This window comes from Rhea pennata, chromosome 9 (assembly GCF_028389875.1).
Source record: "Rhea pennata isolate bPtePen1 chromosome 9, bPtePen1.pri, whole genome shotgun sequence".
NCBI lineage: Eukaryota > Metazoa > Chordata > Aves > Rheiformes > Rheidae > Rhea > Rhea pennata.
Window position 1 is genome coordinate 1,302,102 of NC_084671.1, and position 106,836 is coordinate 1,408,937.

At 38.0% G+C, this 106,836-nt stretch overlaps 2 protein-coding genes across 3 annotated transcripts; one reads left to right on the forward strand and one right to left on the reverse strand.

Moving 5' to 3' along the window:
* The first annotated feature begins 16,973 nt into the window (after nt 1–16,973).
* ARHGEF26 (Rho guanine nucleotide exchange factor 26) lies at nt 16,974–77,799 on the forward strand. The gene is made up of 15 exons (XM_062583003.1): nt 16,974–17,123; nt 17,271–17,768; nt 19,317–19,356; nt 21,376–21,521; nt 26,468–26,524; nt 30,730–30,890; nt 47,911–48,063; nt 48,580–48,709; nt 50,330–50,404; nt 52,223–52,312; nt 57,927–58,081; nt 65,949–66,158; nt 73,957–74,024; nt 74,514–74,618; nt 75,535–77,799. Exons 1-15 carry the CDS (start codon nt 16,974–16,976, stop codon nt 75,675–75,677), a joined length of 2,181 nt encoding a protein of 726 aa, XP_062438987.1. The 3' UTR covers nt 75,678–77,799.
* Nucleotides 77,800–82,197: 4,398 nt separating this feature from the next.
* DHX36 (DEAH-box helicase 36) lies at nt 82,198–103,362 on the reverse strand. 2 transcript variants are annotated; one of them, XM_062582234.1, is made up of 25 exons: nt 103,142–103,362; nt 102,871–102,992; nt 102,198–102,399; nt 101,355–101,393; nt 100,667–100,837; nt 99,656–99,735; nt 99,048–99,122; nt 98,741–98,907; nt 98,054–98,135; nt 97,326–97,466; nt 95,973–96,075; nt 94,198–94,285; nt 92,269–92,324; nt 92,099–92,163; nt 91,481–91,624; nt 90,701–90,818; nt 89,874–89,972; nt 88,549–88,722; nt 88,167–88,253; nt 87,327–87,410; nt 87,106–87,205; nt 86,930–87,020; nt 85,301–85,421; nt 84,611–84,763; nt 82,198–83,211 (listed from the first exon to the last, which is right to left on the reverse strand). In XM_062582234.1, exons 1-25 carry the CDS (start codon nt 103,343–103,345, stop codon nt 83,026–83,028), a joined length of 2,952 nt encoding a protein of 983 aa, XP_062438218.1. In that variant the 5' UTR covers nt 103,346–103,362; the 3' UTR covers nt 82,198–83,025. The 2 variants fall into 2 exon arrangements, with proteins under 2 accessions (XP_062438218.1, XP_062438219.1); XM_062582235.1 differs by lacking the exon at nt 88,167–88,253.
* Between the last annotated feature and the right edge of the window lie 3,474 nt (nt 103,363–106,836).

Below are 106,836 nucleotides of genomic sequence, written 5' to 3' on the forward strand. Positions count from 1 at the left end.
GTACATAAGTGCTGATAGTCTATCAGTTATCCGTGACTTCGGCTGCTCTGTGCAACAGGTTTGGAGGTATACCCTTCTTGCGGATATTGCAGGTACTAACAATGATGGGTTGAAAAGAATAATTAATGACAGGGTGATTTCTAAGAGTTTCCTTTTTTTACATGGGTGTATGTAAGTATATCTGTGTGCATACATATAAGTGCACAAATAATGAAAATAAAACAGACATACTAAAAGAAGAAAAGGATTTGCTTTAAGTTTCTAAACATGCTTACATTGTTTTATGCCTCTTTTAACAGTTTAACAGTCTCAGTAAAGAAACTGAGAGCTGAATGGGCAAAGAGCCAGAACTTGCCTTTCAACTGCCTTTTCCTTTGGGATTGCTGTACCATTCTGCAGGGGAGTTTTCCCAAGCTTTTGCAGCCCTGCCAGGGCCTCGCAAATCCCTTTGGCAGAACTCAGTGCAGCTTCTGCAGTGGTCACATTCCTGGTAAACCAGATGTGGGTATCAGGGCTCATCTTGTCAGCACCAGGTGTCCGAAGCGGTAGTGACAGCCGATCTTGCTCCCTTTGCCTGTCCGTACGCCTGCCCCGACCACATCCCTTTGTTAGACTTGGGCAGAAGGAGCTCCGTGGGCTTGGAGAGGAAAGAAAGTCTGGGAAGGCCGGGCAGTTTTCTGGACAGAAGAAAGATAGACCACTAGGAAAAAACCACCTATATTTATGCATATATGTTGAATAGTGTATCTCTTATGCCCACATACTTTGTTGACGGAAGTATGCAGAATACAAGCAGTCTTTAAATGTTCATCCCCACCTACAACAGTCTTCCTTTGCGTTTCTGTGATTAATAGCGCTGCGCAGTGCCCTTGTTGTGGCACGCAGCTGTGTTTCGGTTGCACTCTGGTAGATCGTGTGCAGTGAATTTGCCATGCCACTTATTGCTGTCTGGCCTCTGTTAAGCATCATAAGGGCTGCCACCAGGACCTGAGAGGTGTCTGATTAATGATAGATTCCCATCATAACCTTTTTCCTTTCTTGCATTAATTTTCTATTTAGATAGAACATCAAAGAAATTTTGAAAGAGTTTTTTGCCGTGTTTAAACTGTGTATATAATGATACAGGATAGAGTAGAACTGAGAAATCTCTGGAAACTTGGTTCAAAATATAAACAGTATATATAATGCCAAATATATTTGTATTTAAAATCCTTCCAGGTCAGTAGTGCAGGGATTTTTTTTTAGAACAGGTATGGAATTCTGGTAAAATACTGTTTTCTCTCTGAAATCATAATTGTGAATTAAATCAAGTGGATAATGAAGAATCAGAATTTGACTCTGCAGCCAAGGGACAAAGATAGGTTTCTGATTCTGGTGTAAGTAAATAAAACTTTCATTCAAAGTGGGACTGTGCCCTTAAAATGAGAGAGAACATTTTTAGACTTAAATTCTAGAGTAGAGCTCTTCTAATGTAATACAATATAGTTCTAATAAATCTCTCCTCCTATGTTTCAGAGTTAATATCTATTTTCAACATTTTTGTTTTACACAAGCCTGTTCTTTATATGGCTCTTCCTGTAGCTCTCATATATCTGATTAGAACCATTTCCATTTTTGTAGTTGTAGTTTTGGATGGGTAGTTACAGTTAAGTAATCTAGGCCAAGAATATCAATGTGTTTTTTATCATTCTGTTTGGACTTTTCTGTTACTGGTTTACTTAAAGATTGATTTTTTGCTATGGAGTTTGCTAGCCAGTCATAACTATTTGGGGGATTTCAAGTGTTTCTAGGTTTTCACTCAGGAACGTAAGAACATCTGTAGCCAGCTTTCCTTTTTAGTATCTCTTACTTTTGGCTTAAATATTTCCCTTGGAATGGGATGGAATGGATGTTTGGGAATCAGTAGTTAATCTTTAAATTATTGATTAACTGTTGCTTGACACCTAGCAGGCTATTCCAACCAATACTGTGCAAAAAGAATCTATTGCAAATTCTATTAAAATGAAGAGCTTTTCGTTAACTTGCGTAACTAAAGTCTAAATGATCCATCCAGCTCATGTATAGAAGAAAACAATCTATTTCAAGCTCCTTTCAAAACATTTTGCTTATCATTACCCAAATGACCAAGTTGGAATTGGCCATTTAGATTTTCCTCTCTACATTTTAATGGAATATTGATGCAGCTTTTTCTTAAAGGTCTTTTCCAGAAAGCCACATGGATTCTGCTGTGGTGGGTACTGATGATTGTTTGGAGCATTTGTGATATGGGGCAGTTGTTTATAATCTACCAACTGTGAAAAAAATGAAACAGTGACGATTATCGAATCTCTAGTCAGATGTTTTTGTCTTGGTTTTGGATAGGATCTGAGCTTGTTCAGTTCTTCTGACATTTTGGTGTTCAGGGTATATAGTAATGCAGAAGAGAGCAATTTCAGAATCCTGTTCCTTATAGCTCTGAGGCACTAAAATGAGTATTACAGTTGATAAAAGTTTAAAATATAAGTATAGACAGCAAAGAAAAGAGAATCAGGTTACAGTGAGGTCATGTGGCTGTTTAAGTAAGGCATATACATGCCCATGTTCCGCAGAAATTTATGTGTTTATTTAGTATTCTTTTTTCTCTGAGAAGTTACTTATTTCATCCCATTAAAACTAAAGTTTAAAAAAAAAAGTCATACAATTTTTAGTGGATTGTAATGAGTTTGCACTCTGCTATTTCTCTAGATGATGAAAACTCAGTATCAAAGCTGTTGCAGCTCACCTCCACATCCCAGTTGTGCACAATTAACTATAATTTTTTGTTTTATTCCCATGATGCTCTTAAATCAGTTTAAACCTGTTTTTTAATAAATTTATCTCAAAAAATAATTCTAAATCAATAAACTCATTTAGGAATATTTACAAAGGAGTTTGGACAAGTTGAAGTGAACTGGTCATAAAAACTTATTTACACAGCACCTTAAGTGTGGGTTGTACCATGGCTCAGAGTGGAGTATAAGACCAAATTCCTTTTTGATTACCTTTTTGATGACCTTTTTGTGTAATTGTTGCCAAGTCACAAGTCCCCAATGGCATCTGCAAACTAGTATACAGTTAAATCCGTAGAAAGTATCACAGAAGGAGAAACATCCTGCTTGACAAAAAAAAAACTTTCTCTCCTGTTCAGCACATGAGTTCACCGCTTACAAGCATTTCTATCTGATATTTAACATCCTTAAGCTGGATCTTAAAAATAATTGCTCTTTGAAAAAGGCTTCTCAAACTCAGAGCAAGATAATTAAGATCATTTATTTTATTTTGCTTATTTTACAATTTGAAGAAATGATTAGTTATGATAAAGAGCAAGTAGATCTATTTTAGGCTAGGCAAACTGTTCTTTCAAGTTCTCATAGAAAGAAAAACACAATCCCTGTTTCATCCCAGATTCTGGCTTTTATCACTCAAAGACAAACATAAAATACAGCTTAACATTCCCTATGAATGTTATCCATGGCTTCAGTAACCTGCCATGCAGCTGCTGACCATACTGACACTGCAGTGGGATAGTGCTGAGTGGTGGCTTGACAAGTGCTGTCTTAATTCAGAAGAGCAAACTGCAGTACTGTAGGACAGAAGATGCTAATAACTGAGTATCTCTTTCTCATTTGTCCGTTTTTTAAAGGAAAAAGAACATGCAGAAACACGAACAGGGAATACCTTCCAGAATCATAAACTACTGCTTGCCATCCTGTTTTTATGTTCTCCAAGTAATGACACAAACATTTAATTTTTTTTCTCCTGCTTTCAGACTGCATTCTTAAATACTTTCAGCCATTTCATATTTCATTTCCTGGGAAAGTTTGAATATAATGTAAATGAAGCGTAAGTACCTTGACACTATACATTAATCCAGAAATTTGTACTTAACACTGCAGGGCTAGCTAGGAAGGAGCCAGGCAAATTTTTTTAGAGCTCCAGAGAAATGTTCTGCGTGTATGTGTGCACATCTTACACACTTTTCTTTATTTTTTTCAATGCCCCAGAGGAGCTAACTACAATCTAAAAAGAAAAAAAAAAAAAAAGCATATGTAATTCCAGCCTGTAAACTGAAAAACAAAGCACAAGAGGTCAGATCTTGTTTGGCTGCGAACAGCGTGTTGTAGCAGGAAGCACAATCCACAAAGGTCCTTCTGATCGTTCAGAAGACCACACAGCGTTGTCACCTGTGCTGTACACCTTGTGAGAAGTCACGGGCCCTGTGTAAGCTCAAATGACTTCTTTAGGCTCCCTAAGGCTGGATGAAACCAGCATTGCTAATTGTAGCTGCTCAGCGTACTGGCTGCTGCGGCGGCACTAGGTGGAGGTCGGCGTGTTTGATGCAGCTTGGGTATTGCTTCCGCAGCCGTCGAGCGAGCGCCACGTTCCCTCCCAGCGCGGGGCCCTGTACGGCCTTCGGCGGTGCTGGCAGCTCAGCCGAGTGAGCCTGCGTTCCTCTAGAAATGCCCTTGCCTGGTAAAGCTCTTCCCAACTAGGTAAAGTATGTGAAGCTGAAATTGTGAGAGCAGTCTGCACTTTGTCAGGACCATACTTGCACACAGCGTCCAGCTGACTGACTAGGATAAATAAGTCTGCAAGATTCTCGTGAGAAGTTTTTCAAGCAACTTGAAAAGTATTTGAATTCTTCATTAACATTTACGAAATAGGTCATTCTCCATGCAGCAACACCAGGCTGAGTTTCTGCTTACTTTGGGTCCAGTATTCTCTCTCTGAAAAAAATGCCTTTTTCAAGGTCTTGATCACCTTTGATTTGATTTAAGGGATAAAATTAGTCTATGACTAATTTTGGAACAAACTGAAGAGCAATAAAAATACTTCCTGGAGGGAACTTGTTTCATAAATAAAACTAATCATCTCAGCAAGCCAAATTTGCTGCTTAGGCAGAGCACAGTAGCTTATCTCCTTCAGAGAAAGGCCTTTGGTACAACAAACTGCATCGGTACACTTCCATTTTCCTTCTGAATCCAGATTTCCCACTTTTGGGGGGGATTGCATTCTTCGGTGTCATGCTCAGTGCCATACTTACCATTTTCTCCCTCTCTCCTTCCCTGCACTGGTTGTGTCAAAAGTGTGGTTTTGCTGTGAGTTCTCAGACTTCTGTGCTTCTGGCTGGGTCTTGTTAAAGCTAAAGGTCTTCCTCTTGCTCCCTGCAGCCCTTTGCCTGCATCGTCTCCTTTTTCTCCTCCTCCTGGGCTCCACCCATCAGTTGTAGGATTTCACTCGCCAGAGGTACCGCACTGTTGCTTGCAGACAGTGCGATAGAAGAGCTTCCCGAGTCTGTGCGACCTGGCAGTACTGGGGCCTGCACAAGCATGCTCTGCTCCGTGGCGACCTTCACCCACACTTTGTTAGAGCTAGAGCAGGAGGGAAGGACTTTCTGATACTGTTAAAATGGCAGGTGTAGTACTAGCTCAATTGTATTTCAGAATAAACGCAGGTTCTCCACCATTGCTTTTACTAATCTTACATTAGTAAAATATAAGATTTTTTTTGTCCCTTAGATCTGAAGGGACAGCTGGAGTTCTTTGTATAGGAGAGTTACTAAGCTAAGTAAGGCTTTGGTGTTGCTGATCCTGTAACTCTTACTGCAGCAGTCGTGTAGAGGTGAGGCTGAAGTGTATGACTCCCTTACCATTCCTTGTCAATATAATGACTCCTGAATGCCTTCAAAAAACAACCTAAATTAGGCAAAATATAATATATCATTCCAAACAAATTGTATATGTTATACAAATAAATTATTTTTAAAAACTATGTTTGTACGTATAATTATAAAAGTTACCAAACAAAAATGTAAGAAGAAAAATGTAAATAATACAAAAACACCAAGGAACCACAAAGTTTTGGTTGGAATCCCTTTTCTTACACTGACTTGTTCTTAGTTTTGCAAAAGTCACTCTTGATACTTTTGTTTTCTTTTTGTACAATAGCAAGTGATACACAGTGGTGGTATTTGAAAGAAGTTGATTTAATTAGCTGCTCTGTCAGAAACTTCCTGGCTGGTCATAGACATGCCATTTATGTCTTTGTGACTCTGATAAACTGGGGATGATGGTCCTGCCTAGCAGGATTAAGTGCAGTGACAGCACACAAGCTGACCTGGTATTAAGACAGGTACTTCTAAGGCTTGCTTGAGTTGTTTGTTTAATGGTTGTGCTTTCAAGATAAAAGTGCTTCGCCTAAGTGCTGAGATGTGATTTGGGGTTTTGTGCATTTGTTTGTACGTGTATCTGTATGTATGTATGTGTATATAGATATATATGTGAAAATTTTAAGTATCAAAAATTACTTTGGTAGAGCTATACAGTTTATCCTGCATTGCAGTTCTGTGTTAACTATTAATAGTCTTCTATCTTAGCATAAGGTTGTTTTAGAGCAGTGAATGATAAAAATTGCTTCATAGGAGCATATTGGCTGAAGAAGAAAGATAATCAGTTCTGAAAACAGTGGTGTACTGGATGAGATAACAAAAGGAGGTAAGAAATGTTCAATGTGGGATGTATCTTTTCACTCTTAAGAATCTTTTGAGAAGCACAGATGTAAATGGCCTTTGAAGTTCTGCTGCATGGTAGGTTAAGAAATAAGTCACAGTGAAGATGAAGGAGGAAAAAAGGACTTGATATAATAGAAATTATTTACACACAAGAAGAGCACTCAAATGATTGTTAGAAAATAAGAGCACAAATTGAACTGGAGAGGCGATAACTTTAGAAAACATGCTTGTGCGTAAGAAACCACACAGCTGAATTTCAGCACAACCAACAGAATAAATTCTGATAATTAAAACACATTTGAGTTAACTAGTGTATTGAGAGTTGAACTGAGAACACTTCTGATAGCTTGAAGAGTAAGGACTGTAAAAGAAGTGCAAATTTTTCAAAAAGTTTAGGAAAGTAACAATCTTAAATATACTGTATGCTTAAATATACAAAAAAAGTTTATTATTGAAAAAATACCCTCCAGATGTTATCTGGACAATACACTGCCTTGTAGAATAGCTGGTAAAATGAGAGAATGGCTTGAGAACTAGAAAAATGAGAGAATGATCTACTAAGTGGATCAGAGAATTAGTCATATTACATCTAAAATCATGGTCTTGCTGAGATTAATAGTAAAACTCAGTCTTTAGCGGAACCAGGATCTTACCCATTTTGCATAGTACAGATAGCAAGCTTGGATTTAAGGAGGAAGGGAACACTTCAGAGTTTTAACTCAGAAGAACAGATATGTTCCATACTTTATATTCCAGTTTTCCTCATTTCTTGGTACTACTAATGAAGATTTTGGATTCAGGGTGCTTCTAGGGGTGCAGACTGGCTTTTAGCCTGAAAAATTATGCTGCACAAAATACGTTACTCCTTGTTGTGAACTCAGACACATACCTGAAAATGAAGTTGTTGGTAGCCATTTCACAGCTCTGCAGTAGTGGAGGCAATGACGTTCATAAAATTCCAGTATTTTAATGTAGCAAATGGGAAGTCCGGACATAACTACAGGTTAATCAATTATCCAGTTGCCTGCAAGTAAAACCAGGCTGAGAATTCCTGAACATCAGCCCAATTTAGTTAAGTCATTATATTGGATTTAAGTGTTTGACCTGAGAGATTCAGGTTTGAAAATCTCAGCCTCCATTTACAACAGCTCCCCCATGTGCAAAGTCCAGGCTGTAGTACTCACTTCTGAGTGGGCCTTTGGGGTTGCTTAGTGCAAAGCAGTTCAGCTGTTAGCAGTGGGCCAGGAGAGCCACGTGTCACTTAAAACTACGGGGCAGAGGGCCGAAGTCCACCTGCATGGAGCAGGTTGGACACTTATTTTTGTAACAGTCACAGCCTGAAAGGTGCTCTAGAAGTAGGTGAATTTCTTGTTCTGCTTGTAAAGAATGACGCAGTAGTGAATCAAACCTATAAACTATTATCTGTCATTAAAAAAGCAGATCAAAAATGTAATAGTTTTCCAGATATTTTTATTTCTGTATGAACTGAATGTTCATTCTAAACATTCATACAAAGTAAACCTTTCTTTTTTCTTTCTTTTTTCTTTTTTTTGTCAACTTAGGGAATCAGAACTAGCTCCTTGGAGACATACCCACAGTAATGATCTGCTCTTCCCCCTTTCAATTTTTCAGGTACTTTGTGTGCGGTTTGCAGACAAAGAAATAATGAAGAGCAGGCACAGAACACAGCAACCTTCAGCTGCAGAGGCAGCTCTGAGGCTCAGACTTGGTTTTATAAGCTCCCAACTTTCTTCAGTTTCTAATAGCAACCACAAAATGTCTTCAACTATGGCAAGCACTTTTTGTTAGGAAGGTTTGAAGTAACTTAGCTTCCTGCTATGTTGTTTAAATAGCAACATCTTATGAACTATAGTAATCATTAAAAGCATTTATATCTGCATTTTTCAGAGACTTTTCCTTAACCATTCTCCTGTAGAAAGGGCATTCTGTAGAAAGGATTAATAAGATGATTCTGTGAAATACACTTCCAGAGTTTCATGGAAGAGTACATGGACTCTTAAAAAATGGAAAAACGATGTGTATAAATAAAATGAAGGAATTAATTTTCAGTTTCATAATTCTCCTTGAAAATCAGATTAATTAAACATTCACTGGAAAAAATAAAAATAGATGTATTTTTGGAAAGTTTTGATAACCTTTTAGAGAAATTACCTACTTTTAGCAATAGACAGGCCTGGTTCTACTAGACCTAATTATCTACACTAAAGTCCATGGAAGTTTTTCTAGTGAGAATATTTCTGATATGAACCTTTTGGGAAAAGAAGAAGTAACAGTAAAGAAGGACAAATAATTCAAGCAAGGCAGGAAGTGGTTTTCACATCGAAATTTAAAATCTCTCCCCTATTTCAGTCAAGAAATTGCAATCTCAAATATTTTCTGTTGGAAAATTCCCAAGCATCTCAACAAATGATGGAGCTGTCAGGTATGTCATTTATTCCATTAAGCTTGTACTGTAGAAGATGATTTCTGGACTTGCTTCTAATGCAATAAATGAACAGACATTATCAGGAAAGATTGCTGTTAAAGTATCTGGGTAACAAGTATCAGCTTAAGTGATAGTAAACATACAGCTATTTCTATGATAATGTAGAGAAGAAATTCACAGCTTTCATTACAAGCACCCAAGAGGTAGCAGTGCTGTAATCATTAGTCATACTTCTTCGGGTATTCCCTCTTTTGTCTGCTGCTGTCCTATTCCAAGCTACTTCCCAGTTTAACAATAAAAATGGGGCCTTCAGCTTTGATAATCCATAAGCTGATGAAAATACCAATTAATAGTGCCTGTATCTCAGAATCACAGAATGGTTGAGGCTGGAAGGGATCTCTGGAGATCATCTAGTCCACCCCCACTGCTCAAAAAGGGGCACCTAGAGCATGTTAGACAGGGTTGCATCCAGGCTGGTTTTGAATATTTGCAGAGAAAGAGACTCCACAACCTGTCTGGGCAGCACGTTCCAGTGCTCTGTCACCCTAATTTCCTGTTAAATTAAACTCATATTAAATGTTAAGTATCTCAGATGAATGCTGAGGGCATTGGAAGTGTCTCACGGTCTACTGCTTTTAGAAAACATGCACAATTGAATTTTATTAGGACCATCACTAGGATGGTAAGAGGAGGGACATTACTAGGCTAGGAACAGGAAAAGAGTATGATTTTTTTTGTTATGCTATAAAAAAAGGCTAAAAGAAGGGAATTTAGAATGCCAGCATTAAAAGTTTCTTTATTACTTTAGTAAAATATCTTTTTTTATGTAAAAGCTTTTAGTTAATGCTACAAAGCTGTTTGCCGTTCCTGAGTTACTGCAACTCAGCAAAAACACTTAAGGGGAATTTCAGAGATTTAAAGAAACTGTATCTTCTACCAGGCATGATTGGTTTATATTTAAAATTAAGCAGAGCATTCTTGAGAGTAAAATCTCTCACAGTCTCTATTTGTATGGAAAGAATAGGGGTGAAGGCTGGGAAGTCTCCAACCCTTGTATTTGGCATGGACGTAAGTTTATTGCATTTGCCTGTGCTGTTGGGTTAGCAAGTGTACTTGGCAGCAGGTTTCTGCTACTCTCCTTGGCAAGAAGCAGCTCCCTCGAAGTTCATGTCCCTGTCAAAGTGGAGAATACAGTAACAGAAGTATTTTGCCAGTGGCCTGGCTGCCTCACACTCCAATCTTGTCTTTTTTTTTTTTTTTTTTTTTTTTCCTCCAGTTAGTGGTGACCTCTGTCCCTCCTGTTGCTGGGGTAGGATTTTTGTGAGACACTAAGAGTCTTATTCATTCATGCATACCAATTACAAGATAGAGACTTGCACTAATCTGAGAACAGTTGGCTCTTTTTCAACTGACTGTAAACAGACGACTCAAAGTCATGAGAAGAGTAAAAAGAATGTTATTTATATTAATACTTCATAGCTGCTAGTTAACGCAGATGCGATACACAATCTGAATTCATTGCAGATTCAACAACAACTAGACACTTTCGCTTAGAGCCGTTTTGTCGCTCTGCATGTAGTCACAGAAGGGGCTGGATGGGCTTGAAAATGTCAACTGTAGCAAGAGCCTGGTGCAGGCAGGTGAGGACCCCAGACCTCAGTGAAACTCATCTGCACATTTCTGAAATTTTAGGGGATGATTGGTTTTGGACATAGCTTTGAAAAAGGACAGTTTCCAAACTAGCGTAACTCATAGCAAACGTACAGGATTTATTTCTGCAACAGTCGGTGACCACTGCCACAGGTTCTTCAGTCACACATCCTTAGCACTCTAAAAAGGATTAGGAGATGGAGAGCACTGATAGAGCAAATAGAGTAAGTCAGCTTATTTAAAAGCACTGAATTACAGGTGTTTCCTGAGCATCCTTAGGTTATTTGCAAGGTTGAAGAGACATAGGCCAGAACACACCAGAAAGAGAAGCATCAGCCCTGAGCTTGACAGTATGTTTGAAGGAAACAGGCTTGACAATATAGTTGAAATATGTCTAAAATTCAACATTCAAAATGTACAAATATTTGTCTTCCTCTTTTTATTGTTTGCCAGAAACCACAGTCCTATCTCTGAGTTGTAATATATCCCCTGAAAGTTAGAATGAACATTTTTATTTGATTTTTACATTAAGATCTTACAAAAACGTAGACATTAAAACCTGTAACTTTTCAAGACATATGTTTACTCTTACGTTGACTATTACTGCTACCTTGAGACAATCTCTCATTTGAATCTAAATGACAATGAAAATGCAATTCTGCTATACTGAGTTTGAGAGAAGAAAAGGACATATTTTAAATATCTGAAATATCTGGAGAATGATAGTAATTACTTTGTCCATCCATTTCAAAATTATCCTATGGATCACGTACAATTAGCACTGCATGTAGGGATTGTAAAAACACAGGAATTTAATTCAGAAACAAATCCTGAGCCTCACTGGTGCTTTCTCTCTTGGATTTCACATAGAGCAAGTAGACACTGCTGAGTTACCAATTCATGCACAAATCCCATATGCTGTTGAAGGTAGGCATCACATACATACAGAATTGATCTAGCAGAGCAGATTGTGTTTAGCAGCATTGCATAGGAGTGAATGACAGGAAGAGTAGAATTTATCACCTAATTTATCTGCAGTAATAGTCAGTTACATCTTAGCCAGTATAAATCTGCATAAAAATGCTAATTGTATGCATATCTGTCTTCATATCCCCTCATGCTTTTGGAGTATTCTGAATAGAATCAGTAGACTGAGTTCATTTAATAGCTCTTGACTTGATGATTACCAGTAGATCACTGGATTTTTAAAGTGTAATACCTGTCTGGAAAGTAACTGTAAAATTAGTTTTAAAAAAATGATTTTAATTCACTCTCTCTGATTTTCTCAGAATTTTGTGCTGTGACAGGATTAGCCTAAGGCTGGTAATTATAAAATTATACTTCTATCTTTGCAAATTTTTACTCTCTTTAAAGCCTGGAAGCAAATCTCAGCATTAAATTTCCAATGAATGTAAAATCATTAATATATGTAGCTGGCAATATATTACTATAAAACAGGTCATATATTTGATTAGATGTTACGGTGTAGAGGCTGGGTTCATATAAATCTAGAATTCATTTTAAAGCTTTTATTCCATTTTATGCACAACTACTAGATAAGAAAAAATAGGTAAGATAAATAAGCGGTGGTTGCTCTTCCACAGCTCAATAATTCCATTAAAATAAAATGAAAAAAGTGGTTTGGAATAAGAAGCTAACCATCTACACATGCCCTTAGAAGAATATAATGAATAGGAATAATATGGCAGCAGTTTTGCACATTCGCTCTTGTGGCCACTACCACGTTTCTCACCCTCATCTCTTGCCCAGGCTTGGAGTAATACAGGAGGTTTGTCTTGGGTCATTAAATTCAGTTCCTTGTTGTCAGAGACTAAAATTTTCTTTTTTCTTGTATATGATAATCCATGTTCACATCCTGAAGACCCTTTCCAAGGGTTTTTTTTCCAAGGATTTTCAAAGGTTATTTCAGGATATTTCAGACTTTTGAGGCTATGTTGTACATTGTCAGAATAAGAAATTTGTAAGGTTCTTAGCCATGAGGCCTTGTATCTGCAGCGTATGTCCTTATATCTGTGAAATTCAGCTTTTGTAGTATTCTTCGGAATTGACATTGCATTCTTTTTTACTAATTTCAGAGAACAGTGATACAGTGGTTCGGTAGCACCAGGCTGACCCTGTGAAGGGGACAAGCATTATGTAAGTTTTGAATATATATTGAACTTTAAGCATACTAGTAGATTTGTAGTACTTAGGATGAGTTCCTCTAATCTGATATCCTGCGAATTTAGGCTCTCAAAGTTCCCTCAGTTACCACTGCAGTGAAGCTAGTAATTAGTGTTTGTGGAATTACTGAGAAAAGTATACTCTTGATTTGAAGATGGGGAAAGATGAATAATTTTGTATTTTTCTTGGTAGCTTTTCAGGGAATAACCAGAAGAAAAGTATAGCTGTCTTCCAATTTTTATGTCTGGTACTTGTTACGATAAACAATCATATGGATGTCAAGGGAGCTACTGGCATGTTTAAAGACAAGTATATAAATGCGTTCTGATTTGGGACAAATTCATTACATTAGCTTTTAGATCTTCTGTACTAGCTAGAAAACAGTAGATTGACTTAACATTTTCACTAGTAAATGTTCAAAACCACTACCTGAGTAAACCTGATTGCTGTGAAGACCTGACTGAAAGCTTTACTAGCAGATTTCTTCACTCTGCATCACAAGCTGTATAATGTTTCATTTTAATTCCTAAAAATTGGCATACAACTGTGATTTTTCTGTAATGGGACCTATACAATGGATCTCTCTCCATGCTGGTATTCAGTTCATTTTTTTGTTTTTTTGTTTTTTTTTTTTACTTTTAGAAAAGTACCTCTGTGATTTTATGTGGAAACTGTACGTTGTATGAGATGTTAATTATTGTGTTGCAATTTCCTTCTTTAAAATTATGTAGTTGATTTTACTTTTATTATAACCTTAATTTTATTGCAAGTCTTGCTTCTTTTTTACATCATATGAAATTGAATGCTGAGGTCACCATTCAGAAAGAAAAAATACTCTTTTAATTGCGTCATATTTAATATATATGTGTAAGAGAATAATCTTGTAGAAGCTGATTACTTCAATTATTAATTAATAGGTTTTATGATTTAAGTAATATGCTGTAAATATATCCAATTTCTTGGCAATTCCATATGGAAAGTTTAGAGTTAATTTTAGAAATAATCCTGTGTGTGAATTTTCTTTTTACTTAATGCATAAAGCTGCGAAAGCCTAAGTGACAAATGAACTAAAATTTGATGTTATGCCTACGGCTTTTCCTTGTGTGCTTTGGCTGTCTGAAGTTGGTACTGCAGTGTGAAGGTCTGTCTCATTTGTGAGACACACACATTTGTCAATTTTAATTTCAGTGTGCTTTGCTTCATTTCATTCTTAATAACTTTTTTCCTTGGATTTTGCTGGTAGAAGAATTACTTCATGCAAGGTTTACGTGTGTGCACGAGCGGTTGGCTGTTCTTTGTATTTTCTTCAACGTTTTTTCTACTTGTTCACTTCCATTGTTCGTTACCTACTGAGCAGGCTTAGTATAAACAATGTAGAGTTGCTTTTAAAAACATAGTGCACTTTTAATCTACTCTCCTTTTTTCTGATTTGGTGAGATACAAACTCTTGAAATCTGGAAAGAAGAAAAATAGAAAATCTAGCAATTTTTTTTTTTTTTTTGTTCTCACGTTTAGCTGGGTGCTTAAGCAGGTGCCCATCTTTAAATAAGCAAGTCGCTGTGCTGGTGTCAGTTGGAAAATGTGCACTCTTGGACATAGGCCTGTGTTGAAGGACCAACCTGGACTGCAGCCTGTGTGAGGTTACAGCTAGGTTTTTATCCTCCTGGTTTCATGCTCCTGTGTGTGTGTAGGGGAGGATCGGTTAGGAGGCCTTTGCAAATACATTTTGCCATCAAATCCGATGACAGTCTTTGTATGTTGTAGTTCTTCCCTCTCTCATAATTAAATCCTGTTCTTGTAACAGTATCATTACCTCAGCTCTTGGACTTTCTTCAAAAGTATCACTTAGAAAAAAAAATATATATATATGTAAAGCATCTGACATACAGAAACCTCCTTTTCTTCTTTTTGGTGGGCATATTTTTACTAAAAGGAACTGTCCTTACTCCTGCCAGCCGCAGTGACTTGGCAGTTCTCTAAACCTGCCTGTTTTTCCTACGCCGCGAGCAGCGCCTTCGTCGCTCGCTGAGGAGCCGTCTGCGTCACAGGCGCGGCGCACGCGTCCAGCTCCCCGCAGAGCTCCTGGAGAAAGCCCTCCCGAGCGGCTGCTGGGTGGCAGGTCTCCGCTGAGCAGAGCGGGTGCCGTGCTGCAGCACTGGTGCCTGTTGTCGGATGTAGGCCCAGGTCTCTGTATCGAAGCTTTTTGTACTGCTCGCTACAGGTTAAAATCTGTGGAGGCACCAGGCTTGTTTCTCGCGGGTAAGGGCAGCAAAGCGCCCTCTTGGAGAGGCGTGAGGAGACGTGTGCGAAGGGTAGCAGAGCACTGGCTGGCTCGAGCTGCTTCAGCTGTCTCCTTTAGCTCAGTTTCAGACTTGACATGAACGTTTCAAAACTAATTTGGGTGGCAGAAAGCTTCAGAGTGAAGGCCAAGATCAAAGGCAAGTAGGCATGCACTACACGTTCTTCTGTAGATTATTTCCCCATCTTGACAGTTCTCCAGTTCTGGACTGGAGCCGATCCCAGGCTGTGAAGGGAGGACTTGGATTCATGCATTTTCATGTGTCTGAGGTATTTATTTCTGTTCTGGCTTTCCAATTCAGATGAATTGCACAGGGAGAGAAGTCAGACGTAGATTTGATCTTTTGTGCATTTGAGGGGATGCCTGACAAGTAATTCAGTTTGGAGACTCAATACTAGGAAAGCATTCCAAATTATTTTTGACATTAGTGTCCAGTGTAATAATCATGCATGCTGAAAGCTCATGCAGTCACTTTTTCCAGCAGAAGTGGAAACAAGTTCTAATTGTTCTCTCAGATAGTGAAGTAAGGATATGTTGTAATTACTAACTGTAACAGATAATTAAATAATTGAATAATTAGTGAATGAGTATTGTTCCTGTTCTGTGTGTGAACAGGAGTGTCCACATTGCTTGTCTGTCCTTGCAGCAGGGAGTCTGTGCTGCTGAGATCTGCCCCTGCTGCGGTGCGAAGCGAGGGACGTGCAGCGACCCTGGGGCGTGAGCATCGTCACCCCGTGCGTGCGTGGAGCGGGGACCTCGGCCGGGGGGCAGGGGCTGCCCAGAGGGGCTCTGCCGGCCTGCTCCCTGCCGTGGGAAAGCGTGGGCAGCACACGTCTCCACCTGCCAGCTTGAAGGAACATCTCCCCATCCCAGCAGATGCTCTTGCTGCAGAGCTCTAGGTGTCAAGGGAGTCGGTCCTGGCGACACTGTGGCTGTCGCTGAGCTTCAGGCTCGCTTGCTGCGCGAATGCTGAATGGCCTCTCTAGGAAGATGTGCGGGCAGGGGAGCGTGTTTGAAGCATGCAATTTGTTTCACTTTTTAAAACTGAGTCTGTTTTCCTTCTGTCTCTGTTCCAGTTACATGATATACCACGTCACATTTAAGTTGCAAAGTCTTTACAAATACAGTCTTTTTCAGGCTTGTGTAATTTATAAGAACTGCTGGTAAATCACTGCTTATTTCCTCTTTGCTCACCAAAAGGCTCTTCCTTTCCCCAGGTGTGTTCCAGCACTTTGTCAGCACACAGTAAAATAGCCTGAGCTAGCCCAGTCCAGTTCTTCCTCCAGAATATAGAGCAAGTGTTGGAAAGAAGGATTTGTGTAAGCTGTTGGCCAGCTTCAGCGTTACTTGCGGCTCCCTGCACTGCGATCGAGTGCACCCGAGCAGGCGAGACGCGAGGCAGTATTGCTGCTGGCAGTTTTTGTCACTGTTGCTTTCTAAGTGTAACATTAAGCATTTTTAATACGTAGACGGCTCCAGTGCATTCCTCCGATGAAAAGCCCGAGAGTGTCGTTATCAGAAATTGGTACGGTCTGAAAAAAGGAGTTGGAGTGCCGGAAGGACTGAAGCTGCCGCGGGAGACCGCGCTGCAGGGGTTTGTTTCCCTGCCGCGCCGCGCCGTGCCGCGCCGTGCCGTGCCGTGCCGCGCCGCGCCGCGAGCCCGGCGGGCAGCGGCGGGGCGCGGAGGCGGCCGGGAGGTGAGCGGGGCGGCGCGGCGCGCAGGTGGGAGGGCTCCGCTCCGCTCCGGGCCGCGCTCCCGGGCCGGCGCTGCGGCTCGCGGGCGCCGCCGCCCGCTGCCCCCCGCCGCGCCCCGGAGGCGGCCGCGGGCACCGCCGCTTCCGCCGGCGCTCGGCGAGCCGCTCGCCATGGACGGGGAGGGCGAGGCGCGGACCGGCGGCGGCGCAGCGCCGCTGTGGAAGAGGAGGTCGATCCCGCCGGCCCGCTCGCCCGCCCGGAGCAAGCCGAGGGCCCGGTGCTACCGGAGCGCCAACGGCGTGCTGGTCACCGACTTCCCCGTGGAGGACGGCGCCCCGGCCGCGGGCCGGCCTGCGGCCGCGCCGGGGCTGCCAGCCCGGCCGGAGGGGGCAGGGGCTCCCCGGGCCTCGCCCCCGGGCGGCGCCCCCGGCGCGCCGCCGCAGCCCGCCCGGCGCCCCGAGGGAGCGGGGCCGGCGGCGCTGCGGGCCCCGCTGCCTTCCCCGGCAGCTGGCCCGGAGCGCGCCTTAACCCTCCGGCGGCCGCCAGCGGCCCCGGGCCAGTTGCTGGAGGTGCAGTCCGTAGTGCTGAGCACCAACAGCCCCGCGGCGCACAAAGTGGGCAAGCAGCAGATCATCCCGAAGAGCCTGGCTTCTGAAACGAGGGCGGCGAACAAAAGCGGGAGCCAAAATGCTGAGGCGAGCAAGAGGGTCCTCAAGGTCCGCAGCATGGTGGGAAGCCTTAGTGTGCCTTTGGTAGCTGATGCCGAGGAGGAGGCGGAGGGGGACCTGGGCAGCCCAGGGACGCTGAGGCGCGGCCTGAGGTCCACCTCCTACCGCAGGGCTGTAGTGAGCGGCGTTGACTTTGACAGTTCTTCTAGTTTTAAGAAAAAAAACAGAATGTCTCAGCCAATCCTTAAAGCGGTTGTTGAAGATAAAGAGAAGTTCTCTAGCTTGGGGAGGATGAAGGTAAGTTAGGCTGATGAGAGAGATGTTGATTTGAAAGTAACAGACTGCACGCTGCTGTGATTTGCAATCTCTGTGTTTCCGTGAATGTGTGGGGTTTTTTTCAATTTGCTTTTTGCTACCAGAAACCTTTCTTAGTTACTGATGAATCTCGTGGATCAAGTGCTGCTTTCGAAGTGGAGCAGCAGAGGCTTTAGGGAGGCGATTCTCTTGAAATCCAGTCAGCTCAGTAATGCGTTAATGGCAACCTCACGCATACTTAACATTTCCTGCTGGATTCCCCAGGCCACATAGGTTTCGTTTCTCAAACAAATTGGTCTTTTAAAGCTTGTTTCCCAAAAACCAGTGAACAGGAGAGAGAGACATACTGGCTCAGAAAGTCCTGCCTGCTTTAATAGACAGACATAATAGTAGACATAATAGAAAAATAAACTTCTGCCTTACCCCTTTACTTGGGACATTATTTTAAAGGTATTTTTAAAAATTGGAGTAGGATTTTTAAATTGAAAGAGGCCATTTAAAGTATATTCTTGTGGCTTTTTCAATGCCTGCGGGTAGAAGTAGAATGCCTGCTTTTCATTTTTGATTGTAATCCTTCAGCAGCAGTGAATTTATATTGAATATTAATGCATTAAAATTAAATTATGAAGACCTACTAAAATAATATTTTACTTGACGCTGTATCAGGTTGTTGTAACCTTACATTTATTTTTTGTTGTTCAATTCTTAATTTATTGATTTCTGCACTGTTTCAGAATTGTGTGATAAAATTCTTCAACTAAAGGACCAAAACTGTAGCTATTAAGATAATTATCAGCTTCATAACAATTTTCAGCCAAATTTAAAAATTATGGGTGTGGAAGTTCTTGCAAAAATGGCACAAGTGACAAAATAGCAATAGATTGAACTTCGAATTATTTCTGAGTAAGGGGTTTGTTTGGGATTTTGGTGGTAGGCTTTCTTTATCAAAAGCAGCAAGAAGTTGTGCTTAATAGGATGCCTTGGCATTATCTTGTCTTTACACGCAAAACTCTCTTGATTAGTAGCATTTTTTTTAATCAGCTTCTTAGATCATACAATTTGTTGCAATAAAACATCTGTTTTATTCCAAAGGTTTTGTTTTGATCTCAGAAAATTAGTTTACAGCTTACTTAATGTGGTGGTTCTCTGCAGAGAGTGAGAAAAGAGACGGCTGCTCAGACATGTATGTTGTGTACTTGCAGGAGAGCCCAGAGCCTGTGAAATGAGTTGGAAGTTCACTGAACTCTTGTAAAGCTCATATGTATAATGCTTTGAAAAACATAGTGGATGTGAAGCATTTGGGGCAAATATGAATAAACAATATATGAGAGAAGAAAAATCTAGAGTAGCTTTACACTATTTGATGAAACAATTGTTGTCATTAATATTTTTCCAACGTCAAAAGTTTATAGATTAGGAATTATTAGTTTCGTGCCTTAGTATCAGATAAAATAAGAGCTGTTGTTACTGTTCGTTATTTTGCATTCTTCTTTTAATGTTTATGTGTCTCTTCCCTGTTAAAATTATTAGAAGAAAACGCTGAAGGGACAAGGGACGTTTGATGGGGAAGGTAAGACCTTTTCAGTACAGACTTGATGATACGTTAAAATCACAAGAGAAATGAACTTCAAGATCATTTTTTACAGTTCTTTAATACTGGAACAGAGTACTTGGTTTTCAGTAAGTTGACTAAAATACTGGCCTACAGTTTTGGCAATACACGCTTAGAGCAGTTTTATAAAGAATAGAGAATGGCAGGTTACAAGTGTGGTTTTGTTTGAAGGGTTTTTTCTCAAACATCTATTACTCTGAAAGCATCAATTGATTGATACGCTATCTCAACCCTGTTGGTTCTCTAGAATTACATAAATAAGGCTCTTCTGCGTTGGGACAGTTTTTGTGGCCTATTCCCTGCGACTCTTTCCAGATGTAAGGCTTAGCTTTTCTGGATCAGCTTATGGGCTTGGGCTCACCACTTAAACTCAGAGCATGACAGTTCTGGCATCTGATGTCAGGTTAATGCAGCTGTTTCCCCCTGTTCCTTGTAGGGTAAGAATGCTAAGGCAGCTGGGGTGAAGGCCTTACCTTAGTAATCCTTTCCTTTTCTTGCTACCAAGACTTTAAGCACAGGTGTCAGAAAAACAGTGCCCATGTTTCAGTTCTTTTATGTTAGTCACTAGTATTGAGCTTTACCAAGTGTGCTGCTTTTCCCTGTATTTCAGCAAGAAAAATGCTTCCTTCCTGGTTGTGAGTCTGTGGATGTGTGGTAGTAGCTTCATTATAGTAACTGTTGCTCTCTTGACTTTTCCCTGCTTCATGCCCCCTTAAGGTCATCCGAGCTGCTGTGTTATCTTCCACTTGTCTCTATTTTCAGAACAGTGTCTTACTTGCGTATCTCTCAATCTTTTTTTCCATCTTTTTCTCACATTCTCTCCTAATGATATCTCAAGACGCTCTTTCAATTGTTCGCTTTTATCTTGAACCAAACCCAAGTAATAACTTTTTGTGTAATACTTTTCAGAATTCCATTACTATTTACAATTTCCTGTCTTCTGAAATACGTAAATTCTGTAGGAACATTCCAAAAAACAAATACATATATGCTACTTCTATAAAAGGTCAAACCTTGTACAATGATCTACTGGGGCTGTGTAGTCAGAAGAGGTAAAACAGACCTGCCCAGACTGGTATAAAAACTTAAAGCTCTATCTGTGCATAGAATAGCTGAATCTTTTAATCTTTCCTCCCATAAAGGGAAAATCGGATATTGTCCAAAATGTGGCCTGTCTCTGAAGTACCTTGCAGAGCTTTCTTGCATAGCAGTTTAATCTCGCAATAGGTTATTCTGGTCTTAATTTTCTCTGTCTTTTTCAATGTGCTTGTGAAAAATGTGATCAAGGAGGTTGAGAAGTGGAAAGGATATTTTGCATACCTGTGTTTCCTTGCATTGGTGTTGGTGAATTAATAGTGGTAGTACTGAACAGATAACAAATGTGATTAGTTTTAAGGTTCATAAGCTTCATGCTTATTCACACAAGGAGTTAAATGTTTATTGTGCTTTGTGATTTCTATTTGGAATAATTCTGACTTCAAAACTTCTGAAATTTGGATCATTCTCTTCTCTTAGTGAAATGTGAAGACAGCGTTTAACACTGGGAATAGAAATCAGCGTGGGTAGTGGATTTATAATGGTCTTCTATATTAAAACAGCTAGACCTCTGGAGTAGTGATAGTGTTCTACTGATACACTTGTTCTGTTTTTAAATTGCTGGCTAATTATGAAACATACAACAAACCAAAGAAGATAAATTTTTCTATTTTTTTGTTTCTTTTTTTTTTTCTTGACAAAGAACACATCTGTTTTTTAATTCAGTCAGCAGGATCTTTTCTAGTACTGGTACAGTGATCCATTGTTACTGTACTCTGCCATTGTCCATCCTAAATAAGATACTATCTTTGTCCTTTGGAGTTTGTGAACAGCACACTGACATTTTGCTTTATTTCATTGTTTAAATGTTGCTTATAATTTTTATGAAAGCAAATAAGCTAACTTTCTGGCAATTAATGACATACTATTGTTGTTTTATAGAAAATGCTGTATTATATCAGAACTATAAAGAAAAAGCTCTGGATATAGATTCTGATGAAGAGTCTGAGCCCCGAGAGCAGAAATCAGATGAAAAGATTGTCCTTCACTATAAGCCCTTGAGATCAACATGGAGTCAGCTGTCCGTTGTGAGTATTTGATCATTACATAGGGAGACAAAAACAGAGTATCTAGGAATGTATTGAAGCACGCTTGTTTACGTGTTACTGAAGTTTTCAGCTGAAGTTTGTCATCTTCTTTTCTCTCCCAAAATACTTCATATTTTTAAGTCTTCTGTTACCATCAAATTTGCTACTGCTCAAATATTACTAATCCAATTCCTGAGAACTCAGTTGAAGTTGTGTTCAGGTTTAGCCCAACAGCCTAAAGAAACTTGAAATCATGCTGTCTCGGTCATTTTTAGTAAGTACAAACAGATGATTCTGCCAGAACAAGTGTCCCTGGGGTTACTTGTTCCCATCCTGACATCTCCCTTATTCTTTTACTAGCAGAAGTATTTGTAGGTTCATGTGGCCACGCAATTTCATGTGCCTTGAAATTACCAAGGAAGTAGTAGTTTGTATGTAGAATAAATAAAACTTTGAAATGCACAAGAATTTGTATTTCTGGTAATCTTTAGGTTTCAAAAGTTGCCTTATGTGCTTACGCATTAAGATATGTTTCTTGTCTTTCTTAAAATCTATACTGAAATAATCAAACCTGCATCTTTTGTTTCTCTTTAAGAGCCTGACTTTGTATTTTCCATAGTCCTCAGAGATGAGTGCTCAGGCCTTGTCTAGATCGGGTGTTTTCTAGCCATACCAGTGCAGGTCCTTGGAAGAACAGGACTTAAACGAACACCGATTACAGTATGTGGCTGTTTTGAGCAAGGTAGTTTCAGATAGCCTGAAAAAGATAGGCTTAAATCCTCACAGGATCAAACCTTAAATAGCGTCTAGTCCTTTCTTTCTGTTTACTTTTCCCTAAATTTTATTTTTCATTTCACAAGGACATGGAAATCTTGATCATTTATTGATTTTTGCTTTATGCAGGAAGCAGTACAATTGAGAAAGTTCATTTTAGACTCATTTTTGTTCAAGACACAAATTTGCTTATTTAAAAATAAAGGGGGAGTGAATTCACTAAAAGGGTGAATTCCTTTAAAGAAGAGCTTCAATTAGTTATGATCAAGTTTCTGTTAAACTGATATGAATTGCTGCAAGCCAACTCCGAAGTTGATTTGACTGCATTTATTTAATGGAAACCCTTAAAAACAGAAGCTCTCTGTAGACAGTGGTATTCTGCTATCCTTAGTACAATCTTCTATTTAGTATATGCAGTGTTTTTCTTTTCTCAGTAACAGCATTAATCAGAGTAGAATTAAGCAGAGTAGAATTCAGCTGTTCTAATTGGTACTGTAATCTTGCTAACATCCCTGCTGATAAGCTGGAAAATTGATGATACTGGTTGATAGTTCTACAGTCTTTGTTAATATGCATGATTCTGAGGCTAAAGAAAGGATAAAAATTCTGTGTTTCTCTGGTTAATTTTATACTATGATAACTCTATGGCTTCTGGAAGATACCCATAAAATGAAGGTTTCTTTTGTTGTAATTAATAGAATGTTATAGACCTCATCTCTATATCTAGCGTAAGAAAGGATTTTTCTTGTTGTTGTTCTCTCACAACATGAACTCCTGGAACAGGTGACAGTTTGGGCCATTAACTGTGCATACCCTTACAAATTAGTTTTTAAGACCCGGTAAAATCTTCTATTACTATTTGCTTTCCCATTTATAAGAGCTATCTTAAGATGTTGATTGTCTTACGGTTCAGGGTAGTGAAACACGAATACTTCTTAGCTTTAATAATTATAAAAAATTGAAGTACTCTTCCTTGTGCTATGATTAGCTGCCTTGAGTAGCTTTTCAGTAGTCTAACAAGACAGTTTATAAGAACTGACTTTCTATATTGAATGGTTTAAGATAAAGCCAATACAATGTAAATTTGAAAAGGTTGGCTTCAAATTCTTTTTCAAGAAATCTGTTACCTAAATGTAGTTTATTTTGCTTAATTTTGCAAAAGTTTGTGTCCAGTGAAGTCAGATTGGTTTTCTGCTGTCTTCTAGTTAAACTAATGTTTCTGAAGTTTCTATCACTAGGTGTTATCTCTTCCAAAATACTTGGACTCTTGAACATTTAGCTGCTAATTTGTCTGAAGACCAAAATAGTGTGACGAAGATCCTACTAAGAGAACCACTGAGATTTCATGCTTATAAACCAAACTTGTTCTCGAGCATGACAAACTTGTTCAGTGTCTTTACTTGTTTTACAAGGTTGGAAGGGGGAAGTATATGGGGCAGGATAGTGCACTGTGGAAACAGTGTGGGAGTCTGTGAACCTCGTGGGGTCTGTGTTCAGTTTTCTAGAAGAACTGTATGTTGGCAGTGTGTATTCGAAAAGTGAGTGTGGAATTGTCACAGGAGGTCAGTTATGAAATGTCCAAGTATTAAGCTTCAACATGTTAGGAAAGAAAGACAATAATATGTACAGGGTATTTGTTAGCAGTGAATGTGCTAGGAAATGGAGGGGAAAGAGAAAGGAATGAATCCACCATCTCTGCAGGACATTTCTTTGGCAGCTAATTTAGTTCTGACTAGACTTTCTTTATGAAAGGAAGAAAGGAAGAGAAACCTTCATGTTTGAAGTTGTCAAGTCTTTTTTGATAATAAATGGAAAAAAAACCTCCTCTGTGTTTCTGTGTTCCTGCAGTGCTCCCACCTATGCAAAAGTAAGATTGAGCTTTTCAAAGAGCATTTTAAGGCTCCTTAATAGTATGGTGTTTAAACCAGTACCTTTCAAATTTGTCTCTCAAACAGTCTTTCTCTTTGGATTCCTGTTAGACAGCTGGAAATGGCTGAGCAGATGATCGCTTTGAGTTAGCTTATTGATATCTCTGTTCCTTTCAACCTTCATGTGTTAACTTAAGATTTTAATTTTGGGGGAATGGTCAGTATTTCCACAATATATTCCCAAAACATCTTCCAATATTTTTGGAAATATACGATTCCCAGCAGATGTATACATTGATAGTATCAAAAATATCGCTTATGCATATTGAATGTGTTTACTTTCCAACAAATGCAATGTTCAGTTATTATAAATAATAGCAGTATATATTACTGTGCATGCTTGGTTAGATGGTTGTTTTATTTCCAAGTGAGGAAAGGAGCGAAGGGTTTATGATTTTCACTGTCAATTTTCGATATACTTGCATGCACGCACACGCGCACACACACACACAGACAAATCAATTTAGAATATAAGGTTAAGCCATATCCTTAAGAAAAGAACTTATATTTGCACCTTTGTGTGCATATATCATGTATGACAAAATGGTGGTCATGAAACACAGCTAGGTTTTTGGAACATTAATGTAGCAGTTGCCATGTTGACCTCACTGGAAATTTAGAGTTGCTGTGTTAACAGGAAGCATTGAAATCTCTTGGATGTATTCATAAGGATGTCCTGTGTCAGCATATTTTTAGAAAAGTCCTCAGTGGCGTCCAGAAAAAAAGTGACGTTGTACTTCCTAGGGAGTGCTTTAAAGCTTTCAGGTTGTTAATTGAAAAATTTACTTCTTCCGTTTAATAGAAAGACATCTACTTAGTTCTTGCTTGGTACTCAGAAGTGTATACTTGCAGAGGCATAGGAATCTGCAGTGTATCTGCAAAAGATCAATTGCTTTAATATATCTGAATATGTCTTGTCTCTTTTTAAGCATGTAATATGAAGTAGTGTGCATGAACTACATAATACTGTGCAGCAGAAGTGCAGCACCTCTTAATGTTGTGCTGTCTTTACTATTGAGCCTCCTATCCAGGTTTGTGGTAACTGATATGCAGGAGTAAAATAAAGTATCCTGTAAAATTCCAGGGAACAAGTGGAAGAAGAAAAAGCTGGTGCTGTGGTAGTACCCTAGGAGCTATTGAAGGAGAAATGGGAGAATGGAAGTGCATCTGTTATGTCTCATATTAGGAACTAGGTCTCATAAAATCAGGTCCTGCAGCTCACTGCTCCACGGGTGGAAGGGTATCTCTCATGCTGGTGGTGCTGTGCAGTGGCCTCTTTTTCAGTCCCAGTCTGGCAGACCATATACAGGTGATCTTCCTGACTGAGGCCCTGGGCTTGAGAGCCCTGTAGGAAGTACATAAAGCCAGTCCCTCCTTTGACGCGTGGCCTTCTATTTTATTTTTGTTTTGTTATATGATCTGTTAAATGACCCATCACAGACAATTCACGTTGAGAAAGAGTAAACTTGAGAGGTCTTTTGGTGTGGAACTGGGTAGCTTAGCATGGGGCTCAGAGCTGTGGAGTGATGCAAATCAGACTGGCATTCATTGTGGTTGTGTATGGAGAGCTGGGGCAAACCTGTCTTGGCTGTTCTGTATGTAGAGTGCAGAGGGAGAAGAGATGACATTGTAGGGCTGAGAATATTAGAAACACAGGAGTATTTACTTAAGACTTTGCAGAGTTTATTTAGGATAAAGACAGAGATCCTCCAGAATAATTTTGGTCAGCAAGTTACCTGTCTAAAAATGGCCTTTAGATGTGTTTATTTTACAAATGAGCATGCTAAAATGTTCCAGGCCAACTGAGAGAATGAACCAGGCAATATTGTACGAATGTAAATCAAGAAATCTAAACTAACAAGAGAAAATCACTCCTGTGCCTTGGTGAGTGTGTGTAATATCCATTAAGGTTATGAGGGTGACAATGATTTGACTGTGAATGCTTTTGCTGTAGCAGTTCTGTGTATGTCCTATGATAGTTTTTAGTGCTGTTTTGTTCTTTGTATGAATCCAAAATTTGATGTTATGAAGTTGCTGCTGGGGGTTTTTTTTGGGTGGGTGGGGGTGTTGTTTTTTCTTCTTTTTTTTTTTTTAATTTCCGCTAGTTCATTGCTGTCATTCTGAAGTGACCAGATTCTTTAGCTGAATTCTTAGTAAGTCACTTCAATTGATATTTATTAATATTTTTTTAAATCCTATTTGCCTGCAAAAAGTGTTAAAAAATAAAATTTGGATTTATTTTAGGTGAAGAAGAATGGATTATCAGAAACTATCAGCCTGGAAGAAAGAAAGAGACAGGAGGTACTCATTTAAAGTTATACTTGTTTCTTCTGGTTGTTTAGGGATAGACTGCAGGCCTAATTTAATATTTTATGTGTTTGTTCATAAGGAGACAACTTGGTCTGTGTCCTAGAGTGAAATAACCTCTCTCCCCATGGAGAATAAAGAAACAAAATTGGTCTGTTGCTGATATGTGTACATCTCTGTTTTGGGTCTCCTGCCAACATTTTGCAGGTCTTGCTGGAGGAGTTGCTCCTAGATATGCGCATTCCAGCAAGTACAGCCTGGCTGCTGGCTACTCAGCAGCATCAGGCAGCCAGACCCGAGGCTGTTGTGTGCTGTATTTGGGCAGGTGAAAACCAGTCCTGCTTTCAGAGAGGAGAGGAGATGACACATAAATTTGTAAAGGCAGTAAGGAACGAAGAAGCTTTTTGCAGCGCTTCTCAATTGTAACTAATCCGGTGAACAACCCTGACTATGTGGTTGCTACATCTCTGTCAGATATGCTGTCTGTCTGTCTCTGGCTTTCTCTCTTGCCCCCTCCTCTTTGCTGCTTTTGTCCTCTTTATCTGCTTTCCCCTCTTTCCTTACTTGCAGGGGCTATGTCAGAGTGAATGAGCGATGCTGAAAAGAATAGCCTGACCTAGCCAGCTATTACATACCTTCAGTTGCTGAGGTATGTCCTTCAGTGGAGAAAAAGGATTTTGGAATAGCAGCACTGTAGAACTGCCTGCCATGTGAATTTCCTCCAAAATCTTCCTTTCACTTCAGGAAATACCTTGGTGAACCAAACCAAATTGGAACTGTCTGGGTTTTCTGTGAATTTCATAGACATGCATATAGCGAGCCTCAAAAACTAATTTAGCTGTGCGACCTACTACTGTTGTGTTTAGACATGAAATACAGACACATCTTGTATTACATATGCAAGATTTAGACATTTTACTTCAGAATCCTGCGTCTCCTTTGCTGTCTTGTTTTGCTCTTTTGGGGAGAGTGTGCAGCAGTTGAGGTCATGTGTACTGCCTTTTTTTGCCTCTTCCTGTTGGTCACAAAGTATTTATTTCAATCCTCCTGTATCTTTTAGGAGTCTTTAGTCAATGTTTCCTGAAGTCATATTTACATCCCTTCCAAGAGAACAAGCTCTTCAGAGGCATTGCAGATGCAAAGTTTTTAATGTTACCAGAACGTTTGCAAGCCTGAGTGTTAAAGAGGTCCATCCTTTCAAAGGGATCCTAAGAAAATATTCTTAAGATGTGATTGTGCTATCAAGTGGTATTTGAAGTAGCTTCATTTTTTTGTGTATGGTTTATGTAACATTTTATAGATTATTCATCAGATTACTTTTGTTATCATAATACATCATCACTGCAGAAAAATGTGTTTGGTTTATGCCTTGGTCAAATGTCAAAGTTTCAGATGTTCTTATGCATTCCATCTTCAGTAACTTATTAATGAGTTGGATCTCTGTGCATCTTTTGCCTAAGGAAAATGCATCGTATAAACAGACTAATTTGAACTGAAATACTTTTCAATGGGTCGTCTTCAGCTTCCTGCAAACTGGAAGCTTTAACCTTGTGTGTGTGTACCCTTTGCATTACCATACAGAAATGTATGCACCTGGCCTCCCAGTTGTTCTGTAGAGTATTTGCTGTCCATCAGGATTCAAACATCTGTTCATGTTGATGTAATGCGAAGTAGCCATAATATGATTTTGGGTGTTATTCATAAACTGCTTCCAAGCAGCTGCTAAATACCCCTGCAGTCTGTTAATGTAGGGTAGCTATGTTAAAGCCAAGATGATTGTTACTTCATCCTATTTTGTTTTTTATTAGAAATGTGTTTAAGGAGATGCTACTCTCTCTCATCCTACACTCAGTATGCATTTTCATTCCTCACAGAAAGTATTAAAAGCAAAGTATCTTTATTTGTCCCGTTTCTTTCTGACTATGCTGATGTAGTCTTGTTGTCATCGAACTGGAAATAATAATAATAAAGTTTGTATATTCCTCCGGTGTTGAAAAATGTCTGGATAGGAACCAATTAGTCATGGAACTCTGCAGCAGTCTTGAGGAAATGCTTTCGCTGCGAGTGCAGCTGAGAGAAGTGTAGTGAGGCTGAAAATTGGAAATGTAATTGACGGGCAAAGGCCAAAATACCCTTTTAAGATATCTTTCTGCCCTTTGTTAGCCAAATGAGTAGGCAGATTTACTGTCAGTCATTGGCTAGCATACATACATACTCTATAGATTTCTGGCTAAGGGATTTGGCAGACAGGCAATTTAACATTTTAAGCATCACCTTTGCATATCTTGCACAGAAGTATGCCATCTTAGGAATAACATATAGTATATTAATAGCTGTTACTTTGCTGCTGCTGTGTCTCTAGTCAGATTCTGTCAACTTTTTAGCTAGATAATACGACAGAGAAACTATTTTGGAGCTTAACATAAATTATACTTCCTTTTTGTGTATGTATGGTAGGCTTTCTGTAGAGTTGATAAAATTTTTTTACGCTGCATAAACCTTTAAAGGCTTGAGGTGGAGCAGTTTCTTTTTTCTTTTTTCTTTTTTTTCTTTTTTTAAGAAATCCCAAGCCTGTTATTTCATTATTAAAATCTCAGTTCTTTGAAGAAGATTTTTCAGAAGGACAAGAATCATTTTTGAAGCACAATCTGAGAACAATGTGACTCAAAATATGCTAGAAAAATAAATTGGACCTCTTGCTTTTGATCAAAAGCTTACCTTAGTGAAAATAGAATTCACTAGACTTGAATTCATTTCGGGAAATTTCCGTTTTTCTTCCTCCTTCATGCCTTCCCCCCCCCCCCCCCCCCCCCACACACACACTGGCATGGTGTGTCCCTGTTGATGTTGGAAGTGTTTAGATACCTTCAGCTTGCCTATAGTTTCTTTTAACTTTATCCACGATGACAGAAGAGCATGGTTTCTCTAGGTAATATATCAGAGCATTTAAGTGAATTCCTCCTGTGGTCTATCATCTGCAGAATCCTCTCGCTCAGTCTCTTGTTTGTAGAGCCATAGCAATTAGCCTTTCTAAATACCATGTCTGCACTGTCGCATTTAAAATACATATTTCTTCTTTGGTTTGAGGATGCTTGGAAAAGTTAATTGCAAGTTATGTGATAGTGTATGTACAAGTATTAACATTAGTGACATTGAGAACAAAGTTATATTAGTTCTGCTGATGGTATTACTCTATGTTCGTAATGCCTAGAGAGTAGTTCTTATGACAAGTATGACTCTGTGAAGCCATCTGATGCTATGAAAAAGAGGTTCATGAGGATTAGTTCTTATTTTTCCAAGCTGTACATACATGTAAGAACTCTAGTAGATGAACAGCAAAAAAAAGTCTAGAAAGGTAAAAGATGTCTAGAAGCTGGATGGATTTCTGCATCAGAGATGAACAGATCTATGCATTTCACAGTCCAGGAGTTACTAAAAGTTTGCTTTGTATGACAGCCAGCTGAAGGAAGTTACAGTGGCTTTGTGCTGAAAGTGGTAGGGGTGATAAAGGAGATAAAACAGAGAAAGTTGCTTGTGTGGGAAGTCATGTGTATGTAGTAGGAGTCCACCTTTCTTTTGAGGTTGTCGTGTCTGGTCACTAATCACTGAAGGGGACAGTGGTTGCCACTGCCTCCTCTCCGCTCTGCCTCTTTGTCACAAGCTTCCTCCCCTGCTGCAGAGATCTCAGCTTCTCATGTGCTTGCTCCTAACTTGGCAATTTAAAAGTAACCAGTGTGTCAATGCTAAAATGTGACTAAAACCTGAATTCTGCAAAGGATTTTGTTTTTCCACAGATGTTTAGGTAATCAGAGTTCTGTTACTGAGCATGTTCTCTAGCAAATAACTTAACCGCTTCAGTTTTAAAAAGACCAGAAGGACATAGTAGCTGGTGAATAGTAGTACAGCTGGTTTGAAACTTCTGACCAGACCACAGAAATGGGCAGTATTTCTTCAAAAACTTTGTGTACAAATGGGAGTGATCACAATTAGTGTTAAGGGTTTTTTTTGTCTTCAAACCCTGTTTGCAGTTGCATTAAAAAGTCTTAATATAGCTTTTACCAATATTATATATTTGTAAGGGCAAGTGGTAGAAAAATATAAATACTTCTTTGAGCTCCTCTTCCACCTTTTCTTTAGTTTTTTTTTTTTTTTTAAATAATCAATAGTAAGTCTTTTCCCCTCCCCGCCCTCCTTTGCAGGCTATTTTTGAAGTAATATCTTCTGAACATTCTTATTTGCTGAGCCTGGAGATTCTGATCCGGATGTTTAAAAATTCCAAAGAACTGAGCCTCACAATGACCAAAACAGAGAGCCACCACCTTTTCTCCAATATTACAGATGTTTATGAAGCAAGCAAAAAGTAAGTGTAGAAATATAAAACCTTTTTCTGTTTCCTTTATAGCTATGGGTGATTGGTAGTGGTCAAAATATCTTTCAAACAAGTAATGAAACATAACAAACGAAGCAGTGTCTTTACTAGTACCACCAAATGGAGCCAAAGGCTAGGCCCAACAGCTTAAGAATGTGAAGTCAAATTTTGCCCTTGTTAATATCCGCAGCCAGAGTTTTTATGGGCTATAATTTAATTAGAATGGAATTTGACTCTTTGTGCTCTGAGAGCCCTAAAATACATATGCTGTACAGTGATAAACATTTGCTTAATGTAATGTAAACAACTAAGGTAACTTGGAACACAGTAGAACTGACAGTCAGAATTAGCTAGATGGAGAAATAATTTGCTGCTGCTGCTGTTTTTCTCTCATGTTGCCATGTGATGGGAGCAGCAATTTGCTGCTGCAGTGGGCAGAGAACTGAGGCAGAGGCACACACTTTTTCTGTCAGCTTTGCAAAGTTAGAAACTCCTGCAGAGAAGTGCAGTAGAAAACTGGAGATGGCCATGTGTTGAACCTTCAAAGCTGGCTTTCTTCAAGGAAGTCAAGAGATCTAAAGTTCTCTGAGCTGCTTCCAAACTGACATAATGGCTCCTTGGAACAAGTTTAAACTTCAGTAACGTGTGGTCCAATCACTGAAACTACTCTAGGCTGTCTGTAATTTGTTTGGGTACATGATCAAGAAAGTGATGCAGTATATCTTCACTGGATGGCTTATGCATTCCTGAGGCTTGAACATAGAATTGAATTAATTGTTCAGGCCCTGAGAAAGTGTTTTTTTGTTTGTTTGTTTTTTAAAACAGCTTTATTTATGAAACTTTGATACTTTACTAACTGTAGATTCTCTTTTTGTGATATGAATGAACAAGCCCTTGTATCTTCAGATTGGATTTTCTCCGTATACCTGATGAGAACTCCTTGGATAGTAGAGCTTTGAGTGCTATGTGTGGCATAGGCTAGTATTTGGAGGCTGACACTGTGCCTTATTTACTCATTCTGAGAAGCATCTTGCTCATGTTTGGGAAAAATCCTAGCTTTTCTTGCCAGTGTACACTGTATTTTTCAAATAGAACGATAGTTTACTTTTATGGCTGTATTGATTTAGCAGAGAGCTCTTACAGGTAGGCTGGACTAGAAATATCCAGTGTGTATTTTCCTAACCATTTGAACTTAAAAGTTAGTTTCTTGTTTGAATCTCAGGTCGTTTTGGAGTGGTAACCATTGCTTCCAAAACTACCACACTATTTGGAGATGGAAAAGACAAATAACCATGAACATGTACATGAGTTTGACAGACTCACCTTGCAACTGTGTTAGGATCTCCAAGCATATTGCAGCAATGCATCTCAAAGACAGTGGGTGCCTTGAGGCTTGCTGTGAGGACATGTTCCAGGACTGCTGTTGCTCTTCAGAGTTAATTAGTTTTTGTTTTCAGGAATTGTATAGATATATACTGCGTAGGGCAATGTTTTAGCTTACTTTAAATGGGATAGGTATGGTATTAATTTCTCTGAAAATTTGTGGAGAAGTGAGGAACATAGTATATTGTAGTAGAAATGAGCATGCTTTAAATCTAAATAGTTTTTGAGCTAGATGTTGATATATTAAACAGTCATACCTAGTCTTTACAGTGTTTGCCTGTATTAAACTGCTAAAAATTGCGCAAGAATTTCGTGTGTTTCCTTAAGGACTGACTCTTGCCAGTGTTTTTCCTTAATCAGTTGAATCATTGTTTACTTTGTGCTTAGTACTCAATGTGCAGCATACTGTGTGACTGTGGTATCTTTTATGTAAACAGCATAGGCATGTTACCGTTTATGAACAGTGCTGTGCATGCCATAGCACCTGGCAAGGGAGACTTGTATTTCTTCTGAAGGGACACATGACTTCTCCTCAGATCTGCTGTGCATTTGTGGGGGGAGTCGTCGGGGGGGAGGGGGCAGGGTAATTTTCTTTAGGGCATAGTTATTAATGAGAGAAATAGATACAGTACAAATAGTGACTAAATGAAAAGGAAATGTTTACATAACTTACATGATACGAATGCTGAGAAGCTTGTCTGAGCATTGATAATAATTACAGCCTGTATTATTCAATGTGGGGTATGCATATGTATGTGCACTCGCAGTGTACTTCAGAGTTACAAAGACTTCCAACTCCTCAATCACTTATTTAATGAAGATTTGCTTTGTTGTAATTTGTGCATTACCCTAGCCTGGTTATGTAGCAGTATCAGTAGGTAAATTGCTGTGACCTACATAACTAAAACCCCCAAATGTCTGTACTTTCTTTACTCCATATCTTCTAGTTTTCTAGCTTGATATCAAACACTGGCTAAAGGATGTGCATAGCATAGTTAAGATACTGACTGTTCTTCTTAACCTTAACATTGTATAACTTTTAAATGTATCTCTCTTTCTCTGTAAAACAAAAATTATTAGCGTTATTTCAGAAATTAGGCTAATGATTGGACAAGTAATCTGTCAAACTAGGAATATTTCTGGAGTCAGTCCTTTTCAGCTTTCCTTTGTTTCTTTTTCTTTTGTCCTGTTTCATTTAATATGTGTAATAGCCGCACATTTGGACTAATTCCATATACCTACATTTCCGCACCCTCCTTTTCCTTTTTGCTTCTCTTTTTCTTATAATAGAGATCGTGTTGCAGAGGCCGGGTATTCTCTGAATCCACAGCCACCACAGGAATGAGAGGGTTGCACAGCAGCAGTGTTGTCAGAGAGTGCAGGTTATCCAAGTCCTTATTTTCAAGGAATGGTACTTTTTAAAGGCGACTGCTTATCTAAAACGTGAATTGTGTGCATGAAAATAAGGTATCGTGAGCTCAGTTTTTACTGGACAAATGTAGATATTACAGAAGCACTCATGTATTACGGAGTAATTGGCACCTTTTCTAAATAGTTAAATAGAAAGCAGAAGCTCAGGTTGCTTGGAAACTTAGCTGTTTCTTTGAATTGTTTGTGTAAGACACAGTTGAACATATTAGTATAGCTATGTGAATAGTGTTTGTTTGGGTTTTCCTGTATTTTCAGTGAATGAGCCTTCCAAACTGTTAAATCCACTTTAAAAGTCTCACTTGAACTATTTAAAGTAGAGACAGGGTGGAGGAAAAAAACAACATTTTTAGGAGAATTTTTAAAACCCCTTTGATTAATAGTCTTCAAAGGAAGTGGGAGGGGAGAAAAAAACTGAAAAATACCACACCAGCCTAAAATTATAATCTTAATTCTTTCTTGTCTGGAAAGTCTAATGGCTCAAGAACTTGTTTTTTTTAGAACTCAGAGTAAAAAGAGAATTCGTAACTCCCGTTCAGACTTCAGGCATATTTTATTTCCTGACTTATGCAATCTTACTAAACTGTAACAAAACCCATGTGCTGGTTTTCTACAACCTCACTGGTGCAAATAATGAAAGTGGTTTTAAAATAAAAACTTTTTTTCTCTATATTTTCAAACTATCACTTCCCATTTAAGATAGTAGGAAAAACTACCCTTTTCTTTCAAAAACATTTGGGTCTCAGTATATGCTATATTTTAAGCAGCCTTTCCTTTTCTTAAATATATAAAATAAAAAAATTGAGTATAAATGTATGGTTGTAGCTATCAGTCATTTTGGTCACCCAGACAAAAGTTTAGCGAGCTGAAGAGCATGCACTGATAAAAACACAGTGTTTAGTCAAAATTGCTTCGAGCCTATGTCTAGGAACTTTGGCTTAGAACATGTTTAGTGGAAGCTCTCCAGAAACACCAAGATAGCATTCTAATAAATGACAAGGCCGTTTCTGATTGAACAAAGCTGCCTTTGTTAGAAGCAGAATACAGACAGCAAAGTCTGTCTCTGCTTTTGGGAGCTCATTGGAATGTCTCTAACAAAGAAGAGTTGATCTGCATAAGTCGTGCAGCATACAGTGTGTATGGTCGTGTTTGTCTGTGAGGGCATCTTGTAACGTTGCTTCGAAAAGCTTAAGTCTTACATGGTGTATTTGCCTGTATGCGTAATATGACAGTTCATAAATGATAGAGCACAAAATTGCACAAATTGCATCTAGATTCATTGAAAACTGTTAGACTGAGATGTAAGCTGGTGAGTGTGCAGTAGGCTGGCTTATTCCCAAATAAAAGCTTATGTAGGCTGAGAATACTGTATAATCAATCTTACTGATCAAAAAAAACCCTCTCAAATCTCAGTATGTGGTGTAAAAGAGGTCAGTTTCCCAAGATGCTGTCTTGGGAAAGAGGAGTTACAGGGAAATCAGTTAAGTGTTTTGGAGAACAATTGGTCTGACAGGTCTAATCGCTGAATTTATGACTATGGAAAGCTTTAGTATTTGTTTCTCTCTCTCTTCCATTAGACCAGCAAAAGACAAGAAGCTTATGGAACATCAAAAGGTTAGCATTAACAGAAAAAGACAAGAACAAAAAACAGTTTGACAGATTCAGGCTGTGCGAACTATATATTGTATAGTGATCTCAACAGTGAAGCCTCTGTGGGCTTGTGAGGCAGTTGAACATCTTATCTGAGAGTCTTTCATTTAATTTCATGTGTGTGAGTGTTTAGTAGGAACCAGATAAGCTTTTTCATATTTTTTATTTTATTTTATTTTTTTTTGTAAATTAGCTTAATACTTTACCTCTTTCCAACATCCTTATGTTGATGTGTTTTTATCTTGGTGCACCTTTTTTTTTTCCACAAGAAAATTTCATTTGAGGAGATTGTGTATTGTGTATTGAGCTACTTAGCTAGGTATTAAACATTGCTCTTGGAGAATGTAGAAAATTTTGTTGCTCAGTTTCTTGAGAACATTGCAAAAAAACCCCGTCTATAATAAAGAACTTCAGATACTATTAATCGACCCTACGTGATTCAGATAAATGGAGAATTATTCATTAATTATAGCTCACCAATTTGATTTTCAGGTAAGACAGCAACACTAACAGTTATTAATATCCTCTGCTCCTATTTGGGTTAGTGAAACATATTGATGGTCTTAGTCCCCTTGCTACATTTTATCACAGTTCCTGCAGTTCTGTGCAATTTTTTAAGAAGATTTAGTAATGACCTGCAAGAACAACCCACCTGTGCATTTTTACCCAACTGTTCAGTGAACACTGGAAGTTTTGAAGTGGAGAACTTGCTTCCTCATCAATAAGGTTGAGTGATTGTTGGATATGGTGGACAGGCAAACAGGAGTAAGAGGGAGAAAAATCCTCCCAAGTAATGTGGAAGCAGGATGTGAGGCACAACCTGGTTGTGGCTACGGTCAGAAGCTGGTAGATTGTGTGGACCCCTAGCTGGTGTTGGTGATCACTGGGACCGTATATCATGCTTGTATTTTCAGCACGTTGCAAGGCTCTTTTGAATTTACCATTTGTGGGTTGTGCCTTCACGCAGCCTTGCTGCATACTCTGCTTTACTGCCTATGGGGCATTTCTTGATTGTCAGGAGATCCCAGGGAGTCCAGGATATGTTGTGAAGCAGTCAGTTCCAACATTTTATTTTTTTTTTTTTTCTAAATTTTAGGTGCTCACAGAACACGTTTAGAGTTTTTACATCCTATTGATTCCTTGGTACAGTGGATTTATCTTTGTGTTTCTTCAGATTGGCTTCTTGATGTTTTAACATCAGTGCTCATTACTGAACTCCTTAGCCTAGTTTCTAGGAATTACTTGTTTAGAGATTTATTTTGGCAGTTGAAAAAACTCACTGAATTGGCCTGCATTGTATTTCTTTGCAAATTTGTAGTAGTTTTGGTTAACAATAACTTTAAAATAATATGCAGCTGGTACTTTGCTTCCTAACTAGTGATTGCTCTTCTATAAGTTTGCTTACTTAGTGGAGGCAAAATTAGGTATATGACGGTAATATTCAGGAATAGTAACTCTGAACAGAATTGTACTTTTCTCAGCTTATTTTCTTGAATGAATAGAACTTAGAGAAACCTTTTTGAAATAAGTTTAGAAATTTGCATATAATGGATAATACTTAGTTTAGTAAATAACTAGAAATTGTCTATGGAAAAAGCGCCCTTGAAGAAAACATCTAGCTTTGTAGAAATTACAATAAGCATGTAGGTTCAAAATAATCTTTTAAAATCTACTTAGAAGAATGTTCAGAACTTGTGCAGATTCCCATCCATCTCTTTCATGGTGTATTTTCATGCTATCTAAGAAGACTAAATTGTGGCCAGCTGTTACCAGATGTGGAGGAACAAAACAACAGTGAAATAGGAGGTGAGTCTGCCACTTCAGTAACTGGAGGAGGATCACACTGTCTGCTTGACAGTTTTTGAAAGCGTTTTTCCCACTTTTTCTGAATTACCTCCATTGGTATGCTAACTTCGGTCACAGAACTTCCCTGTCCATTAGCTCCAACACATCACCCACTGTAACAGTTGTGACCAAAGCAGGGTCTTTTCTGCCTGATCCTTTTAGAAACCTTGCTGAGCCCAAGATTTTCACCGCTGATAGTGATGTGCGGAGGTCACCAATAAAATGGATTTTTTTCTTAAAACATTTTCTGAGAACAATCATAGATTTAATATGACATTGATTTAGTGTAACAGAGATGTGTAGAGAATATTGTGTCCTTGTGTCATGTTTAAAATTCCATTCAAATTTCCCATTGCCTTCTTAATTTCAGACACCCCTGTAAAGGAATGTGAGCTAGTAGTTGGTAAAGAAAAAACTGCTTATGTTCACAGTTCTCTTATCTTTGACTTGCTTAATCCTTTGTGAAATTAAATCTAGTTCTTGTGTTGGATTTCACAGTCTCTGTGCTAGCCTCCTTACCTTGGCCACCACACTGGATTGGAAGGCATTTTAAAAGGCCATTTCTGAAGAGGCCTTTGAGCATCTTCAGTGACACTGTGTATTGCACAGAGGTAAAGGGTGTTGTTCCGTGTCAGTTTTAATAGAAAGTGACTTTTCAGAGCACTTTTGCAGCTCCAATGAATTTAGCCTGATCCTAAAGCCAGTTTGTAAACCAGATGGGACTAGAAACCAGAGTATGCTTTTTCTCTCTAATGGATTGTGCAGTATCTCCAAGAAACACTTTCTTCATGATTCCTCCCCCCCTTTTATCCCTTCAATAATGACTTCAATGAAATTAAAACATTAGCAGCATGAAATTTACGTTTGATCAGAATATCTGCTGTATCCCAGAGGTCATTGTGAAGTGTGGATTGTGTAACTAGTTTTCTGTTTCTCTCTAGTATCCTGCCTCCATTTCACTGAACAAATCTTGAGATGCTCATAAAAATTTGCATAGGCGCAGTTTAATCCCTTTATTTATTATATCCCTTTTATAATGCCCTTTTAAGTGGAATTAGTTGGTGTAATATTTTAAGGAGAACTTCAAATCATATTAATGATTATTAACTCATGTTGCTATTAAAATATAGCCTATGTATCTGGATTTTTTTTTTTAATCAAGGCAGCTAGTTTGCATTAGCTATCTGACTGTATAAGCCCTAGTTGAGATGGAAGGCAGAGCATTTTTACAGTTGTGTAGTTGAATTTACTAAACTTTTTTTTACAAATCCTTGGAGCTGGCATCTCTTGCTTACTTCAGAATAAAATCTTCAGGGGATTGTTTCTGAATAATTTCACAGTGAAGTAGTACATTAAATATCTTGTTTTGGTTTTAGGGTTTTTTATTTGGCAGTGGAGATGAACACTGTATTTATGATCTTTTTTTACTGTGTAATTAAAGCCCACAGGATTTCCATTTGCAAAAATCAAGAATAACAGATGAAAATCCTCTCAATACAAACTCCACATCCTCCCATTACAAACTCCAGTGCTTAACTGACCAGAGGACGGAGAGAACTTGCTCTCTTCGTGGCTTTTGTTCATGAGTTTTCTGGAGTGAACCAGAGTGTTTTTCAATACTTCCCTTTCTTTCTTTTTTCTTCTTTAACTCTGTTTGCAGTTCTTCTCTGGCATCCCAGGGGTGGGAGGACCGGAACAGTCCTACCCACGTCCCCCTTGCGTTAGGGTTGGTGTCAGCTGGCAAGGCCGGACGCAGGCTACGCCGTGAAGCGCTCGCCTGCCGTCTGGGTTGCTCCTGATTTTTCTGTCCAGGTCTTCGCAGCCTGTCATATGTAATCCTGTCTCTGCTTCTTTCTCTTTTTCTGTCCCCCTCCATGCAAAAGATGATTCTGATTTACCGCTTCTTTTGAACTGCATTGACAGCAAATGCGAGGTAGTAGTGAGAGGTGACATGTCCGCGCCTTGAGAAAAGCTCGAAGCAGCTGAGCCAAGCCTGTGGCGCTCAGCTGCCGTGTCGTCCCGCTGCGTGACTCTACGGGTGCAGTCGTGTCGGGCTTCAGCTGCGGTTCCTGCGGTCTGACAGTTTTGAAGGTGTTTGTCGGGGGAAAGGTAATCCAATTAGGTTTCTGAATTTACAAAAACAATATTCTTAACTAGTGACTATTAAAATCTTGTTTTGTTTTACCTCTTTATTATTATTCAGAGAAACCGTTATTGTTCATGAGAGGACTCTAAAGAGAATTTTGGTAAATTTTCTTACATATGTGTGCTTGTACTCAAAGCTTCATCTTAGCTCTGTCCGTGTTCTGCTACCAAAATTATTCTGACAAATTGTCCCCGGGCTCCTCTCTGAAAAATGTAGCTCTGAAGAACCGTGCTCTCCATTTATCTTCCATATGGAAGTGCAGCACAGCTGGATGTAACTCAGCCTCCGGGACTTTTATGAGGAGATCCCCTTCAAATTTTATCTCTAATAATAGAATTATATTTCAAAACTCTTCTGGCAGTCCTTTGTCTAGGACTTTGTGTCCTATTTTCCTTTCGCCTCTATAAAAAAGTACTTTTGGAGAGCCTCAGATGCTTTTTCCCTTCTGTCTGGGCCGATTGAGATTTCCAACCTGAGAACTGATAGTTCTCTACCTGTCACATTTTCTGCAAGTGATTTTTTTTTTCTAACATTACCAGTGTATCTTCTTTTCTTAAAAAGCAGAGAGTGACCTTACCTACGAGTAATTTTTGGATGTTTTGTGGTATCCACACATCAATTTTTGCATCAAATGAAGGTATCTCAGTTTAAGATTAAATATTGATAGGGGCAAGAATTTAAACCTAGGTGAATGATCTTAAAACTATAACCTCTACCAAGAGAGTCATGACAGCCCTTTCTATTGCATTTCAGGACCAGAATGGTAGATTTTTTTTTTACTGTCTGCTTTATTTTGTGTGCACTGATGCAAAAGATCCATTTTTGGTGCGAGTGGTGCCTGGAGATGTTCTTCCCTCTGCTCCATCACTGCCTCAGTTCTGTCAGCAAGATCAGGGAACTAATTGAGCTGAAAAATAACCCCCAGAACAAAATAAGTTGAAGTTCTTTCTTTCACTTCCCCTCGTCCCTGTCATCTGATTTCAAGTGTCACCTGTAAGCAGTTCATAGAATCGTAGAATCAGTAAGGTTGGCAGGGACCTCTGGAGATCATCTAGTCCTACCCCCCTGCTCAGCAGGTCACCTAGAGCATGTTAGACAGGGCTGCATCCAGGCGGGCCTTGAAGATCTCCAGAGAAGGAGACTCCACAACCTCTCTGGGCAACCTGTGCCAGTGCTATGTTGCCCTCACAGGGAAGAAATTCCCCCTCACGGTCGGGTGGAGCTTCCTGTGCTTCAATTTCTGCCCATTGACTCTTGTCCTGTCTTTTGTGGCCTAACCTCTGCGTAAAGAATTACATGGGTGAATATTTGTGTTGAAGTACAGTTGTTGGGTAGAACAAAAGTTCTTAAATAGTTTTGGGGTCATGGCTGGAAGGGTTTATCCAGTACGTGGTTACCTAGCCTTTCCTGCAAAGCATCTCTGCCAGAGTCATTGGCTGAAACATGCTGTCTGCACAGATCTCGGCTACACATGCTTTGTTGCTGCCTCTGGTAGCAGCTTAGGACTCCTGCACAGACTTCCAGTGTTACCATTGCTGCATGAGGCATCAAAAAGGAAAAATGTATTAACTGCACATTTTTATTGTAGTAAAGTGAATGTTCAACAGTTACTCAGACTTGGAGTTGTGCTTTCCTTAAACAAGTAAAGACTGATAATGAGGAGTCTCTAAATTGAGACTGACTGAATGATAATTCTTCAAGACATCGGTCCAGTCTTAGAGAACTGCCATTGCCTCTCTTTTTGCACAAAAAGAGCATGTAGCTTTGAGGAGGCACAAAGTTGTTCATCAGTCTAGAAATAGCTGTGTTTAGGAAGCCTGTCAGAGAGGGAGGATGTGTGTTCCCTTGGCTCCTCACATGTATCGTTGGGTAAGTGTGCTTTATTTAAATGAGATTTTAAAGCTATACAGTCTTCTATTGGACCACAAATTCATAGGAAGGTGAAAGCTTTCCTTGCAGATAGATGAGTTATATTATATATTGCTCCACATTGTTCTGGACTGCTGTGAGGTTGAGCTGGCCTAGGAAAATCGGGCTGCCTGGGAATATTTTTGTATCCTACATGTCCTGCTATAACTTCTTCTGCTGCGGATGATGTTGTATCAGTATGAAAATCATGTGTATAGATGTACTTTTTGTTAACAGTTTATAGCAGTTTATAACAGTTTATTTCAAATGCAGCTTTATGTGCAGGAGTATCAAAAACTGCAACTTTTTCTCTTACCTTCAAGTTTTTGTGATAGCTCACTGCCCTGGATAATTTCTGAGGCCAGTGCGTGCTGAAGTGCTGAGGCTGCTGGTAAGGTAAGTCTAGTGCTCCTCAGTGCCACAGTCAGTGCTGCCTGGCTCTGCCAGGCTCGGTCCTCCTCTGGACCTTGCTTGTGTCGAGTTTCCAGTGAGCCTGTTGAGCAGCACCTGCACAGCCCTGGAAGCTGCCATGATGTTACGGTTAGCACTTTTGTACTTTGAACTTGCTTTCCCTTGATGGCGAAAGCTAGCCTGGTGCCAGCTTAGCCCAGGCACCCACGTGAGAGCCGGTAACGCCCGGGCAGGGCTGCAGGAGGGCGATGAAAATGGCACGCTCCAGGCTTTCCCCTGGTGCTCTGGCTTCCATTGGGATTTGTAGGCCCTGGTGGACAGTTCTCTGGTCGGCATGCTTCCCTCAAGACTAAGCAATGTTAAGTTTTATGTGGTTCGTGTTTTTATTATTAACAAAAATTTCTTCCTAAATGTCAAGTTTGATCAGTTACTGTGCATAAAGTAACAAAAGTAGTACTTGCTAGGAGTAATTTTTGGTTGATTATTATGAAGCTAGGTACTGGAGGTGACAAGAGTTCTTTAGAGCCTGAGAAAAACGCCCATGCTTTACTTGTTCCTCTGCTGTCAAAGTGCTTTGTTTGCCATGTTTATTAATTTGGACGTTTTAGCAAGTGTGTTTACGGATATAGTCTCATTCTTGTCATTAGAGAGCTTCACAAAATAATTTGTAAATTTATAAATTTTTTGTTTGTGACATCCAGGAAACCATTTCTTTCCATGTTAAATGAGTATGTAGATGACTTTTGGACCTAGGGAGACATGCAGAATCATACTACTTGCTCTATTTAATAGGATAATAGGATTACTTTGTTCAGCCTGGGAGGGATGTTTAAAATAACACTCCTGTTGTCATGTCTTGATAATTTATCAAAAAGATTTATATTGCTAGTGCCACAAAGTGTTCTTTATGGATTTCTTTGTTAGTGCGTATTAATTGATTGAATTATGATTTGTTTCTCCAAAATGTACAGCATTGAACTAGATGCTCTGAACACTGAACTATCACGAGAATCTCCCTGTAACAGAACATACTGACAGTGTTGCCATGGCCCTTTTATTGTCCTGGATTTCTACCAGAACGCTATGAGCCGTTGAGAAGGCTGGTGGCTTGCCATCGGAGCACTTCCTCGTGGGTAGGCCTGCTACTGAGAGTTGTTCCAGTCTGTTGCAGAATGAACGAATAGTTTGTTACTGCCTTTCTTGTTATTTCTCTTCGCAGTCACTCAGTGGTTATTGCCTAATCAAAGATATTTTTGTGGACTACGAAGTAATAATATAGCTTTTGTGATAGTTCTGTCAAATACGAACCATTGTTTAGAACTGAATTCTTTACGGACTTAAGTAGCAAATGCTGTACTTAATGAAAACACTTAACTTTGAATGTTCTGCAAGACCGAATTACTTCAGGCAGCTCTTTTCATATATTTCTGTTACATTGAAGAAATAGTGGCAGTAATACAATAAAGATATGATTTAGAATTTTAAAATCACCAATGCTATTTTTCCTTTTTTCCCTTTTTTTAGAAAGCAACTTAAGAATTCCCAGTAAAGCATATACAACATGTTTCCATTAACATGAAGTTGTGTATTGCTTTCTCCTCAAAAAGAAAATGTTGATTTCTGTGTCCTCCATGCCCCCCTCCGCCCCCCCCCCCCCCCCACACACACACACACACTGCTTGGAAGCCAGGTTCCCCCCTCCTCATGTCTCCCTGGCATGAGTTTATGGTACTTTCTCAGGAACTTGGCACTGTCAATTGAAATTTTGCACACAATATATTTTTTTCATGAGTTCTTGTACTTTGGAATTCATGCTTGGCAGTGCCAAGGAGGTTAATACAGTCAATGTTAAAGTTAGTCTTTTCTGCTTTATATTAAATACAGTTACTAGACTGAAGAGTAACAGCTTCAACTAGGATATCCAATGAATATTTACACTAGCTTAGGTGTGCCTTCAAAAAATGAATGAATTATATTTTCCAACTTCCATTTATATAGAAGAAACAGAGAACAAGGTATGTGCCAGTTAAGTTTGATTTCATATAAAGCATCAGCTCAGTTTGATTTTGTGTAGTGGATGTCTAAAATACACCTGGGGAATTTCCCTCTATTCGAGTTTGGTCATGAAGGAATAAATTATTATTTCATGCCAGTTAAGGATGCTCTGAAGAATCTAGGAAGAAATCAATTAGTGGGAAGATGCGCTTTGTGCACTGGTATGTTGTTACTCTCTCAGTCCCTTCCTGTGGAAAGTATGCTGATGGCATTTTGTGGGGTGAAACCGAGTATCAATGTAGTGGATTCAGGGAAAGCCGTGGCATCAGGAACTGCTGTGTCAGGTTTGGAACCTAAGTATTTCTAACATTGCTCAAGTCTAGAGCTAATCAACTTTTCTTCTATGACAGTGCTGGTTCTCTTCAATCTTCAGCAGAGTTAAAAACTGCTTTGTGCTTTCTTAGGTGAAATAAAAATCGTTAGCTTTATTAATAGAATGATGATGCTGCCTACAAAGGAGCTGAGATTTTTAGCAACCATAGTCTGTATTTTTTCATTTTGGAGAGAACGGTGGCCAGAGCCCTATGAAGGTCACTGATGTACAGTTTGAGGAAAGGAAATTTTTGTTGAAGGACTCCCAGCTTCTGCCTTCTTCCCAGTTGCAGTAACACCTCCGTGAATGTGTGGTACCTGTAGAGGGAAGAGAGAATCTTTTATTGTTTTTAAGGTCCGAAATAGAAAGCATTCAGAGGTAAATACTCAGACCTCTTATAATTAGCCTTCGAGTTTCAGTTCTTTTTGTTTAAATGTAAGGTATGTTTTTGAATTCCAGTACAGAAATCTTTGGGGAAGGAATAGAGATAATGTCAGTAAGTCACGGATACTGTTTTTAATTTAGAAAACATCCCTGTTTTAAGATAAGAGAGGTGTTTATTTTACTATCTTAAGTAGTATTGTTGTGACCATGATTTACTGGGCATAGGCAAATTATTTTATTTGACCTTCAGTTTCTTATCATCATGCTTTCAGCAGGAAATTAGGATGTGGGTACGTCGGTATGAGAGAGGATAAGTAAGAGCAGGGTTGTTATGGAAACCAGCTCCTTCTCCTCTGCCCATTTTCTGCGCTTTGTTCACAGTAATAGCTCTCACTATGCATTCATTATATACAGCTCTGTATGTGTCAGTATTGGCAAACTCTGTGTCTACGGTGAGCTCGGATGCAAATAATCAATTCAGATTTTCTGCAGTAGTCCTGACCTTTCTGTGTATTCCTTTCATCTGCTGTCCTTTGAGTTTGTGTGCTGCTTGATCCTGAATGATAGATTTGATTCCTCAAGGTAATCATTCCTCAAATTCCTTTTTTTTTTTTTTTTTTTTTTTGGCCTGCCTATTTATAACCTCTTTTAGCTATTTAATTAGAATTTTCTAACCCAATGCAATATAGTTTTGGAATATAGTGTTCATTTAAATGAATCTTCGTTTCTAAGTATCCTGTAAGTCTTACCTATTGATGTATTTATTTAGGGGAGAAGAAGAATTAATATTGAGAGGGAGGATTGACCAAAATGATTAATATCAGGGAATTTATTTTTGTCAGGGCATCTGTTTAGGTAGAAGAACTGTTAAAGTTGGTGAGTTTTGCATTTGTAAATGAGACATAGTTTCAGTGTAACAAGGGTGAATTATATGAAATTATTTATAGCATTGTGTGTACACTGCTGCACATTTGTGTTTATACATCTAAATTTATAGAGAGTTTTAAAGAAAGTTGTGGGTATCAGCCAGAGATTAAAAGTAGTAGGAAAAAATAGCTTAAGAAAAATGTCTGACCAAATGTTAGAACATTGTTCCTGGTTATGATTACCAGATTATCAATGACTTCTTAAGGATGTGAGAATACCCTTTACAAGAAACACGGAAACTTCAAGGAGGAATCACCTGTCAAAAAGACAGGACATACTCTGTATTGATGAGATTTTTAGAGTTTCTGGATCTTGTGCTAAAAGAAACAGAAAATGAACTACATTTGCATTTCTAAATTAGTATGTATAGCCTTCAGGAGAGGAAGAGTTTTACCATATACAAACAGGACATTTCTTCTAAACAACGCAGGGGCAAGATAAAGCCAATCAGACTCTCTTGTGATGCTCCTTGACTTTCCCTTAATTGGATCTAGCTTTGAACAGAAAAGTTATGGATTTAAAAGAAGCAAACTTATATAGCTCCTTCTGGTATTAAGCAAGAGACCAGTCACACACTACAACCAATTTGTAGTTGGCTAAATTGACTGTGGTTATCAAAGTCTGATCTTTATGACAGAATCTGTCCTAAAATGTTAAGTACAAGGTTTTTATGTTAGGTCTGGTTTACGGATACATAAGTACTAATTAGTAGATTGGATGCACAGAAAGATAACCCTCGGTTCAAACTTTGATGGATGATTTTTCAGAGCTAACAGTTCTCATAGTACATGGAGAGGGGGGACACACAGGACATGGCATGGGATGTTCTCTGTCTCTTTTCTGTTGTTAATCTAATGTTTTCCAAGAATTCTCGCTGTTCCCTAACAGGATTATGCTGTTTGAGGATACTGTCATTGATGAAGCACCAGATAAATTTTAAAAGTGTAAGTTCTAGCCTGACGTGGTCAAACACCTGGTCAGCGTGCCATAGCATATAGCAAGAAGAAATGTTGTGTTTCCTAATTTCCTGAGCAGAGTAAATTGGCAGTGTGCTAAGAAATTCTTTCAGTTGTAAACATGTCTGAGTAGAGTGGAAATGGATTCCAGTTGTTGTCTGCAGGTTATGGTGGCCGGCAGCTGAAATCTGGGTGTTGTGGTCCGTGAGAAATGGTGGACTCTGCGACTTTGAGATTTTTTTTTTTCCTTCTTTGTTAAAGTGTAGAGGACTGCAATGAAGTTTCAAGCCAACTGTTAGATTTAAGTAATGGTGCATTTATTGTAGAGATCTCACTGCAGCTTAGCATTCTTTGCCAGTTAGTTCTCTGTATTTAAATAAGTGATTATGTAACATAATACAAGCCAAACCAGTAACATGTTCCAGTATCTCATGCTTTGAAAGGAGATGAATGGAGTATAGAAGAATTCTGGAGGACTGTGCTTTCCAGAACTGGCAAGGCTATTAAAAAATATTACTGCATCTCTTAAGGTGGAAAGTAGAGCAGAAAACTGTAAACTGTAGTAAGCAACGTTGTCCCTATTTTTAGATGGTGTCCTGTTTTCCATTAAATGACAATAATGATAAACATCAGTCAATTAAATCTGCTGTTAATAAGTGACAGACAGGACTTCTTTAAAAACATTATATATAGAGATAGAAATACATGTAGATATATAATGTGTGTACACACACCTATACCATAAGATACTTGTGACCGTGCGACTGGTGGTGTGAGAACGGGAATGTTGTCGGTTTCTTTGTTAATCAGCTCATTTGAGGTGTGCCTGAAACAAGATCTTGATTTCTGGTGACTCCTGTTAAACACCTGTAGCGTATATGAAAATTGTTGAAATGAAGCATTTTGTTTCCTGGTGAAATCAGAAGCACGAGAAAGAATGGAAAGCTCTCAGAGGCCAAAGGAGCTCACATAGGGAAGAGAGGAAGACCGGTGGAGAAGTTTTCAGAACAGGCATATTTAGCTAGAGATTTTAGGATTTGTTCCTATTTTAATTGTTTGCAATCTGTGTTTGATTTTTATTGGTAAATTGAACTATACAGCTTGTGATTACCTTGTCCGGCTCGGTCTGCAATGTATTTCTCTGTTCTGAGTTTTAATAGTTCACACTTAACCTGCTGCGAGGTTTTTTTGTTTCCTTGAACATCTCTAGTATTGCATCTCCTTTATTACAGGAGGAAATGATGTAGTTTTAATATTCTGTTTGAAGCTCTTTCATTTCTTTTTCAACCCTGTTTCTGGAAATTCCAGTCTAACCACATCAGCAGTACTATTTCAGTTTTGACTGCTAGAATATGGGAAGTAACTTTGTGAGCACCGGTTATACTGAGCTCTGCCAGGTTGCACTGCTGCCCTTTGGCATGTATCATGTAAAGATTTCATGTATTGTTTTGTCAAAAGGAGGGATGATCTCACCCTTATACAAACGATTCAAATTTTCCTTAGGTAATTAAAACCATTGGTTGTGTCTGGTGAAGTGTAAGATGTTGCTGGAGAGGGACTGTTGTCTTTTGGGGTGAAAAGAATAATTTCTTTTTGTTTTTGCAGATTCTTTAAAGAACTTGAAGCAAGACATCAGAACAACATCTTTATTGATGATATTAGTGATATAGTTGGGAAGCATGCTTCTTCAACGTTTGATCCATATGTAAAATATTGCACTAATGAAGTCTATCAGCAGCGAACACTACAGAAATTACTGTAAGAAATAATGTTAAAATACAATTGTAAAATCATCCTCTTTGTAATAGGAGTCAAAGGTTGGGGTATTTTGGTGCAAAACCTGTAGCTTCCAACTAAGCATGTAGTTACATGCTAGTTTTTCTTAATGCACAAGTTCATTTGAATAATTAGAAGTTAAAATAAGCCTGGCTGCATAGTCCAGTCCTATTTGTAGTCATATGTTCAATTCTGTTTCCAGTATTAAGTATAACTTTAATTTGTCAAAGCCATGCTTTTTATATATTGCGTATTTGCATGTTTGCATTCTTGCGTGCATGGGGGGCTATAAGAATTCTAAATGTTAATGATCTTCTGTGTCTAAATAAATAAAGCTGAAGGCTTAAGTCATACAGACCCCTCGAACTGTGCTTTCTCTAAGGAATAAAATGATAATGCATTTAAAAAAGCAACATTCATAATTCTTGTTATGCTTGTTAATGCTTGTAATTCTTGTTAAAGCATTCTGTTTAATCCCTCCTCTCTTTTTCTCACCAGAGCTACAAATCCAGCATTTAAAGAAGCGTTGTCACGGATTGAGTCCCATGAAGATTGCAGGAATTTACCAATGATCTCTTTCCTCATACTTCCAATGCAGAGGGTTACTCGTCTTCCATTATTGATGGATGTGAGAACAGGCTTATTTTCTTTCTTTTTTCTTTTATGTGTACATGCATGTTATTTTAATATAGGCATCTTTTTCTCTTTGATTGCTGTTTTGTTTTAATCTCTTCATATTATCTGTCTTGTACCATTTACAGGGCTGTAGATACTGGTATGTTGACAACAAAGTATGATAACATTTGTTAGCACATGCAGTCAAAAATTAAATATTTATAAGTTAGAATCTAAAAATTTTACAGTAGAGAGTGTAAATGATGCTGAAATCCAGGAAGAAGCTAGTACAGACATTGCACACAGTATTAGGATTAAAATTAAACCCTACAGTTTAAAATCAAAAACTTACCATCATATAGTTTGGAAAAGGGCCATTTTGCATTAAATTCTTATTTCCAGGAATAGTGTCATTAAGACTGTCCTAAAGAGTTAGAGTATAACCCGGAACAAAGAACTCTATTCTCAGCGTACAGGAGCTTTTAGTAGAGTGCAACAGTATTTACATACTTGGTTACCCACCAGGGTGTTACATTGTGAGATGCACCACCCCCATGCAGGCTAATGGCGCCTTAGGAAGTGTGAAGAAGTGCAGGTGAAAATTGGTGAGAAAGGTTCACACCAAGCTTTGTAGTACCCCAGTGAAGATGCTAGAATCAAATTTGTGGGTTGGACTGCCAGCAGTAATGTGTATCAAAATCCAAGCTCAAATTGCAGCAATGGCAAAATCCAGAAACAAGACAAATAACTTTCGGCTGTATGTTCATGAATTCTACACTAACTAATTTGATCCTTTGATGATTGGATAGTTACTTTGTTCATAATTAATCCAAGAACTAATTTTAGGTAAAATACCTTACGATGTTTTTGTTTCTCAATCAAAAAAGTAATTTAGCCTGTCTGTCATTGATTCAAAATGACTGGTTTTGATAGGCTGTCATCTTTATCTCCAACTCATAGAAATAAAGTCTGTCAATAAATAAAATTGTCATGTGTAAGTCGCTGATCAGACTTCTCATTACTTTCCAGCATTTCTCTTGTTTGGATGCTGTAGCTGTCTTCCTTCCTATATGCTTTTTGTTTTAATAATCTTAAATAATATTGTTCCGTATATATATTTCCATAGTTCATGTGGAGAAGTCCTAAGAGACTTTTTTTTTTTTTTTTTTTTTTTAATGCTTTGGAAGTACATATCTTCCATAGAGAGATCAGACAAAGTAGTCTGGTACAGATTTCTTACTCCATGTGTAAAACTTCAACTTCCGGGAAAACCTTAACATCGTGTTTGAAACAGGAAGAACCTAATTATGCACAACTACAATGGGTTTCCATTGTGATTTGTGTAAAGATAGAAAGGAGAAACTTTGCTGTTCCTGGAAGGGTATGGCCTTCCTATTCCACTGTGTTGCCCTGGGTGGAGATTGGCCCAGAAGTGGAAGATGCAACATTCCTCCAAAAAGACCTCAGGGAAGATGTTAGTGTCATGAAAACACTAAGGGGAAGTGACCCAATGCTTTCTCATTAACCTAGTCCATAACTGGGACTTCACCTCTTTGATTTCAGCGCATATGTACTTTAAAACTCTGTATTTGTTACCATTTGTACCTCTGAAGCAACAGAACTTTTGTTTCAGACTATTTGTCAGAAAACTCCCAAAGATTCGCCAAAATACGAGAACTGCAAGCAAGCTCTGAAAGAAGTGAGTAAGGTATGTTCCTAAAAATTTAATCTCACTGTGGAATTGTTTCTCTTCTGAGGGATTTTCTTCCTAAATTGCACTGCATGCTTCGGTCATTTCAAAAATCCATTGTGAGAAATAGCTGCTTTGTTTTTTTTTTTTTTTTTTTGTTTTTTTTTCCTTTAGTCCCTTGATAATAGATTTTCATGTTTATGCTTATTTTGCTCACCTATTTCACAGTGTTACTGGACAGCTTTGTTCTATTTGCTGCCAGTCATTCAAACAGAAAGCCATGTGATAGGCTGTATATATAAAAATCAAAAAAACCCCACCCTGTAGTACAGAAAGGAAGTATGAATTGCCTAAGAAAACTTAAGAATTCTTTCTGCTTTTGGCATATTTTAAGTAGACCATTTCTGCTTCTGTTAAGTTGTTCAAGGGTGTTCTCTTACCCTGGAATCACGAGGGTTTTTGACAAAAGTTAAAGATGGAAGAAGAGCATAGGTCCATTCACCGTGTGTAGTTTGTAAATGTCAACAACACTTAATTTTATAATAAACTCTGTTTCGTTTCATTTGAAACTGAGCAATCAGATTACCAGGTATTTTTTTTAATTGGTAAAAAAAAATCCATCTATCTTTTTTTAAAAAAAAAAAATTTTGGAAATGGAAAACTCTTTAAAACAGAACATTGTGATTTGAAAAGAAAATCTGAAGACTAGTTATCATTTTGCCTTGAAGATCTCAGAATTTCAGAAACTATGATGTGTCACAGGTTGTTATTAGATGTGATGAGTTAGGCATTCTTTATTTAAAAAACTCTGCAAGTTGAGACTAAACATTGCCTTGGGCCTTGAGCATTCCTTTCAGCTTTAAGGGAAAATTTGATGTTTTTCTTGACTAAATAAAGTGGAAGAGCAGTGAAGGATAAAAATACTAAATTGCTTTATTTAATAAAGGCCACTGGGGATCAGTTTTATGTCTAAATCATCCTCTTTCTGTTACTACAAAAAAATCCTAAACTCAGTTAACAGTGTACTGTTGCCAGCACAATTGGATTTTGCTGTGGGAACGGTATATGGTGTGTAAAATGTTCGATCTGAGAAAGAGATGAGGGAGGACAAACTCCCTGACTGATGTTGTTTATACTTCTATGTCTAAATGTTGTGGAAACCTCCCTTGATAAGGATGATTTTATCACAGGCTTGTTTAAAAAAAAAAATCTCCTGTAGAACTAAGATTTTTAGATTTGTCCTTTCCTCCAGAAGTTTCTGTGTAGTTCTATTATTTCTGTTGTCTCAAAACTGTTTAACTATTACAGTGAAGTTATGGTTTTAATACCACAAAACAACTCTTTATATAAACTTACTAAAATTGTAACAACCTAACTGTTTACTCTTTCTTTAGCAACTGTTGTACCAGAATTAGAGGTGATTTCCCTGCAGTGAAAAACTGGAAAGCAATTTGTCCTCCCAGACTTTGGTGCTGTATTAGCTTTGGAAAGGCTTCCTGGATGGTGCCGTTAGTTTGCTTCTAGTCTCAGCTTGCTGTCCCCACTAAACCAGTTGCTGCTCAGATTTCTTTCCTCCTTTCAACTCCCTAGGAAGTAAGAAAACAAAAAATAAGAAAAGGCCCATTGACTCTTGGGAGATCCTTGCATGAGGTTAATGGGAATGCATTCTCATACCTTTCCCGCTGCCCTCCTCTCCCTCCCCCTGTTTATACTTTATTTAAACTGTAGTATGCTTTAAAGTTTCCTTCTGAAAGTTAGCTACAGTGAAGTATTTTCTAGAATGCTGTTTGTCCTAAGTCCTGAATACATTAAATGTTTTAAATATCTCATCTCTAGTTGGTGCGTTTGTGCAATGAAGGTGCTCGGAAAATGGAAAGGACAGAAATGATGTACACCATTAACTCCCAGCTGGAATTTAAAATCAAGGTATGATGGTGTCTCTTGACTGTGCATTATTTAGCTTTGGCTGCATCTTAAGTTTTGATAGCTTCATTGCCAGAATAAACAAAGTAAATTAGATGGATTTGCAGAGGCTGTAATATTGGCAAGGAAGACAGGTTCGTGTTCTGGGGGTGGTTGAAGCTTGGGAAATTCAAAGAGGAACTGAAAACCAAGGAGATAAAGCCTCAGGTTGGGGCCTTGCAGGGGAAGAGAGAGTAAGAATATATATATTTTTAAGAATAAATCAGCATTTTTTTACTGAAGAACTAGGTACAAATACAGTATAATCAGACTCCAGGTTTGCCTTTGTGGCTGAAGCGCTGGCCTTGTTAGAGTTGCAGTACCTAGCAGTATCAGCATGCTATGATTTTGTGCTGTCTTACCTAATTCGTAACACTGTGCATGATGATACTGTCACAGTATATACATAGACTCACATGTTGCTCTGCCTCTGTTTCCATCCTTCTCGTCATTCCTGTCCTCTGGGCTTGTTAAACTTTAAAATACTTCTTTGTCTCTCTCTCTCTCTCTCTCTCTCTCTCTCTCTTTTTCCCTTGCATAAAGAAACCAAAAGCAGAAGATACAGCATCATTTCTGATTTGTACTAGACTCATTACAGTTCTCCACTGCAAATAGATGTCATAACATTGAACAGCATATGTGGTGCACTGACTATATATTGGAGTCTCTTGCAGAGTTAGAACTTGTTGAATGGATTAAGAAAGTATTTGAGGGAGAGAAGTTGCAGGTTTTTTTAACAAGATGTAGTTAATGCTTAATGTTCAGGATGTTAAGAAAGCTGCCAAATCCAGTGGACGCCAGGGATTCCTCGTGCCTGGCCCTTGGAGCCCCGCTGGTCACCCTGAGACCCCAGCGGTGTCTCTGCCGTGGGCGGATGGTGCAGCTGCTGCTGTCCCCATCCGCCAGTTGGGCTGCTGGTGAGGCTGAGCTGAGGTCTGGTCTTTGGAATTGTCTCCGTTACCACCTGCTTGTTAGGTCTCCGTGTCTAATATGTCCACTTTCCATATCAGTTGTTGCTTTTTTAAAAAAACCCTATTGTTATTTCTTCAAACTATTCAATAATTGTTCTTAACCAGATAACTTAATGAGCCAGGTGCTTTCACATTCCATATGCCCTTATGCTTAATGAATATTCAAGAGATTTAAAACTTCCTGGACCTGGACTTTCATGTGCAGTGCCTGTACAAATTGCTTTACTGGTGATGCAGGTTGAAAGAGAATAGATGCCTCGATTCCTGTGTGAAGCTTCTGAAGAGTCAGGTATTTGCATTGTGAAGTAGTTCTGTTTCTCACTGCAGATTGTTATCTGGTAGTATGTAAACAGATTCAGATAGATTTTCAGTAAACATGAAGCTGCCTGCAGCATGCTAAGCTGCAGGTGATTCTCAAGTTGTGCTTAGACTTACAACTGCAGTTGAGGAGAAAATGTTATGTTTCTTTTAGCATGTATTAGTATTTGTATTTTTTTGATCTAGTAAACAGTGTAACATATTTATATCACACACTAATTTTTGCAGCAAAATTGCCTATTATGGCAGGATAAAAGTTTTGTTTTTTTTTTTTTAATAACAAAGATAATGCATTGGCAGAAGAGTTTTTCAATATATATTGAATTAGTTATTTTTTTGTGCCCATGTTAATTTTGCCTTGAAAAGGTCTGTTTTTTTTTTTTAGTTATGTCAGCTGCAATAAAAACAATAAAAATTCTGACTCGAGAGTTAGCACCCTAGCGTATTTCTGTAAATAAGGAGTTATACCATTACATAGTGAGTAGTGTTCTGTGAGAATTTTTTTTTTTGGTATCATATTTGCAGTACATAATGGTTTATAGTTTCAAAAACACAGTTTTTAAAGGATCTTGGTCTGTTTTGCCTTGAGGAAATACTCTCTTTAGAGACGCTTGTCAGTTTGCCAAATTGTTTTTATTTACATACCTGGAGTGAAAACTGAGAATAATAATAATACTTACTTACAAGAAGAATAAATGGAATATCTCTTAACAAGTTTCATCACTGCATTTGCTAAGTGCTATGGATAATGTCTCAAGTCTTTGGATAGTTTAAAACAGTTTTGAATAGTCTGAAGTCTTGGGATGATCTGTTTGGATTCATTTGTAGTTTTCAAACCTAGGAGTTTTTAAAGGAACTAAGTTTCTTAAATGGCTGAAGTCTCTTGTCTTTTCTGTGGAAAGAGGCTATTGATTCTAATTCTGCAAAAGTAAGATGCACTGTGTATTTCTTCTTCTGTACATACTGCTGCTAGGAGCTCTCACTAGTTCTATGGCAATAATAGCAACTTTGTTTCTCCATATTTTTATGCAAGTTTTTCTACTTTGTGTATCTTATTAGATATAAATTCTTAATGGTTTAGACATTTTCTGTGGTTTGAGAGCTTGCCAGCTGAAGTATGAAAGACTGCTTTGGCCACATTTCAATACATTTCAAGTGCAGACAGCTTTTTTGTGTAGGAAGGAGGTGATATACATGTTGCACTCTTGGCAATTAAGGAAAATTTATATTAAAGAAAAAACTTGCTGCTTCTAGAATATAGAATATAGAATATAGGAAAGTGTGATGAACTCATTTGGAATACAGATTACAGGCATTTTTAGTTCATGCACAGATAGAAATTTTGTAATTACATTTTGACTGTAAAACAGTCATCATAGTGCTGTAATTCTGTTTTATAAGCATTCTAAATCAAGTGAACCATTTCTCTGCCTCCTCAACCTCATATAACGTTTTGAGATTTTTATTTTGTTAGTTGTAATTCTGTAGCCTTACAAGGAAGTACAAGAGAAACTACCCAGAAATCCTGTCACTTCTGCACATACTTTGTCTATAGGACTTTTTTTAATTAAGGTTAAAGGGATTTTTATTCTTAAATTTTTCATCTGTAGCACCAGAAAAGTGTTTTTTCTGCAAACATGCTTTTGTGTTCAAGAACCAAACTCCTTCATGATTTCTCTGTTTGAGAACCATCTAGCCCAAAGTCTTTCAAGTTCGTAAAGGCTCAAAAACCATGATGGCACATCAGAATTATGTTCTGATTATTTCATACTCATATATGGCAATAAGCTATTTGATTAAAAAACCCTTCATTTTCACGTCATTTTAAGGTACTGGCTGAAGCAGCTGAGTTGTGGTTCAAAGTAAGCCAAATATTTTAAAAGCCAAATGTTACATAAAACTGTGGAAATTACATACTTTGATTTTCATGATGGAACTTAGGAGTTCTGCCAAAGAGTTCACTAGGGAGCTTTTTTAAGAGTTTTGTGTCTGAGTACCAACCTAAATTGGCCTTTCATAACCTGTGGGGTTAATGCATTTTTAATAAAATGACTGCACATACAGAAAATGATACGATACGTTCTTAGGAAAAAGTAAATTGTACAGGTGGAACTCTACATTAACCGCTGATCTGAGATAAGTGAGAATGGTGATCAAAGTAATAAACCTGACTTGAAATTACTGTGGTTTTTAACTGGTTTGATTTTACTCTGATTCACTAAGAGAAGCTTGGAAAAATTAGTTTTAGGAAATACAGATTTGAAACTAAATTCTACATTTCTAACAGGAGAACATAGTAGAAAAAGAAGTTTAATAAATGAATGGATAATACAAATCTAGAAATATTCAACAAAGTTTGTATAAACTGAAAAAGAGTATGTGAGCTTGAATAATGGGGCAGAAATGTCTGAAGGGAGCCTGGTCAAGATTCAATAGAATAATATTGGCTTGGTAGTATGAAAGCAAAAATAGTAGGAATTATGTCAGATAATGAAATATGCTGGTATTTATAAGTAGGCACTTCGAAATAATGTAGATTTTGAAAGATCACTAATGAGGTATACAGTATAATGATACCAGTAGGTATCATTCAGCAACCAAGTGAAGGTGAACATTCGTTAGGTCTGTTCTGGATATAGTGGAGATACAAATCAGCCTGGAGCAGGAAAGAAAAGTTTAAGGCTTCTCTGAATTGTCATGATGTGTAATAGTTCTGAAGGGCTCCTACAGCTCTGTAATTTTAGAGGAACCCACATCTGTCACTCGTGTGTTACCTCCTGGCTGACAGCGGGAAGAAGAGGGTGCCAGGAGTTTGGTCTGGCCTTTTGCCTTCATGCTGTGGTACTGCACGGTGGCAGGAAAGCATCTTGTGAATAATAGTACTGGTAGTTGCTATTTCAGTGTCACCATAAAATCAGACCTCAAAGCTCAGAGACAAGGGAGTGGCTGCATCTAAAGGTAGGGAGTTAATATTTTTTCATTCCACCAGTGAGGTACTGTATAATATTGGCATAATATTGTACTGTATAATATTGGCATAATATTAATGGTCAAGTATTGACAAACTGAAGTCAGTTTAGTAAAGAGCTGCTAAAGTGATTAAAGGGTATGAGAAGAATGATTAAGCCTGTTGATAAGCCAAGTGAAGAAATATTTTAAAAGCATGTGAAAGGTGTCAAGAGACAGATGAGTTTGAACAAAAACAAAGTAAGTACAGAAATTTGATAAGCAAAAAGTTGCATGTAAAGTAGAAACAAAAATTTGATTATTGCGCTCCGAGTGAAGAAAAAAATTGTATGTGCCCCATAAAAGTTAACAGTTAAGTGCCCGTTGACTGCAGTGCAGGTCTTAGGCACAAGCTGTGGGCAGAGTGGATGCCTCTTCTTTTCCAGTGATACCATGTACCTTCTGTTTGAGAACCTGCAAGTTACAAGTTGTGCTGAGCTCACACTTCACTTGCAGAAGTTAGCCAAGAAGTCAAATCCTTTTTGGAAGCAGAGGAAGAAGGTACCAGGCATCCGCAGATGCTCCATCCAGCATGTGTGCAATAACCAAAATACGTAGAGGAAAAAAGTACCAGTGTTTTCACTATTTAGGGCATCATAAAGTTCAGGGCCTAGAGCTGTGTAGGAGATCAGTCTTTCTGTACAGTACCTTTGCTGTCTAGTGACAGCAGCACAGAATTGGTCTGCCAGAGGGAGCCTGCCTGCAGTGTGGCACTGCAGAAGGCTCCCTGCATGACAGCTCCGCTGGGGTCCGTGCTGGCAGCAGTCACCAAGGTCAGTGATTGAGGAATCCTGGTAACTGGGAGAGCTGCCAGCACTGCAATGGACCTTTGTTCTGGCATCACATGTCGTGGTACAGCTTCAGACATGATCTGTTCGCTGCATCACCAGTCTCACTCTGTTTTAAAGAGGAAAATCTCTCTCTAGAAGAGGAAAGATTTGTTGCCCAGTGAAACAAAAGGTCCTACTGTGGAATTGTACAGGATGGATTGTACGTTAGGACCGATCTAGCCTTGTAATCTGTCTCCATAAATTGTCTGTTCATTTTTTAGCTCAGATGAGCAGTTAGGTCATGGGTATGAAGAGTGATTTTTTTCAAATTTTCATGGGCTGTTATTTGTCTATTGTATGAATGATAAAGATACTTTAAATCTGGTTATCAGTGTTCTGTGCTTATACTCAAGATTTCTGAGTTTACTCAAGAATTTTTCCAAATCTTTACTACTCTGATTAAAAAAATACCCTAGCTTTGGAGGATTGAAGTGTTATTTTCTTCCTTTATAGCCATTTCCGTTGGTTTCCTCCTCACGATGGTTAGTGAAAAGGGGTGAATTAACGTCTTATGTAGAAGACACTGGACTTTTCTCTAAAAGAACGTCCAGGCAGCAGCTGTACTTCTTCCTCTTCAATGATGTCCTCATTATCACCAAGAAGAAGAGGTAAGAGCTTCACCAGCATAAAATTGCCTTTGTGTTCAACTCATTGAATCACAGAGAGAACAGCTGAGTTACAGCTGTCTGTTAAAATTATCATGACTATTGTGTGCATCAACCTGAGGGAAGTGAGAACCTAAACTTCCTGCTTTGGAAAGGCAAACTTTGTTGTTCATTATTTACTAAAGAATAGTTTATTGCATCCACAGCACTTTTACATGTGTTCTAGCCATTTGCTTGTTTGAAAGAATGAAGAAAATTCAGAAGGAAGTAAATGGATTTGGTCTATTTGCAGCATAAAACAGGTAGAAATACGGACTAAGCACGTTTTAAGTATAGTCAACAGTTCCGAAGCTGTTTATATGTTTTAGTATACTGTGGCTTAGAGCAAATGCGTTATGAAGGTATTTAGTTTCTAATATTGCTCTATTAGACTGCGTTTAGAAATGATAATCAGTTGTTAAACAGGAGTGATTTTTGGCAAACTGAATTGAAATGCTGAATTGTCCAACAAATTTAGAAAATGCATCCTTTACATCTTAGCAAAGGGGGAAGTTTTGTGTAGTAATTCTGTCTCCTCATCACTCTGTCCCTTGCTGGACTATTACTGAAAATGATATATTGGAGACTACTTCAAATAGTCTCTATTTAACTTTTTATCACTAGATTTGAGGGGAGGGTCAGAATAATTTAAATTTAATGGAGTTTGTCTTCTGTTGGTGCTATTGATAGTATCTGACAGATAAACCTTAGTCCTAAGGCTAAAAATAGTTTTGAAGAACAATTATTTTGCTTTTGGGTTGACTAATTAAGTGAAAATAGCTTTTTTTTAATAAGACTTCCTTATGTAAAACTTAGATTCCATAACTTAAAACAGAAATGTTGAAGAATAAGGTGTAATACAAAAATCTGGACAGAAATGCTAATCTTTGAGTAAAGAGAAGTGTAATTTGTTCTCTCCATTTTTGTTTAAGTGAAATTATTTCTGTATAAATGCAAAGAAAAGTGAATCAACTTCTCCCAGATACCGTATTGCTGTGAACATGTTCCTGAGATTCAGTGTTTATCCAAGTTTGTGTAGAAATTTTTTTTTAAAATTCCTTGTTATAACACTGGCAGCACATCACAGAGTTGTATCACACATTTTTTAAACATTCCATTTCTTTTCTCATAGAACTAATGTTAATATATTATTGTGTTGGTAGCTAAGTAAATATTTGAGTTGAGGAAAACAATGAAAAATCTATTATGTGTGTTGTTACATTGTTTATTGGTTTCCTATGTGATGGCTTGTTGTCCAGATTATAAGCAAGATATTTATAACAATGTACCCTATCCAAACTTCAGTGCTCTTGATTTATAACAACTTCTAGCTGTTGGAATTGCTAGTGTCCTAAAGGGCCCAAAAGTGAAAGCTAAAGAAAACTCAATGTCAATGATAGGATTTTTGTGTTCGCTGTACAAAGACCCTCTAAACAGATAGGACTATAAAGGATTGATCTGCAACCTTCCCAGCTATTTTGACCATGAAGCATGTGCTGTGCCCAAGTGAATAAGTTTACTAATAATATTTGAGGTTTTTAGTGACTTTTTCTCCCACCCACAGTGTGGGCTCTACAGCAATGCAGAGAAATATTGGTTGCTAGTTGATTTTAAATGTTTGTGTTTTCACTTGAGCAATTACTTTTTCAGAAGATTCTTAACATTGCACAAAAAAAAGAAATAACTCCTCAATACTCTGCTAAAACGTAGTGCTCCAATCATACAGCTTTACCCTTTATCTGAAAAATTGTTTTCAGCTCTCCTGTCTGAGCAGTTTGCCAGTTTGTGGAACCTAGCTCACACTGTCAGGAGTGGCTCAATCCCAATTTTCTAGAGGCCAGGGGTGATGGTACTTGTCAAAGTAGTCATTTTGATAACTAATAAATAATTGTAGCCCAGAAAGATGTGGTGTTCATCACTGTTTACATGCTCATATCAAGAACAGTTTTCAGTGTCAGAAGCATGTTTAGTACAACTGCATTATAAATATTGTCACAAACAAGCATTCCAGAGACCTTCTTACCATGAGAAATACTACATTTTAGACTAAAAAAAAAAGGGGGGGGGGGTAGGTCTTGTGTTGCTGTGTTCTTAGGCATGTTCCACAGAGTTCTTATGTTTTAGTTTTAATATTAGTTTATTAATCATAATTTTCCCTAGCTACAATTCCACTTTTTGATTGAAATTGTAACTGTCTTTTCTGCTCCATTAAGTCAGTTAAATGGAGTTTAGTTACCAAAAATCCCTTCCTTTTTGTGGACACTGTGGTGCTCTATCTCCTTGCAACTGTGAAGTACTTTAGAGGATTATGCTTTTAATGTCTGTTGCCGGACAGTCCATATTATATATAAGCATATTGTATCTCCCTTGAGAATCATTCAGTGTGTGATTTTGGCACTATAAAGCAGCGGGATAGCTGGTTGCTTCATGACACTTTCTCTTTGAAGAAGTAAGGCAAACAGCTACTGAATAATCCTGAAGATCGTCTGTTGGGGTTAGCACAAAAAGGGACATAGGAACTTGCAACCTGTGTCTTTCTATACAAAATCTTGGAGAACAAATAAAAATCCTTACCTTTCCCCATTGCTCAGCTTTTAGTTAACTGGGAATATTTTTTCCAGTTTATTAGTATTTTCTTGTAGTGCCTCTGCAGTGTAGCCACCATCTGCTTTTTTAATGTAATTTTTTTTTTTTTTTTAGAATACAAAGAATTACAAATACTGGCAAGAATCAGGATGTCCAAATCTTGGCAGAACATTCTAGATTCCACTTATAAATATGGTTGGTGCATTGGAGAGGAGGACATTAGCTAGTTTTGTTATGCTAATACGGATGTTACGTGGATCCAGGCATGAAGCGGAGCTGGGTGATACTCGGATGGCTCAACTTTTGGTGCCTGGTCATTGCCTGGCGCGCGTGTGCCGTCAGTGGAGAAGGCAAGTTCCCGAGGAAGGAGCTTCAGTTATCTTGTCTGGAAGAGCATCTTTCTTTAACTACTTAGCTAGCTTTGGGAGGTTAACCTAGACCTGCAAAGTTAAATGTTGTAAATACTCTGCAAAGACCTAAGTGTACACTGTGACTTTTAGATGACCCGATGGTTTCGTTATTGTTGCGTATTCGGCTTTGCGGTAGTGTTGCTGAAACATCACTGATCCTACTCTTTTGTTTCTCATTCTCTAATTCCATACTGCTTTACTCCTTTTTGGCTTTTGTTCTTTTTTTATTTGCCTCTTTGCTGTGAATTGCTATGAATTGCCACCATTTTGGCCATGAGATCCATTACAGGGACCAGTAAACCAGTAGTTCATGTTGACGTAAAAGGATCATTGTTGGATTTTGAACGTAGTATTCTGACACGAGCAATAATGTGCTGCATGCTTAACATCTTAGAGGTTTCTTTTCAGGCCTCGTTACAATTCAGGTAGACTATGATCTGATTGTTGTTACATGGGTCGTGTTTGGGAAACTTGCTTTCTTTCGGGCTTGTGAAGAACTTCTATTGTACTTTAAGTTCCGTAGACGACAGTGATGCTAGTGCTTTGTAGAAATACGGGATACCCATTTTAAATATATGTATTACTTCTGGGTTTGTACGTGTTTCCTTTGTAATAAGGCTTTGCGCCATCTCCCTCTTCTAAACCACGAATGTGGATAAAGCTACTGTTTTTCGTCTGCCTCTCCTGCACAGTTGATGAGCGTCATTGCTGGGCTTAGGTGTGTATTGGTCTGTTGCCATGCGCCGTACAGTATCTATAGTGAACGCTTCCAGCAGCCCAGGGGGGTTAGAAGAAGACCAGGCTGCAGAAGAAGTAACTGCTCTGATGCCTGGCGCAGGTTTGGAAGCTGGCCCTGTCCCTGGCAGGGGAACAGCTCAGCTCAGCTCAGCAATTCACCAAAACCTACATGCGTCCTGTTCTGCGAGTTCCCTCCTGGGACCGTGAAGGTCTGCTCATGTGCTGCTGCCTAATGCTCGGAGCTGCCTGTGAGCTGGCTCTGTGTTGTGCAGACATTGGGAACTCCAGAACTGATAACGTTCTGGTACGTACAACTGAAGTAAGCGGCTTTCTTCAGCTATTCAGAAAATGCACCACTTCTCTTCTGAGTGCTTTTAGAAGGTTTCAGATAAACTGCAAGGAGACTTGTATTTTTGTATGAGTGTACAGTTATTGAATATTCTGTTTGTTTTCCATAGTCCCCTAAGGATATCACTAGAATCCTGTCTGTTTTAATGGCTGTGTGGCTTGTCAGGTCCTGAGAGTATCTTGACACTGGAATGTAGCTGGACCTCATGCACTGGAAATCACCCAAAGGTTAAATAATACTGTGGAATGTTACCTGCTCACAGCTGCTTTCAAAACCAGGCATTTACTCCAGGTGCCAGAAATAATCATATAATTCAAGGCAACCACAAAGTAATTTTTATGAAACACAAAGAATTTCAAAGTAGCACAGCATCTTCACCTATTATTAAGTATTACTGAAGAAGATTCATAAATTATTTGCTTTTATTTTTTTTTAATATATCATGGAGTAAAGGAAATAAGTGTGTGTGGTGTGTTGATGAATAGGTGGCCTAGGACAGATGATAATTTGGTGATATAAAATTTGCATGTATTCTGTTGTTCTGGGTTCTGAGCCTAAATAAAAGTTTAGCAAAATACTACCTTAAACTGCAAATGAATACAAAGATACTGGTATTATCTGATAAGGATAATTTTTAAGAATGTGTTAAATGTTACTCATAAAAAACTTTGTTATTTCAAATCAGAATATTTTGTTGGATGGAGATGAGAAATAAGAAAGACCTGTATATTTAGAGCCTACTGTCTTCTCTTGGACAGTGTAAATTCTTCTTGTGAATTAATATGTAGCAGACGATAGCAATGTGTCCCCGAGCCCCTCAACGAAGGCAAGAACAAAAATACTTACTAGAAGGACTAGAATGTAATACTAATAGAACTTTGTTGGTCATTTGAGAATGTAAATAGCTGTAATCCAATTGTAAGTATTTATCTCACAGAACAAAAGTAAAAAACAAAAAACAAACAAACAAAAACAAACAAAAAAAAACACTCCGCAGAATTGAAATAAGAACTTTATTGGTTCTTACACCAGGTGCACTGGCAGAAACTATTAATCTACAAATACAATTTGCAAGCCTATTACCATTTAAGAATACAGGAATTTTTCCAATGCTTCGATCATAGAAATCAGTAATATCTAAGGTTTTGAGTTACAATCTTGCTAAGTTGGAATTTAGCAAATCTTTTTCTAAAGAATAAAAATAAGAATTTTAAATACCATTATATTAAATACTGAGGTATTTGCAGGCATTTTTCCTGTCAGTTAGCAAAATGGGTAGACTGTATCTCAACAGACAGTTGGTCATCATCTGTCTGTTTTCTAATAATTGTTGATAAATGAAAAATATGCTTCATTTGCACCTGCCGGAAGAGGTGCATGTCATCATTAGCATTCCAACGGATTTTAATTCCAGGTGTTTGGGATTTGACTTATATCAGTTCAGTACAGTGAAACTGATCTTCTCAAGCATTATTTTAAGTTAGAATATTTTAATGAACCACAGTAATCTGAGGCTCAAGCATAGGTTTTCATCGCTTCAGATGGAGAGCACAGTAGACTTTGCTTTTGGTTGGAGTATATATAGTTGCGGTATAGAATTTGATTTATTTTCAAATATGGAATAAATATAAAATGGAAATTTTGAAAATTGCATTTGTTCTTCTATTGGGATCTTATTCATAGGCATTTACCTAGAAGTAAAGTTATGTAGACTCAGATAGTCACATAATTATCTTATATCTAGAAGACACAATTTGATAAACTTTGGCAAAAAATGCTGTTCTTGCTAGCCAGTTAAAAGAGGAATTAATGCAAAATATGAAAATCTGAGCAATGTTTGCCTATAAGAGAGAATTCATTTTATGCTTGTGTAAGCAGGGTTTTTTCCTCTCTTTTCCTGTTGTACCTATGTAGGACAATTAATCTGAAAAAGTTTGCAAGCTTACCCGAAAGTGAGGTAGCTGGGTGATTATCTGTGATCTGTATTGATGATGCACGCTGCTAAACATGCAGATGCATGCAAAACAATCATGGGAAATTCACAAACAAAGTGGAAACAAAAAGGCCTTTTCATGTAGCTTCTTTTTTCTTTGTTAAACAATTTCATTTCTTCAATATTTGATCTGGGTTCTTTTAAATGTTCATTAAACTATGTTTCAGTAATGTAAAGATTTAAGGTTTAATTGCAATTTGAAGATTTGAAAATGCACAATTATGTTTCACTTGAAAAAAATTGTTTCCAATATTGCTTTAGATATGAGTAAGTAGTGAAAACAGTAAACATGGGAACTAGTTGAACTCCTTTTAGCGTGCTGAAGAACGCTGCTTAAGGTGTCTGGGTATTTTGTAGTTGAAACATCTTTTCATAAATGAATCTTAATGGATTGAAGAAAGGGAGGGTTGAAGTTATTGTTCACTGCTCGTGTGCAGCAGCTTGTAAATAAGTGAGTCTTGTCTAGATGTTCTCCTGCCTTTGCTGCAACTTCAGAAAACCTTGATTAGCAACAATGATTTGAGACCTCACATTTAGAAATTAAAAAGGCTTTCTTTAGGGAAGAGTGTATATTTTCTTCTAAGTCCTTATGTTAAAATTAGTATGTTATAGAAACATACTGCATTTGTTGAAAGATTTTTTAATTGCTTCTGCTTCTCCACTTCTAGAAGCCTAAATAAAACCAGTGCAGCAATTGATACAAATATAAGCATATGTGCATATGTTCATATGAAGTTACTGATACTTCATACTTCTGTTTCCTGGTCTGTGGTGTCCACTCTGTGTGTGCCTACCGCTGTCTGGAATGTCGGGCTGCTCATGTGCATGCTTTCACGAAACTACATGGGAAAACTACCTTCGTGTCCTTGCAACACAGTTCACCGTGACTTAAATTTTGACCTGAAAAGAAGTTCTTAGGTCTTCTGTTCTTTGCATTAAACATGTTATTGTCAGCTAAGACAGATTTTCTCTACACTGTCCACTTATATTTCAAGCATAAGAAAAGCAAAGCTTTTAACTTGCACCATTTCAGAGCATTTTTCCAGTAGCCTTGGGGAAATTACTAAGCACATGTAGCAATATCTATTTGTATTATTTAGAGTTGAGACATTTATTTGCAAAATATGCGTGTGTGGGGGGGACTTTTAATTTGAACAGTGTATTTTGCAAGATGGATAGGGTCATGCCCGTTTTTAAAACTCACACTGTTACATAATTGAGAACCCTGTAAAATAGCTTTCAGTGTAGACCTTGTACATGCAGATGGATAAGAAGTATAGAAAAAGTTATCCTGTATTTAAAATCAAGATTTATAGTGCTTTACCTGTAAGCAGGATACACATTTGTATTTTTGTAAGCACAGGAAAGGGGAAGGTGTATTCTGTTTATAAAACATTCTGAAATAAAGGTCTGTCATTCATTACAGAAGAGATACACAGTTGTATACAACTGCTGTGCCTGTTTTCACATTTACTGGAGTAGGTTGAACTTACATCGTCTCAGTAATGCCAAAGTTAATTAAGTATGCTACTAAATGAAGTTTCATTGGGCTTAAAGAATGATCTATTTTGTGTCTTGGAAAGGAGGTAGTTTCAAAACCAAAAACAAAAAGATGAAGATCTAAAATGTTGGAAGAATGATGTCATGTTTTGTAGTTAGAAGTGGATTCTTTTACTGAATTTGCTGCAGGTACATTTAATGAAAAATTACCAACACTGAACTTCTGGGATTTTCCTTCCCTTCTTTGTTTTGCAGTGAAGAGAGTTACAATGTCACAGATTATTCTTTAAGAGACCAGCTGTTGGTAGAACAATGTGACAGTGAGGACCTGAATTCTTCTCCTGTAAAGAACACCTCAGCTATGCTGTACTCACGGCAGAGCTCTGCAGCTCACCTCTTCAGATTAGCTGTCCTCAGTAACCATGCGGGAGAGAAGGTGGAGATGCTCCTGGGAGCAGAGACTCAGTAAGTAGTTACAATTTCTGTGATTGTTCATGTGATCGTTTGGCCCCTCTGCACCCCTAGTCAAGGCAGTATGAAATACCCAGCTTCTGTTTATTTGGCAAGTTAAAAGCAACATAAAACCCAAAGCAAATAACAGCAGAGGTCCCAGGCAAGCACTCTCTGAGGTAAGTCTGATGACCAGTGACTAAAGGAGGATTATTGCAGGAATGATCCTGTGTTTGGCACGGACCACTCTTGCTCAGTGACACGAGCACTGACTGTCACCAGTCAGCTATCATGATTTACACTCTTCATAAGGAGTGCATGCTTTTAAAGATGGGCGGACCAACAGAGTTGGTGTTCTGCTTTCTGATTTCTTTAATGAGCAGCAGGACAGAATGTGTGTGCAGCTTATATAAGATGCCATAGATAACTATAATAAACTTCTTTTGAAATAAAATAGACACCCTCCAAACTTAGTTCAGTTTTTCTAATATAATGCTGTCACTGAAGAACTCAAGTGGTTATAAATTGAGATCATGTTGGTCTCATTTTCTTTCCTTGATCTCACAACACAGGGATAATAGGAAATTGAATGTATATGGTAAAATTCTGTAAACTGAAGTATCCATTATAAGGTGCTACTGTTCTAGGTCTTCAAGACAAGAATTTGCTATGCCTCAGCCATGTAGCTTGTCAGCTTTGTAGCCCGGGAATAACAGTGTGGCTGTGCTTTGCAGAGCTTTTTCATACCATCACTGAGAGAAGTAACTTGAGAATCTATTAGAGGGCAGAATAGATTGAGAAGGGAGAAATGACAAACAAAGCTTCACTTGTATTTCAAACCAGTATGGTCTAAAATGGAGTCCTGGTCACAAAGGGAGTGTACTGATCTTCTGCAAACAGTTCCGTGTATCTTTTAATCCTATAGCTGAATGGATTAGTGTGAAATTGTTGGTGGTGTTTTTTCTCAGGTAATTAAGTAAGTAACAAAAAATAATTTGAAGTAATGTAAAGAAATTTCACATTGGTGGAATGTTCAGTAACTTCCAGAAATAAATGCCTTCCAGGTGTAGAGGGTTATCTGATAACCTAACAGCTTGGTATAAAAATGCTGCTCTCCATAAAATAAACAGGGACCAAAGGTCTTACATTGAACACTTCATATTTTTGCAAGAGGAGTTGTTAATTGATACAGCCGTTCATAAATGGTGAAGACTTGTGCCACTGTCTGCATGGAGGGAATTTTTGGTCAGAGGGAAAGTATGTAAGTCAGCATGATGTCCTTGAAGTCCACAGAGAAACACAACCCATCAGGCAGCCCATTGAAAAACATGGCAGTGGCTCTCCAGAAAACATTTAACTTTAAAATGTGTTTGCCTAATTTATCTAAATAATAGTTAAATCTGTAACTAAAAAGATAGTTAAGAAACAATTCAGGGCATTAATTGCTAAAATCTGGACGTTTAAACATGTTATTTTTGCTGGTTTTGACAACTTCCAGTTGGAAATGAGGAGGAGGAGAAAACAGAGCAAAAATAAACTTTCTGCCCTGAAAATCTGTAGATTTTTAAAATTGCCCCATTCTGCACTTGTGATCTTAAAAAGGAAACCCAGCTTTGAATGCTGCCTCAGCATAGCTGATAGGGTTGTAGTTAGGAACCCACTTGGAAGAGGAGAGATTCATATTCAGCTGTCCATCCTCCCTGATTCAGAGTGAAGTGGAAAGAGCAGTGATTGCAGTCTGCCTTTACCATATCCCAGGTGGGCTTCTTCACAGTTTCAATTTTCAGTTCTAAGGGAAAAAACAACACTTCTCTAGGAGAAAAGTGTTAAAGTTCATATAACCTTAACAGTCCTGCATACTTAACTGTGTTCCCTTCTATATAGTACATACCTGTCATTTAAAAAAAATCTATTTTTGCAGGGCTTGGTACTCGTATAAACTGAAGTAATACTGGCATGTAAATTCCTGTCATTTCTTCTTTACTGTGTGAATTTTTCTAGTTGTAACACAGCAAAATTTCTTTTATTTGCATGTTGCTAAATCAAAGAATACTTTACAGTAAACACTGTTCCTGACACAGTCAAAGCTGAACAGATTTGTAGGTTTTAGTGCAGGACACAGATGTACCTGCCTTATCAGGTCCCATCCAAAGCTCAGTAAAGTTAAAAGGAGTCTTTAGCGCCATACCAACATATTTGAGACCTAAGTCAACCAGTCACCCAAACAACGCTCTTGAGTGTTGTTCCACATCAAACACAAATGTTTACATCTGACATTGATAACAGAAATAATATAATTATCTTCAAAACATTGACGCTGTTTTTTAAATCTGATATAATTACTGTACACCTCAAGAATTAATAGTTGATCAAGAGGTAGTAAATAATTTACATTAAATGGGTGAGTTACCTGGGGAAGAAGGAGAGAAGACTGGGGTGTGTTTATGTGAATTTAAAAATCCTTACAAAAGATTTAAAAGTACGACTTAGTATGGAGTAGTGGGATTTACTAGTAAGCCCTCCAAATAACTGCTGCTTCAGCTAATTTGATAAAGCTATTTTTTTCTTTATGTACAGCATGAAATGGGAAGGAAAAAAAATCTCATTTAATCATGAAAGATTGAAAGAAAATAGATTAAAGGGTTTTTTTTTAATAAGAAAATTTGTATGTCAGTTAGATGTAAAGAAGATGATTGCAAAGGAGAAAAAAAATAGTTAATTATTTGTCATGTTTACATTCCTGTCAAAATGATCTAAATATGTTAATGATGTATCAAGTATTTGAAAACTTGTAATGAGTTACAGTTTGCAGCTGCTGAATGTTAGATTGAAACATTCAATTAAGTTGATGGAATAGCATGTTACTAAGTGAGTTTTTGCCACGCTAATTATTTATTAGATTAATAATTTACATTTCCCCACTTACTTTCTCTGAAGTAGACATCATGGAAAATTTTGTTGCCATAAGAATATGTACTCTAGTACTGTAGATTTATACCCCACCCAACAGTGCATTAAGCCTGTCAGCTGGCTCAAAGCACAATTATAATGGTGTTCACAAAGCGCACATTTTCTTGAAAGTGGGAGAAAGGCAGATGTACGTGTATTTGCAGCACCCAGATGAAGAACTGGTAGGGTGTAGTTCTTGATTTGATTTGCACTCTCCAAATTGCAGAATTACCCTAATAGGGACTCTCTTTAAACTTGATTGCAGATACATCGGAGCACAGTGTCTGTGCATAATGTTGTACTATGAAATTCATACAGGACTTGGTTCATATTTTTTCACAGCTCATATAATGATATTGTTGGGTACTTGAAGCTCTTCTAGTTGTTACTGATGAGGAAATCAAGCACAGACTGCAGGACAGGGAATTTAGGCAAGAAAAAACATCTTCCCATGTGCAGATGCACCAGGACCCTCCTGCCCTAGGAGCTTAGTTTCTGCAGCTTGGGAAGGTCTGTTCCCACCAGGCCTGGCTGCCTGCTGCTTTGTACAGCATTCAGACTTCGGCATTTCTGGTATTAAGGTGCTGTCCTTTTATTAAACTTCAAAATGCCACCTCTTTAAGAATCATTTTTTGTACTGCATATATCAGCTTGTCTGTGCATAATATTTTTGATCTTCATTGTTTATTTACGCTCCAAATTTAATTTAAGTGCTGGGTCTCTGGAGGAGTTTAATTTGACCCTCCCTAAGTCTCTGGATCATCGCTGAGAGTCCAGAGAAGACAATAAAGATTAATTATCTAAAGTAATTAGATACTTAATTACTCAACATTTTCTTTGGTCATATAGCTGCTTCAGTGTTTGAGGGACTGGGTTGCCTTTCTTGCAGCAGTTCAGGTAAATCCAGGTCCCTTCATTCATGCTTATTTACTCACAAGTGGTGTTTGTTTGTTTGTTTGTTTGTTTGTTTTTCCAAATGAGGCACAAGCAGTAATGTTAGCTAGAAACCTCTGACTTCTTTTGCAGTAATTTGCTCACCTGGCCTGCCTTACTGGTTAAATCTGTTTGCAGTAAACTGCAACAGTGTAACCACATAATCCAACAAATAGAGCATCCATTATTTGTTTCTGTGATTTACACAGTAACACATACAAGCAAAAGCTGTATTACTTTGCCATATTATATATATGTATTTTATATATATACTATTTTGTTTTGAGTTACAAATGTGACTGAAGTATCTGAGTCATTGTTTGTTTTGTTGTTGTAGCCTGAATACGTATATACGTTTGAGCCACTAACTTCCCCTTTAACAAACATTTTCCTGAAAACAGGAAGTCAAGACACAGGTTTTCTGCCTACCTTACCTGTTAACACCTTTCTCTAATAATTTTATGTCCAGAGCGTAAGTGCCTAAAGTAAACTAGAATAGCAAATCACATGCACATAATTGAAAGCATTGCATATATATATTCAATAGCCTGCTTACATATATATATGTAGCTGTTTTCCTTTCCAGATAATTTGGAGCATTACTAACCTCAAAGAACAGAACTCATCTCTGAAGAATGCCAGGTTTTAATTTCGAATGAAGGGTCTGTTAAAAGCAGTTAAGGTGGTGTGAGCCAAAATTTTAGGCTTTCTGTAACAGCATTCACAAGTTTGGTGTGCGCTTGTCTCATCCTGTGGAACATCATGCTGCCTGTGCATGCTGACTAATTGAGCATGCAAATAATTTAAGCATAATACAGGTTACTATGAGGAAAACATTGCTTTTACTGTTGTAGTTAAGGGAGCTTTTCTAAAAATTTACCTTGCTAAGACGACAGTGAATAATCTATAGTGATTCATTTGGCCTCTGGTATTTTTTCTGTGCTGCTTTGTTTCTTAATGATTTAAATGATCTTATCCTAATTGTTAGTTACTTTAGCAATATGGCATTTATAACATCAGGTCTAAATGTAAAGTTATTAGCTGGTAGAAGTGAAAACAGGTGTGTCCTGCACCTTATTTATGGTAGCAAGGAAACATTGTTAGCTTTCGAATGCTGGTGTCCTGAACAGTGATCTGTGAATTACTTACTATAATGGTTGGATGGTGCAGAAGTGGAACAGTACTGGGTTAAACGGGAGGAGTTTGGCAGATTTCTGCATTGCCCTAGGGAAGCTGCAGAGCTGTGCTGGGATAGAGGTGGTCGTTGTTCTGCTGAAGCAGTTTTGAAGAGTGTTCTGCTTCAGAAAAGAGCAACAAGAAGTGTCTTGTTCTTTCCAGTGCAAATCTTTGAGCCATAGTTTCTCCACAATGCCATTAACTTCCACATAACCCTTCTCCAAAGTGAAAGATTTTATCTGTTTTAGTGGAAGCTGGGGGCGGGATAGAACACACTAAACACATTGCTCTAAACGTATCTCAGTCTGGAAAAAATTAGTTTTAGGTTTGCTTTCAAAGTTTAGAATAACCCTGAAAGAAACTATAGATCATATTAATGTTTTCTATTAAAGACCTCATTATAAAGTAAGCAGATGAGTCAGACTTGTTTGGAGATGCATATTTTGGGGAAAAATGCAGTACATTTTTAGTTGTCTGGATTTTCTTATAAGACATTTTGTTCTACAGACTGATCATTATTTTGGTATATGCTGTTTGTAATATAAATAGTGCTCTAGCAGATTGTCATTCTCAGGGAAAAATTTCTGAGAATAATTACTTGATTTGAAAGCCTATTTTTATAGAGTATTATGAGTATTGTATACTCAGGGTACAGGAAAAACTTAGCTTTCACTTAACAGAGAAGGATGGGAAGAAGATCTTACAGCAAGAAAGTCAAACTGGTTGGTTTAGAGTGAATACGGAGCTTTGTGCATGTGAAAGTTAAATGTCTGATTTAAAGATTTCTAGGTGCAGTTTAATTATACTTGGTCACTTACTCTGGTGCGTAGTTCTCAAGTAGAAAAATCTTAGCATTAGGTCAGGAATTGTATATTGTCCTGTGAATAAAGGAAATTTTTTCACCATGAAAAAGTTAAAATACCACCTAGGCACCACAGGCATAAGGAATATCTACTAGCAGTGTTTGGAGAGCCATTTATCAAAAAAATCTTGATGTGCCGTACTACATACTGTGTAAGTAAGCCTGATCTTACATATTCAGTCTGGAATGGATATAATTGGTCCACCTACTGGAGACATTGGGTTAAATTAAATTGTCATTTAGCATTAGACTATCCGTATGTTGGTTCTGGCATCTGTTTTTATATTTGTTTTCCAGTTTGCCTATTGCACAGGAGACATTATGACTCTAATGAAACATTATCTTAAAAGCTCCAGGAGGGAATACACGAAGGCTTTCCTAATTCTTCAGAATCATCTTTTCTAGAGTGGGCTAAAGGCTTATAGGAATGTTTCCCTGACTGGATGTTCCATACACAAAGATACTGTATGCTGGGGGGGGGGGGTAAGACTACTGGTGGGAAGACAGTCATTTTGTTTTCACAAGATGTATAGTATACAGAGTTTAAGAAGAAATACGTGTTTAAATTGGAAGACAGTCTAACATTATCCCATTTTTCTCAGAGTTGCATGAAAGGGAACCTAGTTGTCCTATTAAGAATGGTTACAGGGAAAGGAATAAAATAGGAATGTGTAAATAACATGTTTCTAAAAATAAAAACAATTTTAAACTCATGCAAAATCCTTTATGGATCTTCTTATTTTGGTTGAAACAGCAAGCTTAGCACAGCCTACTTTTAATCACTGAAATGTTTAAACAAGCTTTTATTTTAGTTTTGGCTGTCATTACGAGATTAACTGATAACAAGTATCAGTAAAACATACAGTAGTTCAGTCTTTGAGGAAGAATGTATGTATGTGATGGATTTAAAAAAAAAAGTACTGCAATTTATTTTTAAGTACCAAAGAACAGTGCAAATATTTCTAGCCAAAATAATCACTGGGATTTTCTTCTTGCATTCTGCATGAAGAGTTATCTGAAAGTCTTGAATTCTAAATCACTTCATTAAAAAGAAATGTTGGATATCTGCAAATAGAAGTTAGCTTTCTACAGCTTGTTGGAATAAAGTCCGTAAGAAAACATCCGCCTTCTAGAAGAGACTGTTAAACTTTGATCTTGGAAATGATACCTAGTAGGATGTAGTTCAAGTAATTCCTGCTCTCCCTCTCCTCTTTGGGCCAGGCTCCATAGACTGTATGCACCTCCTTTGATCAAAATTGTTTACTTTTCTTCTAGGTTATACAAAGCCAGATTCAAAAGATTAATTTAGGGTTCAGTTCTGTCCTTTTGTGTGCTCTCTCTGATTTTCCAGACCAATACACATGCAAACATGGGTCCTTTTGAGAAACACAGACTTTTTTCTTTTTAAAAAATTCTTGATTCTCATTCTTAGTAAACATGGTAGATAATCCTGCTGTTGATACTAAAAGTGCTGTATTGCATTTATCTCAGACTTTGTACACTAGATGGAGTCCTTCAGATTAATAATAGATACTTGTCACAGACATTAGTGTAAGAAAGAGTTGATTTTAATTGCTTTTAAGTAATACAGGTAAAAGTGTACAAGATAGATACCGTGTCAGGTAGGTCCCATATATGTAGACCTATTTTCTATTCCAACATACTTAAGATATATTTAATTGTATTTGAATAAGACATTACTAAAACTAATACCATGCCTTTTTGGCTATATTTTGAGGGAGGGGAGGAGAGAGTTTGTGATTTTTTTTTTCTTGTTTTCCACCATGAGAAAGATAAAAAATTTAAGATAATATGATCTTGAAAAGGGAATAGTCTTTACCATTATCAAGACCAGAAGTCCTGCAAACTGAAATTCATCTTCGCTGTTTGCAGGAGTGAAAGAGCTCGCTGGATTACAGTGCTTGGAAAGAACAGTGACCTGCAGAAAACAGACAGGACAAGTAAGTCACGGCTAACAAGATTGCTGAGGGCTTTGATGTGAGAAAAGAAATATATTGTGCCTTAGTGGAGACTGACTGACTTAAGCAAGTGTAGACTGTGAACATAAGTCATCCTTGTTTGTTTTCTAGGTGCTATTGGTCTAGCTACATGAACTTTGAGCATAGGAGCGTTTTTTTGTAGAGTTCTCTTGTGCACAGTAATTTCAGTATGCATTTGTTAACTGTAGTTTGGTTAGTTGTTTCACTTTGTTAGCAAAAGTGCAAAACTACTTACATATATAGGCCAAGTGGGCTTGCGTGTAATCACTCTTTTTAAAAAAAAAAAAAAAAAAAAAAAAATCTGCTACTTCCTTTGAGGTGTTCTGGGCAGTATATTCTAAGATGTAAATTTTAATAGCATGGGTGTAGTTTTGATTTGTTTTAAGTAAAGAAAGATAATTGCTTTATTATGTGGACAGAATAATGCAGCCTTGCTTACTGCTTCCACAGCTTTGACTCAGGTGGAGATCATCAGAACTTACACAGCAAAGCAGTCAGATGAACTGTCTCTTCAAGTTGCTGATGTTGTTCTGGTTTATCAAAAAGTAAATGATGGTAAGTAAGTGAACATTTTCCTGTTAGTAACTATCTGTGACTACTGCAGATAAATCCAGTTAGAAGAATTTGTTTCCCGGTAGGTCTTACAATGAATGACGTTTCAGCTTAGAAGAAACACTGGAAGAAAGCTGTAGGTTCAGGCTTTAAAAGACAGCCTCTGTTTAGGCAAGAGATGTTTAACTCATCATCTGTCAAAACTTACATAGATAAATAATAGCAGAGGGAAAGGATGTGCTGTTTGTTTTTGACATGTGAAACATCCACAAATAATAATAAATGGAATTAAATTCTCCCTATAAACACAGATCTCAAAGACATTGCAGTAAGTACCAGCTTTGTCTGAGTAACAGCAAATACAAGGGTCTAATGGTGCAATGATTACTCTGTCGTAAGAGTTTTTGTGCAAGTATTCTGCTCTATAAAAAGTGTTCTTTTTGTGTACGTATTCCATACCACCAAGAACCACGAGATCTGAATTGATTTTTGTTTGGATATGCCAGCAATTATACTCATCGCTCATAAGGTGCTGACTCAGTGATGCTCGATGCTCGCAGCACTTCACTTCAAGTATTAAATTCTGACTTAATGCACTATGAAATCAAACTCCTATCTGTTGTGCCCACATTGCTTTCTTCTTTGGACTGCAGAAATAAATACTTTCAGATATATCTGAAATAAATATAAATACAGTATATAACAATGTATTTACTCTTCTGCTGTTACTAGTCTGCTTGAATAAAAATCCTGCCTAATCTATCATCTCCTACTTTATTCACTAAAAAGATAAATGCATCCTGACAGTGTCAGTTGTCTCTATACAAGTTCAACACACAGTTCTGAAAAAATACCTTTGAAAAATACCTTTGAAACTAGTTGTAAAGAAAGACTTGTTACTGTCTGTTCATCCTTACAGGTTGGTATGAAGGAGAACGACTGCGGGATGGTGAGAGAGGTTGGTTTCCCATGGAATGTGCTAAAGAGATCACATGTCGTGCCACAATTGACAAAAACATGGAACGGATGGGACGTTTACTTGGACTTGAAACAAATGTTTAGACAGCTTTTCCCCCCTCCCCTCCTTCTTCCTACTATTTCTTTATTACAGGATTTGCACTAACTGCTGTCAGTAGGGGCATGGTTGTATGCGCTGCAGCTCTAGCATGGAGATGTGAGTCAGAGACACACAAAATCTAGTAACAGAGAACTGATGTTTCAGATAGTCACTGCTGGAGTTTTGCATTTTGAGAGAGAGCTAAACTGAAACATGGGTCAACCAATAGCACATTTCAGCTAGTAGTTTCTTAGGTGTTGGAGATCAGCCATACAGTCTTCTGACTTTATTTCCCTTTGAACTTCAGCTACTTCACTCCTGCATTTTCTCCAACCATTTATTTTTTTTTCCTAACAAACATTTATGTTCTTTGTAGCTGTCTCCTAGGCAGACTAAACACCAGAAACTCATTGAACTGGAGGTGAACAGCAACACAGGATGGGGGAGTTCCTTCTCCTCCTAAGAAACTGCAGCACTGCATTTCCAGTAATAGAGTACTGTGTTAAGAGGATACTTCCCAGATCTGTCAAGTCTGTGACCTGAAATACAGAATAAGCAAACATGTAATTCAGAAAGGACTACCTGCCCCACACAAATCCAGGGAAGAAAAGGAGTAATTATTAGACCACTTCTATCTATGTTAACAGAGCTGACATAAGCACCAGGAGTTTATAGGAAAAATCCAGAGAAATGCATCTGATTGATAGTGGTGGTGTTCTCTAATGGTGTGGTGTTTATTCAGATTTTGTCTCCTTGTAGCGTTCCGGTCTTGAAATGATTTCTAAGAACCAGAAATAGGAACCAGACTTCGCAAAATACATAGTGTGGAATATCTTGTTCCCAGATATTGGCACAAGACTCTGTCAGCCTTTACTTGTGCTTGTTTTGAGCATATTCTTAATATAAACTCTTGTGAACTTTTTTTTTTTTAATGCCTGTCAAATGGTCTGCTCTATGCTCATTTCTTACAGGAACCTTTTTTCCTACCTGTCATCAATCCCTTGCTCTGAATCCCTTTTATTGGCGGTATGGTTGCTTTTCCAGTATCATGGTGGATAGGTTGCACTTTGTGAGAATTAAAAACATGGGCCTAAAGCTGAAAGAGTCATTTCAAGCTGCAGAAAATATTGATATGCACTACATATGAGAATGTTTTTCCAACTGGTTTCAATTTCACTCTTAAATGCCACTGCCCTCTTGTTCAGAATTTAATGTCTGAACTCACGGTTTGTTTACATATTTTTAAAGGACTGTAATAGCTGGAAATGTGTCCATTTTGTTTCAGTTTTCCCCGTGCCTTTACCTAGGACTTCAAATTAAGTTATTTCTTTAGAACAAGAATTTTTTGATGGCAACTGCAGAAAACATGAAGATGGGGGTTTGCTTGTTTTTGTTTTTAATCTTTCTGCTCTTCTGCATCAGAGGAGATTGATCGGCTCTTTCTGTGGAGGCAAGATCTCAAATGAACTTGAGTTTACCTTCCTCTTCAGCCTTGTTAGCATCATGTTGAATCCACAGACAAAAAAAAAGAGGAAGCAAGTTCTGTAGTTTTTTTGAGTTGCTGGTCTTCTCATCTCTATTGCAGAAAAGGTAAGAAGATGAGGAAAAATCTGGAACTAGACAGATCAGCACCTTGATTAATTTGATATGTTGCTATCTATCTCTTTGCCTTCTCATACAGAAATATGCCAATATCACTGGATGTTTCAGGCAAGTGCTGAGGTAGGGAGAGTGACAGAAAAAATAATACTTAGACCTTGCTTTCAATGGAGCTCAAATGAGTGCTGCTTCACAAGCTCTTCTCTGCATTAGAGAAGACTTGTCACAATTGCACTACATACACCACCAGCTAAATTTTGCATCTGCAGTTCATCTTTGAAATTTCACAGAAAGAAACCACTTAATGTTGTGTGACTAAAACGCATTCAAAAGTGAAGTAAATGTCTGTGCATCTTTTCTATAAAGTGTGACAGTTTGCATGCTGTATGTATTATAAAGTCTTCCTCCTTTTAAGGACCAGGTGATGACTCAGCAGGGTTGAATACACGTTAAATAAAAAAAATCAGGCAAAAACCTGTACAAAGGCCACCTTGTCACATTTCTAGTCCTTTTTTCTTTTTCTTTTTTTTTTTTTTAAACAGAGGTTATGTGTTGTTTTATATCCTGTAATATGTTGGATATTTGATTTGTGAATGAATTTGATGTTAATAAGAGTATCTCTGTAACAATTTAAGATGTACTAAGAAACCAGCGATCTTGTACAAAAATAATTATCTTTTCAGCCTGACAAGTGTTTATACAGCCTTATAAATTAATTTATAAGTGGACTGATGAAACAGTAATAAAGCTATAAAATGTAAATTGAACAAAGTGTTAAATAACACTGTAAAAATTCTGCTAATATTTTAACAAATCATTGTACAGATTTTTAACATTGAATGTATAAATGCAGTCATTAATTATATTCTGATTTTTAATACATTGTATATATTTTTCATACCCAGTTTTTTCCAAAAATGCTGTAATTTTTTAAAGCTATTTTTCATTTTTTTTCCCCCTATTCTCAGACACAGTTCTTCAGGAATTAAAGACATCTATGATTTTATAGAACAACAATCAATAAAATGTTTTAAATTCTTACTAAAAAAAGGCTTCAGTTTTTCTTCAAAAAATAACAGTTCAGTACAAATTGTTAATGTTATTCTTGTCACTAAAATTGAATTCTGTTCTTTAACCTGAAGGGGAGGTGTTTAATTTCCTAATCTGTAGTGGTTAGCAGCAACCTTGTGTGTCCTAGTTCATCTACCATAGAGCCATCGTACTTGTATTCGCATAAATTTGGCATGACGATGTGAACTGCAAGGCTGAGAGTACGCCTTGTTCCTGGGCTAGAGAGGGAAGATTCCATAGAGCTGTCTCGTAGAAGTGGTCAGCTGGCCGTAGGAAACTGAATTACGAGAAGGAGATGATAGGAAAACAGTATTCTTCAAGTACCATTGCCTTCTACAAGCCTTTAAAAATCTAGTTCTGGGATCAGATGCATCTTGCACACCTACCTCTCCCAGAGGCTGCCTGACAGCACAGACAGAGTGCCATCAAAATTAACTGGGATGCAGTGATTAGAAGAACTCGCTAGTGTAGTGTACCTACTTGCAAAGTGGAAATACAGAATCCAATTTTTGTTCTAAACATGACTGTATTATTTGTTAATTAAAATACAATAGTTGTAGAAAGATCGTAACACATTACTCTCTAGGTGACTATATAAAGGAAGGTCAAAATTCTTACTAAGGCTACACCATATCCAGGAAGAGACATAAGCCTTCAGCTTCAGTGTATGCAGACACCTCCCAATACTGTCTTATTTCAACAGCTTCTGCACAACAGAGATTTCCCTTGGCGCTCCAGGACATTGGGCAGTTTGTAACACCAACAGCCTATCAATCACACACTGTCCCAAACAGTCACAGTCTATGGCCAGTGCTATTAAATGAAAACATGACTTCAGCATTAGCTTACAGATCACTTACTTAATACCCTGACACGTACAAAAGGCTAGTTTTCAAACTCTTTCTTTGAGTAAAATGCAGACATTTCTGGCAGTTTTTGGTGTAAGAAAACAGTGTTATGCTACAAGGCTTGACATCAGTCAGGGAAGTGGAATAGAATACTATTATTGACATATCAGTCACATCTTTTTTTTTTTTTTTTTTTTTTTTTTTAGTAAAGATGTGATCATGCCAGTCCATGGCCACTTCAGGGTGTTATTCTGCTGGTGACTGCCCTGACAATACAATCTAGCTCCCATTCTCCCATTTATTTTATTTTTTTTTGGGGGGGGGGGGGGGCAAAGGAGGGGGTGTTGCTGAAAGCATTATAGGCTGTCATTGATTTGTTGAACTAGTGCTGTAGGTCTTACCTAAGCACCATCTTCTACTGCTAGTGCATCTCGTCATCCTTTGGTAGGTAAATATTTTAGCTATTATTAAAAAATATTGGAAAACACAGTAACAAGCAAAAATAGAACTGACATGACTCACTAAACCTCAGCTCCCCTCCAATAACAAACAGTAATATGGCTAATATCAACTTCTCCTTAATAAAAAAAAAACAAACAACCAAGAAACACAGCTAAGCCTTCACAGTCTGGGGGGGGGGGGGGGGGGGTCCACTCAAATTCGCTGTGGTAACAGACCCTGCTATTGGACATGCCTGGTGGGTTTTTTTCATTTTGGGAGGGGTGGGGTGGGGGTTACATCAATTACATCTGTGCCAGCATGGTGCCCTGTATTGCCACTGCAAGCTGTTACCTGCAGAAACATGAGCTAAAAAGTACTACAGACAAGTTAGTCCACTTACTTACCTTGATTTAACCTGCATAAATCGTATCTGTGGTCACCATCAGCTGTGAGAACAGCTGCCTCTGTTACGCAGCAATGCAACCGCCATGTGGGCGCTTACCACTGTGGCACCACTTTGGCACCCTCCTGTTCTGGGAAGCAGGCGCCTCACAGGCCGTCTGCTCAAGTCGCCCCAGCAAAAATCTTTTTACAGCACTCGCCAAAAGCACAAACGCTTTTGGCTTCACCGCAGATGTGGACTCGCAGCACAAAATGTATATGCATTCATCTTCCAAACCATAGACTTATTTCCCCTCTGTCCTGACATCATGTTATCAGTGCTTCATCTTAAATGCTACAGATGTTCAGGATGTGAAGCACTCAGAATAAAGCATGTCAAAGTAAATTAAAAAAAAAAAAAAAAAAAAAAACACGCAAACACACACAGCTTTAGGCTGTGAATTGATTAGTCTCTACCTGATACAATCATCAGTGCTGTTTTACAGTACACACTAGTCTTCATAACCATAAAATCCAAAATTAAGAGCCAATTTACAAGCAAGAGCAGCTGATGGTGCTAGACCACAGGTAAACCCCAGAGCCAATTCCTGCTGCCTCTGTCACACAGCATCTGCCCTAGCTATTGGTCTCTACCACCCGGTCACCAGCCCAGATTAGGGAGATCGTGACACTTAATCCGTAGGTGAATATATAAAGGAAGATCCTAATTCTTACTAAGGCTACACCATATCCAGGAAGAGACATAAGCCTTCAGCTCCCTACTGTATGCAGACACCTCCCACACCGCCTTACCAGTATGGGCACCTCCCATTACCGCCTACCGCTCTTCATTAACGAAGGAGCAGGGCAACATCGCCACGTCCCCGCGCTGCGGCGCGGCTCTGATGGAGTCGCGTCCCTCATCAGACCGGCAGCCCGGCCTGGAGCGGGCGGCAGGTCCCACACCGCTCCCAGAGCGGCTGCCTCAGGGCCCCACTCCGCGAAGGGGAGACCTCTCCGGCACCGCCCTGCCCCCACGTCCGGCGCAGCCTTCCCGCCGCGCCACAGCCCCCATCGCCTCAGGCAACAAAGGGGCGGACGCGACGTCCCGGCCCCCCCTCAACGGCTCCCTCGCGCCTCCGCGCGAGCGCCGGCCCCGCCCTCCCCCCCCCCAACGGCCCCCCCAACGGCCCCGCCGCGCGAGCGCCGGCCCCGCCGCGCGAGCGCCGGCCCCGCCCTCCCCCCCCCCCAACGTCCCCCTCAACGGCCCCGCCGCGCGAGCGCCGGCCCCGCCCTCCCCCCCCCCAAAACGGCTCCCTCAACGGCCCCGCCGCGCGAGCGCCGGCCCCGCCCCCCCCAACGGCCCCGCCGCGCGAGCGCCGGCCCCGCCCCCCCCTCAAACGGCCCCCTCAACGGCCCCGCCGCGCGAGCGCCGGCCCCGCCCCCCACCCCCGGCCCCTTCCCGCCGCGCGAGCGCCGGCCCCGCCCCCCACCCCCGGCCCCTTCCCGCCGCGCGGCGCCGGTAGCGCAGCAGCATCGCTGAGGAAAAATCTTCACGTTTAAACGCTCCCCGCCCCGATTCGCCTCTCCCCACCTCGGGGACAAGAAAACGACCTCGGGGCAGGCGGGGTTGTAAAACACACCCGGAAAGGTCACTCTAGACAGTCACTAATTCGACATTCTACCACCCAAAATAGCTTTGCCAGCCTCACCCGTCTCTACATTCCCGTTAGTTAAAAACTACACGGAAGCCTTTCTGGCAGCTGGCCCTTACCGCTTGTAGTTCCGTTGTCTTCTGGATGGGGCTGAGTCCCGTTTCCCTCCTGGGGGCTGTGAAAGGCTTCGGGGACAGCTTTGCTAAGCACAGGAACAGAGCTGCGACACGGACACGGTCCCGCAGCCTCCAGCGGAGAAGTGGCAGCCTGGCTGAAGCTGTAAATAGCTGCAGCTGTGGCTGCAGGTGCAGACACAAGGAGTTGCTGATTAAACTGATCCTGCTTTCTGATCTCTAGTTAAACACCTGTGCGTTAATTTCAGGAGCGGGGCCTTCCCCAGGAGGGAAGCCCTGGAGGAAGGGGGCAAAGGGAAGGCACAGGTTCAACACGCTCGGCCACGCTACTCTAAACCCAAAACAGACACCAAGTTTGGAAGCACTCAAACAAACTATGCACATATAAAATACCACTTTAAAGAAAAGTCTTTTAATGTAGTACTACATAACCCATACACATACTGCTTTAAAAAAGAAAAACTAGAATACGATGAAACCTTCCCAAGCTCACTCCCATCGTGATTTTCATCCAAGTATCATTCCTGTCATTAACTGTTTAGTGTTTTAGTCAATACCAATGACTGATGGGCATGGAAGGCAAAAAAGATGAACTGAATTAAAGAAAGGAGAGAATATTTTTGAAGATTGTTTCTTCCCACAGTAGAAATACAACATTTGTTTTCAAGTTTAGGTTATAATTAAATTACAATTACTTTCTGTGGAAATGTTGGTGAAGGAAACTGCTGCACTGCTAGAATATATATATATATATATATATATATATATATATATATATATATATATACACACACATACACACACACACACACAACAGGTATAAATACTCCCTTTCCATCCCAATTTAAAAAAAAGGGGGGGGGAATGTTTTTACCAATGGCAAGATGACGACAGTTTAATTAAACAGTATTTTAGCAGGTTTTTTGAGTATCTGTTACCTGATAGAAAAAAAAAAAGTTACTGTTTTAGAGGAGTCAGCAGGGGCAGAACAAGAACATACACCAACTATCACTGCTAGCATTGCATTTTCTCTTATTTAAAAAAGCTACACTGAACATAGAATACCATGCATATACAGATATTACCAACTATTCTGAAATAACTGCTCTTCAGTATGAGGGAATTACCAGCTTGCCCTAAAAAGCTTTTCTTCTACCTAAATAAATGTTATAAAACAAAAAACAAAAATGGTAAGTTGGCTTTATCAACACAAATGAAAGTGTGTCAACTGTAGCGTTCATTCTGGAATCGAGGAGCATAGTTTCTCGCACTTTCATTCTCCTGTGTTGTGATTAAGTCTATAATAGCTGTCAGCACTGCTGTATCCCTGGATTTAATATCATTCCAGTCCACAGGGTGTGGGTTTTCTATTTTCTCTTGTAGAAGATCATCAAGCTCTTGCCTTAAATTCTGAAAACAAAAATTTTGTGGGAATGAAAAAGAGAGACACATTTAGGAAACTATATATAACAATGTTACCATAGTAAATTAAATGCCTTTCACATGCCCTTTTCCTAATCTTAGTCACCTACCTACTATTCTAATGTTAACTCATTTCACCATTGTTAATTGCAAGATCAAATGCTGCTTCTCAGAAACCAGTAGTTCTACCTTTTGTGGCAGATAACCATCTCTGGGTGTGGCAGCAACCATATGGTCTGTAATAACCTACATATCCACAAACTGACCATTTCAAGATTTAAAATGTTTAAGTAAAAAAATATCAGATGTGGTATCTCATATCAAACAAGGCTCTGCTTAGCTCCTCTTTCCACTAGAACTTAATAATGCTAGACTGAAGATCCTTAACTTACTGTTTCCACATCCATGTGGGTACAAACTGATCAAGTAATCCTATAGCTTTTGTTATGGAAATCCACACAGACAAAGCTCTTCAAATCTGCCACAGTAAGACATGTTTATAGTTCCTTCAAACAAAGGCTAAGACTCTTCTCTGAAGCTTCTATAGTTTTTCAGTATCCTCTGTGAACCATAGTCTTTTCAGCAACAGTTGCACCAGCTAAACAAGAACATCTTCTCTGTATTCCCAATGCCTTAAGGAGGCACATAGCCTGATTCTCCCAAGCCATGTTACTGCATTGGACACTCAAAAATTCTTAATGTCTGCTTATTTGTTCTATTAAGGCCAAACACATAAGGAAGTATGTTACTGTTTACTTCTGCCCAGTTTGTCAAGCAATAGACTGCTCAGAATATTATTTCTGCTACAACTTTTTAATTTACATTCATCTACAAACCTTCAGTAACTACCTTGTGTTCTGCAGCTTAAAAATAAACCACATATGACCAAAACCCAGAACTCTACTGGACCCACATTTTGCCAGCAACTGAATTTGACACACTGCTTCATTAAAAAATTGCTCCTAGTAATTCTGTAAGATTATTAAGAACAGGGCTGTCAGATTTCATCTGCCTCACTGTAACTGGCATTTTATTAGTCACTACTGAGAAACACTGGGTTCAGTGTCCAGTTATGTATACTATACACAGTCTCCTTGATTATACTTGAATAGCATCACTTGCTCAAATAGAGAAATTCAGCCTTACTTCCCAGAGTCACCTTGTGAGAAAGCCACATACTGTTTAAATGCAAATATACATGTACACTATACAAATGTAAACCTAACATTATTTGAACTACTTACTGGGAATACATTAAAAACATTCGTTATCTTCCTAGAGCAATGCATTAGTGGATATACAGTAATATCAAATACAGAAATCCTCTAAGAACAACCAATGTTACAGTAAGTCTTCCATGTATGTTGTTATTATTAAACATATTTACCTTAACTAATTGTGCTATTCTTGCTGGAGACTGGAAAACAATCCACTCATCCACAGCAATGGTATCCTGATCTTTATCTTTCTGAATGGATATATCTCCTCCAAAGAACAAGAGACAGTATGGAGAAACCTCTGTACAATCATATAAGTAAATCTGCAACAAGAAAAATTGTCCGATCACCCTTTAAAGCCTATTAAAGGATAATAGGCTTTAATAAAATACAATACTTAGCCCTTAATAAAATACAATACAAAAAGTTCCAGAAGATTATTTTTCAGAGTCATTCCTCGATTTACAAAACAGATCTATAGTGACTGAGTTGAAAGAGTTACATAAAAGCAGTATTTGATTAAACAAGAAATCAAACCAATTATTTGATTAGTAATCAGAAGAAAAAAATTGTCTAACGAACTTCTTCCATATATTCAAGACTGTCACACTGGATAAATGGAAAGAAAAACAGCTGTCTCTGTCAGAAGCAGGTATTTTATCCTTAGTTTTATGAAGATGTAAACATCTAGCACAGTTTAGTACATCAGTTGTTTGTGGAACAAAGGAATGACCCAAAACAAGAAGGCTTCAAAAACAAAGCTGGTGCACACCTTCCAGCCCACTGTAACAGGCACCTTCATCCAGCCTTATTAAAGAGCTACAAAAATAAATTACACAAAAATATGAACTTTCACATACACTGCTAGTTCTCATCTTCAAATGATACACAAGCCAGTTATAATGGAATTCTGTCTCTTCCACATTAACAGATTTAGGATGAATATTAACTGTTCCATCTGTCTTGGTGCAAACCTTCACCCTTAAAAGAAGAAAAATATTTTTTGTTTTAAGACTGAAATAAAACATTGAAGACTCAGCAAATTATGTCCAAATGTAAAAAACTCCCCCCCCCCAAAACGCTACTACAATGTTCTACTACAATGTTCTAAACTAAAAATAGAGGCATTCAAAAAAATTTTGACTTCTTTCTTACAAAGATTACAAAACAATAGGCTATATGAATTTTTCTCTCTCTATTTGAGAAGCCTCAATTCTTCACTAAACATATCCCCTTAAAGCAAGCTGTAGTTCTCAGGAAGGAAAAAAAAAAAAACAGCATTCTTTTTCCAAAAGAAGGGCACAGTAACTTACTGTATTTTGTTACACAAACCAAATGTGTAAATGTGGGAAAAAAAGCATAAGCAACTTGCATATCTGAGTTCTTTGCTCTATGTTAAGAGGTGGCAACTGTGGAACAACAGACTTTCAACCCCTTTCACTTTCAACCAATCTAGAGTTGTGACAGTCTTTAACACTTACCTACCTTTAACAGAATTCCACTCAAGGGGTAACCTTCAAATGCTTTGATTATATTTACCATCTGAAAGCACATTTACTTCCCAATGTAATAATGCTTTCAAAGAATAAAAAGAAATCAAGCACAATATGAAATAGTTGTTTTTCTCCCTTATCTCAGAGCTGTAATTCTTCAGCTGTGGGTCACGGAGTTCTCTATGCCTTGTGCACAGAAAGAATATTTTACAAAACAGAGTTAACTGTTTGAGTAAGTCTAAGGACTCCTCCTGTTCTAAACATTTATTCTAGCAAAACGATTTGAACAACAAATCTCTTGCTTAGAGATGATATAAAACTGAACCTTCCTGAGCAACTTGTTTACACCTAGCTCCACCATGTGGCAAAGTCAGCGATACACCACCTTGCATCAAGCTGACTGAGTTTAAGTTAAACTGAGCTATAGCTGGCAAGTACTAGCCAGCTGACAGTCCATTTTAAGTTAGGTAATCTAATTTTGACAAAGTAGAATTTTGACCAACTGTTCTTATTCCTTTCACACAAATAATCGCCTGTGCATTTTTTTAAATTAATTACAATTACTCATAGCATGTTATTTTCACATTGCACATCAGAAAGATGATCTAAACATGCAATCCTTCATTCTGTCCTGCATTAGGAATATCTATATTCTGAGGAGTAGATTGTTAATACTTTGTTCATAGGCGTATATATGTTCTGTTAATGTAAGAAGTGATAATCAGCAGACCAGAGTTGCTGAGCTTGCCAAATAATAAGATATACATACATATATACAAATTAAATCAGGTATCCAAATGGTTAAACAATGTCGCAGTTTCAGTAAGTGGAAGTCAAAAATCCCATGTTCTGGTCTATCATTTGCAGATGAAGTAATTTGCACTGTGACCAAGCTGCACAAAGAACTTCATACATTCAAGCTGTTGCTTTGCCTTGCCAAACAACCTAATGTAGAAAACATCTCAAATACAAAACAAGACTATTCCAAATCCTTACATTTTTCTCTTTTTGCTAAAGCTCGGCCGGATCTTTGCAACTTTTGGATATAAGCCAGCACAGATGACTGCTTTGAGTAACTTCTCATTATCTGTAGAGGACAGCAAAATAAATAAAGCAGTTCTGCAAGTAAATTTCAACTTTAGGAAAAATTTCCATTTCCTTCCACTCTTCACCTGAGTTGGTATTAGATTTGGGGTCCTTGGGGTCTCTGCTATTCACAAATCCAGCTGCAAGAAGATGCTCGGCAAACTGTCCTTTCATATTATGCAGCATCTAGGAAAAAAAAAAAAGGAAAAAAAAAAGAAAACAATGTCCCAGAATGACTGTGTGCCAAAGACTCCTCCCTGTTCCCCCCAGACATAATCTTCTTTTTTCAAAACTATTTAGATGTTACCTGAAGTGTATTTGAAGAGAGGAAATACTCCCAGCAATAGTCTTTTTCAGTTCTGAAGCCACGACGTCTAGTCTCTTCCCAGCCCTAGAAATTAAAATAAAATCATAGTTCAAAAGCATTTAGAAGTGAATAAATACATACAAACAAAAGAGACAGTGCAAAAAATGGGTATCAGTACGCAATGTGACTACATTCTTCTCTAGAAGAAAGAAAGTAAACTGTTTGATTTCTTTGTATATCATATAGCTGGCTATCTTATAAGTAGCAAAATGTGCATGAAAACACAACTTCACAACTTTACATTTTGATCAAAAGTTTTCTTTCTTTTTTTTTTTTTTTTTTTTTTGATAATGAGGAGTGAAATATAGCCAAGTTTTCCAGAACTTTGTCTGTTGCTATTAGTAAGCCTGGGTAGCAACATCATTTCCAAGCACCATTCTCTTCTTAGTCCAGTGAACAGGTAAGTCTCCAATACATCTGTAGTCAGCTTCAGCCTCCTATAGAGGCCAGAAGGACAAAAGTTACTGTCTTAGTGATTTTTGAAGGGCAAATGGAAAATTCTCAGAAAAAGGTTTGACTATGTTCAGCTCATTAAGTATACATTTAGAGAACAGTCATCTTTAACTATTAAGTTCAATTTTCCTGCTCTTCATACACCTATCCACAAGAAATTAGGCTACTGAGTTTGAGGACAAGATTCCTTAACACTAAAAGGATGGAAATTAATGTTCTCTTGTGCCCTAATGTGTTCTTGTAGAAACCAAGTTCTCAGCATTCATTGATCAGACTCTTCCTTAGAATAAAGCATATTGCTCAAGAGCTTTACAGGAAAAAACCTACCGTGAAAGCATTCACCACAGTTAGATGATCACTTTTAGTATTCTTGGACAGTTCTTTTCTTCTTGCATCTGCTACTTTCTCTTTGCCCTAAGAACAATTAGAACCTATAAAATATTCATGACTGATAAGCTATTCTTTCTTCCAGTTCTCTTTTCCTAATTAAAGTACATATACATCAATACTTCACATGCAACATATATGAAAACTAAAGTCACTCTGCAGGCAGAGGCAATATCTGACAGTACATCAAAACAATTACTAGCAAATGTAATTAATGTGAAATTAAGATTAAAGGGCTTTTAAACTACAATATTTTAGTTTGTATTTTAACATCCTTTTGGGTTTCTTAACATATTATGTGTAATTCTCTCAGGAACTTTACCAGAGGAATGACAAAAGGGTCTTTGAAGCTGAGGCTAGCTGCAATTGTAAGTACTGGATCCAAGCAACAAAATAAAGCTCCAAAAAGGATCATTTTCCCAATATGTGGTTCAACTGGTAGTCGTGCTAAATGGACACCCAGTGGAGTCAGTTCTTCTTGTCTGTCCAAAGCATTCTGCCAAAAAAAAAAAAAAAAAAAAAAAAAGTAAAATCCGCACAGTGTTTGAAATGGTGAGGATTTCCCTAAAGCCCAGAAGTAGCCATTGGTACACCTAGAGAACAAAGGGAGCTCTAACAGCTGGAGAACGCAGCTACCTTTAATAACATAAGGTAGGAAAGCAATTACGCAAATTATAGAGAACTAGAAATTTAAATTTAATACTGTCCTTTTTGGAAAGCGGAAAACATCATTAATTGTGTTTCAAGCAGCTTACTGGGATCAGTGTCTTCCTGGACAAAGACATAAAGACTTTTTAAAGACTTTTCAGTATCTTGTTCTCCTGATCAAACTTACTTTTAGACTTCTTCTTTCCCTCAGTATCGCTTTTGTTCTTATTTACTCTGCCCTTTGCTACCATACAGCCCTGTCACAGAACATTTGTCTAAGCATTTACAGAACGCTGCCATCAATCTGAACACTGCTCTTCACCTAAATCAGATGTAGTAATAAATTAAAACAACTGATTTGTAAGGGTAATACCCCCCCGCAAAAAAAAACAAAAAACAAACAAAAAAAACAACAGCACAAACATGTCCATAAACCCTCAGTCTCCATCATGCAAATGATACGCATTTTTTTGCAACTGACAGTACAAAGGGGCTTTTCTAGCTTGTTTGTTCCATCAGCCCCAGTAATCAGTGATCCCTTCCCATTCACAAGACCACTGACATACAAAATCTCTCCCTCATCGGCATTAACTGCTCACAATTAAAAAAGCTACACACACCCACGCATAAACTACGCATCTCAGTCTCTTAACTGATCCAGCAGGGACAGGAAGGCTAATGTGGACATAGCCATGAGCAAGATGCTATGGAAGCAAAGACTTAAATATCTATACAGAACCTAAAGAAAAGGTATGTATGTGTTTTGAGTATGCAGCCCATAAAACTTCACCTACGGATAATGAAAATTACTTCCTCCATTAGCACAGGAGGACAGAACACTGTACAACTCTGATATACAGTGGGCTTGCAAAAGACAATAACGGGGTTCAAATACCTAGACCTGCACAGTCAGAATCATCTTTGGTAAGAAACAGTTTAGTAACATGGCTCTAAATCAAATGTTCCTTGCAAGAAATTGTACATTAAATAATACTTTACCAGCTCCATTAGATGGTTTATGGCTAACATTACAGCATCACGAGATGGTGGATCCATTAGTTTGCTCAGAAAATAAGCAATTCCACCAAGCTTTAGAATCTGGTTGGCAAGGGAAACAAACAGAAAAAAAAAATCATCAAGTGGGTATCTAGTCAAATTGGTATGATTGCAGTAATTAAGAAGAGTTGTGAATAATTCACAGCTTGAGTTAAAATTTCATTAGCTAAGGACTAAGGGGAAAAATAAAAAATTATTAGTGAAGAAATTTTACATATAAGTAATATATGTACTCAATATGTACGCACATGTTATGTTAACAGTTAAGTCATGAACTCCATTGCTTTTAAGTGGTATTTATGACTTCATTTTCAAGAATGAATGATAGAAGAAAAATTCAATACAAATTGGCAAAAAGGAAACCTCATGTCAGTTCTAAAACTACCCTTTTGTAAAATTTTTCAAAGATGTGTCCCATGACACACTGGCACTCCCACAGAAACTCCTCTAACAGAAGGAATGATACTTTTGGAGAAAAAAAAAAAGCACGGTGCAAATTTGTGTTAATAGTTTGAGGGTTTTTTAGCTTTTTAATAGCTTTTATTATAGCCCAGCTTTTATTCATATTAGGCAAAAACATTCTTTTCTTGTTCTATCTACATGCAAGTATACATTTCGAAAACTTTGTTACAATTATTAGCTAAAGCTATTGTACTCCAAGTATATCAGAATTCTGATTTGAAGACAACTCTAGCCTCAGAGCTGTATTAACTTGATCTCTTATTCCCTTGTAAAAGTAAATACATTCATCTGAAGATTCATATACTTACCTTGATTTGTAAACACAGTTCCTCCAAAGGTGTCCTCAAGATCTCTGGTAACTGATAATCATCTAGAAGGCTAGCACGCAGTCCATTGTATAGATGGTAACAATGACCTGGCTGAACTCTGTAATATATTTACATTTTAAAAAGGTACTTTTTCCTAAGATACTGTTATGTTATGACTGTGTTTATTTTTAAACAGAACCCCCCAAGGAATTAAAACTGAAGTGAATTCAACTGTAAAGCCATTTCAGCCTTTGGAAATATAGATCAAACACCAAACAGAAGCTCCCTATCAACTCCTCAAAAAGAGCAACAAGAAGATCAGAGAAGAATACTAAGTCTGTGAAGAACTTACAAGAGAAAATACTCCATGAAGTATTTTGACAGATTTCAACTAATTTAGTATATAGCTAAGTGATATTAATTTACAAGCAATTTTGCTTTAATGTATTGTATCCTCACAAATGAAGTATGAGAAAAAACACCATCAACACAATGAATACAAAACCCCAAAACATGCACAACTTTTATTGCTCTATAAGGAAGAGGGAAACCCCTCACTTCTGAATGCAGTGCAAGTCAGTTTCCCAGAAAAATGGTGAAACTGTTCTTTCAATACAAGCAAGAGACCATTGTGCTAGCATCTGCTTCTGAACAAATGAAAAAACAAAGTAGCATTATCTTTAACATGCTTTAATGTGGCTACCACATCAAAGTTCTGTGTTCCAACGGTGATAGAGGCTTAACACCAAAAAAATTTTCTAACTAGCTTTGTTATATTACCTTCCTGCTCGACCTTTCCTCTGCTTGGCATTAGCTTTACTAACCCACTCTGCCGCCATTGTGCTGATGTTGTTCTGTGTATCAAAGTGAGTTTCCTTTATTTTTCCACCATCTATAACGAACACCACATCATCTATTGTAATGCTGTTTGAAAAGAGAGACAAAAAAAGATGTAATTCCTCATCTTTACAAGTTCAACTCAGAATTTTAAAGAGGTTCAGCATCTCCTTACCCCCTCCCAAATTGTAAACCAATAATAAAAATTCTGTGTTAGGAATTTCATTAAGAATTACATTAATAAGCAGTTCAAGAAAGAGCCTGATCTACTCTCCTAGATCTCGCAGAAGCCGCAACATGGGGTTAAGAAGTTGATGTAAACAGGTAGGTAGCCTGGATTTATCACATAAACAGGTGCAAGTCATTTTAACCATTCATGTTTTGATTGTTAGACACAACTGTTAAAGGAAAATCCCAGGTTAGTCTATAAACATCTCTAAAGATAAACTGTTACAAAATGAATGGTGCAAATATTTTAAAAACAGGTTTATATTTTCAATTTCACAAAATAAACAGAAGTGTTAAAGTATAGCTTTTTTTTCAGGCTGTATAGCTATTTACCTAGTCTCTGCAATGTTGGTAGCAATCACGATTTTCCTTACTCCTGGTGGGGTCTTCTTAAAAACCTGTAATTATCCATTGTCCATTTAGCATGTTTGCCAAAAGCAAAAGCATGTTCATGGTAGTTGCGTAAAGTTACTTTATTACATAACAATAAAGAAAAAGCATACCTGAGTCTGGTTAACAGTAGGCATCAACGAATGTAAAGGTATAATAATAAACCTATCTGAAAATTAAAACAGTAGAAGATAGGGTGTAAGCACAGAAACATTAACTGTACAGGAAAATTAAGTATATTGGATAGAGAAATTATGATGCAAATAAATTCATTGTTTCTTATTCTGAACTATCTTTGATCATATAGATATACACACATCTTTCCAGACTTTTGTCAGCACTGTTCAACATATCAGTATTAAATCTCCTCCTGACTAGCATTTATCTAGTCCTAGCTGAACTGTAAATGTTTTTTTTTTTTTTTTTTTTTTTTTTGGGGGGGGGGAGGGAGGAGAAGGGAGTTGGAAGTCACAGGCGGTATATCACAGAAATATAGATTTATATTCTAGAATCTCAGAGGGATATAATCTGAATAAACTAAATACCAGCTATAATGGGGAATGAGAGAACTGTACTTCTGGGCCAATAACTGCATATACAGCTCAAGATCATTTTTCTGATAATTTATGTTAGACTTCTATCAAGTCTTTCACCACAACAAATATTCACTGCCACCCATAACTTAAGTGACCAAGGCACCAATGAAATACATTATATCTCTAAACCAAAAAGTTTCATTAATTCACGAATTATTTTTTTTTTACCTATGATACATTAATGATTGTATTCCTCTGCTGAAATGGCTTGCATTAATTATACAGCGGACAGGCACATTAAAAAACAAAAACAAAAAACAAAACACAAACGAGCTGGTAACATTAGGCTTCAAACCAATTCCAGTCCTCCCTAAATGCTAGCAAGCCATAAAAATACATGTATCCATCAAAAAGCTAAAATTCCTTTATGGCTTTTTATTTCAGAATCTGTCATTTTGTATTTTGCTACGTTGACTTGACAAGTTTAAGAAGTTATATGAAGTTATGTAGAGTAATTTAGATTTTTAACATCTCAAATTATTAGCTACTCAAGATTAATAAACTCACAAGAGTCAATTTTTCAATAATCCAAAGCATCTCCCACTCACGTTGTTTTTGCTTAAATATGAATGAAGAACTCAAAGCATTAATACAGGTAATAGAGTTGTCTCTGCTAGTAATATTGCACAATATATCAAATATAGCCCTTATTTCTGGAAGCCCCGTAACAAAAAAAAAAAAAAAAAAAAAAAAAAAAAAAAAAAAAATCAAGCATGTTATGATGGCATATACTGGTTAGCCAATTAAACAAGAAGCTTCAGTAGTGGTAAACAATCAGTTAAAAAGACATTATTTTTTTTTCTTGACTTAATTCTAAAAATTCTAATCCAGCCACGATCTACCTATCTACAATCTATGATCTCTACCTATGCTTACATTGCAATACCTGAACACTGAGTGTATGTATCAGAATTTTAGGATGACTGTATCTGAGCAACAGTTAATGGCACAGTTAGGACAAATCAGACATATGAGCTATGCAAGCATGACAAACTAAAAATGGGTAAGATGTTTTAAGAGTTCTACTAATAAAGCTTCAAGAAAAAAAATGGAATTTAAAAGAACTATCAGCAAAGAAGTAGGCAGAAGTGGCTGAGGAACGAATAAAAGAGGAATGAGCACAGAACTTAAAAACCACCCACAACCCCTTTCTACCTAGGATAGAACTCCATCCAGAAATAAGAAAGCACAAAAGAAACAAGATGCAGGTTTAAGACTAATTTCCAAATTGTTCCGTGTTACCCCGAGGAAAACATATTATCATTTGTAGATGAAAGATACTATAGAAGTACAAAAAAAATGCTGAACATACTGTAATTATCTTGAAAAGAAGAGAGGAAAGACAAGGGGAAAAAATACAGTGCAACACCAGCAAATATATGCAAAAGTTAAGAGTTTGCCACCAAAGCTATTGCTGGAATTCCAGTGTAAAATTTTGGGTTTTACCTGACTTAAACATGACTTGTGACATCAAGAGATCGTGCAAAGTGCTAATGTTGTCCCAGCCTGGAAGAAACACTAGAATTGCACCATCCTATATTAAAAAAGGGAGAAAGAAACACACACAGGAAAAACATGTTTATGATCATTTTTTGCACAACATGTAATTTAACTGCCTGTTCATTGATGCATATGTTTTGGATAAATGGCATTTGAGACATCATTGACTCAAACCTGGAACAAAGTTTTTAAGTCTGTTTTCTATAAAAGTTAGCAACATATAATGAAATTTATCTGAAGTTAATAAAAATTTCCTTAAAAACAAATTTCCCTGCAATGTTTTAAACATTGCTTGATAAGCTGACTTGGCAACTTCAGTTGCAATTAAAATCGTGAGAGCAAAACTAACACAATTTTCAAACAGAAAAAACAAAATGCACAACAGCAGCAATTCATTCCTGTTATCCACTGGTTAAATGGTCTAGTATTTGAAGCGTAAGAGATTATTGATATTTTCAACATTCAAAATTCTCTTTAGGAAGTCAGCCAGTGTGTTATTTCCTCCACAGATTTTTGAGCACAGAAATGAATGCGTATTTAAGGTTATGATATAACTCATAACATACATATATTACACTTTGAGAACTGAAGGCATTCTTAACTTCAAATTTGTCACTGCTGCTGGCATAGAAACCTTCTGATAATAATGCATGCAACAGTACTACAAACAAATCCTTTTACTTGGGCTTTAAGGGTTTTTAAAGCATAAGAATCTGATGTCATTGTAGTCCAACATCTTTTTGTTGCTAATGCATGCAATAGGAAGGAAGCTAGAATTTGAAATTTGACATAAATCAAGATTTACTATACTGGGTCTGGTGTAAGTGTTATATTGAATAGGCAAGTAAAGTTCAAGACACTTTTTTAAAAAAAATAAAAAGATAAGGAACAGAGCTGCATAGAATTGTCATCAGATATTTCTAAAGAAAAAGATAAGGCACAATCAGGCATAGTTGTATTAACTAACAGACGCAGCATTTTTCTATAGTTATTCCTCAAAACAGCTTTTACTACGTACATACACAAAATAAAAAAATACTACCTTTGAGGTAGTGTAGAGTAGAGTGCCTTAAAGGCACTCAGTCACAAAAAGAACTAGAAGTTAAATTTATGATTTTATATTACTTTATATCAAATGACTAAGATACATAATTAAAGACTTTGTATGCAAAGAAAACAAATAAGCAAACAAAGACTTTGTATGCAACAAAAAAAAGCAAAAGTTATCAAAAACAAATAAGCAAATAAATTAAATCAGAATCAAATAGTACCCCAAACTTCTGATTTCTATCTTATTTATTTAAAAGACAATCTCTCCTGCGCTGCAAGGAGTCCGACTGCCTTCTCTTGTTCGGAAAAGACCACAAATGAGCATGCCAAATATATTTAAAAGTTTTCCAAGTTTATCATGACTTAGGTGTACAGCTCTCGGAGCCCACAACCCCTATCCAAGAAAATGCTTGGATGTGCGCTCCCATTCAGACAGGGATTAAATCGTATCATTTCAATAAACCTCAACTAACCATATTCTCAGCTTAGGACCTAAATAGTCATTAGATACTTAAAACTAGCAGATAACTTCTGAAAAAAAACAAAGCAAAAACTCTTCTATGTATCTCTATGTAACAAACCAAAATAACTTTATCACCTCTGACATTCCCGATAACTATTGACCACAATTCAGTGGCATCAAAGTATATTGGTATTAGACAGAAATGTACCTCTTCTTCCAGAACAATGTGCCTGATAAGTGCTGCTATAAGGTCAAGGTCAACCTTGTCATCATCCATCATTTCCAAGGCATCTATAGTACTTGCTGAATACCTACAGGCATCAAAATCATGCATATTGACAACTTATTAACATACGAAGTCATGTATCCATGTTTCTATTATAAGGCTATTGCAATTACACACCTACATAGTCCACTACTGTTCAACATATTTCTTCAGAGGCACAATAACTGAAAAGTATTCTGATACAGTATGCTGTGCATCTTATACAATGTATAAGATTTATCTAAGATTTTTTTAAAAAACATAGTGTGTAAGATTTAGTTTAGTGCAATTACAATCAGTTTAGAATAGCAGGTTCAAGAATTTTCATGTTATGACTGAACTGCATTTGGAGCATTTACATGATGTCTCTCCTTCTTGTGGATTATCCAGTATCTGAGCAATTTGAGTTTATCCTTCTGTTTACCTCCTGTGAACACTAAGAGAAGGATATCTCTTCTATTCAACCCTCCATTTTCATGAAACCTAACAATGCGGAAAAACTGTTTCAAAAGCTGTCAGGAAACGGATTGAGAGGAGTATGAATGGAAGAGTGAGGCAGGGGATGGGACAGAGATGCAGCACTGAAGACTTATTCCCATTGGAAAGCAAGGGAAAACTGAGTCTCCCATATTCGTTATTATTACCAAAATGGATATATAAAGTTGCAAAACACAGAAGATATGTAAGACAGGAGAACAACAGGAAGATGCTCTTCCTGGAAAAAGCAACCAGGTTATCCAATTAATCAGCTGTCCAGATAACCAGATCACTAGCAAATTATAGCAATCAAATCAAATGTCTCAAGTGAAAAAAAAAAAAAAATCTCTACTAGGTGCTCAAAACATGACTTACTTTGGTCTACAGCAATATTAAAATATTCCAGGAAAAGGCTTTTGAACAAACACCAGTGCGTTTTGTATTACACTGACTGCAAGACTAAAATACCTAAGTTCTATCATGAAGGAAAAGACTGAAAAAGGGGAGAACTTGAAAGAGGATTAAGGACCAAAGCTTAAGAAGCCCAGTATTACACTGAAGACTGTAACAGACAACATCATCAATGGCAAATGACTGACAGCTACAAGCTCTCTTACAGTTTGCACATGAAAAATTGTGTGATTACTAAAGCACTTCAGTGCTTACTAACCAACTGCATTGGTAACCACATTATTGTTTTCCACAATAGCAACTACCATGTCTTTAATAAAAGCAGTGTTAAAAATACAGCACTAATTTATGTTTCTCAGTTGTGGAGTGCCACAAAATCTTAATATGAAAGAGTATCTTAAAAACAACCTGCCCCGCAGCTGCCTTAAATAGTCTGGCCATCGTTCTTTATAGACTTCCTCTTTTTCTTCTTTTTCTGGTCTGCTTACATGTCCTTGCATAAAGCCTTTCTTCCACCGTGGCCGACGGTCTGTGCTTTCTGGAGTATACCTTTAAAATTAAATAACAAGCAGTTATTTTAAATTTTGAAACTAAAGCCCTTTAAAATGAACTCTACAGTATTTTTCCAAAGTACGAACAATATGCAGCACTTGAACTGTATTATCTAATGGAATTATTGGAATTTTTCTGTAAAAAAATATATATATATTTTTAAAAACAGGCATCATCTCTAATAAGCATAAAAACAAGTTAAAAAGCAGATCTGAACAAATGGAAAGACAAGTTCGACTTAGCAGCCTGAAAAGTTTCTAGCTACTGACCACAAGAACTATTTTTTTCCTGTTTCTATGAAAATTTTTCCACCTCAAGCCAAGATTTCCAAGTTGCTACAATGTAACACCTCACTAAAAGTACCATTCTATTTTTAATTCCAGTAGAAGCTAGTCAATCTCCCCTGAAACATTTTCTGAAAAAAGATGACTTATCAAATACAAGTTTTGTTTTGAAAAAGAAAACTGATTTTCATAGATATTTATGCTGAGATAAGCTTTGAAAAGTATTTTGTTCAGTTTTGCTTAGTATGCTTATCTACGCACTGGTGTTAGCTCACAGGCCAAAAAAAAAAATGCACCTACCTCAACTTCTCAATTACATCTTCCAGAAGATACTCCACCACAGGGAAAGTGAACCCAGGTATGTGAATCATTGGACAGTTATCTATCGAGAAAGTGTAATTCAGTTGTTAAGCAGAAAATAAAACACTGTACTGAAATAATAGTATTCTGTGTAACACTAGTAGGCAATAAGCATTCTTTACTGTTTTTGCAGTACAATCACATAATCCAGTTAAAAAAAAAACAAAAAACAAACCAAAAAAAAACCTTTTGAAAGATGCCAAATATGCCAAATTAACATCCCGATATAATGACCAAACAGAAAAGTACAGGTAGCAAGAGATATATTTTTCCAGTATGTTCACTTGGTTCCAGTTTCAGAATAAAGCCTGTAGAATGAAGAACTAAAAGCTTCACTTTGGCTGCCCACTCATACCACAGTTTCTAAAATATGGTACATAAGAGTAGATATTTAACATAAAACTGCTCCGAAGATAACATTTCCACAATATGTTTAATGACAAACACAGAAGAAACGTATATTCATGTTGAGATAAAACTAAGGAAGCAAAAGTCTTCAACAAAGCAGCATCTATTTATAAAAATTGATTCAATCTCAATAAAAATCAAACCTAAAATTGAAAACTGCATTATACTCTACAAGTCTAAATCACAGAAGAGCAAATTCATAAAGTGCATTTCACCTACCAAAATACTCCGAAAACTTTTCAGCATTTAAAGTAGCACTCATTAATATTACTTTCAGATCCAAACGAATATTCAGAAGATCTTTAATAATGCTCATTAAAACATCTGATTGAAGATTTCTTTCATGAATTTCATCAAGGACTACATGACTAACACTGGACAAATGCCTAAAATAGGAAAGCAAGAAATTACCACATTTGTTTTCAGCAAAAATAAAAAAGGCTAGAAACTGGTAGATAGTAGAAACATTCATTATTCAAGCCATTTGATAACTATATTCAATTTCTTATTAAATAGGAAAACTTACTTGTCTGATTGGAGCCATTGTAGGACAATTCCTGTAGTACAGTATAAAATGGAACCTTGTTTCCTTGGTAACCGACTGGAAGAGATACATTAAGAATTCCTGAGGTCTCTGTATTTTACAAAGCATTTTAAAAGCTTAAAAATCAAAATGTAGACAGCTGTTACAGACATCATGACGCATGCCTCATTCAGCTTTAACTTGCTCGCTTAGAGTTCAATTGGTGGAACAAAAAATTAGGCTGGAGTTGCAGCATTACAGTTGATGGGGAATGGACTACCTGTAACCTGACAGAACATCTTCCCAGACGTTCCTAGACATTACTTCCCATCTGCACATTTTTCTGCTCACTCCAAACTTTCAGCTATTTAAGCTCCATCAATTTACCTATTTACATGCTGCATAAAATACACCCATCACACTCAAACTTTTTGCTGAGTTTCAAAGACTTTATTCTCTACCCCAGCTATTCACAGGAATGTCTTTTGGAAAAAATAGATATCTGAGTGAAAGTACTTGTGTATGTCAAGAATTTTCAAGTATTCACGCTGACTAACAATAGCTCCTAGTACATAGGCAGACACAAAAATTGCTATGAGAGCCTTTCCTACCTCTGTAGACGAATTTGGTATCCTGTACTTTTGCCATTACCACATGCTTCTGCCCTTTCAGCAGCAACTCTCTCAGCCACCTTAAAATCAAAATAGTGCATAAAAGAAAAATCATAAGGGCAATTTATGATTTAGCTACTCATCAACAGGAAATACCTAGAACCTGAATGCAATCAACAAAAAAAAAAAAATTCTAAAAACTACTTTCTCTCTTCCATTGACAGGGGCATTTCCTGGCTGATCCCAGCAACAGGTTTGCAATATAAACTGTATTTTAGAGTAACATAACCAATTAGGAGTTAGCAATAAATTCTCCTAGAATTTCATTACGACAAGCTTCACCTCGTGAGAAATAAATATTACTATAGAATCCTAACCTTCAAAAAAAATAATTACTGTGCATTTAATAGCCTATTTCTTCCTTGCTCATTAATATGTATTTCTAAAGGTCCTGAAACAACATCAGTATTCATTTTTATCTGCACTGTCCGAGTTCATTAAAATCACTGGTATGAAGCATGAACAAGTTTACGGAAAAATTATGCTTACTGTGCAAGTACTCTATTAACCATCAAAACTTATGAAATGCTATATTAGTGTATATTAACAAAATTATTATTTGCAGAAGAAATTATAATAAGACTTAAAATTAACACACAAAAGGCCATCTTAGCTGTTCACTACACAGTCTACAGCTGTGTTCACAGGCTGAATGTTAGTCTCAAGTATTAAATTCAATACAAGCAGATTGGCTGGTAGATCAGTTTCTCTGAGAGGTGTGCCGTTTCTATGCAGTCATTTGAACTCTTTTCAGCTCTTCTTAACTTCAAGAAAACTAGTAAATTGTACACTCAGTCCACAGAGTTTCCCAGGAAGTTTAGGCCAGACAAGAAATGTATTTTTGTTCAATGATTCTGAATAAGGTAACTTCCCCTCCCCCCCCTCAGATTTATTGGGGAAAAAAAAAATCATAAGCAATGAAGTTGCTTAGTCTGTCCAAACAGCACTTACCGAGATGGCGCTGATTCTCCTAGGCTGAGTACATACAATCCTGCATGTAGACCCTTTCCCTCGCTCAATGTAATCATCCAAGATGAACTGAGTAACTTGTGTAGTCTTTCCACAGCCAGTCTCACCACTAATCACAGTTACCCGATTATTGTTTATCAGGTTTACAAGTTCCTGTTTCCAAACAGAGATAAAACATTTGCAAATATTACGGATCAAAACAGATTTTAGAAGGACTTTGACAATTCTCTACTACAGTAAGGTGAACTTAAAAGAAAATCCTATAACATTTGAAAGATAGGTATTCAACTGTTTCTATTAATATTTAGGAAAAAAGAAGAAAACAGCTATATTTGAAAAAGATTACTTAAATGCATCTAATATGTAGAACCATTTCTATGAATACTGCCACCTCTACTGATAAAACTGTATGAGCCCAGAATAAGTTTCCACATATCCTGAAGCAATGAACTTGAGCTACATTCTGGAAAAAACATAGTGGCAGAACTTGTGAAACTTCAGTACTCTTGTATAAAAGATGAGACTCTTAAAATAATAGTAATAATAATAAATTATGCGCACAAGTTTCCTGTTCTACACTTGTGTCTTGCGCTTAGTTTCAATGACATAAATAGAAATCTCTCATTTTACAGCAGAGGTACATATTATTTCAAAGTAAAAATATATTTACCTTTCTCATCCCATAAGAAGGGAGCTTCTCTCGGAATCTCTGGGGAGGGAAAAAAAATATTTATCTGTAAAAGCCTTTCCAACACTGGAATAATAAAACAGATTTCATCTAGACTAAACTAAGAAAAAAAAAAACCCAGCAAATTGTTCAACTAATACCTATATGAACACAAGCCCACTAGAAATAAATACAAGCATGTTTTCAATTTCACTACATTTAGGAAAAAAACCCGAGCAGTTCAGTAGATGAAAAGGTACGTATGTGCATTTACAAGACAAGGATCTTGAATAGAGAACTTGCTTCTGATACATGGCCAAACTTTTTTTTTTTTTTTTTTTTTTAAGAGTCTAATTCACCACTATTAGAACAATATAAACCATGTTTTTAAGAGGCAATTTCTTCAGAGCCCATTTTCCTGCTTTTAGTTTTAGATACAAACCTGGGGAAAAACTCACTTTTCCAACAAGATCTACTAAATAATGTTTATGCTTAAAATTATATATGCAATTCCTAATGCTCTTAGATTTTACACAATCTGAAGTTATCAAAGAAAGTCTGTTTTCTAATCACTGCCCTAATAAACAGGTATGTGTTTTGTAAGAAATTACAAAAGTAACTATTTTAGCACAACTAATATCATGACAACTTCCCAGTAAATAATATGACCAGAAAGTATAACTACTTTACAGTTTATTTACTGGGAAGTTGTCATGGTATTAGTAAGTTGTCATGATATTTTGTAAGTTAATCAACCAGATTAACCAGAAAAAACCCTAACTATTTTACAGTTTAACTTACAAAAGTAAAAGTTAAAAGCTTTCTATTTAACGTGTTAGAAAGTACCTGCATTTCAATATATCTTGGATCAGATTTCTTCTGTCTTAAGTCTTCTTTAAGTTGCTCATCTAAATCAGCATCTTGATCGTTTTTCTCAAATAGATATTCAGCATCTCGATCAAGAAGCGTTTTTTCCAAGATTGGTCTCTGCTTTACAGGAGCTTTTTCCACAGCTGGTTTCACTTTTGCAGGCTGTTCTGGAGTGTGTCTGAAACAAATGCACAGCACAGAAACTTCAAAAAAGCATCCAGTATGTGCCTGGCCACTGAGAAAAACGTGCTTAACCATTCAAAGCAAACTTGCGTGCATCTGTTTTTCAGGCATTACATCCACAAGTTACTTGGCTCCTAGTGGTGTGGTGAGCACAGGGTATGTGGTTAAAATATGTGTAGCTTGAAAATTACCAGTCATCAAGTATTTTACACAACATGCTCATTTGCAGTGGAGAAAGCCCACCCACAAAGCCACAGAACACCTCTAGAAAACTAATACTCAACCTGCTGTCAGAACCACTGCTCTCTATCAGAACCTTTCACCAAAACAGAGACCCAGGCAAGATACTTGTTCAGCTGATTCACTCACTGAATCTAAAACTTTCTGCTATAACTTCTGCTTCCAACCTGCAAGAAGACCATTCGATTCGAGGGGCATAAAAGCACGAATAACTGCGTGTTTTTACCCTTCTTCATCCCCAGACCACCAGGACATGGCTTCTTGCTCTTTCTCGTTTTTACTCTGGACGGTGCTCAGCAGCTGCACGATTTGCTCTTCTCTGCGCTCGTCCATGCGCACGACAGCTCTCTGGCGCGGACAGAGAAAAGCAGCGTTTTTACCACGCACTGAGCACGGGGGCCCCGGTGCGGCCGCCCGCCCGCGCCCCGGCCGCCCCTAACCGAAGAGAACGGTCGGAGCAGCCGGGCGGCGGCGAGCGCAGCGCCCGCGGCCCGCACCTGCTGCCGGTCGCTCTCCTTGCTCTTCTGGCCCTGCTTCCGCGCGTACCACAGCCCGATCTCGCGGCCCTTGAGGTGGCTGGGGTGGCGCCCCCGCCCGCCGCCGCCGCGGCCCCCGTGCCCCCCCGCGGCGCCCGAGGACGAGGAGGGCCGCGGCCCGCCATCGCCGCCGCGGCCCCGCTCCCAGCGCTGCTCGTAGCTCATGGCCGCCGCCGCCGGCACGCAGCGCCGCCGCCGCGGCCCGCCTCATCCGCCGCCTCACTTCCGCCCGGCGAGCCCCGCCCCCTGCGCCTGCGCCTGCGCCTGCGCCGGCCGCCGCCGCGCCGCGGGTTCGAGGCCGCGCCCGCCGCAGCGCCGCCGCCGCGGGACGCGGGGCGCCCTGCCCCGCCGCGGGGCTCTTCTCCGAGCAAATTCAGGTGTTCTGGACGATGCCCTCTCCCAACGGCAGCTGCGTCAGCTGTGACAGCCTCGAGGCTCTCGGCAAGACGCAGACGACAGTGCTTTGTATCTGTACCAGCCTGACAGTACCAACTTCTAAGGCGACAGCGCTCTCTGAAACGTAGCTGGGAGTGAAGCGTATGATATAATATTCAATATAATACGTAGTGTAAGTTCAGCCTAAAGGAAAAACTCTTTTTGCAATTACAGATCTGATCTAGTATTACATACTTTCTGTGTACCAGAACTGTTTTTTTACTATTCTTTCATTATATATATATATAACATATACATATTTAAGTAACTGCCAATTCAGGGTATGCTGTGTTGACTGCTGCTTTGTGGTACACTTTGTCCAAGTTCTCTGAAGTATTAAATTAAGCCTTTTAATTTAGACAGAATTACTAGCAGAATTATTAGTCTTCAATAGTAATTAATGTTATTTTTGTCCCCTTGAATACCATTGTGATAGTATAAATGGTTCTTCAGTCTCATTTCTTTATATCATTTTCTTTTTGCCTTTTCTTCTTTGCTGTCACCCCATCACAATTCATATTCATTTAAAAATTATTAGCATTCAGATCTCTGAAATACAATGTCATGTACAGATTTTCCAACTTCTTTCAGGTTAAGCGCTGCTTCTTTCAGAGAAAATGAAATTATTTTAAGAAATTATTTTCTCTAAATCTCAAACCTGCAATTTACCTGAAAGGTAATTACCTGCAGCAATTTACTGTGTAAAATAGCAAGAACTAGTTGCCTACATATTGTTTATTCCCTTTCATTGGAAAAAATGCTTTATGCTTCCAAGCAGCCACTTACCTTGCTGCTCTGCTTAGCCTTTTCCATGCTCTGTTTTTTCTAAGCCACTGTGCTTACTTTCAGTGTTGTCTTTTACTTGTGTTGTTTCTCTGCACAATTTTGGAAATCTTTCTTTTTTTTCCTAACAAGTTCCACAGAGCAAATCAACAACGGAGTTTGGCATCTCGGCTGACTGCAAAGGGAAATCAACCTTGAGCTAGACAATAATGCAGAATAGGTACGGTGGACGTAGGCTGTAAAAGACCTTCAGTGAAAACTAGCAGCTAAGAAGGGGAAGCCAGAGCAGGACTCATATGAAGGAAACAGGCTGCACAGACTGATGAGTCTATATTGCTTTTAGGACCAGATTTGCAATGTACTACACTGTATCGTATAGATAATGCCAGCATACCTACAGCTAATGTGTATATCTATAAAATGGCATAGTATCACACATGGAGTCATGCTAAAGTCTCAACACAAGGAGAGTTTGTACAGGAAACATCACATGGTCTGTTTTAGTTATACTGCATTTCATGTTCAAAGGAATGCAAGAGGGACTGCGATTTTGATGTGAATGAGAACAGGCAAGTCAGGAACAGAGCACCAGGTCTACGAGCCATCATCACGGAGAGAGTGGCTGAACTTTGTGGTTTTGGGTGAGGTTACCCAGATACCTGATAAAGGGGGACAAGGAGGGGACCAAGAATACAGAAGACTGGAGGGTACTGAGGCAATCATCTGACAGACAAATTAAAGAAATGAGGATGAGAGAGAAATGAGAAATAGAGAAGGAAATATACTTCTTCCTCACTTCCCCCTTCACATCCTGCTTCTGTGGCTTAACATGGACTAGAGAGCATACTCCATTATTTCTTACACTTACTAACATAAACTAACAGTAATTTCACAATATTCTTGAGAAGTCCCACAATGGCAACCAGTTAGAGAGTAAAGAAGAGCCAAAGAAAAATAACTCTTAGAAATCTAAGAACGAATGTTAAAATAAAAGATCTCCCCCCTGAAATATGTCACCAGAAGATCTCTGTAAGCTAAACCAGGGAGAACGGCACAAATCCTTCTGATACAGTGGGATAGGAGAGATGGAAAAACACATCCTGCTGCTCAAGTATGAGTTCTCACATCAATGGCATGACATTATCCACACACAAGTGAATTTCTGAGCTGAGTTTAGCCTGCTGGTGAATATAAATTGGGGCAATTAGTATCTCTAGTTCTGTAGTTTCAGAACAGAACAGGAGACATGTCTGATGCTAGGCTGAAAGTAGTGAAGAGCTAGACTGAAAAGGCCCCAGCTGAACATTCGAAACACTTACCGCCAAACAGGGACTAACGTGTGTATCCCTTCAGCAATGTGTGTGGCTCCCTCACTCAGCTGCTGCCTAGACACACAGCTGCATCTTGTGCTAACTTCTGCACACCTCAGTAAGCTCTCAGAAAGCTCGTTTTGTTTGCTGCACCTATTCAACATTCAAGAAAAATGTGCTTGGGTAACATTGAATTTAGGAAAGACAGGATCTTGACTTTGAAGTAAAAACTCACAGAAACCCCTGGTTTTACTAGGAAAAATATGTAAATGTAATTTCAGAAGGTAAACAAAATAAGCTCTTTGACATGCAGCTATTCACCTAGTTTATACAGACATTGTTAGGTAAGTTTTTCTCAGGCATTGGTACCCAAAACTCCTGCAATGATAAACCTATAAAGGAGGCTGCAATAGATGACCACATTCACTTGTACCTTGGGAGCTACAGACAACCCTTAAAAATCTGAAGAACAAGTAATTTCTCTAGTCTCATTTTCTTGTTCATAATATAAAAAGCAGACTGCAGACACTATCATAAAGAGCCACAGAACCACATAATGGCCCTACAGAGAGGACAAACCTGATGCTAGGACATACACCACGCTAGTTTTTAGTTATTCGTTCATTAATACCACCAACACTTTCTCTTCACAATTCTGAATTCATTATGTGGGATGAGAGTGAGGTTACAAGGATTCACTTTGTTTCAGAATGGATGCACTGCTAAGAGATTAGAACACCCAAGGAACAGAATCCAACTGCATTGTAACCAAAACACAAAATAAGTACTTCAAGAGGCCACTACAAATAATTTATAAGCCAACTGAGAGGAGAGGATCGTAATTAACAGATTTCATCACCACTTTATAGGGAAATCACTGAGGTAACTTCAACAGATTTATTCTGTTTGATCCAGTATCTCAACATGATACTGCATTTGGATGCTCAGGAAGTGTATATGCTTGAAGATTTAAGTGTGCAAGGAAAGCTTCCACCTGCATGGAAATAAAACTTTAAAAATGCAGGTATTTGCAGTAGATTTGTAGCTTTAGATGCTGAAAATACAGTAAATGGGCATCTACTAATGTAAAGATCTTTTTTTCTAATATGCATGGTAATGTATTTCTTG

Coding starts and splice junctions, on each gene's coding strand:
- DHX36 (XM_062582234.1), bottom strand. CDS start 103,345: ATGAGCTACGAGCAGCGCTGGGAGCGGGGCCGCGGCGGCGATGGCGGG. Junction 88,254..88,548: donor ACCCTTTTGTCATTCCTCTG/GTAAAGTTCCTG, acceptor AATTGTTCTTAG/GGCAAAGAGAAAGTAGCAGA. Junction 85,422..86,929: donor TTTAGCAAAAAGAGAAAAAT/GTAAGGATTTGG, acceptor TCTTCTTTTAAG/GGTGAAGGTTTGCACCAAGA.
- ARHGEF26 (XM_062583003.1), top strand. CDS start 16,974: ATGGACGGGGAGGGCGAGGCGCGGACCGGCGGCGGCGCAGCGCCGCTG. Junction 19,357..21,375: donor AGGGACGTTTGATGGGGAAG/GTAAGACCTTTT, acceptor GTTGTTTTATAG/AAAATGCTGTATTATATCAG. Junction 30,891..47,910: donor GTTTATGAAGCAAGCAAAAA/GTAAGTGTAGAA, acceptor TTGTTTTTGCAG/ATTCTTTAAAGAACTTGAAG.